Source organism: Siniperca chuatsi, linkage group LG18 (genome assembly GCF_020085105.1).
Source record: "Siniperca chuatsi isolate FFG_IHB_CAS linkage group LG18, ASM2008510v1, whole genome shotgun sequence".
NCBI classification, from domain to species: Eukaryota; Metazoa; Chordata; class Actinopteri; order Centrarchiformes; family Sinipercidae; genus Siniperca; species Siniperca chuatsi.
In genome coordinates, this window is record NC_058059.1 from 715631 (window position 1) to 858520 (window position 142890).

The following is a 142890-nucleotide window of genomic DNA, read 5'->3' on the forward strand; positions in this document are numbered from 1 at the left end:
GTCACGGTGGTCACGTCCACTTCTTTTATACAGTCTATGGTTTCAGCACTCTGATGTCATGACGTTGTCCGTGGTCCTGATAGCTTGCTCTTTGACCTCTACTTTCCCAGTACAACAGCAGTACAGCCTTCAACCTGCCTCAGGACCTACTGATCAGTTATATGCTTATTCTACATAAACTATAAAAAAAACTTCAGTTAAATGAATTATTTCTTATTTTCTTTGGTATTTTTGCTTCATACAGATATGCATTGATGATTGCTGGGTAATATTATGTTGATGCTGTCCAATGTCCCTATTTGATCATGTGACGAGACGATGCTATATACGGAAGCTAGTTTAGGCGCAAAATCTATCAAGACTGACAAGCCGAGCGAGCAGTCATGGCTTTCAGACATAAACGCAGCAGCTCTCTTCTGTCTCGTCGTGAGCTATAGGCTTCATTTACTATCATCTCTTGCCTTTATATCAAACAGGAGTGCACTCGGGAGGTTTTTGCACGAAAACAGCTTTTTGTTAAAGTCAGCGGTCATTTCAGCACCACAGTGAAGTAGACAGCTCCTCTGCCCCCAGGAGCCGACGCTTGTTTTCAGTTTCAGCACTCTGACGTCATGACGCTGTCCGTGGTCCTGCTAGCTTGCTCTTTGATCTCTACTTTCCCAATACAACGGCCCGAGTAACTCACTCGACTGTAAACTGCAACACGTTGCTGGTACTAAAATATATATACGCCATGTGTGTGCTTCATAACTGCTAACTAGCGTGCACTGGGGCCCGTCGTAACTACCTTACGCCACTGGTAGGCCTATCATCACACCCACTCAGTATGAGTGTGACCGACAAACGCTGAGTTTGCTCCCTGTAAACTGAACAAACAGCTCTGGAGCGCCACCTGCTGGATGGATGGAGTCACATTTTATTGAAGGACTAGAGAAACTTCCCTCCTCCTCCTTCCTTCTATCTGTTCTTCAGTCTTTCATTCTTTTGATCCTTCCTTCCTTCCCTCCTGTCTCATACAGTATGTTCAGAGCTCCTGTTCGGGCTCTTCAGTGATGGAAGAAGTACTGAGACTCCTGTAATAATACCACAAAGTTAAAATACTCTACTTAAACTGTTACTTAAGTAAAAGTACAGAAGTATTATCAGTAACATGTACTTAAAGTATCAAAAGTATGTGAAAGCTAACTGTCAGGTTCAAGATACCTAGAACATTTAAATCATATACAAGGAAAGAAAGACAAAGGCATTAACTTAAGTTTTACTCGAGGAGAGTAAGCATAGATGCATTCAGTTACATCTCCTACTCACTCTGAAGTGCATCCATGCAGCCTCCTCTTTTTTATTCAGTTTAGGAGATTCCCTGTTACATAGTTTTCTAAAGGGTGGGGGAAGTATATACTACTACAATAAGAAAAGAAACAAAGTGGTGTTGTCAGGTCTATCTCGTGAGAGCGGCCTTGGGGCCAGCCACAACTCATGAGACCATCTGGTGCGGTGTCAGCCTGCCCTGTCGGTCATAGGATGGCAGGGTGCATTCCTGTTATTCTCACAGACACAAGTTTAATAACACACATATACACACAGCATTGCTGTGTACTTTAAAGGCTACTAAGAACAAAACATAAATGGGATAACTTATGTACATCTTTATTCTAACATTTCCCTCCTGTTTATCACATTTTGTTCTCAAATTCTCATATCACTCAATCAGTCTCTTCGCTAGATTTTCGACTGCAAGATCATTTTTATGAGTCTGGCAAAATGTTTACACTCAGAGTGTGTGTTAGGTTACTTACAGGGGTGACTCATAGTCACCTGGATCAGGGAACAAATCAGGACAATATTCTGATTCGTCATCTGTGTTGTCATCGTTATCTCGGTTTTGTTGCAGAAGTGGATACATCTGAGTTAAGCGGTCCTCCATAGGTGAAATTGCTGTGGTGATGAGACGAGTAGACAAAGAACGCAGGCACGGAATACAACAACATCCACATAAGGTCAATATTGCAGCAAAGACTACTAGAGATATTAGAATTGAGGACACCAAGGTTCGGTATTTCCCAAAAGCATCCATCCAAGAATCCCACATAGTGGCGTCTACACCAGATTGATCTTTCATCTTACCATTCAGAGTTTTCAACCCTTCTATGGCCATGGTGAGACTGCCATCCGCTGCAGTGTTGTTAGGAATGAAGGTGCAGCATTGCTCTCTGAACATAGCACACACACCTCCTTTCTCTGCAAGCAACATGTCAAGAGCTATGCGGTTCTGGAATGCCATCAGTGACGTAGAGGAAAGCTGTCCATGAACAGCCTCAAACCCACTCTGTGTCCAATTGCCCAATTTCTGTACGTTATAATGGATGTAATTGATTCGGTCTACGTTTTTGTTAATCCGACAGTGTAGACCCTCATTCGTCCAGGAGTGTTCTATCGTAGAAAAGGTTTCAGTCGTAGTCATCTGGACACTGTTTTCAGAATCAAGACGTTTCGGCTCCCATCCGGAAGTCATTCTCAATTGTGAACAAATTGGACGGGAACTGGAAATTTAAGATAATCTGAGTTACATAAGCCCTGCCCTCAGGAGGGAATCTGCCTGAGTATCTGTTAATAGCTAGTTTCACCTGAAATTGACCTAATAGTTTCAAGACGGCCCAGTGATCAGTAATCAGGCCTATTGTTCTCTGGCTGCATCTACTTCATCACTGTTAAGTGCCTGATTAGCATGTGATAGGCGTGACCAAGGTGATAATACACTCTGATAGACTTTGGGCAGATTAAATCTCAGACCACCATTTCTGTTCAAAGAGGGGTTCTCTTTCTTCACAAAAATGGCTTCCTTGACGCCCCGTTCAAACCAACTCTTCTCTCTACTAAGAATCTTCACCTCTCTGTCTTCAAATGTGTGGTTTGTAGCTTTTAAATGCAAATGCACACGCTCTGTAATCCTGAGTTAGCGTGTCGTCTGTGCTGATAAAGTCTTTTGTGAAGTGGCTGTTTGGTTTCGCCTATGTACCGTTCTTTGCAGTTTTCCTCACTGCACTGAATGGAGTAGACCACATTGCTCTGTTTCTGTGTGGGTAACTTGTCCTTAGGGTGAACGAGTTTCTGTCTTAAAGTGTTGCCTGGTTTAAAGAAGACAGGAACATCATGCTGTCTAAAGATCCTTTGTAGTTTTTCAGACAGTCCAGATACATAAGGAATGGAGACACTGTTCCTTCTCGGTTCAGTTACACTTTTGTCCTGTTTTTTGGCTCTTTTAACTTTGTTGATAGCCCAGGTAGGATAACCACAGGCTGAGAGTGCATTCTGGACATGCCTTTCCTCTTTCTTCTTACCCTCTGAGCTGGTGGGCACTTCTTTGGCTCTGTGTTGTAATGTCCGGATTACACCCAGCTTGTGCTGTAGTGGATGGTGTGAGTCAAAGAGCAGGTATTGATCCGTATGTGTTGGTTTCCTGTACACTTCTATCTGGAGCTTTCCGTCCTCTCCTCTGAGAGTAGAACAATCAAGAAAGGCCAAGCGGTTCTCTTTTGCATCCTCACGCGTGAACTTGATGTTGGGGTCCACCGTATTGATATGCTCTGAGAACACTTCCAAGTCTTGTTTCTTGATTTTCACAAAGGTGTCATCCACGTAACGGTACCAGTGACTTGGTGGTGTGCCCGGAAACGAGGATAATGCCTTCTTCTCAAACTGTTCCATGTACAGGTTGGCCACAATGGGAGAGACCGGAGAGCCCATAGCACAGCCGTGAATCTGTCTGTAGAAGTGTCCCCGGAATTGGAAGTAGGTTGTGTTAAGACAGATGTCTAATAGTTTACATACAGTATTGTTCAAAATAATAGCAGTACAATGTGACTAACCAGAATAATCAAGGTTTTTAGTATATTTTTTATTGCTACGTGGCAAACAAGTTACCAGTAGGTTCAGTAGATTCTCAGAAAACAAACGAGACCCAGCATTCATGATATGCACGCTCTTAAGGCTGTGCAATTGGGGTATTAGTTGAAAGGGGTGTGTTCAAAAAAATAGCAGTGTCTACCTTTGACTGTGGTAGTTTTGGTGTTGACACTTCCTGTTTTATTTTGTAGTAGTCTCCTTCCCTTGTGTGTCTTGTGTTTTTACTTCCTGTCTGTTTTCCCTCCAGTTTTGATTGTTGGTCCTCCCTTGATTGTTTGCACCTGTGTCTCGTTGTCTTACCTCCCCTTGGGTATTTAATCTTGGTCTTTTCTTTGTTCTGTGTCGGATCATTGTTGTACACATGGTGTTGTTCCTTGCCAAGCCCGTGACTGTGTTATCTTGGATTCTTTGTTCTCCTGTCTTGTTTGGATTTTGGATTTTGGGTTTTGTCTGCTCATTGCCTGTCTGCTCACCTCTGCCTGTTCTTGCCTGCATTCCACCCAACAATAAACACGGTAATCATCCAGCTACTTCCGCTTCCTCGTCATCTGCTTTTGGGTCCACATACCTGCCTATAGCACCTCGCCATACGACAGAATGATCCGACCAAACATGGACCCAGCAGGTAATAACCCGGAAGTAGCATCCTATCACTTAACGCTAGCTAACAGAGAGATTCTGCTAGGGAAACATGAACAATTACTCCAGACTCTGACAGACAGCAGAAAGGCCATGGTTTCCCAAATCACACAGCTAACCCAGCAGGTCTCCCGACTCACCACCCAGCTCTCAACAGCCGGCACCACCTCGCCTACAGATTCCGGTCACTCTCCACCACTCCCTGTCTCTGCTGGATGGCAGGAGCCACCGCTCCCTGTCTCTGCTGGATGGCTCCAGCCATTCCTCCCTGTCTCTGCTGGACGGCTCCAGCCATTCCTCCCTGTCTCTGCTGGATGGCTCCAGCCATTACTCCCTGTCGCCGCCGCTGGATCGCAGCCGCACCCTGTCCTCGCCGCCGCCGCTGGATCGCAGCCGCACCCTGTCCTCGCCGCCGCCGCTGGATCGCAGCCGCACCCTGTCCTCGCCGGATCGCAGCCGCACCCTGCCGCCGCTGGATCGCAGCCGCACCCTGGACTCTCCGCCGGACCTCAGCAGCCCCCTGGACCCCCTGCTGGATCGCAGCCGACTCGTTTCCCGGCTGAATCGCAGCAGTTCCCCGAACTCTCTGCTGGATCGCAGCCGACTCGTTTCCCGGCTGGATCGCAGCAGCTCCTTACTCCCAGGCCTGAGGTTCCGAAGACAGCACCATGTCCGGAGGTCCAGTCGCCAGTGCCATGTCCTGCTGCCACGCCGGCTCCAGTCCCTGCTGGGTCGCAGCAGCCCCTTGCTCCAGTCCCTGCTCCATGTCCAGCCGCCTTGCTACCGGCTCCAGGCCCAACCTCCTCGCCGCCCTGTCTTGATGTCCCGCCGGCTCCACGCCCTGGTATCCCGTCGCCCTGTCTTGATATCCCACCGTCGCCGGCTCCACGCCCTGGTATCCCGTCGCCGGCTCCCCGTCCTGACGTCTCATTGCCAGTCCCCGGCCCCACTGTACCGCCATTGGTCCCTGAATGGGTGGTCAGGCCTCCAGACAGGGTCAGTGTCAGCCGCCGGCCTCCAGTGACTCTCCGTCTTCGTCGCCGGCCTCCAGAGACTGTTGGTCTTCGTCGCCGGCCTCCAGAAGGGCTCCGCGTTCGTCGCCGGCCTCCAGTGACTCTCCGCGTTCGTCGCCGGCCTCCAGAAGGGCTACGTATTCGTCGCCGGCCTCCGGAGATCAGCTCTGAGGTCCCCAGCTCCGCACCTGTCCAGCCCCCGGGCCGTCCGCCCGAGGTCCCCAGCTCCGCACCTGTCCAGCCCCCGGGCCGTCCGCCCGATGTCCCCAGCTCCGCACCTGTCCAGCCCCCGGGCCGTCCGCCCGAGGTCCCCAGCTCCGCACCTGTCCAGCCCCCGGGCCGTCCGCCCCAAGTCTTTTCTTTGTTCTGTGTCGGATCATTGTTGTACACATGGTGTTGTTCCTTGCCAAGCCCGTGACTGTGTTATCTTGGATTCTTTGTTCTCCTGTCTTGTTTGGATTTTGGATTTTGGGTTTTGTCTGCTCATTGCCTGTCTGCTCACCTCTGCCTGTTCTTGCCTGCATTCCACCCAACAATAAACACGGTAATCATCCAGCTACTTCCGCTTCCTCGTCATCTGCTTTTGGGTCCACATACCTGCCTATAGCACCTCGCCATACGACATTGACTGTACAAACTCAAAACTATTTTGTACAAAAGAAAATTTTTTCTGGGATTTAGCAATCCTGTGAATCACTAAACTAATATTTAGTTGTATGACCACAGTTTTTTAAAACTGCTTGACATCTGTGTGGCATGGAGTCAACCAACTTGTGGCACCTCTCAGCTGTTATTCCACTCCATGATTCTTTAACAACATTCCACAATTCATTCACATTTCTTGGTTTTGCTTCAGAAACAGCATTTTTGATATCACCCCACAAGTTCTCAATTGGATTAAGGTCTGGAGATTGGGCTGGCCACTCCATAACATTAATTTTGTTGGTTTGGAACCAAGACTTTGCCCGTTTACTAGTGTGTTTTGGGTCATTGTCTTGTTGAAACAACCATTTCAAGGGCATGTCCTCTTCAGCATAGGGCAACATGACCTCTTCAAGTATTTTAACATATGCAAACTGATCCATGATCCCTGGTATGCGATAAATAGGCCCAACACCATAGTAGGAGAAACATGCCCATATCATGATGCTTGCACCTCCATGCTTCACTGTCTTCACTGTGTACTGTGGCTTGAATTCAGAGTTTGGGGTCGTCTCACAAACTGCCTGTGGCCCTTGGACCCAAAAAGAACTATTTTGCTCTCATCAGTCCACAAAATGTTCCTCCATTTCTCTTTAGGCCAGTTGATGTGTTCTTTGGCAAATTGTAACCTCTTCTGCACATGCCTTTTTTTTTAACAGAGGGACTTTGCGGGGATTCTTGAAAATAGATTAGCTTCACACAGACGTCTTCTAACTGTCACAGTACTTACAGGTAACTCCAGACTGTCTTTGATCATCCTGGAGGTGATCATTGGCTGAGCCTTTGCCATTCTGGTTATTCTTCTATCCATTTTGATGGTTGTCTTCCGTTTTCTTCCACGTCTCTCTGGTTTTGCTCTCCATTTTAAGGCATTGGAGATCATTTTAGCTGAACAGCCTATCATTTTTGCACCTCTTTATAGGTTTTCCCTCTCCAATCAACTTTTTAATCAAAGTACGCTGTTCTTCTGAACAATGTCTTGAACGACCCATTTTCCTCAGCTTTCAAATGCATGTTCAACAAGTGTTGGCTTCATCCTTAAATAGGGGCCACCTGATTCACACCTGTTTCTTCACAAAATTGATGACCTCAGTGATTGAATGCCACACTGCTATTTTTTTGAACACACCCCTTTCAACTAATTCAACTAATACCCCAATTGCACAGCCTTAAGAGCGTGCATATCATGAATGCTGGGTCTCATTTGTTTTCTGAGAATCTACTGAACCTACTGGTAACTTGTTTGCCACGTAGCAATAAAAATATACTAAAAACCTTGATTATTCTGGTTAGTCACATTGTACTGCTATTATTTTGAACAATACTGTATGTGTTCAGGTGTAAGCTTGGTCCTTTGCTGCAAGGTGGAGTCCTCCTGCAGTCTTCTCATCACCGCTGTCACTGCTTCTGAGGTTGGGATGCAAGTGAACAAGGACACTACATCATAAGAAACCATAGCGTCATCTGGGTCCAACTGGAGATGTTTCACTTTGTCCACAAATTTCTGTGTGTTTTCCACATGATGTACTGTGTTCCCCACTAACAGAGCCAAGATTGTAGTCACTTCTACAGACAGATTAATGGCTGTGCTATGGGCTCTCCGGTCTCTCCCATTGTGGCCAACCTGTACATGGAACAGTTTGAGAAGAAGGCATTATCCTCGTTTCGGGCACACCACCAAGTCACTGGTACTGTCCAATTTGTTCACAATTGAGAATGACTTCCGGATGGGAGCCGAAACGTCTTGATTCTGAAAACAGTGTCCAGATGACTACGACTGAAACCTTTTCTACGATGGTTTTTGTTAATAGTGCACCACCAACAGAACAGGGACTCAAACCCTGCAGCCACCTGATCTGCTATCTTGTACTTGTCTGGTACGCCACGAGGAACTCCTATAGCATCTATATATGTAGGATCAGTTTCAGAGCGCCAGGAGGAGCGTTTCTGTCTCCACTCACTGGGCATTGTACTGGTTATTTGTGTATACAGAGCGTCAGCTGATATGGGGTACACATTTACTGGTAGCAATAGGGTTACCAATGCACACAATCCTGTATTACCTTTAGGCAATTTGTCAAATAATCTCTCATCCCCACACCACCACCATATGTCAGCCCGAGACACTGGGGTGAAGGGTGTAAAAACAGGAAGTGTAACTGGACATGCTATCTCTGCAAGGCTACCTAAACGAGGTCCCCTACCGGTCATGTTAATACATGAGAAATTTCCCGGTGCTACATGTTTAGAGAATAGAGGTTTGATTCTTAAGCCTTTTGTTACTGGAAAGATACCGTCCCAATAACTGCAATTTGGTCCTGGAACTGTCTTGCTCATGACAGTCAACAGGCATTCAGCTGGAATAGGTGCAGGAACTATTTGTAGTAAGGGGCGGGGGCCCATACACACAACACAGTCGGCTTTAGTTGCATTTGCTGCCTGTTCTACCGTTAACAGCCAATTATTGTTTTTCCCTGAGACTCCAGTGGTTACTTGAAACCACTCGTCAGTGTCAGGTTTTTTATTGAGGATCTTTATCTTTACTTTAGTTGTGGACCTAGGCCCCAACGTCAGTCCTGGCACAGGTTGCAAATCTGAGTCTGTTGCGGCAGTGGGTGTTTCTGTAATGTTAGGGCACAGTGCCACATTAGTGCATGGGTCTGTATGACTTGGCCAATAGGCACACAGAGCTAAAATGTAACAAGGTGGATTTGGATAGTTAGGCATCGACGGGGTTTTTCCAATAATGGATTGACTGTGGTATTAAATCTTAAAACTAAGGAGGGTGAGTTTCCAAGTTTTATCTTTTCTAGAGTTAACACACGTGACCAATATTGTGCCCATGGTCGCCAGCCATAGGAATCGGACCTCCAGGTTTTATCAGTGGTGGCGAAAACCCATCCCCAGTCTATACCTGTTTGTTTAAAACCCACTGAGTTTAAATAGAATGTCCAATCATACCACTCGCTTCCTACATAACCGCCCAACTGAAAGGAGTTCATAGGGATGATTACTGTGCTGATAAAGGTAGTGGTATTGTAGCAAATATAGGTCCTAGACGTCATTTCTCCGGTCGCATTACATGGATTTTTGGAAGTCGTCAGAACGCTAGTGGGCCGATAATATCCTACTCCGCATTTTACTCTAGCATGTGGTTGGGTGATACCTTGGGATGAAGTGGGCGGAACATGAGTGCTATTTAGGGAAGTTCCAGGAGCTTCCCATAAGTACCAGGTAAAAAGAAAAATTAATATAAATACGATGGTCACTCCCCAGCACCTAATGGCATCGCTTATCCATCTAGACGCCATCTCCCTGAGAGTGTCCTCTATGAGTCTGGTGTCTTGGAAATACTTCACTGACTTTCGAGTCTACTCAGGTTCTACACACCTGAGTCCACTCTATTATCAGACTGAGTCACTTTTCTCTGCGGAACTGTCGGAGGAGATGACCTTTTTGCAGTGAGTAAGATGTACCCACGTGGATCTTTCAGCTATTTTTATGGCTGTGGGAGTGTTTAACAATACCTGGTAAGGCCCTTCCCACTTGGGAGAGTGCCAATGTTTTCTCTTAATGCTTCGTATCAGTACCCAATCGCCTGGTCCCACTAACTGGATCTCCTGTTGAGAAACAGAAGGATTTTCATCAGCTTGTTTTCCTTTTTGTTTTTCTAACATTTTTCTCATATAGTCTGCTAGGTTGTTTTCTTCACTCAGCTCCCATTGATTTTTAAACTGTGGCAGCCTGTATGGTCTACCAAACAACATTTCATATGGAGTTAAACCTGAAGTTGCTGTTATGTTGATGTACATTTTCACTAAATCTATGCATTGAGTCCAAGGTCTCCTTGTTTCTTCAATACATTTCTTTAAACGTTTTTTTATAGTGCCATTCATTCGTTCCACTACTCCTGCACTTTGAGGGTGATATGCGCAGTGGTTTTTTAGATTAATGTGAAACATTATTCCTATCTTTTTGATCAATTGGTTTACAAACTGTGCTCCATTATCACTATAAAGTTTTTCCGGAATTCCATAACGGGGTATTATGTCTTTACATAACGCTTTTGCCACTGTTAATGCGTCTGGGTGTTTGGTTGGAAACAGCTCTACCCATTTAGAGAAGGCATCTATTATGACCAGACAATACTTTTTCCTTCACTCTGATTTAACTCTATAAAATCCATATGTATTACTTGAAACGGATACTGTGGTGAGGGGAAACACCCTCTTCTAGGTCTTAAGTTTCCCTGAGAATTGTGCTTAGCACAGATCAAGCATGCTCTACAAAAATGTTTTGAATAAGAGTTAAATCCATAGGTTGTGTAATGTTGTTTTATCTGTCCCACCATCCCTCCTGTTGAGACATGTGTAACACCATGGCTCAATATTGCAGCCCATTTATATAGGTTGTGTGGAAGGATTGGTTTTTTCTCTGGTCATACATAGATGTCATTTTGTAGTTGTGCTCCGTGTTTTACCCACAAATCCTTTTCTTTCTGTGGTGCTTGTTGTTGCATGTCTTGGAGTGTTGTATCAGTCATAACAGTGTCCGAGGTCAGCATAAGCACTTTTATCTGTCCTCGGCTGCTTGTCTAGCTGTTTTGTCTGCAAATGCATTCCCTAGTGATACTTGATCTGTCCCTGAGGTATGAGCTGCACATTTACAAACTGCGAGGTGTTTAGGTAACACTACTGCCTTGAGCAGGTTAGATAAGAGGTCTGCATGTGTTACTGGTTTCCCTGTAGATGTGATCATTCCTCTATTTTGCCAATACTGTGCAAAAGTATGGACTGTAGCAAAAGCATATTGACTATCTGTATAGATAGTAGCGTCTTTATTCTTCATTAATTTACACGCCTCTGTTAGAGCCACTATCTCTGCCGCTTGGGCAGAGTAGTGTGAGGATAATTGTTCAGCCTTTAATATCTTATCTTTGGTCACTACAGCATAACCTGTTTGTGTTTTTCCTAGATAATTTTTTTTTTGAAGAGCCATCAACATAAATTGTTTCTCCTGTTGTTAAAGGTTGATCAGTAAGATCAGGTCTGCTTTTTGCTGTTTGTTCAGCAAGTTCCTGGCAGTCACGTGCATGTCCATCATCAGGAAGTGGCAGAAGTGTAGCTGGATTGAGGGTTGTGCATCGCTCAATAGTTAAATGAGATTGTGAAAGCAACACAGCCATACATGACAGATGTCTCGCTGGAGACAGAAAAGTCATGTTTGTCTGCAGCAGCAGCGCTGAAACTGCATGTGGTATTTTCAACACCAGTGGGTGAAATAACACAATAGCAGCGCTAGTTTCTACTGCCATAGAAGCAGCCACCACCGCTCTAACACAGTGTGGCTGGGCACATGCTACGCTATCTAATTTAGATAATTTCTCCTCTAATTTAGAGGAGAAATAGGCTATAGGTTTGCTGTATGCTGTTGTGTCAAAACAGAAGTCATAAATTTCCCTTTGCAGTCTACCATTTGCACAAATGTTTTGCTGTAGTCAGGTAATGCTAAAGCTGCACTGGAAACGAGAGTTTGTTTTAAAGTACAGAACGCATTTTCTGCCTCTTCTGTCCATTTCAACAGAGTAGTCCTTGTAATGTTTTCATCATACATTAATTTCTGGAGTGGAGCAGTTATTTCAGCATAATTAGGTACCCAACACCTGCAGTAATTCGTTAACCCTAAAAGTGAAATCATTTGTTTTTTTGTGTGTGGTTTTGGAGCCTTTAAGATTGTTGTCTTTCTGTCTTCAGTTATTGTTCTTCCTCCTGAGCTAAGATTATGACCTAAATATTTTATTTGTGTTTTACACAGTTGCAACTTATTTTTACTTGCTTTGTGGCCTTGCTCAGCTAAATGTGTCAACAGTGCTATGGAGTCTTTTTACAGATGTCTTCGTCTGGAGAAGCTAAAAGTATGTCATCTACATACAACAAAACTTGACTGTTTCCTGGGGGTTGGAACTTAGCCATGCTAGCACTCATCACTTGTGAGTATATTGTGGGACTTTCACAATATCCTTGGGGCAATCTGGTATATGTATAACGTTGACCTTCGTAAGTAAAAGCAAACCAAAACTGACTATCTTTATCCACTGGGACTGAAAAGAATGCATTGCTGATGTCAACTACAGTAAAGACTTTAGCATCTGGTCTTAATGAGTTCAAAAGGGTGTGCGGATCAGGCACACAAGGTGCTCTTTGTATTACAGCATTATTTACAGCCTGCAGATCTTGTACCATTCGCCAACCCACTGAGGGTGCTGTTTTTTTTACTGGAAATATTGGTGTATTACATGGTGAATCGTCACACTTTATAATGACTCCTGCAGCTATCAGATCTTTAATCACTGGTTTAATGCCTTCATGTGCATCTGCTTTTAGTGAATATTGTTTCACACAAGGACGGTATTCTGTCTTAGGTCTAATCTGGACAGGTAATGCTCCTTTAACTAGCCCTACATCTGTTGGTCCCTTGGACCATAATGAGTCAGGAACACTTTTCTTCTTCCTGAGTAAAAAACACATGTCAATTTTTTACACTAGCACCACGGAGGTGCACGCCTTTTTGGACTTGGACTGACCAAAACAGTGCTTTTTTAGTCAGGCCTGTGGACGCGCTTGTCCATGTGTTGACGGAGGTCGCTGTCCAGTCAGTTGCCGCTTTGGCTTGCTGAACCAGCTTCCCCAGGTCTTGCCACTGCAAGTTTTCATTTTTGTACAGCGAAATATGCGATGGAAGCCACATCCTGTTTAGTGGTTTTAAATTATCTGGTATGATTACACCTGCAACGGCAGTATTTTCTGCATCCGAATAAATGTAATCTATTGTGATTTTAACAGGTGTTGCTCTGTCTAATTTTGCTTCATACTCTGTGTCTGGTCCTGGAGTGATTTTGAACCATAGAGTGACATGCAAATTTCCTTCCTCCATTTTGTCTTGTGGTCTGGAAATAACTTGTCTTCCCTCTGTCATTAATGCAGTTGCAGTGTCGTGTGGGGGTTTATTTGGGACATCTAAAGAATAGTAGTAATAAGGTAGCCCTGAACCTTTTAAGACAAAGATGTCTTCCTGGCTTAGTTCTGCTTTTCTCTTTACCTCTATCCTTCCCTGTGATGTAGGAACAAGAGCTCATCCCAACAAAAACAAAGCATCTCGTCCCAACAGATTTACTGGACACTCTGGGAACATCAAGACAGATATCTGACATGACTGTCCCTGCGGATCCCTCAACCAGACTGGCTCAGATTCTTCCACATGAGTCAATTTGCCATCTGCTGCTCGTACTGCAATACTGCTATTACTAGATTTAGCCCTAGGAAACTTTCCTTACAAGTTGTTCTGCATGCTCCTGTGTCACAAAGAAAATCAATTGGTTTTCCATTTACACATAAAGTCACCATCGGTTTCTCAAAATGTACTGCAAGCAAGTCCTGGTAGTTTATTAGAACTTCATCATGATCACTGACGCCATCTAATCTTGGTGTCTGAGTAGCATTAGCTTCTAGTCATGCTTGTTGTTTATTCTCTGGACAATCTACAGCAAAGTGTCCATCTTTCCCACAGTTCCAACACCCTGCTTCTCTCTGTCTTTTTCTCTGTCCAAAACCTCCTCTGCCTCTGCCTCCTCTCTGTCCTTTTCTATGAAATCTACGCCTCTATTGTTTCTCCCCTCTCTCTATTCTGGTCATGGTAAAACACTTCCTCAGTCTCTTCCTCACCAAAAACGTTCCTACTGTCTTTTTCTTTTTTTCTTTAGCAACTTTTTCTGCGTGCAAAGCATGATTAATGTACTCATCAAGAGTACCGGTAGACAGTCCAATGTAGTGCTTCTGCACCCAGATTCTGATTGCGTCTTTTGAGCCCACATGTAAAGCATTTTTCAACTGTTGTCTGTAAGCTCCTTGGTCATTATTGTCGTCAATTAGTCCCGAATGGATTTTAAACACTGTAGTCATGCGGTGTCTATAGTCATCAAAAGTTTCATCGTCTTTTTGTCTTGCTCTGCCTATTTCAGTGTAATTTGCTTTTTGTTTAAACCTGGCTGTGGCTCTGGTTGCCAGACCGTTTACTCCTACTGCCATTTGTTGGCTGTCCCATGGAAGAGGAGCATCACCTGCTGTGTTCAGAGGATTCCAATCTCCTCTAACGTTATGCCAATCTGGTCCCAGAGCACACATCCAGATTTGTTGGACTTCTTGTCCATTTAGATGATAGGATTTTCGCACATTTTCCATGTCAATTACAAATTGCGTGACATCTTCTTTGTATGGAGTTATGCCCTCTAAGGCTTTTTTAACATCATTCATGTTCGAAGTTCTATAAACAAGGATTGTTGGTGGTTGGCCTTCATCCGTGTTTGGATTAGCTACTTGTATCATAGGATACTCATCTGCTACTTTTGTGTCAACGGTTGCAGGATTAGTTGGGGAAAAAACTGCTCCCAATTTCTTAGACCATCCGAAGCCTGCAGTACCTCGGGTTGATCTTAGTGCTCTGGGAGGCGTGGTATCATACTCAGGGGGTTCCTCTTGGGGAATATCAGGGTATAGTCGAGCTGTAGGAGGAGGTCCCCCTGAGGCACCTTCCTCATTTCTCCGCTCTGCCCTCCTTCTTACCTGCCCTGTCTCATCATCTTCCTGTCTGTGAAACATTACTTGTTGTTTTTTTTCAGTTTTCTCATCTACTTCTCCTATTTTTTCCCTCTTTTTTCTGTCTCTTTCTCCAGCTTCACGTTTTTCAGCTACTTTTATCCAATATTTGGTTTCCTCATAACCTGACTTTTTCATCTTTTAGGATCTTTGTTAGTGTTGTTTTGTATTGTTTCCTGTAGTAGCTTAATTGTTTTGACGTTTAGTTTACCATTAAACCCGTAATCTTTTACCCATTTATCCAAATATTTTATTTTATCAGGATCCTGTTTTTCTATATACTTCCAATCTTTACACTGTAAATCCTCCCTAGTTTTGGGCTTACTTTGACTCTTGCCCATACTGGAGCTGTTTTTTATGTGTTTTGGTCCAACGCTGGGTTAACACCTAGGGTGTTCTAAACGTTGGGATGTTATCAGTGGGACAATAATTAAAATACCTTTCCAGGTAATACTCACTTCAACTCTTTCGAGTGGAGAATTCTTGCCTTTGCTTCCTGTAAGGTTTATTGCTTTCTTTCCCACTGTTTTGGTATGAGAAAAAAAATACCAAATGGTATTTCTGTCTCCGTTCACTCACACAATCATTCACACTTTTATTTACTTATTTACAGACGTCTTTTTCGCACACTTTTGAGGCCTACTAATTTACCATGGAGTTTTAACTTTTAGTCTCACTAAAAGGGGATTCCACCGTCCCACCCAAATTATTCTCTTGCCTGATAGGGTCTAGAATCCTCAGGGCTTTTTCTTTTGACGCGCTAAACAGCCGCAGTCACAAAGGCTTTCCTTTTGACGCGCTAAACAGCCGCAGTCACAAAGGTTTCCCTTTTGACGCGCTAAACAGCCGCAGTCACAAAGGTTTCCCTTTTGACGCGCTAACAGCTGCAGTCACACAGGTTTTTAACTTAAAACCTACTCACGGAATTTAAGTCAGCGACAGGACTCCGCCGCCCTCAGCCTTTCGTCCTAACTCCTCCAGATTCCGTCAATCCTCGGTTTCCAGCCAACGAGGAGGAAATCCAGTTCCTCTCAAAAGGATCTTAGGAGCCCACCTAGGGGGCCGCTGTGCACAGTCTTCCTGGAATCCTCCTTGTCCACTGGAAACTCTGGATATGTTGGAATCCGGCCTCGAAGGACCAAGTTAATGTCAGGTTCAAGATACCTAGAACATTTAAATCATATACAAGGAAAGAAAGACAAAGGCATTAACTTAAGTTTTACTCGAGGAGAGTAAGCATAGATGCATTCAGTTACATCTCCTACTCACTCTGAAGTGCATCCATGCAGCCTCCTCTTTTTATTCAGTTTAGAGATTCCTGTTACATAGTTTTCTAAAGGGTGGGGGAAGTATATACTACTACAATAAGAAAAGAAACAAAGTGGTGTTGTCAGGTCTATCTCGTGAGAGCGGCCTTGGGGCCAGCCACAACTCATGAGACCATCTGGTGCGGTGTCAGCCTGCCCTGTCGGTCATAGGATGGCAGGGTGCATTCCTGTTATTCTCAAAGACACAAGTTTAATAACACACATATACACACAGCATTGCTGTGTACTTTAAAGGCTACTAAGAACAAAACATAAATGGGATAACTTATGTACATCTTTATTCTAACACTAACAATCACTGGATCTTTCAGAGTTGAATAAACATGAAATTACAGCCTCCATAAAATAACTTCTTTCAGATATCACTGATTCTGTTGTCCACTTGTCAGATGTTAAACTTTGAGCACATCACTCCACCAAATAAATAAACTCACATTGACATTTAAATCCCCTTCAAGTGCAAGGGACCTTTTGATGGAGGAGCAGAGTTTATAAAATATATTATTTTCACAGACAACCTTAAAAAACATCACCTCCACAGATGTCAGCTGTACGTTTCCTCCATCAGTCACAAGTTTGTTGAATCCAGAGTTTCCTCCATGAACTGGAGTCAGTAACGATCGTCTGTGGATCTTCACTGATTTCTCCTCACACTAGACTTTATGAAACAAAACGCTTTGAAGAAAACAATGTGTGTTTTTCAGTAAGATGTCTCCCATGAAGATATTAAACAGAATCTTGTTGCTGCAGAGTGAACAGGACTTAATAACTGATTGTTACAGAGATGTATTAGTATTATTCATTAAGTCCACTTGTATTTCTCAGTGTCTGGACTTCCTCTGAGCTCTTTTCTCCTCATCTTTTCAAACTCTCCCACAGCTTTCCTAAACTAACTGTTTGAGGGGTTTTGTATTGTATTTCCTGTTTTATTTTGTAATATTCTCCTTCCCTCATGTGTCTTGCAGTTTAACTTCCTGTCTTTGTTTGATTTTCCCGCCAGTTTTGCTTGTTTGCCCCGCCCTGATTGGTTTCACCTGTGTCTTGTTGTCTCCCCTCACCTAAGTGTATTCAGTCTGTGTGCTTCCCTTGTCTCTTTGTCAGATCGTCTTTGTCTTCCTGTCAAGCGTCCCGGTCTTGGTTACCTGTGTGTTCAGTTGGATTTTTTCGTCTGTGTCTCTTGGACCTCGCCCTTGGGTTTTGGATTCTGTTTGTTGCCTGCTCCTTTGGACTTGTTTGCCCTAGTTGGACTGCTTCCCTGGTGTTGACCACTGCCTGCCTGATTACCCTTGTAACCTTTAATTCTTTATTAAATCACTGAACTCTACCAGCCTGCCTCCGTTGTCTGCATTTGGTCCAATCCCTTGTTTCCCTCTGCTGCCCTGCTTGAGATCATACATACTGGCCTGATCAGTCTGTAATACAGTCTGAAGTTGTAGAGGTTTTGAGTTTTGCAGTAACATCCAACACTTTGTCAATGTCGTCTTTCAGTCTCGCAGTGTTTCCTGTTTCAGCTCAGACTGCTTCTCTCTGCAGATCTTCACACAGTTTCTTTATTTCTTCCAGCTCACTCCTCAGTAACTCAACAATCTTCAGGAATGCCTTAACTTTCCCCACTTCCTTTCAGTTGTGTAAACTGTGTTTTAGTAAAAGTGACAGCAGTAGCACCTGCAGCAACAGAAATGCTACTGCTCCAAGTCTTGAGAAGCTGAAGCTTCCAGTGAGCAGAGCTGCAGCTGATGCTGCTACAACATTTTTTATGGAAAGCATGATGACCAATTTAATCACATTTGCTAGATGATATAAATGAAGTAAATAACATTTATATAACTTAGATGTTTTTTGATGTTGAAGAACCTCTGACTTCATTCTGCCCCCCTTCTGAAACCAAACCTACACCGTTGGGTATGGAGAGCAGGACCACGTCCCTTCCAGTATGTTTCAAACGTTACATGGTGTCATGGTGACTCCACATGAGGTGAAACTGTGAGGTCTCTGCAGTGTTGCAGGTTTGTGTGTCTCCTGTAAAAGGCGAGATGCTTTAGTTCAGTAGAGTCTTGTCAGTCCACTCAGCAGAATCCCTTCAGTAATGCAGAGTTGGCTCCCTCTAAAGGTCACTACAGAAACCATCAACAGAGCTGATCACACGTTCTCCATGGTACTGCAATGAATCCTCAGTTCTAATGGTTTCTCCACTGACTTGCTGCTCAGAATAAACTCAAAGTGTTTCAGTAACAAAGAGAAACAGATGTTTATTGAAGAAAGCTCAGCAGAAGTTTCAACAGACTCAAAAAGCTGCTGATGATCCAGTGAAGACACTCTGAGCAAACTGAGGTCACAAAGCAGATTTTATTAATGATTCACAGAAAACTGCATCAATCAGGAGGACTTCATGTGGAATGACAGAATATATTGCAATCAGTAAAATATGGCTTGTTAAAAACTAAAGTACAACATAATCCATGTTTCCACATGGCCTGTGTCTTCTGAAACATTTGAACTAGCCATTCCAAGCACGAAGACACATGAAGAAACCAGCGTATAAATCTCATCAAAGTACATTCGATTTCATGACTCTTCACAAACACTGAAGTCTGAACGTTGGATTCACCTCCAGCACAGCAGAATATTTCTGCGTGAGTTCAGTTCTGTAGCGTCCTCTGTACAAACTGATTAACATGAGAAAACTCTTCATGTATGTATATATATATATAGATATATATATATCTATATATATATAGATATATATATATAGATATATAAAAACTTTGTCCTTCACCCTCCGCGGGTGGTCTCATCCTTCGAGCTCGAGTCCTCTACCAGAGGCCTGGGAGCTTGAGGGTTCTGCGCAGTATTTTTGCTGTTCCTAGTACTGCACTCTTCTGGACCGAGATGTCTGGTGTTCTTCCAGGGATCTGCTGTAGCCACTCCTCCAGTTTGGGGGTCACTGCCCCGAGTGCACCGATGACCACGGGCACCACTGTAGCCTTCACCTTCCAGGCCTTCTCCAGCTCTTCTCTGAGCCCTTGGTACTTCTCTAGTTTCTCATGTTCCTTTTTCCTGATGTTGCCATCGCTTGGTATTGCCACGTCAACCACAACGGCTTTCCTCTGCTGTTTGTCCACCACCACGATGTCAGGCTGGTTTGCCATTACCATTCTGTCAGTCTGAATCTGGAAGTCCCACAGGATCTTGGCTCGGTCATTCTCTACCACCTTTGGAGGTGTTTCCCACTTTGACCTCGGGGTTTCCAGTCCATACTCAGTGCAGATGTTCCTGTACACTATGCCAGCTACTTGGTTATGGCGCTCCATGTATGCTTTTCCTGCCAGCATCTTACACCCTGCCGTTATGTGCTGGATTGTCTCAGGGGCCTCTTTGCACAGCCTACACCTTGGGTCTTGTCTGGTGTGGTAGATCTGGGCCTCTATTGCTCTGGTGCTCAGGGCCTGCTCCTGTGCAGCCATGATGAGTGCCTCTGTGCTGTCCTTCAGTCCAGCCCGCTCTAGCCATTGGTAGGACTTCTTGATATCAGCCACTTCAGTTATGTTCGGTGGTACATCCCATGTAGGGGTTTGTCCTCCCATGATGGTCCTTCCTCCAGCACGTCTTCCTCTGTTCCCCATTGCCTGAGACATTCCCTGAGCACGTCATCTATTGGGGCCTTATCTTGGATGTACTTGTGGATCTTGGATGTTTCATACTGGATAGTGACTCTCACACTCACTAGTCCACGGCCGCCTTCCTTGCGGCTAGCGTACAGTCTCAGGGTGCTGGATTTGGGATGGAACCCTCCATGCATGGTGAGGAGCTTTTTGCGTCTTAACTGTGGTCTGTATCGCTTCTTTGGCCACCTTATTATTCCCGCAGGGTATCTGATCACTGGCAGGACGTAGCTGTTTATTGCCTGGGCCTTGTTCTTGCCATTGAGCTGACTTCTTAGGACTTGCCTTACTCATTGGAGGTATTTGGCCGTTGCTGTCTTCCTTGTTGCCTCTTCGAGGTTGCCATTTGCCTGTGGTATTCCAAGGTACTTGTAACCATCCTCAATGTCTGCTATTGTTCCTTCTGGGAGTGAGACCCCTTCTGTGTGGACTACCTTCCCTCTCTTTGTCACCATTCGACTGCACTTCTCAAGCCCGAATGACATCCCAATGTCATAGCTGTAGATCCTGGTGGTGTGGATCAGTGAGTCGATGTCCCGCTCGCTCTTAGCGTATAGCTTGATGTCATCCATGTAGAGGAGGTGACTGATGGTGGCCCCATTCCTGAGTCGGTATCCATAGCCAGTCTTGTTGATTATTTGGCTGAGGGGGGTTCAGACCTATGCAGAACAGCAGTGGGGACAGAGCATCTCCTTGGTATATGCCACATTTGATGGATACTTGTGCAAGTGGCTTGCCATTGGCCTCAAGGGTGGTTTTCCACAGCCTCATCGAGTTTGCAATGAAGTCTCTTAGAGTCCTGTTGATGTTGTACATCTCTAAGCATTCAGTGATCCATGTGTGCGGCATTGAGTCATATGCTTTCTTGTAATCAATCCAGGCAGTGCACAGGTTGGTGTGTCGGGCTCTGCAGTCTTGGGTGACTCTTAGCCGCGATGATGCCTGACATGAGCTTCCATGTTGTGGAGAGACAGGTTATTGGCCGATAGTTGGATCGGACTGTACCCTTTGCGGGATCCTTCAGGATCAGGATTGTGCGCCCTTCGGTAAGCCATTCAGGGTGCGTCCCATCTTTTAGCAGCTGGTTCATTTGTGCTGCTAGGCGCTCATGGGGTGCAGTGAGCTTCTTTAGCCAGTAGGTGTGGATCCTGTCAGGGCCTGGTGCTGTCCAGTTCTTCATACCTGAGACTCTTTCTTGGATGTCTGCCGCTGTGATGGTGACTGGATTCTGTTCAGGAGGTTGCTGTGGTCCTTTCTTAGAGTCGGCAGCCACTGTGCATCGCTGTTGTGTGATGCCTCCTCTCCCATATACTTTTCTGCTGTTATTACCCTGCCATTGAGCGTACACTTTCGCAGGTTGAGTTGCGAACATTTATTCTTCTGGCTTCATTATCTCTCGTGTATCTCTTTAGGCGGCTGGCCAAGGCTTGGAGCCTTTTTTGGCAGTTTCGAGTGCTTCAGGTATGGGCATCTGGTTGTACTTCTTGGGTACTTGCTTTCTCATTGCACCTCTCTCAGCTTCTGTCAGTTGGCTTACTTCTTCTTTCGCAGGTTGAGTTGCGAACAGCCGGTTTATTCTTCTGGCTTCATTATCTCTTGTGTATCTCTTTAGGCGGCTGGCCAAGGCTTGGAGCCTTTGTTTGGCAGTTTCGAGTGCTTCAGGTACTTCTTGGGTACTTGCTTTCTCATTGCACCTCAGTTGGCTTACTTCTCTCCGGGCCTCCTTGATTTTTGCCTCCATGGTGGGTACTGTCTCTCATGGCTCCCATGGTTGCTCTTGTAGCCAAGCATCTCTAGGATCACTGCTGCTGAGGCGTATATCAGCTGTGGTAGGGATCGCTCTCAATGCTGCATTCACATCTTCTAGGAGACTTACTGATGGTACTTCACTTAGCCGTTGTAGTTGGCGTCGGGGTTGCCTTGTATTCATCCTCGCCATGATCTTAGCTTTCAGGTCAGTCGCTGCCTCGTTCAGCGTGATTTCTCTTGGGGCTTCGTGCCCAATCTCTGGTTGGGGAGCTGCTGGTTGCTCCTCTGACCTGTAGTCCTGGCTCCCCTTGCCATAGCATTTGTGTTGTATCTCGTCAATCTCAAGTTGTGATAGCAGCTTGCCGCTTGTGGATGTTGGAACACTGAGCTACTACTTCGCTGTGAGCCTTTATTGTGGGTTTCGGCAAACCATTCATCCCACATCCTGTGCATGTAACCCTCTGACTAGGGTTACTGGACGCAGACCTTGTTTGGCCGGGCGACGTCTGAGCCGGCATGTCATATATTCCATTCCTCTCTCTCTCTATATACATATATATATATATATATATATATATATATATATATATATATATATATATATACAGTATATATTATATGTCAGTGATGTGTTTACTGTCAACATCAGTCACATCAGAATAAATCACAGCCTTGTGTTGAGTTGGCTGAAAAGTACTACGGAAGCCGAGACCAGCTGTGCTTGAAATGACTTTTTTAATGCTGCTATCTCGAGATCATGAGTTAATTATTTCGTTATCACGAGAAAACAAAAGGACATTTCTCTTATCTTCTTATTACTTATAATGTTTATTCTGTTTATTCAGTCTTACGCAAAACACTTTGAATTTTAGTGCTTTTGAAAGGTTCTTTTGGGGATTGTGTTGTCACATGATTTCAAAGAAACAATCAGTAAAACGGGAGGTGAAGGGAGGGAGGAGGGTTCACTTAGTTCAGTAAGTTTCTAATAACGTAAAATAAGCCTTTATTGCAAGGGCGTAGTTTTGGTCTCAACGTTGTAGGGACATAACAACCCTCCACCTACCCCCACATTTGCAGCCTGCAGCTCTCTCTCTCAAGAATCATGCAAGAACATCAGTTTCATGGTCCGAGGTGCAGTCTGAACAGATGAACACAAGATGATGGGGAGTGTCACAAAGTCCGCCCCTCTGTCCCTCTCTTCAGCCACATCTCCACTTTCCAGGCCCCTTCAGCATTATTCTTTGCTCTTTTTATTTTTTAGAAATCTTTATTAAGTTTCAACAAGTTCATTACAAAATTACAAAAACAAAAGCACAACATAAATACTTACATACATATCTTACATGAATATTAAACATAATACAAAGTGGTAGAAGTGTTTGCTAATACGAAGGGCCAAGCAATAAAGTGCACAGAGACATAAGATCGTAAAAGTCCAGTAAGTTCCAGGGAAGAGACAGTCTTTTATCAATAGTACTCCTCCTCCGGAGGTCAGTCAGGACACGTTTCACGACCGTGTCGCTGTCAATGACAGTCTGATTTAAAACCACGGAGCATCTGGTTTTCCAAATCTTTACACACACAATGCTGATGAGCTGAAACACTGTCCACCACATGCCTCCAGATCCTACCACTCCCATCTGCCTGCAATCAGCTAACAGTGCTCATGAGACGTCTCCACAGCACATCATCAGTCGCTGTGAGGTCAAGCTGTATGAAGCGTGCACCACCATTTTCAGGCCTCAGACTGGGAGGTGCTGACAGTCATCCCGACTGCAAACTCCCCCGGGCCTTTTTCAACAAGTGTTGAAAATGTTTGTGACACGCCAAATGTTCATTAGCTAACCTCGTAGAAAAGGTTTCAGTCGTAGTCGTCTGGACACTGTTTTCAGAATCAAGACGTTTCGGCTCCCATCCGGAAGTCATTCTCAATTGTGAAAAAATGGGACGGGAACTGGTCGGGGCCCAATAACAAGGATTTCAGTTTTATTTGATTTGAGCTGAAGAAAATTTATCGACATCCAGTGTTTTATGTCAGACAGGCAGTCCTGCAGAGAGCTCAGCGTACTGAGGTCAGTGGGCTTGACAGGGAGGTACAACTGTGTGTCATCTGCATAACAATGAAATTATATACCATGTCTGCGGATTACATCACCCAAAGGAAGCATGTATAAGGAGAACAGTATTGGTCAGCGTATAAATCTCATCAAAGTACATTCTGATTTCATGACTCTTCACAAACACTGAAGTCTGAACGTTGGATTCACCTCCAGCACAGCAGAATATTTCTGCGTGGAGTTCAGTTCTGTAGCGTCCTCTGTACAAACTGGGATTAACATGAGAAAACTCTTCATGTATGTATATATATATATAGATATATATATATCTATATATATATAGATATATATATATAGATATATAAAAACTTTGTCCTTCACCCTCCGCAGGTGGTCTCATCCTTCGAGCTCGAGTCCTCTACCAGAGGCCTGGGAGCTTGAGGGTTCTGCGTAGTATTTTTGCTGTTCCTAGTACTGCACTCTTCTGGACCGAGATGTCTGGTGTTCTTCCAGGGATCTGCTGTAGCCACTCCTCCAGTTTGGGGGTCACTGCCCCCGAGTGCACCCGATGACCACGGGCACCACTGTAGCCTTCACCTTCCAGGCCTTCTCCAGCTCTTCTCTGAGCCCTTGGTACTTCTCTAGTTTCTCATGTTCCTTTTTCCTGATGTTGCCATCGCTTATTGCCACGTCAACCACAACGGCTTTCCTCTGCTGTTTGTCCACCACCACGATGTCAGGCTGGTTTGCCATTACCATTCTGTCAGTCTGAATCTGGAAGTCCCACAGGATCTTGGCTCGGTCATTCTCTACCACCTTTGGAGGTGTTTCCCACTTTGACCTCGGGTTTCCAGTCCATACTCAGTGCAGATGTTCCTGCACACTATGCCAGCTACTTGGTTATGGCGCTCCATGTATGCTTTTCCTGCCAGCATCTTACACCCTGCCGTTATGTGCTGGATTGTCTCAAGGGCCTCTTTGCACAGCCTACACCTTGGGTCTTGTCTGGTGTGGTAGATCTGGGCCTCTATTGCTCTGGTGCTCAGGGCCTGCTCCTGTGCAGCCATGATGAGTGCCTCTGTGCTGTCCTTCAGTCCAGCCCGCTCTAGCCATTGGTAGGACTTCTTGATATCAGCCACTTCAGTTATGTTCCGGTGGTACATCCCATGTAGGGGTTTGTCCTCCCATGATGGTCCTTCCTCCAGCACGTCTTCCTCTGTTCCCCATTGCCTGAGACATTCCCTGAGCACGTCATCTATTGGGGCCTTATCTTGGATGTACTTGTGGATCTTGGATGTTTCATACTGGATAGTGACTCTCACACTCACTAGTCCACGGCCGCCTTCCTTGCGGCTAGCGTACAGTCTCAGGGTGCTGGATTTGGGATGGAACCCTCCATGCATGGTGAGGAGCTTTTGCGTCTTAACTGTGGTCTGTATCGCTTCCTTTGGCCACCTTATTATTCCCGCAGGGTATCTGATCACTGGCAGGACGTAGCTGTTTATTGCCTGGGCCTTGTTCTTGCCATTGAGCTGACTTCTTAGGACTTGCCTTACTCATTGGAGGTATTTGGCCGTTGCTGTCTTCCTTGTTGCCTCTTCGAGGTTGCCATTTGCCTGTGGTATTCCAAGGTACTTGTAACCATCCTCAATGTCTGCTATTGTTCCTTCTGGGAGTGAGACCCCTTCTGTGTGGACTACCTTCCCTCTCTTTGTCACCATTCGACTGCACTTCTCAAGCCCGAATGACATCCCAATGTCATAGCTGTAGATCCTGGTGGTGTGGATCAGTGAGTCGATGTCCCGCTCGCTCTTAGCGTATAGCTTGATGTCATCCATGTAGAGGAGGTGACTGATGGTGGCCCCATTCCTGAGTCGGTATCCATAGCCAGTCTTGTTGATTATTTGGCTGAGGGGTTCAGACCTATGCAGAACAGCAGTGGGGACAGAGCATCTCCTTGGTATATGCCACATTTGATGGATACTTGTGCAAGTGGCTTGCCATTGGCCTCAAGGGTGGTTTTCCACAGCCTCATCGAGTTTGCAATGAAGTCTCTTAGAGTCCTGTTGATGTTGTACATCTCTAAGCATTCAGTGATCCATGTGTGCGGCATTGAGTCATATGCTTTCTTGTAATCAATCCAGGCAGTGCACAGGTTGGTGTGTCGGGCTCTGCAGTCTTGGGTGACTCTTAGCCGCGATGATGCCTGACATGAGCTTCCATGTTGTGGAGAGACAGGTTATTGGCCGATAGTTGGATCGGACTGTACCTTTGCGGGATCCTTCAGGATCAGGATTGTGCGCCCTTCGTAAGCCATTCAGGGTGCGCCCCATCTTTTTAGCAGCTGGTTCATTTAGTGCTGCTAGGCGCTCATGGGGTGCAGTGAGCTTCTTTAGCCAGTAGGTGTGGATCCTGTCAGGGCCTGGTGCTGTCCAGTTCTTCATACCTGAGACTCTTTCTTGGATGTCTGCCGCTGTGATGGTGACTGGATTCTGTTCAGGGAGGTTGCTGTGGTCCTTTCTTAGAGTCGGCAGCCACTGTGCATCGCTGTTGTGTGATGCCTCCCTCTCCCATATACTTTTCTGCTGTTATTACCCTGCCATTGAGCGTACACTTTCGCAGGTTGAGTTGCGAACATTTATTCTTCTGGCTTCATTATCTCTCGTGTATCTCTTTAGGCGGCTGGCCAAGGCTTGGAGCCTTTTTGGCAGTTTCCGAGTGCTTCAGGTATGGGCATCTGGTTGTACTTCTTGGGTACTTGCTTTCTCATTGCACCTCTCTCAGCTTCTGTCAGTTGGCTTACTTCTTCTTTCGCAGGTTGAGTTGCGAACAGCCGGTTTATTCTTCTGGCTTCATTATCTCTTGTGTATCTCTTTAGGCGGCTGGCCAAGGCTTGGAGCCTTTGTTTGGCAGTTTCGAGTGCTTCAGGTACTTCTTGGGTACTTGCTTTCATTGCACCTCAGTTGGCTTACTTCTCTCCGGGCCTCCTTGATTTTTGCCTCCATGGTGGGTACTGTCTCTCATGGCTCCCATGGTTGCTCTTGTAGCCAAGCATCTCTAGGATCACTGCTGCTGAGGCGTATATCAGCTGTGGTAGGGATCGCTCTCAATGCTGCATTCACATCTTCTAGGAGACTTACTGATGGTACTTCACTTAGCCGTTGTAGTTGGCGTCGGGGTTGCCTTGTATTCATCCTCGCCATGATCTTAGCTTTCAGGTCAGTCGCTGCCTCGTTCAGCGTGATTTCTCTTGGGGCTTCAGCCCCAATCTCTGGTTGGGAGCTGCTGGTTGCTCCCCTCTGACCTGTAGTCCTGGCTCCCTTGCCATAGCATTTGTGTTGTATCTCGTCAATCTCAAGTTGTGATAGCAGTTGCCGCTTGGGATGTTGGAACACTGAGCTACTACTTCGCTGTGAGCCTTTATTGTGGGTTTCGAAGTAACCATTCATCCCACATCCTGTGCATGTAACCCTCTGACTAGGGTTACTGGACGCAGACCTTGTTTGGCCGGGCGACGCCTGAGCCGGCATGTCATATATTCCATTCCTCTCTCTCTCTATATACATATATATATATATATATATATATATATATATATATATATATATATATATATACAGTATATATTATATGTCAGTGATGTGTTTACTGTCAACATCAGTCACATCAGAATAAATCACAGCCTTGTGTTGAGTTGGCTGAAAAGTACTACGGAAGCTTCGAGACCAGCTGTGCTTGAAATGACTTTTTTAATGCTGCTATCTCGAGATCATGAGTTAATTATTTCGTTATCACGAGAAAACAAAAGGACATTTCTCTTATCTTCTTATTACTTATAATGTTTATTCTGTTTATTCAGTCTTACGCAAAACACTTTGAATTTTAGTGCTTTTGAAAGGTTCTTTTTGGGGATTGTGTTGTCACATGATTTCAAAGAAACAATCAGTAAAACGGGAGGTGAAGGGAGGGAGGAGGGTTCACTTAGTTCAGTAAGTTTCTAATAACGTAAAATAAGCCTTTATTGCAAGGGCGTAGTTTTGGTCTCAACGTTGTAGGGACATAACAACCCTCCACCTACCCCCACATTTGCAGCCTGCAGCTCTCTCTCAAGAATCATGCAAGAACATCAGTTTCATGGTCCGAGGTGCAGTCTGAACAGATGAACACAAGATGATGGGGAGTGTCACAAAGTCCGCCCTCTGTCCCTCTTTCAGCCACATCTCCACTTTCCAGGCCCCTTCAGCATTATTCTTTGCTCTTTTTATTTTTAGAAATCTTTATTAAGTTTCAACAAGTTCATTACAAAATTACAAAAACAAAAGCACAACATAAATACTTACATACATATCTTACATGAATATTAAACATAATACAAAGTGGTAGAAGTGTTTGCTAATACGAAGGGCCAAGCAATAAAGTGCACAGAGACATAAGATCGTAAAAGTCCAGTAAGTTCCAGGGAAGAGACAGTCTTTTATCAATAGTACTCCTCCTCCGAGGTCAGTCAGGACACGTTTCACGACCGTGTCGCTGTCAATGACAGTCTGATTTAAAACCACGGAGCATCTGGTTTTCCAAATCTTTACACACACAATGCTGATGAGCTGAAACACTGTCCACCACATGCCTCCAGATCCTACCACTCCCATCTGCCTGCAATCAGCTAACAGTGCTCATGAGACGTCTCCACAGCACATCATCAGTCGCTGTGAGGTCAAGCTGTATGAAGCGTGCACCACCATTTTCAGGCCTCAGACTGGGAGGTGCTGACTTGTTTCACAGTAAAGGTCTACCACTGTCTTCACATTAAAAGGCCTTTACTGTGTATTATTTTGAAACACACACAGGAAGTGTTGTGTTGGTATGAGCAGCAGCCAGTGATCATTAACTTACTGGAGTGAATGATTTATGATGCATGATGCTGTGATAATGAGCTGGTAAACAGTGATGAATAATAATCTTATTAAACACAGAATCTCTGAGGACCAAACCTCAGTTACAGTGGAAACTGAAAATACAACCAGTCACGTTTCACACATCAACTGATTGTAAAATCATAAAATCTACCAATTAGTTACATATGTACACACACACACACACACACACATATATGCCTATATCCAGGCAATAAATCTGTCATCACTGTCAGTCACCATTTAACATATTTCATGATCATCCATTTGCAGTATTTCTGACAGTAAACAGGAGCACACTGTTTGTAACACTTTGATAATTTTTATTGACACAACACTGGCAGCAGAGTAAAACATACATAATCTTTTCTCTAAATAATTCACTACTGTAAATCACAGGACACAGAGATCAACTACTTATATCTACTTTCCATCTCCAGAAGCAGAAAGAAATGTGCTGAGATCATGACAGACAATAAATATTCAGATATTCAGAACATGAAGTACTTCATCACCAGAATCAGTAGTATGATCAGACTGAAACACTGCTGGAATCAGGAAACATACAGTGTGAGGAAGAGTTACAATAAATACAAAGTCACTTTTAACGCTTTCTGTGTATCATTAATTAGCCCATATAATACAAAAAAGATATCATACATATATACACATACAAGACTTGGATAGATGAGGATGTGGTGTGAACACAGTCGCTGTGCTCAGGTCAGTTTCCTCCTGATGATGAACTTTTCTGACACTGAAGTTTATCTAAAGAAGTTCACTGACGGAGCTGAAGCTCAGCTGAACCTGCCAGCAGGATCTCTTCATCAACACCAGAGCTAACGCTACATGCTAAACATATTTAAAGCACCAGACCTGTGTTTTTACTTGTTTTAACCTGTTTACTACGAATCAAACATGCCAAACGTGACCGACGGCGTTCTCCAAGGCACACCATAGTGCTCTCCACCTTTCAGGCAGGAGGAAACAGCTCGCCTGGCTGCAGCTCACTCATAAACATGTTAAATCTAGTTTCTTTAAAGTTAGAATGCTCCAGATGTTCAAGAAATTCATCCAGTTTCTCACAGCATTTATGGTGGTAATCAGTACCAGCCAGTCAATGTATTTAATGTAATTACCTCTCTGTATAGTAGTGTTCATTGTTAGCGACACAGTCCGCCATTCCTACAGGTGATTCAAACTGCTTACCTACGCACAAGGAATTCCCAGAAAATGAGGCCTGACAGGAAACATCCTGCTGCTGCTTCACATTAAAAGCATTCCACTGGTGAAACACAGTAAGTGTGGCACGATGGAAATGTACTGACTGACTGGCCGCTGTGTAAGTGGATTCAGCCGTTGCTCTCATGTTGTAGCTGCTGTTACCACCAGTCACCACAGGAGGCGCCAAATCATCCAGGACTGAAACCTGAAGGATTCTAACTTTAATCTGCACGTTACAGAAAGGTGGAAACTACAGTTTGTGGTTTTACGGGAGTTACTTGCCAGAACTATTTCTCGACTGCGTATCCATCAGTGAAATTGTTATGTGGAAGATATGAGTTGGAGAAAATTGATTCAAAAGGTTTATCTTGTGACATTTTTCCTTCAGAAGTTGAAAAACAACATTTCTGTTTTGTTTCAGTCGACAACCTGAAACTGTTTGTTTTATTTTGGACCTGCAGATTTATCCATTCAAGATATTCTCTCTAGTTTCTATCTACCCGATGCAGATGACTCTTATTTCCTTATTAATTTTATTTTTTTATGGTATAAAATGTGCATTTACTAACAATTCTTGCTGTGCGAAGGAAATGGAACATTATATTTCTCTACCTCCTTAAATAAAGCTGTCTAAACGCTTCATATCTGTAATATTTATCACATCTTTATCTAGATTCCCCCTCTCGCCCCCCCGTTGAATTTATTACTCTTTTCCTTTCTTTCCTTTTTATTTTCATCTATTTATTCCTCCTTGTTTTGAGTCTTAATCTCGAATGTGCTGCTCTTGTTATGAATTGCTCTCCATTTTATCAATAGTAACTTCCTGTACCACAAACCGTCAGTCACTGTAGAAATGAAACAAACGAGATGTAACATGTTGATCAGTGAGCTTCAGAGGTGTTGGTAGGTGGACTAGTCTCTATGCTAAGCTAAGCTAACCAGCTGCCGGCTGTAGCTTCATATTTAGCGCACAGACATGAGAGTGGGATCGACCTGAACATCTGACTCTCAGCGAGAGAGAGAGGCAGCGGAGTTCACTAATGTTGAATCGTTGCTTTGAGGTGGATTTCACAGTGAAGTGAAAGGAAAGCCGAGGCTGACTGCGAGAGAAGAGAGACATTTCCTGAACGCTACAGCTTTGTTAAGTAACTCGTAATGAACGAGCTGAAACACACAAAAACACAGGTTTGGTCCTTTAAAGGTCACTTCTGTACTTTCAGTTCAAACCTCGGAGGGGTAAAGAAACATTTTCACTTCAAGGTGACAAACACATGGCAGTTTAGGAACCATTTAAAAAAACTGAAACACTCACCAGCTTCAGATGGTTTCTTACACTATGATGTTTAAACCAACGCAAAGGAAGAGGAGTTACACCCTATTTAAATGACACTGGGAAGGGTTTAATCGAATAAGCAGCTGAATAAAATAAAACACTTCATACTGACGTTTAAATACCACTGAATTTCAATTATTTAGGTATTTTACTCTGACAGTTGTCTGCGGTTTGATTTTAGGTTTATTAAGTTTCAGTTCATTAGGGTTCACACGTTTCAAAAAACTATTCCAGTTGCTTTAATTCAGTTGGTCAAACTGTGATCCAAAAGTTTACGGAGTCACTTGGACTGGATCGGACAGATCGACTTGGACATCGAGGCTGCTGAGGATACTCATCGATCAGACCTCTGACCAATCGGGTTGCATTCTGTCAGTCACATGATTCAAGAGTCTCATCTGCCTAAAATACAGGAGGAAGAAGTTTCCAGACGTTCAGGTTGGAACTTTTCATCTTGAGCTGCTGTCTGAATTTAACCGATCCTGTTCAGAGTTGGGGACGAGGGCTGGAGACCGGAAGGTCGGCGGTTCCATTCCCAATCTGGGTACGGAAAGTGAACCAGCAGCTCTTGCCCCTCCCTTATTACCTCCAGCAGGGGCCCCTGAGCAAGGCAGGTAAGCCCCAACTGGTCTGGTGGCGCTGCTCAGTGGCCAACAGGTCAGACTGGTTTCGAACAGCGTGTCAGTGAAAGAGCGTTTTGCTTCTCAGTCAAACCAATAAATAAAGGATAAGAAACTGAGCAACGGGATTTTTTCACTTGAAGTTTTAGATCTGAAAATGACAACAAATACATTTGACATGTGAATTTGTGATACCTAAAAAACAAGCAAACCCTAACCATAGGGGTGTAAATGCACCACTTACACGACCTTCTGGAAATTCACTCCACATAAACTTAGACAGATGCTTTTCAAAGTAAAATACTTCAGTGCTTTAAATTCAGTGATATTTTTATTTTGACAACATGAAGTAGTGATTAAATTCAGGTATTCAGTTGCTTTTAAGATTCTAATTATTACAGCTTTTATGTACTGAAACTCAGACCTTCTTACATGATTAGAATTAAATTATTGTCAAGTGAAGACGGCTTAAACCGGCAGCACACGAAACTACTGCTGATCATGTATAAATCAGGGTTATCAATGACAGACAGATAAATAAAACCTGAACATTTAAGACAAAGAATAAAAAATATAAATAAACTCTACTTCCAAGGACCTTCATTAAAGTGACGCGACGCGTCGACATGCAGCGGCAGCAGACGCACATTCATGAGCATGCTCAGACGGTTAGAGAGCGACTCCTGCCACCATGACATGCAGCTCAGACAGGACCGGAAACTCAGAACAATATCTGTCAGAGTTTGCATTCATACCAGAGGGTTTATGTAACTTTTATAGCATTAATATTCCTTCAAAGTGCCTCCGGTCACCTGCAGCCACGCTGGCCATGAAACCTGATGCAAAGTGTTTATGAAGACATTTCCAGGTGACAGATCTTCACTGATACATGACCTGTTTTTTTTTTTTATTACCATGCATCCTGGGAGATGAGGAAGCAGCCTGTGAGTAGTGAGATGGAGGTGGCGTGGTACGTTCACTCCCTGCAGGTGGATGTGCAGACAGCGACGTTCGTGTGTGTTCCAGTTTGTGGCTCCCCTTCAGACTTCTTGTCCCCGTCAGACGTCGTCGAATATTCGGCTCCGAGACGACGACATGGACAGATACCGTCCGCCTGCGTGTCTGAAAGAGCAAAATACTAAATACACAACTGAAAGTGACAACACACGAGTCTTCCTTAACGCAGGCAGGTGGGGTGAAAGAGGTGACGGTTCTGACGCCGACATGTAAATGAAGCATTCTCGTTCTCTCTGAGATGAAAAGATACGTCGTTCAGTTTTTTCTGTCTTTGGCCTGAAACCAATCGGCTCGCTGAGCGCACACGCTGAAAAAGCCTCCGCCGGCTTCCTCGCGCTTCTGCGTTGTTGGGCCCATAGAGCATGCTCAGTAGAGACTTCTTCCTGTTGGCTCCCCAACTTTAATCATACGGCTCTTCTAGACAAATGTTGTCAGACCGACTGGATCAAATTCTGATGATAAAAAGAGCCGTTTCATCACTGCCAGCTGCTGCCTTAAGATAAATCACTGACTGAGAAAACGAACCGGAGCGAACGGACAAGCTAACGCTGCTGTGGCTCGGTCGAACGGCAACATTTGAAGTAACAGCAAGTGAAAACAAAGGGAAACCTCAGTTTGCATCAAGTACAGGTGTGTCTGTGATCTCCCCAGGCAGAGCACGGTCTCATTTTATCATTCTGAAAACACGAGGGGGACGTCATCTTTACCTGCCAGACTCTGCGTCCAGAGGGTCGTCCGTCAGAGTGTCAGCGTTGAAGTCTAAAGGTTCGGCGTCCTGCAGCAGCTCGATGCAGTCCCTCTCTGCCCGACTCCCAGAGCGAGAATATTTCGCCTCTGTTCAGCAAACAACAACTTTATTTGTCAGTAGCAGTCGAGTGTCATTTCTCTTCAGCTTTAAACTACCTTTGTTTTGCTGCAGTATAACGTGACCAGTGTGGACGCATCGGCTGCTGGTGGACTTACGTCTGTTGTTGCTGGGGGTCACAGTGTCTGAGTAACTGGTCTCCTTCATTTCATGACTGCTCCTGTTCCTCGCCGTGTAGTCTTCCCTCTGGTTTCCATAGCGCTCCTTCCAATCCTGCAACACACACACAACACATACACATACATGTTGGTGTGACGCTGAGCTGCTCTGAGAGAAACCCGCTGCTGCTCCACCAGCCGGTCAGAAATTAAACCAGCTTTTAAAGGGAGGTGGGGGGATTTCAACATCACCTGCACCGCTCAGTGATTTGAATCCGAATGTGGGTCATTTTTCACCCCAACCAGTAATAATTACAGCAGTAAGAGTTATGACTCTGAGGAGGAGGGAGGTTTCTGACTCAGATCCACCTCCTGCAGTGTCGTTGCCTCCCCTTCAGCTCTCCGGCTCTCCGGCGCCCCCCCTGAGGAGGCTTTAGTGTCTTTAGTCTGTGTCCAGTTAAAATGAGTTAAATTACTGAGGAGCTCAGTGAAGATTTCACCCCCCACCTCCCCCTGTGATGGGGCTTTAGACAATCAACTGAAACCCCTCGACTACACACAGGTGATCTCCATTTAACTGGTTTTACTACACGGCTTTGTTGAATACTTGATTCTGATTGGTCAATTACGGCATTCTAGTCTGTTATTTCTGAATAACAGACCGTTGCTATGGAGTCCAATCATATCGATCCGCAGAAAGAAGTCCTGTGGCAAAAAAACCTTTTAAAATCATTTTGAAATCAATTAAAGTAATATTTGGTGTCAAATGAGTGATTTCTTTAGTAAGTATAGTGTAATAAGAGGGACGATGTATGAGAGCCGGTCATTACTGCCAAATGAACCCGACAGGGTGATGCAGGACCCCGACGCGAACCCTAACCCTTTGACATTAAAGGGTCGTTTTCTGTTGATCACATTAAATCTACTTCTGATTAAATGTTGTAAAACAAAAAGCATGATGAACTTCCAACAGGGGTGAAAACCTTTTACAGGCTGTCTTTTGTGACACGTTCAGGAAATATCCATAAACTTCATACTCTGCGGTGCTGTCACCTCCTCTAAGGAGTTTTCAGTCGTAATAATTTGTCTTGTTAAGCAGAATATCTCAAAACTAGTTCAAACTTTCCAAACATGTAATTTGATTCAAATGAACGTAGAGTCTCCTGGAGGAGGTCTGCGCTCTCTGAGGTGTTACTGTTTTTACTCACTCTCCGTCTGTTCTCGCCATCTTCAATCCTTTGTCGCTTCCTTTTCTCTGTAAAAAGAAAGGTGATTCTTGAATGCGAATTTACGGTTTAACCTGCAGCATTCAACAGGCCACGTGCTAATGTCCTGCGCCGTATCACTGACTGCTATCACAGTCTTACCCCGTCGGATCAGCTCCTTGCCCTCGTCAATCAGGTCAGAGGTCATTTCACTGTCCCCGACAAACTGCTGGAAGCCCAGAAGATTCAGGCAGCGAGTCCCCAAACTGAGGAAAGAGTTTATTACACATCTGCAGCATCTGCTCACTCCCACTACGGGCCCTTCACTGGTGCAATAACCAGCACAAAGCAGCAGGTCTTAACGTGAAGCTGTTTATATGATTGTATTAGTCCAACATTATTTCAGTCATCACCTCGCACAGTCACATCATAACGTAACTGATGTGACACGGCAGCATCGTAATACATTTCAAGAATAAAAGATGAAACGCCACATCTGTTAGAAGTTGAATACAGAATACTGAGTTATAAATTATACTTTATTTTGCTGTAGTTCATAAAATCAGCAGTTTGCAAGCGATTCAGTTTATTATATTAAAAGGAAAAGCAGCAAACTCTCACATTTAAAAACCTGGGACCATCACATGTTGTCACACGACCCGAACAACGAATCAATTATCAAAACAGCCGCCAATTCATTTTCTGTTAATCGACTAATTGTTGCAGCTCTACTCGTCACGCAGACGGGCAAAGGCGATGCCACGCGGTCGGAGTGCTGCTTGTGCTGGTGGTTGCGCAGCCATTAAAACAGAGCCATAAATCTTCTAGAGAGGGAAAAACATTTGGAGACACTAAAGTATTTAGCAGAGTTTGCACTTGTCTCACCTGAAGTAGGTGGCGATACACAGGATCACTATCAGCATGGGGTAGTAGATATAGAAGCCATTAGCAATAAAAGACAGAACACGCATCGATCCCATGATCTGGAAAAGACAAGAAGTCAGACAAGAAGGCGCTTCGCAGCCGACACTGAACGGCCCGTATCACAGTTAGTTGTGTGTTACTGAAGGTGATTTACAGAGGTGTAGGCGGTCTGTTCCTTCTGCTGGTGGGAGATGGCAGAGTCCATGTGGATCAAACCCAGGAAGTTCAGACACAGAGGAGGCGTTAGACGACAGAACAGCCTGCAGAGTAAAGAGTCGCAGTCTGCATCATATGTTCTTCACCTGTCCTTCCTTAACCCTTCACTGGAAGTTTCTTTCCTGACCTTTATATTCATGTGTTTTTATTGGGCTTTCATACATTTACATATCATTTCAAAGTTTCCGTATCCCACCCCAACACACAGAAACACACAGAAACGCACAAAAAGAAAAAGTAAAAGAAAGGTTGTAGTTACCGGTTACAGGCATTAAGTTAGATTTCTTTTATTATAGACATTTTATAGTAGACCAGGCATGGTTGCCAAATTCTGGCTTTATTTATTTGTAAGGAACAGCTGCTGAATTTAATCGCATTTGGCTCCTTTTATTTTTAGAAGATGTGGAAAAGGTGTCGCTTTAGTTCGCCTGCATATTAAGGATTAAACATGTGAAGACGCTCCAGTAAAAAGACCATTGCAGTCCTTAAAGTGTTCACTTACATGCCGCTGAACTGGAGGCTGTACGCATCAGTCTGGTGATGGGAGGCCAGGTAGTAGTAGTTGAAAACCCGAATGCGGAACACGGTGGAGTAAACGCAGGTACACAGGAAGAAGATTGTGATGAAGCACGCCATCTGGTGGAGAGAAGTGACATCACAGACCGGTTAAAGTGGAAATCCCTCACAGCCGGACTGCAGGGACCGTGAGAGTGGAGCGAGCAGAGGAATGAATCCTGAGAGCGGCCAGTGCTGACTGCAGGTGAACGGCTTAAAGCTGAATCTGTTTTATCTGCTAGTTAAACCTGGAGGTGTTTAGTGACTGAATTCAGAACTTAACATCATTTCCAAATCATTGCCGAATTCTTCTTTGAATCAGATTCAGTTTTGTGTTCAGGTGAATACATCTGAACCGTAAAGCGTTTCCTCCTTTAGCTTTGTTTGTTTGGGCAGGTGAGATGCGACATTTCAACTGCTTTCAGTGGTTACATGGCAACTGACACTTCAAACCCTTTCAGGCCTCTGATCTTCACCCTTCAACAAAAAAACAAACATCTTCAGCTCTACTACAGTGTTCATTCACAATTTACTCCAACTGCTTTCAGTGCTTACACATCAGTGGACACTTCATCTTCATCGACACTGACACCGTTGAAGATTCAGGTCGCAGTTCAAGCACTTTCACTTCAACTTTACTCAACGGCAACGCTTAAACTGAGACTTCAACTTCTTTCACTCCTTCCATTTTAACGGTCATCACTGTTAAGCGTTGTGAACTCTGCCCCAATAGTTCCCGGGCCATCAGAAAGCTCTAGCCCTTCTCTGGTGGACTGTCCTACAGTAACTAAATTGGCTCCCTGGTTCTTCCGGTTGTTCCTGATTTCATCAAGAGGTTCTTGGTCGCCTGGGAAAGCTACTGCAGTGGAGACACCCTAACAGACTCTTGATAAAACTACATTAATTATCAGCAAGCGCTGCTCCCACTCACACTGTCTGCTGTGGTTCCTGGTCCGTCTGTACAAACAGGAGTTTGTGGCCACAGAGTTCAGAAACAAGATGAGGGCAAAGCTTCGAGTGGGTGATGAAACCAGCAAGGAAAGAGTTCACTGTGGCTTTCAGTTCAGAACCTATCAGCAGAGACAACTGGACTGACTTTAACTGTAACAACTACGTACGTTGTCTGCGTGTCTCACCTCGATGTACAGGTAGTTGTAGTCTCTTTCGGCCAGCTGGATGAACACAGCGAACAGAGAGAGGACGGGCCGGGTGCTGAAGAAGGTGCACTCAGACCAGACCACGGCCACGCTGAACAGAGTCAGGACCACCGACAGCAGCCGGTAAAACCAGCACTTCAGGAGACACTCCCAGTACCACTCTGTACAACCACACACACACACACACACAGGACGTCACTGCAAGGCTCAAAGGTACTTACCACTACACGAACCAGTAAAATGATCCAATATTAGATAAAAAAGTCCAAAAACTGAATAACTATTTGTGAAGCAGAACTTTGTTTTTTCTTCTTCCCAGGGCCCCTCAGATTAATCTGGTGACCCTTTGGAGGGGCCCGAGCCCTAGGCTGGGAACCACTGGACTAAACTAACTGTATATAAAGTAGTTAAAACGATCTCCATCTTCACCAACTACAACAGTAAAATTAAAATGAAAAATGCTGCTTAAATACATTGATGCATCAGTAACAATCTAATAATAATATAATAATAATACATCATTTTACTACAACGTTTGAGTACTTTAATACTTTAAGTACATTTTCTGTACTTTTACTTAAGCAGTTACTCCTTGTAATGGAGTAGTTTTCACAGAAGTGCAGGATCAAACAATAGCAGGATGTCCAATAAAACTTAGTCAGTAGTCTGTTTGTCCTTTTGTCTGTTTTCACATTATTGTTTAGTTTTTGGTTGTTAACATTGTAAGTTTGAGTTTTTGTGCTTTTGTGAACTTCTGATTGATAGTTGTGGGTTATATCTTATTCCACGGAAGGTCATGAGAACTCATTACAGTATTTGTAGAAAAGGTCCGCCGGCACTAATGCCTGATAGACCCGAGGACAGGGACCGGAGGCCCGGTACTCAAACCCACCTACAGTCGACGTGTACACGTATCTGCTGAACCAGCCCGCTGGCTCAGAGGACGGGAAGCTGTGGACAAACTGGTGGGCTGAACTGGTCTCGTTCTTGGCTACGTCCTCCAGATGGATGGCCTGCTGCAGCAGGATCTGCCACTGGACACGAGTCCTGTTGTGTCTCTGAACCGCATAGATCACCTGGACACACACACACACACACACACGGTTCACCATACACAGCTGGAATACACAACTGGGATGAACTTTACATCATTCATGAATAACAATGACATTTTTGAGAAATTTCAATCTGGATTCAGATCTCAGCGTGCTAAACGAAATGCCCCTCGGCGGGTTAAAGACCCCGTGCTCGTGTCTGGTATTACTGGACCTTAGTGCTGCATTTCATACGACGGACCACCGCATTTCGTTTACTCGTGTCGAGATGAGGGTAAGCATCAACCCCTCAACCACAGAACGCTCTCCGTTGGTTGGTACGTACAGCATGACACGTGACTGGGTCCTCCCAACTCCATCCAGCTGATATGCAATAACCTCTACTTGTTAAACCTGTAGCTAGAAACCAAGATCAACTCAAATAAAACTGAAATCCTTGTTATTGGGCCCCAACACATCACTAAACAAATACTGCCATCTACTGGTAACCTGTCACAACTCATCAAGCCTGTTGCAGGAAACCTCGGTGTCCTGTTTGATGGCAGTTTATGTTTTGAGCAACTTATCACTGAGCTCGTCCAATCAGGTTTCTATCACCTCAGAAACATCGCAAGAATCTGATCTATTTTAAATCTTAGTGATGCAGAAACTGTTGTTCATGCTTTTATCTCCTCACGCCTCGATTACTGTAACAGCCTGTTCACTCGTCTTAATCTAAAAACTCTGACAGACTGCAGACTGTACAGGACTCAGCTGCTCGGCTGTAAACCAGGACCCAGAGGTGCGACCACGTCACACCTGGTTCAGCCTCTTTACACTGGCTCCCTGTTGGTTTCAGGACTGATTTTAAGATCTTGTTGATTACTTTTAAGGCTCTTCATGGCTCCAGACTGTATGTTAGACCTTGTAATCCCTTATGAACCTTCACGTAGTCTGAGATCTTCTGTCAGGGGTCTCCTGTCTGTTCCTGAGTCCAGGATGGAAACTAAGGGGGACAGAGCTTTTGCCATCAGGGCCCCGAGGCTCTGGAACAACCTGCCCGAAGACATCAGGCTGTCTGAGTCAGAGTCTTCGTTTAAGTCTCGTCTCAAAACACATTTTTATCTGGAAAGCAGATCCTGATTTTACCTGAACTGGCTGCTTATTTTATGTATTTTATTTCTTTATATTTCATCATTCACTGTGGTGTTTTATTTCTCCTGTTGTGAAGCACTTTGTACTCTGTTTTGATAAGTGCTCTGTAAATAAAGTTTTATTAGTATTATTAAACCTGGGAGTCCCATTTGACTCTACAACTCGCTTTCTCCACTTCACAAATATATCATGACCTGGAGACAGTTGTCCAGGCTTTTATCTTATCCAGCCTGAGCTACTGTAACTCGACCTCTTCCTGCTTAAGCCACAGTTCTCTTTCTCCAAAATGTGGCAACGAGGATCTTAACCAATTCGAGGAAGTGTTTTCTAGGGCTGCAACTAACGCTCATTAACATTACTGACTAATCGGTTATGTTAATGATCTTTAGTTGTTGTTCGTTTGATTAATCGTTTAGTCGCCCCCCCCATCCTCACCTGTTTATGAAGCTTCACCAGGCTCTTCTCACTGGGATACGTGTTTTGTTTGTCATCAAAGTCCTCGTAGTCGTCCATGTTCCTGCCCATCTTCTCCTGGTAATCCACCGGGCACTGAGAGGACACGTCAGATCAATCTATCTGCTCTTTCACATCTGATCAAAGAATCATAACGGAGTTGATAAAAGCTGTACTCCACTTACTTTTCTGAGAATTGTATCGATGTACTTCCTCAGCGGATGGTTATACTTGACGGATTCACTGACTTTTCTCACCTCCTGCAGCAAACCAGACTTCACAGTAAAAACAGTGAAATGAGCTAAACTTCATTCGTTACAGTAACGTCCACTGGCTGACGCCCACCTCCATGACGTCCTCCAGGTTCTCCTCTGCATCTGCCTTCTCCGTCATCAGCTTGGACGCCTTGAAGTACGTCTTGATGAGTAAGTGTCCGTGCCGCGAAGCGTTCCAGTAGGAGCGAGGGATTTCCACCAAACCGTAACCGAGCAGCAGCACCAGCAGGAACAGGCCCCAGGTGTTAGCTGCTGTGATCCCGATGGTCTGCAGCTCGTACCTGAGTCACACAGGGAGGACAAACCCAAACAGCTGTCATTTCCTTTCCCCTAAACCCTCGGCGGAAGGTAACCTGTGATTTATCACACTAGCTGACAAGCGCTGCATGTTTACTGCTGCAGATTAAATCTGACAGAAGACAGTTTTAGAATTACAATCAGACTTACAGTTTCTTTGCTGTTGGATATGAGTAACAAGCTTACTTTCCATGCAAACTTCATATAATAATATGATCCAACACTAATAATAATCAGCAGGTGTGTCCTCAACTCCAGTCACATAGTATAAAATATATATATATATATATATATATATATATATATATATATATATATATATATATATATATATATAATTAAATATGAACGTGTGAACGTCCTGAGCCGATCTACAGGCTCCTGATTCGGACATGTCCAGGCATTCTGTGATCAGTATCGCCCGGGTACTGGCTGTGAAGACACTGAAACATCTGAGCTCAGCAGCTCACCCGCTCACAGCTCTGTCCTGCCAATGAGCAGAGCTGCTTTAGTTTTCAAAACTGTGGTTTGGCGTCTCTTTCAGTGACATTTAGCGGGAGAACTTCTACACCGCTGCTGCTGGTCGAAAACCTCAGTATTTTCGTAATGCTCAGGTCGAAGAGAGTCGGTGTAACTCCTGTCCAGACTCACACTGAAATGAAATATTATAGGAACCCTCAGGAAAGCTGTGATGCAGGTTAGAAATTCTTAAAGCTGCTCAACGAATCTAAACTTCTTTCTTACTTTACTTAATGCAGGCCTAAGTGTGCACTATAAGCTGTATATTAAATATACTCAAAATAAATACTGGATCCTAAAACGCGGTAAGGACATCCATAAGATCAGTGACCTGATAATGTTAGAATCATACGGAGTATAAATAATCAGGTTTTTAGGCTCCATATCACATCCTAGACATGATTAGAGCCAGACTAGAATAGGACTAGTGTGAACATACTAATTGACAGACTAGACGCAGACGTTTAGTGCAGTAAAATATCACAAGATCAGTCCCCTCAGGGCACCGCTGGATGTCCAGACCAGGACACCAAAATGACCAGAAACAGCTCCGATGTCAGGAAACGTGACAGGAAGTGTTGACTGCCAAGCAGCTCTTTGTAAAACCTCCAGTTCCTTCCTCAGTCCACCCACCAGGAGAGGTGCCACTCGGGATGAACAGCCACGTATATGAGCAGAGAGCCGAAGATGAGCAGGTAGGTCCCGTAATAAATAGCATTCTCTATCAGCGCTGTTTTAATCTTCCCAGTGATGGAGAAGCCTCCAGAGCGGGCGTAGGACTGCATGAAGGGCAGCAGCAGCCTGAAAGCACAAGTCAAACCTTCAAACAACATCACGTTATACAAATACAACGAACCACGTATGTTCGCGGTCTGTGTGGTAGATTCATACGGACCATGTGAGACACTGGGACGTCCAGTACACCACTCTCCAGAACACAGGCATGATGCCATCAGGGATGTAGCTCCACGGCTTGTAGCATGGCTGCGGTGCGCTGTTATAGAGAAGAAAGAGAGAAGGGTACGAGCAGTGAGACTCGACACAGGTACAATACAGTACAAAGCTGAGACCGGCGTTATTAACAGGCTGAGGCTGATTTAGGGGGCCATCATAAACCTGTCTGTCCTCCTGGCCTCCCCACAGGGGAACAGACTGATTTGACATGAGAAGAATCGCAAATTGGGTCATTCAGTGTTTCCTGGTTTGTTAAACTGCTTTTATATTTAGTGATCTTAGAAAGGCCGACACTTTACCTCTTTTTATCTGGTATAGTGTTTATCTCGTGTTTTACCCGATGCTGCTGCTTCGTGTTAATCTGACGCCATTTAATTCAGACCTGTCAGGGCTTCCTGCAGTGGTTTATAGTAACGCTACAACATTTTAACAAATTATAATATTTAGCTTACTAAGCTTTTCAGGGCAAACGAGCAGTGGTGCTACATCACACAGCAAAGGAAACGCATTTAATGAGTGAGGAGATGCATCAGGATGTGTCTGATTCAGCTCAGCAAATAAACGATGAGTTCGGAGTGTTTACAAGTTGTGGAAAGTACAGACAAATGACTCAATCGGTCGTTTTAATTAATCAGTTTGTTTGCTAATTGCCGGCTGGTTGACATATTTTTACCACCTCTGCTAACCAACTTCCCTGAATACCAAGAACATGATGACCCTGTCTGTTCTTTGCTTTTCTTACTGGGCCTCTCTAGTATTCATTGCCTTTAGGAACACATGACGAAATGTAATTGTCACATACTGTATGGGTAACGGGCAGATTTTCAAGCATAAGTCCTGCATGCTCAAACTATTTCAGCATCTCGTATACCCAAAAAAAGTGCTTTTCGTGACGTTATTTGTTGCTAAGTTAGATAGCATGAAACCTTCCCAAGCTATCTGAACTAAAGAAGAAAACAGCAGCCTGATTCAGTCTTTTTCTCACTGTAACATCTTCCAGACTTAAACACGCGCGATGTGCTTTAAACCTGCACCCTGGCAGGACCTTCTCCCTGTTATCTGCAGACTTTCAGGGCCACTGATGCCCAGATGAACATGCAGTAATAACTGAATAACATGACACACGTGTTGTACACTAACCTTTTAGTGGGTGTGACAGATGCGTTTGCTGCCGTGTGATTGGACGGTAACGGGCTGACGGTGGGAACGGAGGTGTGCTCCTCGTGGTCTATCTTACACTGCTTGTAGATGGTCTGTAAAGAGAAGATAAAGACACACACACACACACACTTCAGGTGTTTGTTGAGCCTCATGAATCCGAGTGACAGACGTCTCCTCTCAGTACTGACCGTGCTGACGTCCAGAGGTAAAATAAAGACGATGAGGAAACACAGATACCAGGCCAGCAGCGTGCCGAACAACACCATGCGCTGCTGCTTCCTGAAGTCTCCATATCGGTGCAGCAGGAACAGCGCCAGGAAAAACACCACCACGATCTCGATACCCAGAGCAGCCCCACTCATCCCGCCGCGCTCCTCTCAGCAGCCCGACAGAAACCTGCAAGAGACGGAGCTCCGTGTCACGCCTGTCCGGTTCACTTGGTCCGGATCAGGCGAATAAAAGGCACATCACGCTGACTTTTTACTGACGAACCAATAGGAGGAAAGACGGAGTCACACTGACAGACAGGTAACTCACTGACTGGACAGTTTTGGTGATGTCATCCTGCATCATCAGGACCCCGGAGAAGCCCCCGAGTTGGATCTCATTTTGTCACTCGAATCACTGCTCTGTTTTTTAGCTGCGTCACTGTACACGGGGTGACGCAGGACAACAACATGGCTGCAAACGACCCGAGTCTCGTCTCCGATCGCTGAACTACAAACTAACTGCGACGGAAACACAGCGACCGGTTTCTGTTCTCAGCTCCGGGGCTGAATGTTAGTGAAGTCGACTAAAATACTTCATAACTGAACTATGCGCAGGACGCACACTTTTTCTTTCTCCGACTGTGTGGAAATCTGATGTTTTCACATCACAGATGATCGACAAAGGCATTCAGACGCGAGCCTCGTGCAGCCGTTAGAGGAGTTAGTGTGAAGCAGCTGCTCTGCAGGTGAGCTGGGCTGTGACTGGACGGAGGAGTGAATAACAACATTTCTCATAATCATAGGTGAGGTCCACAGAAGAAGAAGAAAAGATTTATTAAAACTATCTATAGATAAGAAAAACTATGAAGCCCTAAAGTTAACGCTGACCGATACGTCAGCCCGGCTGATTTAGCAGTCTGGCTCTAATGTACAATAAAAAAATGGAAACCATCAAATCTAGCGACACCCACTGGTTTATACCATGTGACCTCAGGGCTGGGGGTGGACGCCATGGTTCACAATATAGTAATAGCAACACGCCATGGAAATAATTCAGCATTACTGCTCGTGAAGCAGCGGCTGACTGCAGCGATGATGGTGCTACTCTTCAGTTGATTACTGCTGCTCTACATAACGAGAAGAAGCTTCATGTCACAGAATCGTTAAAGACAAGGGACTGTCCAACAGAGGCCTGCTGACCTGTAAACCATGAAAGGGTCTTTTGTGTTATTCCACGGGGGGAATGGGAGCACCGCGTCTATAGGCAGCAGGACACTGGGAACGCAGGACTTACATCTCACAGGGGCCGAGGTTACGTAGCAGCACACAGATTCGTTCGAGGAGGAAACTCCTGTAGCTCTGAATAAGGGGATCCTGGAGATCCTGGTCCCTCGTCCCAAACAGCTCAAGAGAAAATAACAAACGCTTGTTTAAATTCTTGCTATTTCTTAGAACCACCCGAGACCCTTAATGTCTGTGAGCAGTGACCCAGAGAAGCTGCTTCATGAGGGCTGGTCGCACATATCCTTAACGCACGAACTAACTCTTTAATGAGGAATGGGAGTCCGCCCGCATCAGCCACTGAGAGCTGAGAATCAGACTCTGACATTACACTATAATTAACGCAGAAATGCGGTCAGACTTGTTTCAAGATAGCGTGTCAGCTAATATCAATGCTAGGTAAACACTGATCCCTCACAGCGCAGAAGCTAGATAAACCCAAACCTGAACCAGAGAAGTTATTCAGATGTGGAGTATTCAGAAGTCCACACTTACTGGCACGGTCACTTCACGCCTCGATTACTGTAACAGCCTGCTCACTCGTCTTAATCTAAACACTCTGACAGACTGCAGACTGTACAGGACTCAGCTGCTCGGCTGTAAACCAGGTGCGACCACGTCACACCTGGTTCAGCCTCTTTACATCGGCTCCCTGTTGGTTTCAGGACTGATTTTAAGATCTTGTTGATTACTTTTAAGGCTCTTCATGGCTCCAGACTATATCTTAGACCTTGTAATCCCTTATGAACCTTCAGGTAGTCTGAGATCTTCGGGCAGGGGTCTCCTGTCTGTTCCTGAGTCCAGGATGGAAACTAAGGGGGACAGAGCTTTGGCCATCAGGGCCCCGAGGCTCTGGAACAACCTGCCCGAAGACATCAGGCTGTCTGAGTCAGAGTCTTCGTTTAAGTCTCGTCTCAAAACACATTTTTATCTGAAAGCAGATCCTGATTTTACCTGAACTGGCTGCTTATTTTATTGTTTATTTTAATGATTTTATGTGTTTTATTTCTTTATATTTCGTCATTCACTGTGGTGTTTTATTTCTCTTGTTGTGAAGCACTTTGTACTTTGTTTGGATAAGTGCTCTGTAAATAAAGTTTTATTAGTATGATATCTGTGACACACTGACAGACATCTATCTAATCTCAAAGGGCGCCTGATGACGTCACTATCACCAGGGTTATGTAGTCAAACTTTGGAAACTCCCTCCAGACACCACATGACGGAGTAGTGCTGCTCCTGACCGGTGAACTGGCCTCCATGTGTAAAACCGGCGGAGTGACCCCTTTAAAAACAGCTCCACGCGGTCCCAGATCTTTAAGATACTAAATCCCGGATCGCAGAGAAGAGTCTGGCTTTCATGACGTGATCTTCATCACCTTTATCTCACTTTAAGGTCCATTTAGCAGCTGTTCTGGAGCTTTTGATCATAGCACGTGATCTTCATCACCAGATGGAGTTGCCTAGTTGTCACGGAGTTGTAGATTTTGGGGGTTTTTTTGGGGTTTTTTTTTTCCCAGAGCACTTTCAGAGGTTGTTCATGTTGGCTTAAAAGTTTGATCTTGACCTTGGAAGCAACAGTCTCACCACAAACTATTTAGTAACTGTTCTGGAGCTTTCGATCATATCGCATGATCTTGAGCAGATGGAATTTTTTGTGGAATTTAATTTTATAAGAATTTTAGTTAAAGAATTCACGACTGAAGGAGTCCCGCAGCTCCCCGCACCCTGCAGTGCAGTGGGGAGCTGCGGGGAGCTGCGGGACGTGTGACCACCCCCCCCCGGAAACAAGCGAGAGACAGATGGACAGACTGTCAAACGGCTCGCTGGGACATAACGTTACATCAGTACATTAAAGCCTTCATTTAAGGTTATTTATTCACATACTGCCACATTTGTCCGTTTCGGGGGAAACAAGACAGAAACAGCTCGTCATTCTTCAGCCAGTAACGACGGCTAACGTTAGCTGCGTTACGTTAACATGACAGCTAGCTAATGTCGGCTGGGTTAGCAAAACAACAGCAGCAGAAAAACGTCTCTTACCGTGATTTATTAGTTTGTTTTGGCAGCTCTGTGAGGAAAGTGAGCCGTTCGGTATTCTCTCCCGCAGACGGTGGGATTATATTCCGCTGTTTACCATGAAAACCGTCCGTTTCCTGGCTCGCAGCGTCGGTCACATCCTGGTTTCAGGAGGAACTCACGGGAGGGGACGATGACGTCAGAGGAGGCACGCCGAGGCTCGGCGCGCATGCGCAGTATTGCGCGTGGTGCTAAAAGCCCCCGTGTCTTTTCCTAAACACTTTCCCTTGACCTCAGCGGGAAACGTCATGAGGTCAGGAAAGACGTGAAGAAGAATCCGTCAGGCTGCTAGGCGACGTCATAATGCGACGGCGAACGTTAACGACGTGCGTCTGCCACGGTGAAACTACAATGTTCCGAAGATGGACTACAAAAAGCGCATCTTACGGGAAAATATGAGTTGGAAATGAAAAAAGGACCAAAGGGAGCTGGAGGTCGGTCACAGCTGGGGGGGGGTATAATGACGTCATACTAAAAAACTAATATCTAATAGTTTTTAACAACAGTGTGAGAGCGTTTTACACGACAGCAGGCTGCAGCCTAAACTTGAACACCAACGTACAACTGCACAGTCAGCGACAGGAAGTGAGGCACCTGAACTGAAAGGAGATGAAGTGGGAGAGACAGCGCCCGGACGGGGCGGGAGAAGCCACCCAACAGGATCACAGGCGCACTGGACGGGGCTCATGTCCTCACCACGGCAAATGGAAACCAGCTGCGAGTGAAGTGTCCTTGAAAACACTGAGTTTAGGATGAATAAATGTTGTTAGCTGAATCTGCAGCGTCCTCTCGGCCTCTTCTCTGGACCCAGGCGGCTTCACGAGGACTGGCAGGGCTAATGATGGCGGCTACGGGAATACCAAGTACTCAAACGAAACGTTTACAAAACCTCAGTATTTTCAAGGGACACTTCAACTGGTTTCCATTTGCCGTGGTGAGCCCATGAGCCCCATCCAGTCCGCCTGTGATCCTGCTGGGAGGCGGTCTGCAGACCAGCAGCAGATAGCCGCCTGCAGGAAGCGTTTCTCTGAAGTGTGCTCTTTCATCCGCAGGAGGAGTTTCTTCATCAAACGGCGTCGATATGTTGAGTCTTCTCCCAGCAGAGCACAGCGCTGTGATGATGCAACGACCCTTCCTCCTTTTTTACTTTCCTCGCTCACTCAGGAACCTTCTTAAGCAAAACGAGTTTACGTGCTGAGGAAACTCTCCTCCTGAAGCTGAATAAACTCTTTAAACCCCCCCCATCGTCACAGAGCTGGAAACATGCTGATCTTATAGACCATGATGCATTGCTGCAGGTTAAACTGCCCAGCAGTGAACCTGAAGCTTTCAGGGAGTCTGCAGATCCTCACAGGTAAAAAAAAAAAAAGGTACATTTAAATTTGCATTTATTTGCAAAACCTTATTATCTTTTAATCATAAGATTTCAATTTTCATGTTTTTTGTGCTTATTTAAATTTTTTCCCAAATTTTAGAGACTGCTTTCCAAAGACAGTGATAGAGTTATAAAGTTCTTTTGAATATGTGATGTGAATATAGACTTTATTATTATCACAAAAATAAAGATATAGTAGTTGTGACTGTTGCAGAGTTCTCCTGTATCTCTGTACCTGCTAGCGTCTGGTCTCGTTTTTGTTACCACCACCCGTCTGCTCCATATCGGCGGTGCAGATGCTGCAGATGCTGCAGATGGTGCAGATGGTGCAGATGGTGCAGATGCTGCAGATGCTGCAGATGGTGCAGATGCTGCAGATGGTGCAGATGGTGCAGATGCTGCAGATGCTGCAGATGGTGCAGATGGTGCAGATGCTGCAGATGGTGCAGATGCTGCAGATGCTGCAGATGGTGCAGATGCTGCAGATGGTGCAGATGGTGCAGATGCTGCAGATGCTGCAGATGCTGCAGATGGTGCAGATGCTGCAGATGCTGCAGATGGTGCAGATGCTGCAGATGCTGCAGATGGTGCAGATGCTGCAGATGGTGCAGATGGTGCAGATGCTGCAGATGCTGCAGATGGTGCAGATGGTGCAGATGCTGCAGATGCTGCAGATGCTGCAGATGGTGCAGATGGTGCAGATGCTGCAGATGCTGCAGATGCTGCAGATGCTGCAGATGCTGCAGATGGGAGCTGAACATGGCGGCTGTACGCCTGCGATCGACCTGAGATTAATGTTCCACACAGAGCCGCTTGGTCTCAGTCCCCCCGCAGAGGAAAGAGCCTATTTTCAGGTCAAACACCCACATGTGGTGGTGCAGTCAGGGACAGAGTCCTTATCGGACACCATAAACCTGGTCTTTCTCCTCTTGAACTTCATCAGTAGTTCATCCCTGAACAAATATTTACAGGTTGGGTTATTTCCCAACTTCGTTCCATATTAAGGTCAGCAGAGGCCAAAATAAGCCTTTTATGCCCCGATGCACTTGCTCAACTAATGTCAGGCTACAAGCTGTCAGCGTGTGCGATATGTCCTTCTGTCCCTGTAATATAACGACAGACGGCGTCAAACCCAGTTTCCAACAGTGGTGGAAACGCATCGCAGCAGCTCTCAGGTCAGTTCACTGGCCGCTGCGTGGCTATAAATGTCTCAGTGGCTGAGGACCAAAATACACCAGGTGAACCCTGCGGGCCTCTCGGGTCGTCGGGTCGCCGGCTGCTGACTGTGAGTCCGAACTCGACACGGAGAAGCAGCGTTTAGTTAATGAGCAGCTCGGAGCTGCAACAGACCTCCAGAGGAGACTCCACCGCCTTAACGTCCAGGTTCAAAACTCACGAACCCTCGTCCTGAACCAGCGCGCCCCCCCGGCCCGTATTCATGTCTCCGTGCTTAACGTTTTCATTTCCTTTAAAAAGGTTCTTTTAATCAGCAGTTCACTGCGTTAATGCTGCGTGTCTTTCTGTCTTTATGTTTTTATTGCATTATGTAAAGCACTTTGAGTTTGTGTATGAAATGTGTCGTATATATTAACTTGCCATCTTAAGTAAAAGTACTAATACAACAATTCAAATAAATACTGGATTACAAGTAAAAGTCCTGCATTCAAAGTCCCACTGAAGCACAGAAGTACAGTGTGGATGTGCTGCAACCGTCTGGGTTCAGGTTCAGGTTCAGGTTCAGGTTCAGGTGGGCCTCAGTAACGTAACGCTGATTTAAGCAGATTATTGAAAAAGCCACCGCAGCGTGTAAATAATGATGAGCGGGTGCAACTGTCTGATCCTAGCTGCCTGGATGTGTTGGTTGGACAAAGTTCGGCCAATTTTTGCTCCTAATAACTATTATTAAATGATTAAATAACTATTTATTTCCCACATAATCTGCCGATCATTTTATTAATTCATTGATTAGTTGTTTAGTATATGTTTCCCAGACCCAAAGATGTTTAACTGATCATCATACGAGACGACCAAACGCAGCGCGGCGTCACTCTGGACAGCTTAGATTGAAAAATGACTCATTCATCAAACCGATCTTCTGTCAGTCAGTGAATCTGTTCATCCAAACTGTTGTTTGGAGCTGAACTCAGCACTGAGCGTGTGCTGGTCACAGCTGGTACTGTACACTCAGGCGCTGGACCAGATCACAGCAGCTGTTGACACGTAGTCAGCTGTTTTCATCAGGGGGGCAGTTCGGTCTGCTGGTCACTCCACCTTCAGTTGCTCCACCTTGTTGGGACACACTTATGGACTCTGCTTCATCAGCTGACTGACAGCTGCAGTTGTTGACTCATCCCGAAATCTGAGCCTGAATCTTTTGGTCAACATTTGCCGACTCCGACATACAGAAATATCAGCAGTGCTCTGAAACCACGGCCGCACTGGAGCGTTAGGATCAAGAATCTCTTAAATGTACAAAGGATCAAACCCTAATGCTTTGCAGCCAGGACTTTAAAACCCACAAACCCAGTTTGTTCACAGAAACAGATTCCTGCCTGGAAGCTGAGGCACGGTAGCAGTAGTTTGTCCTGATAACGACGCCTCTCTGATTACAGCACTCTGCCCTCTCACACACATCTGAAAATGAACTTTGAAAAGTGACCCAGCTGGATTTGAAATATTTCACCTTTAAGGCCAGTTTGTTTGTTTGTTTGTTTGAGGCGGCAGCGTTGGGGAGTCGGAGGAGATATCTCAGGCGTCCCTGGTTCAGGAAGTAAAAGCCACGTTTCCTCGTAGGCAGCGCTGGTGACGGACGTCATTGGAACAAAAACAGCTGCGTTAGAAAACATCTGGTTCTTTAATTTAAAAAAAAAAAAAAGCTACAAGAAGCCTGTGGACATAAAAACTGCAGAAGAGAAGCAAACTACAACTCCCAAGATGCAATTCACTACAAGCATCCAATCAATCAGTGAAAACTAAAGATTTCACTGTTTTACAATCTGCAGCTTAAATCCGTTCACTTTTGGATTCTGGGTCAATTTTGGATGAAATCCGTAACCACGGCAACGTGTTTTGTTCACAAATTCAACAACTGAACACTTTTAATTCCCTGCCACTGCGATCCACGCCTTTGACTGGCTTCTTCTCCATAGCAACAGCAGCTGAGGCTCATGGGTATTGTTGTATTTACCAACAAAACCTGACGGTCAGAGCCAGATTAGTCAGTAACGAAGTGTAAATCATTCAAACCGGTGTCCGAACATGAACCTGTGTGGCTGTTGCGTCACCCGGGAGAGGCTGTGCGTTCAGTAACGCTGACGCTGTTTAAACAGGCAGAATAAGGAAACACACGAGTCCAGCGGCTCCTCCGACTCCCCGAATAAAAATGTCCAAAAACCGTGTGTGAATAAGCGAATCCATTCCTCCTGTCAATGCTTTCAAACGGTCACTGCAGTCCAGCGCACAGAGGTGACGCCTGCGGTTTCAGCTTCTGACAGAATAACATGCAGTCGAGTCAGAATCCTATAAAAACTGTCACCGCAGGCCACCGGCGCCTCTCTGGTTCTTCGATTGATCCCAGTATCAGCTGAACCCGATCAGGTTCCAGGTGGCTGGAGTTCCTCACTTCACATCACACTTCCTGTGCGAGCGGTTGTAGAAGTTTGTCTGCAAACGCGTCACTCGTGGAGCGGCGACAGTTCTCTCTGTGACAGAAAAGTTTAACTACGAATAAAATGGAGGCCCATTTCCACCGGGAAAAGAAAGAAATTAGTGTAAAGTTACGCGTGATGAATAGAAAAATACTCAGCAAAATTATGAAACAGTAAATCAAACATTTGTGGAAAAAGTTTGAGAATGGAAAATTATGAGATACTAAATTAAGAGATAGTTAAACTATTAGTAAGCCAAAGTTATGAGATAGTTATTTGAAGTTTAGTGAACATTTTGACTTTGAATCCAGGGGCGTGTCCAGGGAGCGGCCTGAAATCTGATTGGCTTTACTTTGAAGTCACGTGCACATCATTTCTTTCTCACGTGCTTTTGGTATAAATAAAAACTCATGAGTCCACAGAGAGATAATGTAGCGAGGCACAAAAACTCGTCTCGCCGGCTGGCTTTCATCAAGCCAGCGAGCTCGACGCACCTGGACTCACCTGTTGTTTGTTCCTCTGAAGGTCGGCGGCGTTGTAGTCGGACAACGGCGGAAATTCGCGACGGGAAATGTACGCAACGGTCGGTTTTAACGTTTTTTGGGTTTTTTTGAGTTTTGTATTTGTTTTAAGCATTTCTGCTGTTTTTGAATACACACACACACACACACACACACACACACACACACACACACACACACACACACACACACACACACACACACACACACCTTTGTCACGTACCTCAGGTGACCTGAGCCGAGGCTCGATCCCACGGCTCCACGTCGCTGGCCGGAGTCCTTCCCCGCTGGACCGTCTTCAGTACTGATGAACGCCAACAACCGGAGAGACAAAGAAGATCAGACTGAGAGGAACCTGCAGCAGATCCACCTGGAGACAAACCTGCTTGTCTCATCATTTACAAGTAAAACCAGATCCTCCTGTCCTGTTGACCCTGGTGGTCTAGTGGTCAGGACTCCTGGTTTCCACGCAGGTGGTCTGGGTTCAAATCCAGGTCTGGGAGAAGCTGGTGTAGCTTCTCCTTTTTTCTTTTATTCCAAGTGAAGAAGAAAAGATTTGAATCCACAACTTCTCTGTTACCGAACCTGCTCCTGAACCAGCAGAGACCAGAACTTTCTGAGCTACGAAGATCAGACTGAAGGAGGAGGTTTATACCCAGGTGGTCTGGGTACACTTCCTGCTGTGGGAATCGTTTGTAGCTTTGAAGTGAATCACTACAGATGGACTTTCTGGACTTTTCAGGGTTGTGCAGGACACTGAACTGTGTTCTCTGTGGACTAGTGGTTAGTGGTCCTGGCTGTCACCTGAACCACCTGGGTTCAGTTCCCGCTGTAGGAAGAGACGGTGCTACTTCATGTTCAGAAATCCTGATTGATGTATCGTTTAAAATCACACAGGAGACGCAAAGATATTCAGCACTGCTTTCTTTTCCCACAGCTGAACCTCTGAATCTGGAAACACGTCAGCTGTAACTTTCACAAGCGTTCAATGCCACAAATTCGCAGCTGGACGAGCAGGGGCGTGTGCAGGGAGCGGTCCGAGCGGTCTGCGATTGGCTCTCTGTCCGGCCCGAGGCGGGACTTTAGATCAGATTTGAAGTTTTGCACAGTTTTGTGAAAACATAATATTTTGCCCACAGTCTTTTTTTATTCTTGGTGCTTTCCACTCTGACTGTATTTTTGTCCGCAGACCCTTCTTCATGTTACATGTGCACGGTGTTGTGCTGTGATTGGTCGGCCTAGTTATCCTTTACCTTAAACTTTTCAACAGGAATGGAAGAAACTAAGACACCTGATGTGAGAGATTAAAGTAGATATGAGAAGTGGAGACAGTGTGTGTGAAAACTCACCACATCTGTCATATTAAATTATCACATAAAGTCAAAATTACGAAATACTAAACCAAATAAATGAACGATGGATGTAATTAATACATTTTCTGTCTCAGAGTTCTGGGTTAATCAGGCTTTGCCGTTATCAGGTGTTGTTGTGGCAGAAACCAGCTTCCACAAACCTCAGATGCAACATGGCTCCTGCAGCAGAGGGTCCAGCCCTCCGGGGGCCCTCGGGCCAATGCTGTGGGTCCACCCCGGACCCCACGTCGAGCACTCCGTCACAGCTGTCTCTGATTGGCTGCGTACAGGTGTTCACGTGAACTCTGTGTGGGCCTTGAAGCCGCGAGAGAAATGTGCTGAACAAGTTAGGCAGAACAAAGCCAGGACGCGTCATGAGTCCGCCGCCAGGGTCGCAGGCTGCGTCACGTTAGAGGAGAAGCCGTCCTCGCGAGCTGCTCCAGGTGATCCGCTCCAGGTAACTCGTGCACGGCACAACACTCCGGCGCGGGGGCCTCCGGGCCGCTGCAGGCCCCCGAGCCCTTTTCACTGAGAGCTAGTTTGATTTCTGCGTTTCATGTCTGAGCGGCCAATCAAAACCCGACGTTAGTGTCCGTAGCGGTGTGCGGGAGCGCTGCGGGAGCAGGGCTGCTCCCGGACTGCGGAGCAGGACTGCGGGGCAGGCAGGAGAGGAGGCAGCGTGCAGAGGGGGGTGTGTTCCGCGTCTGCGGACACACCGACACGTTTCACAGTGGACGAGGCTGCGTTGTGAGAAACTGTCGTCGGATCCTAAAAACACATGGCAGGTCAGGTAGTTTGGCTTTGTTTGTTCTGCTGGGACTTTAAACCGGAAAGAAACCGGGACCGGAGCTTCCTGCAGCCTGTTCCTGCGTGTTCGCTCTAAATGTGCGGCGTGTTCTGGTTTACGTGAAGCCACCTGAACGCAGCTGTGGGAGACTCGCACCTGAAAGTCCAGACTCGGCTGGTTTTAATGTTCTGGAGTCTGCCGCAGCTAAAACTGTCCGTGCCTCAGAGTCCTGCAGGGATCCGGGCTGAGAGACGGGGTGGGGGGACCTGTGGTTGGTGGCCTCCAGTCTCACCGTGAGACACTCGTTCTGCCAGATGTTCAGTATCAGAAGTGCAGGACCGACTACAGGCTGCTGCATGCTGTGTGACTACAGACCGACTACAGACCGCTGCATGCTGTGTGACTACAGACTGACTACAGACCGCTGCGTGATTACAGACCGACTACAGACCGCTGTTTGACTACAGGCTGCTGTGTGACTACAGACCGCTGCGTGACTACAGACCGACTACAGACCGCTGCATGCTGTGTGACTACAGACCGCTGCGTGACTATAGACCGCTGCGTGACTACAGACCGACTACAGACCGCTGTTTGACTACAGACCGCTGCGTGACTACAGACTGACTACAGACCGACTACAGACCGCTGTGTGACTACAGGCTGCTGTGTGACTACAGACCGCTGCGTGACTACAGACCGCTGCGTGACTACAGACCGACTACAGACCGCTGTTTGACTACAGACCGCTGCGTGACTACAGACCGCTGCGTGACTACAAACCGCTGTGTGACTACAGACCGCTGCGTGACTACAGACCAAATACAGACCGCTGCATGCTGTGTGACTACAGACCGCTGCATGCTGTGTGACTACAGACCACTGTGTGACTACAGACCGCTGCGTGACTACAGACTGACTACAGACCGACTACAGACCGCTGCATGCTGTGTGACTACAGACCGACTACAGACCGCTGTGTGACTACAGACCGCTGCGTGACTACAGACTGACTACAGACCGCTGCGTGACTACAGACCGACTACAGACCGCTGCATGCTGTGTGACTACAGACCGACTACAGACCGCTGTGTGACTACAGACCGCTGCATGACTACAGACTGACTACAGACCGCTGCGTGATTACAGACCGACTACAGACCGCTGTTTGACTACAGGCTGCTGTGTGACTACAGACCGCTGCATGCTATGTGACTACAGACCGACTACAGACCGCTGTGTGACTACAGACCGCTGCATGACTACAGACTGACTACAGACCGCTGCGTGATTACAGACCGACTACAGACCGCTGTTTGACTACAGGCTGCTGTGTGACTACAGACCGCTGCGTGACTACAGACTGACTACAGACCGACTACAGACCGCTGCGTGACTACAGACCGCTGTGTGACTACAGACCGCTGCGTGACTACAGACTGACTACAGACCGCTGCGTGACTACAGACCGACTACAGACCGCTGTTTGACTACAGGCTGCTGTGTGACTACAGACCGCTGCGTGACTACAGACTACAGACCGACTACAGACCGCTGTGTGACTACAGACCGCTGTGTGACTACAGACCGCTGCGTGACTACAGACCGACTACAGACCGCTGCATGCTGTGTGACTACAGACCGCTGCATTACTACAACCGCTGCATTACTACAGACCGACTACAGGCTGCTGCGTGACTACAGGCTGCTGCGTGACTACAGGCTGCTGCGTGACTACAGACCGCTGCGTGACTACAGACTGCTGTGTGACTACAGACCGCTGCGTGATTACAGACCGACTACAGACCGCTGCATGCTTACAGACTACGCTGCATGCTGTGTGACTACAGACCGCTGTGTGACTACAGACTGACTACAGACCGCTGCATGCGTGACTACAGACTGTGTGACTACAGACCGCTGCGTGACTACAGACTGACTACAGACTATGGCGTGACTACAGACTAGACGTGACTACAGACTATGGCGTGACTACAGACCGCTGCGTGACTACAGACCGCTGCGTGACTACAGACTGACTACAGACCGCTGCGTGACTACAGACCGACTACAGACCGCTGTTTGACTACAGGCTGCTGTGTGACTACAGACCACTGCGTGACTACAGACTGACTACAGACTGACTACAGACCGACTACAGACCGCTGTGTGACTACAGACCGCTGCGTGACTACAGACCGACTACAGACCGCTGCATGCTGTGTGACTACAGACCGCTGCATTACTACAACCGCTGCATTACTACAGACCGACTACAGACCGCTGTTTGACTACAGGCTGCTGTGTGACTACAGACCGCTGCGTGACTACAAACCGACTGACTACAGACCGCTGCGTGATTACAGACCGACTACAGACCGCTGCATGCTGTGTGACTACAGACCGCTGCATGCTGTGTGACTACAGACCACTGTGTGACTACAGACCGCTGTGTGACTACAGACTGCCGCATGACTACAGACTGACTACAGACCGCTGCATGCTGTGTGACTACAGACCGACTACAGACCGCTGACTACAGACCGCTGCGTGACTACAGACTGACTACAGACCGCTGACTGACTACAGACCGACTACAGACCACTGCATGCTGTGTGACTACAGACCGCTACAGACCGCTGACTACAACCGCTGCATGACTACAGACTGACTACAGACCGCTGCGTGACTACAGACCGCTACAGACCGCTGCATGACTACAGACCGACTACAGACCGCTGCACAGACCGCTGCATGACTACAGACCGACTACAGACCGCTGTTTGATTACAGACCGACTACACAGCCGCTGTTTGACTACAGGCTGCTGTGTGACTACAGACCGCTGCGTGACTACAGACTGACTACAGACCGACTACAGACCGCTGCGTGACTACAGACCGCTGCGTGACTACAGACCGCTGCGTGACTACAGACTGACTACAGACCGCTGCGCGACTACAGACCGACTACAGACCGACTACAGACCGCTGTGTGACTACAGACCGCTGTGTGACTACAGACCGCTGCGTGACTACAGACCGACTACAGACCGCTGCATGCTGTGTGACTACAGACCGCTGCATTACTACAACCGCTGCATTACTACAGACCGACTACAGACCGCTGTTTGACTACAGGCTGCTGCGTGACTACAGGCTGCTGCGTGACTACAGGCTGCTGCGTGACTACAGACCGCTGCGTGACTACAGACTGACTACAGACCGCTGTGTGACTACAGACCGCTGCATGCTGTGTGACTACAGACCGCTGCATGCTGTGTGACTACAGACCGCTGTGTGACTACAGACCGCTGCATGACTACAGACTGACTACAGACCGCTGCGTGACTACAGACTGTCTACAGACCGCTGCGTGACTACAGACTGACTACAGACTATGGCGTGACTACAGACCGCTGCGTGACTACAGACCGCTGCGTGACTACAGACCGACTACAGACCGCTGTTTGACTACAGGCTGCTGTGTGACTACAGACCGCTGCGTGACTACAGACTGACTACAGACTGACTACAGACCGCTGTGTGACTACAGACCGCTGCGTGACTACAGACCGACTACAGACCGCTGCATGCTGTGTGACTACAGACCGCTGCATTACTACAACCGCTGCATTACTACAGACCGACTACAGACCGCTGTTTGACTACAGGCTGCTGTTTGACTACAGGCTGCTGTGTGACTACAGACCGCTGCGTGACTACAGACTGACTACAGACCGCTGCGTGATTACAGACCGACTACAGACCGCTGCATGCTGTGTGACTACAGACCGCTGCATGCTGTGTGACTACAGACCGCTGTGTGACTACAGACCGCTGCGTGACTACAGACCGACTATAGACCGCTGCATGCTGTGTGACTACAGACCGCTGCATGCTGTGTGACTACAGACCGCTGCGTGACTACAGGCTGCTGCGTGACTACAGGCTGCTGCGTGACTACAGGCTGCTGCGTGACTACAGGCTGCTGCGTGACTACAGGCTGCTGTGTGACTACAGGCTGCTGCGTGACTACAGGCTGCTGCGTGACTACAGGCTGCTGCGTGACTACAGGCTGCTGCATGACCACAGACTGACTACAGACCGCTGTGTGACTACAAACCGCTGTGTGACTACAGACCGCTGTGTGACTACAAACCGCTGTGTGACTACAGACCACTGTGTGACTACAGACCGACTACAGACCGCTGCATGCTGTGTGACTACAGACCGCTGCATTACTACAAGCGCTGCATTACTACAGACCGACTACAGACCGCTGTTTGACTACAGGCTGCTGTGTGACTACAGACCGCTGCGTGACTACAGGCTGCTGTGTGACTACAGACCGCTGCGTGACTACAGACCGACTACAAACCGCTGTGTGACTACAGACCGCTGCGTGACTACAGACCGTCTACAGACCGCTGCATTACTACAACCGCTGCGTGACTACAGGCTGCTGTGTGACTACAGACCGCTGCGTGACTACAGACCGCTGCGTGACTACAGACCGACTACAGACCCCTGTGTGACTACAGACCGCTGTGTGACTACAGACCGCTGCATGACTACAGACCGCTGCATTACTACAGACCGCTGCGGCTCGGTTCATTTGGTCCCGTCAGAGTGAATAAATGATCCTCTGTTGTCTTTTCGTCCTCAAACCAAGAGGAGGAAACACGAGGTCACACGCTGACGCGCTGATTGGCCGGTTTTGGGGCTTGTCGTCCTGCATCGCCAGGACCCACGCGGGGAAATGACTGTGACGGACTTAACGAAGAGCCAAACGATCAGCGTTACCTGCCGCGTGGTTACGGAACGATTCCCAGAGATTTAAACATTGCTTATTAGAAGATCTCTTCCTGAACAGGAACTTTTTAGAAAAGTTTAGATGTTGAACGTAATTTAAAAGTCAGAATCTCGTAATTACGATGACTCCATGAAAGACCCAAACTGCACTGGTGAGTTAGCGTAGTGCTACTGCTAAAAACGTATTTACCTTTGCACAGTCTGCACCACGGTGCCCTCCTCCACCTCCTCCACCGCAGGAGGTGGAGGTGGTGCTTTGTCAGACCCATGTTGCTGCGACAGGGCAGAAACACTCCTGTTGTCATACGGTCTGCAGGAGCCTGAAACTCCCTAACAATCATGTGTCCGCTCTCTCTTCTAGTGTCCTGTGCGTGATCCCTCCCGAGCTCACCATGCCGATTGACATGGCTTTGCCCCTGTACCTGTCCAAAGAGGAGTTTGTCTACAGGACGTCTCCCACAACGTGCAAACCTGCCCTGAACTCCTGCCTGAGGTTTCAACACTCGCACCGCGTCGATCAGACGGAGCCGGAGGACGGACGAGCCTCCAGGAGAGACTCGAGAAGAGCCAAGAAGCAGGTGACGTTTGCTGATCACAGAGGCCTGTCTCTAACCAGAGTGAAGACCTTCTCTCAGTTCAACGATCCCATCGATATTCCTCTGAACATCCAGCAGATGCTCAGCTCTGCTCTCTGTCTCACCGCTGAGGAGGACAGACTGGTGCTGGACTTCGCTCAGCCCTCCTCGGACTACCTGCGCTTCCGTCAGAGCCTGGAGAGGAACTGCGTCTGCCTGGAGCACTGCGTGCTGAAAGAGAAGGCGTTAGCGGGAACCGTTAAAGTCAAAAACGTGTCCTTCGAGAAGTCTGTGAAGCTGCGCGTGACCTTCGACACCTGGAAGAGCCACACAGACGCGGACTGCGTGTACGTGAAGGACACGTATCCCAGCTCGTACAGCGACACCTTCTCCTTCGACGTGTCTCTGCCGGATGAGCTGAGGCCTCACGAGCGCGTCGAGTTCGCCGTCTGTTACGAGGTGGGGGGGCGCGAGTACTGGGACAGCAACCAGGGGGACAACTACAGGATCGTCTGGTCCTCCATGAAGAGGAGCCGTCAGGACGCCTGCGGCCGCCACACAGACTCCTTTCGCTCTGGGATTTATTTCGACCGGTACAGCAGCCCCACCTGCTCACACTCGTTCTTCCCTGATTGGCCGAGTTACGCGGGGTACGAGAACAGCGGCCCGTACTACTGAACGCGTTGTTTTAACGAGAGGACAGCCTTCGTTGGTGAAGCCTGTCACGCTGTTCTGCTGCACAGCACGCACACCTGCACACACTTTGCCGTTCTGAATGCACAATATGGCACCTGCATGAATCACGGAGATCTGGCTGTGTTTTTACCTGGGTTACCTCTACATGTCAGCGTCTCCCTCCGCTGCTTGAGAAACCACTAAAACCACTAATCGATGATCAAAATAGTTGAAACCAGTACTTTTCTGCGGCTGGACTAACGGACGAACGGTTCGAGCTCCGCTCCTCGCCGGACGCCGCTCAGCCTGAAGCGGCGGTTTAATGTTTGACAGGAGCTGTTGCTTCAGACGGTTTCTCAACACGTGGCACCTCAGGTTTATCTGGTTTCTGTTTCACAAAAAGGCAAAACTCCACATCAGCGTTTCCACACGTAGTTTCAACAAATGAGTTTTAAATTTTGTATCTTTTCGGGTCATTTTGGAATAAAATGTGTAATTCATGTTGCTTTATTGTTATTTTTAAAGAAGTGAACTAGTTTTAACTCATTTTTACCACCGTGGGAAGCCTTCGTCCGAGCGACCTGACGCGTCCGGACCCGAGAGAGACGGCGTCTGTTCAGAACAGTCTGGTTGTCTGTCTTGGTGTCTGCACGCGCTCAGTGGCGAGTCCTCGGCTCTCAGGGATGGCGTGTTGTGGAATATCAGTGTTGAAAAGTAATTTATGGAATGCTGCTCAATAAAGTCATACATTTTAAGTTCTTGTTATTAAATGTTTAATTGTGATGTGAAAGCATACAATCTGCTGTCTCTCAAACATAAAAATGGACAATAAATGAAATATTTTAATAATTCTAGCTTGAGTTTTGTTTATTTGCAGGTTCAAATCAAACAAAAGACTCACAAAAAGGGCTTATCGATGACCTCTAAGTGATTTAAAACAAACTCACATTATATTAATAAATACATATGCTGTGATGTTAAAGCTAGAGCCAGCTGTTGATGAAGATGAAGATGACCACGGGTTCACGTGAAGGTCGGTCCTCAGCAACTTATAAATGATAAATCAATCCTAATATCTAAGTTCTTATGAAATCCAACTCATCATATTTTGAATCAAAGGAACATTTCAGCTCGTTTATTTCAGGAACTTCTGGTATGAATGATGCAGGTTTCTGGAGGGAGAAACTGACGAGCTCGAAAAACTCGACGCTATTAACAATCGGACATTTTCAGCTAGATGCGTGGTGCAATGCATCTGATAAACGCAAGTTTATGTGTAGTTGTAATGTCTTTCAGCTCAGTTTAACAACATCCCCGGTTTGAGTTTGAGTCTTCTGGTTTGTCTTGATGCCAGGGACTGCTGCAGACCGGACTCCTGGTTTAATGAGGCTGAGCTCTGCTTCCTGCTGCTTCACACGACCTGACCGTCAAACTCAGTCCGGCTTTTCCAAATCACTCCGTTCCTCCAGCCTGAGGCTTTAGAAGAGGGGACTTCAGTCACACCTCGTTCTCCTGCTGCTGGTCCAGGACTCTGCTGCGGGTCCCGGACTCTGCTGCTGGTCCAGGACTCTGCTGCGAGACTTTTAACAAAATCTAAACATTGATTCGTATTCCAGTTTTAGTTTCCTGTCACTGTTAGAACTGATTTAAAAACTTTACTGTTGACACGAGGCATCACATGATCAGTAATCTCTAAAGGGTTCAGATTAGGTCTTTGACCTCTGACCTCTGATGGGCCTCAGGTCGGCTCAGGGAGTACAGGAGGGGTTTACGATGTCATCTCTCCAGTCTGGCCTCCACTACAGTCAGCACGCTGTTAATTATTGGCTTAAAGCTCCTGACTGATTTAGTTTCAGATCTTTTTCTTGTTAACTTGTTAAATGTGCAACTTTGAAAAAAAAACATTGTTGGGTGTCGTTGATTATCAGAATCTGTGAGTGTGGATTCATCAGATTGGATTGACAGGGACCAAACTGCTGTCTTCACTGTGACTCTAATACTGCTCCGTCCTGATTGGTGCACAGTAGCGTGTGAATCCCGCCCACTTCAGATCAGCGAGAAGAGCTCAGAGGAAACAAAAAGTATAGAAATCTCTCATGTGAAATAAAAATAACAAAGCTGCTCAAACGTTGGATGGACTTTTGGCTGCAAAGCAAAAAGCAGCTGTATTTTGGGAATCATTGTTTTGTTTCATATTCTGTTTATTCTCTCTAAACGTGAATCAGTTCTCCTGCCGTGTTTTTAGACGATAAGCGTCCTCTGTCTCTGCTCATAGGAGCCTGAGGATGTGGGACGAGGTCACGCTAACGTGGATCTGCTGTGTTTGTGTTTGTTCTGAAGGTAAAACAGGTTCACTGATGTAACAAGACTGAACTGCCAACAGGAACTTCTTTACACTCAGACAGAAGGGCTTCAATGCTGGAAAACAACAAGACAATTAAAGCGACTGTCTGATTTAAAAAAAAGTCAAATAAAATGAGAAAACACAGCCCTCTTTGGTTCAGGTACATCAGGTACTGGAGCTGATGACTTTAAAAAAGATTATGAAATCCTGATCCTGGGACCTGGAGAAAAAACCTGATCAGCACAAGACGATCTCTGTCCATACAGTCGTTCACAGAAGTGGGAGAAGTATTCAGATCCTTTACTTAGAGGTCCAGTGTGGAGGATTTAACAATCCATCCGAACACCGCTCGCCTCGCCCTCCCCTTCCAGGCGTGCAGGAGGAACGACGGTGGCCGAGAAAAACGCGACAGGCCCTGCCCAGAGCCGGTGCCTGGTTTGTCCCTTCTGGGCTCCTGTAGAAACATGGTGATTACACACAAATGAAAACACACTTACTAATATTATATTCCATTTCTGCCGACAGCTGCTCCGAAATGTTCCACGCTGGAGCTTTAAGGAAAAGTAACGACACCACAGTGAAAAAAGTCCTGCATTCAAAATGCTACTTGAGTAAAAGTAGTACTAGCTAACTGTACTCAAAGTATGAAAAGTAAAAGTACTCACTGTGCAGCATGGCTCCTTTCTGAGTGTGAAGTTATGGAGCCTTCAAAAGACTTGTATTTTATTTCATGCCCAGGATAATCATTTGTACACGTGTTATTAATGTGTGGAACAAGATCAGAAATCATTTTTCAGGACTTCAGGACAGTTTACAACTTTATTATTCTTATTAGTAAACGATGACCTCAAATAAATCCCAGCAGAGCTCCTGCCCGATCGGTCCAATCAGCAACAAACCTGAAAACACCTGTGAGGGTCTGTGAGGCCTTCAATCCGTAACAAGGCTTCATATTTAATAAGTTGATCATGTTTTAGATGTAAAATCAAAGGAACTGTAGCTGTTAAATGAATGTAGTGAAGTAAAGAAATAGAATATTTCCCTGTGAGATGTAGCGCAGTAGAAGTACTTAAATACTTAAGTAAAGTACAAGTACCTCAACATTGTACTTAAGTACAGTACTTGAGTAAATGTACTTAGTTACAGTGAATTAATAATGTGTGAAGCAAGTATTTCTAAATGTAACATGTGAAACAGCATTTCAGCTGATATTTGCCATTAATATATATACATATATATGTATACATATATACTGTATGTATATATGTATACATATATACTGTATGTATATATGTGTATATGGTGCAACACATCCTCTCTTCTGTCAGCAGCCCTTCGTCTTCTGATATTCACTCTGCTGAACCTGAAACTGTGCACCTGTGGGGGCAAAGTGTTTGAAATGTGACACCTGAGGAGTTTCACCTGTAAACTAACTTCATGTGATAAGTTGTCAGTTCCTGCACCAGGTTACGTATGAAACACTTGTGTTTGAACACATCTGACATAAATACAAATCGTTAGAGAATCAGTGTGATCCATAAACCTGACGCACGCACACACACATTTCCTGTTGTGATTCTTCACACAGCGTTTGGACAGAAATCATTTTCATGTGTGGAAGCACAGACCTGATCCATATCTTCTGCCTCCTCCGGTCACTGTAACATTTCTCTGTGTCACAGTGTCTGTCTGCTGGATCTGAAGGCAGCCTTTGAGCACAGACTGTCTGGCTGTCCAGACTGGGACATAAAAATCAAACTGACTTTGACTCGTCCATCATGTGCACATCATGTCCTATAGATGGAGACAGAGTCCAAGTCCTCTGTGACCAGCCTGCAGAATAGCAGCAGAATGAGCTTTATGTGCACTAACAGTCACTTAAGATTCACTATTTTCCTACTTTACCGTGTTAATAATGTCGTGATGACATTTTCATTTATTTTATATATAAATACATTTATTTATATTCAGCCTCAGTGTGATGCATATACTTCATATTCTAGCCCGCCTGGGTTTCTTTTAAAACCATAAATTAATTTTTTTAAATTTACTCCTGGATTTCTTTGGTGATTTGAAGCTATTTTAACCAAGTGACGACAATCACTTTCCCTCCTCCTCCTCCTCCTGCTCTCCCTCCTGCTGGGTGGAGAGCAGGAGGAGGAGGAGGAGGAGGAGGAGGGTTCAGAGATCTGACGCAGTGTGAGCGGCTGCCTCACTTCCACTCCCCGCTCCCAGGAAGAGACCCAGCGGCTCAGAAAGCTCCCAGAAACACACAGATATCCGGGGAGGGAGCTCCAGAGGACGGCGCGTTGTGGCGATGAGGACGCACCCGCGGCACCGGACCTCGGATTCGGGATGAAACCCGGAGCTGTAACCGCGGTGGTTTGTTTTCATTGTGTGCTGAGTGGCGCAGGAGAAAAGGATGCCTCCGCGGCCACAGACACTCCTCCTGCTCCCATCGAAAAGCTTGATTATTTCCCGACATAAAGTGAATTTTCTCTCCTCTCTGACGGAGGGTTTGTTGTTCAGGAGCGCGCTGATTTCTGAGGCACACCGTCCGCCATGCTGGCCGCTCCGTATCCATGAAAACCCTCAATGAAAACAAGGAAGAGGAGGAGGAGGAGGGGTCCGGCTGCAACGCCATGGAGGACAAGGAGAACAATCTGAAAACGGCCAGGTTGTGGAGGGATGCCGCCCTCCGCTCCAGGAAGCTGCGGAGCAACCTGCGCCAGCTCACCCTCTGCTCCAAAGACAACCAGATCATACTGCCGGAGGATATAGCCGAGATAGAGGTACTCAATCTGGGCAACAACTCCCTCCAGGACCTGCCAGACGGGCTGGGATCCACCCTCAACAACCTGCGCATCCTTGTCCTCCGCAGGAACAAGTTCACAGCTGTTCCCCGTGTGGTGTTTGAGCTGGGGCAGCTGGTGGAGCTCGACATGAGCCACAACTGCCTGCGAAGCCTCTCTGAAGGTGTGGGTCAGCTGAAGGGGCTGAAGAAGCTATGCATCAGTCACAACAAAGTCCAGTATCTGCCGGCTCAGATCGGAGCGCTTCAGTTTTTGGAGGAACTTGACATCAGCTTCAACGACCTGCACGATTTCCCCAGATCTTTGTCCAGCCTCACCAAGCTGCGCACTCTGGATGCAGATCACAACAAGCTGAACCAGTTCCCCCCTGAGATCCTGGCCCTCAGCGAGCTGGAGGAACTCGACTGCTCCGGGAACAAGTTCGAGGCGTTACCAGCAGACATCATGAAGCTGCAGTCCGTCAAAATCCTCTGGCTCAGCAGTCTTCACATGTCCACGTTACCCGACACATTCTGTCGCCTGCACAACCTGGAGAGCCTGATGCTGGACGGGAACAACCTCACAGTGCTGCCTGCTGCTTTTGGTCATCTGCAAACGCTCAAAATGATCAATTTGTCCTCTAACGACTTTGAGAACTTCCCCCAGGTTATTTTAAGCATCACAGGGTTAGAGGAAATTTACCTGAGCAGGAATAAACTGACTCATATTCCTGAGGAAATCGGGCAGCTGGTGAAGCTGGCCAACCTTTGGCTGGACAACAACAACATCACATATCTGCCTGATTCTATCGTGGAGCTGGAGAAGTTGGAGGAACTTGTTTTACAGGGTAACCAAATAGCCATACTTCCTGATAATTTTGGAAAGCTGTCCAAAGTGAACATTTGGAAGGTGAAGGATAACCCTCTCATCCAGCCTCCGTATGAGGTGTGCATGAAGGGGATCCCTTACATCGCAGCCTATCAGAAGGAGCTTGCACATTCGCAGCTTGCTGTGAAGCCGCGGCTGAAACTGGTCCTGATGGGGATGAAAAACGCTGGGAAAACCCGTCTCAGGCAGAGCGTGGTGAGCAGACAGCAGGATGTTAAAGGAATCCAGGGAAACAAAGGAATTGAAGTCACTAACTGGGTGGCAGATGCTGATCGCTGTCTTACATTTCTAGTGTATGATTTGTCAGGGAAGCAAAACTACGACCTCATCAAACCCTTTTTTCTCTCCCCCGGTGCTCTCTACATTCTCGTTGTGAATCTCAAAGCATATTCGCCCAAGAACTTTTATGCCCACGTCGGGTATTTCCTCCACCTCCTCAGTGCCAAAGTACCCCACGCTGTTGTGTGCTTGGTGGGCACACATGCAGACCAGTGTGGAGAGGTGGAGGTGGAGGAGAAGAGTCTGGACATTCACAGACAGATCGGCCTGCAGGAGAAGAGGGACATCCAGAGCCTGAGGAGCCTGGCTCTGCAGGTGGACCAGGCGCTGGAGCAGGGCTACAACGTCCGCTTCTCCAGCCCTCACGTCCTCTTCTACGGAGTCTCTGACAGGAACCTGAGGCGGAGGAAAGCCCAGCTGCAGTACATGCTGAACCACCGGCTGCAGATCCTGTCTCCTGTGCTGAGTGTCAGCTGCACGGAGACCCAGAGGAACATCCAGAGGCTGAGGGAGAAGCTCATGTCTGTCGCAGACCACAGGGACATCTTCCCCAACCTCCACCGCGTGCTGCCAAAGTCCTGGCAGATGCTGGAGGAGTTGCACTTTAAGCCCAAAGACCTGTGGCTCTCGTGGTGGGACTCGGCCCGTCTGGGCCTCCAGGCGGGGCTCACGGAGGACCGTCTGCAGAGCGCCTTATCCTACCTGCATGAGAGCGGGAAGCTGCTCTACTTTGAGGACAGCCTCACCCTGAAGGAGTATGTTTTTCACAATCTTCCACGATTCATTGCAATTCTCAACGTCTTCTTCCAGAGGGATGAGTCCACACTGCTGGACAGGCTCCTCTCTGAGGGGGAGAGGGGGAACAAGGGGAGGGTGAGTCTGGTTATAGAGGACGAGAAGGGAGAGAACCTCAGGGTGACCCATCTGCAGCACCATGTGGAGGGCTTCCTCCAACACGGCCTTTTGCCCTCCAACGTCATCCGCCTGCTCCTCAGACCGCTCATCCAGACCCAGCAGGACCTCCACCTCATCATGGAGCTTCTGGAGAAGATGGGGATCTGCTACTGCATCAACAAACCCCGCAGCAAGCCTCTGAACGGAGCCACAGTGTGGTACAAGTTCCCCAGCTACGTCAGCAGCGAGGAGGCCCGGGCGGAGGCCTCGGCCGGCGGGACCCCCCTGCCTCTGTGTCACTTCTTCTCTGTGGAGCAGCTGCACATCCAGTACAGCTTCCCTTTCCTGTTTCCTCCCGGACTGTTCGCACGCTTCAGCGTGCAGATAAACAGCCACGTGGTTCAGAGGTCGGACGGCAGGCACCAGATCTTCGCCTATCGAGGTAAAGTCCCCGTGGTGATCAGCCACCGGCCCTCCAAAGGGAAGCTACAGGCAGAGACTCTGTCCATCGCCAGCCAGGCCTCGCTGCCCAACATCTGGACTGCATGGCAGGCCGTCACTCCGCTGGTGGAGGAGCTGAACGTGCTGCTGCAGGAGTGGCCCGGCCTGCACTACTCCGTACATATTCTCTGTTCCAAGTGCCTCAAGAGAGGGTCGTCCAGCCCACACGCCTTTCCAGGTAAAACATCTTCCTCACATCAGGTTTAAAACTCTTCTCCAGCACGTCACACTTCATTCACCTCAGATGTCTTCAGCTCTCTGTCCTCCATCATACGGCCCATTGATCAGGCATGTGACCTCCACATACTAAGAATACAGAGCAGCACTGTCATCATCTTATTTACTCCTAGTGGATACATTAGGGCTGCAACTAATTATTATTTTCATCATCTGCTTATTATTTTCTCGATGAATCAACTAGTTATTTTGTCTATAAAACGTCGGAGAGAAACATGACTGTTGTGTATTCAGATTGCTTTTTTAGGCATTCATTTGACTATATTTCTAAACAAATAGGCTCTTTAACCTCTAAAGTTGTTTGTATCTAACTCAGATATTCACTTTAATAAGATGTAAGACAAAAAAAAACATCAAATCCTCACTTTTATGAGGATTCTTTGTCTCAAAGAACATTACATTATCAAAATAGTTGCCTTTTCATTTTCTGTTGATCAACGAATCAATTAAACAACTATTTGTCGCAGCTCTAATAACCATAAATACAAAACATATACAACAACCATCTTTTCGATGGGTAAAAAGGTTGAATTGTGCCAGAGCTGAAATGATTAGTAGATTAATCAATTAGTCGATTGAGAGAAAGTGATTCAGCAACTAGTTCTCTTTTTTTTTAAAATTATTTTCACGGCTGCAGTTTCTAAAATGCGAAAACTTGCTGCTTTTCTCTGTTTTACATCAGTGTTGGTCGGACATAACAAGACGTGAAGACGTCACTTGAGCTTTTGAAAATTGTTACAGACATTTCTCTGATGTTTTATAGACTAATCAATTATTAAAGTAATCGAGAATATAATCAGCAGATTAATCGAGGATGAAAATAATCTTTAGTTGCAGCCCTACTGAGTTTTGACATTGAGAATATTTGTATTCTCTCAGAGTAAATCTTGTGTTTTGTAAAAAGTAGTTTTTAAAAAGGATGATGTTGGTATCTATGGTGATCTGTAGGTCACATGACTGATCCATAAAGACACTGGGAACGTTTGGTGAGTAAAGCAGAGTGGTGTACTGGACAAGAGTTGTGCCATTTGTTTTAAGTTCGATGGACTCGTATTGAAGCTCTCGTCTGCGTCAGAAATCAGTTTTCCTTCTGACTAACAGACATTTGTTAGTTTGCTTACATTAAATAATCTTCCACAGCACTTACTGATTAGCTTCAGTTACACCGTGATCCAAAACAAGCCATCGTTAAAGATGCAGAGGAAGAGTTCTTCTGCCGGGAAGCTCAGTCAGTGTCAGCGAGGAGGGGGTGGAGCGGGTGGAGGCCGGGTGGAGGCTGAACAAAGGCCGCTGCTGCTGACATCATGTTAGACAGAGACGAGGGAGGGGGGGGTACGGGAGTAAACCCCCCTCAGGGACAGAGATAATCCTGGTTGTGAGTGCAGCTCCTGATGCGGTGATGGATAAGGTCGCCATGGCAACTTGACCTGCTTCTACTGTAAGTCTCAGATTGTAGCGGACGAGACGGAGCACAGTGGGACGGGACGGGACGCGTCGGAGTTATCGTATTGGGTTTGCCTGTGAGGTGATGTCAGCAGCCACGTCTGCTTTCACAAACTTCAACCGGCGAGCCGCAAAGATTTTATTCTGCTATAACAAAGGACGTGTGAGGAGCCGTAGCATAATAACTTTTAGTGAAATCCTCTTCTTCTCTTTCTCTCTGAGAGGTGGATGTTCAGATTGATGCCACTCTCGTGTCTGTACGCTGAATATGAAGCCAGTTAGCTTAGCTTAGCATAAAGACTGGAAGCAGGGGGAAGCAGCTAGCCCGGTTCTGTCCAAAGGTTACAACATCTACCTAGCAGCACCTCTGAAGCTCCCTGATCAACATGCTGTATCTTGTTTGTTTAATCAGCAATCAGCAGGGGGGTTCGATGTGTCAGACTATTTCTTCTCTCTCCAGGAAGTCACCGCACCCAGTCCGGCACACAATCCACCGTAACACCACAGTGGGCTGTTTTTTTTTTTGTTACCTTTGGACAGAGCCAGGCTAGCTGCTTCCCCCTGCTTCCAGTCTTTATGCTAAGCTAACTGGCTTCATATTCAGCGTACAGAGTGGTATCAAGCTGAACATCCACCTCTCAGAGAGAAAGAGAAGAAGAGGGTTTCCCAGCATGTTGAAGGCCACAGAAGCTCAGCAGCGTTCTAGCTGCGTCTCCTGAACCTCTACAGAATTCCTTTGATTTATTTTATAAACGCCCCCCCCCGTCCTCGCCGCCCCGTCCCCCTCTGTGGGTTAGTTCCTGTCTGGTGCTGCTTTTATTCTGGCATGCCGAGGCCTCAGACTCAGATGTGATTACACTGATACACATAATACAGCGGCGCTCAGAGAGTCTGAAACAGCTACTGAGGTCACGGCCACGGCAGCTTTCTGGGAAGTTTGGGTTTTTATACGCGCTGGGAGATAAAAACCGGCATGTGATTGGTATTCTTTAGGCTGATTCCAGTATTTTCAAATTAGATTACTTTTAGGACAATAAAATAAATAAATGATTCAGTGTTTCTCCACCACACTTTTATTCCTGGAAAAGTGGAGAAGGCTTTGGAAGAATCCAAATAATAATAAAAAAATAGAGGGTGGGGCGGACTTGGACTCCCGGCTGCAGCAGGACGTTTCAGTTTGATTAAAATAACTTTTTATGTAGTATTTTAAATGTGTCTTTTGAAGCAGGTCTGAAGAACGTGCAGCAGACAAAGAAACGTGTCGGAGTCTGACCCTGGACGTGATAAAATAGTTTCAGTATGATTACGGCAGTGATGTTTAATGAATCATTTCATAGCTGGAGTCATTTCTGCAGCCTGATAAGAGTTTGTTTAAGAGAGAGAAGTTCCTCTTTCTGCTCGGCCAGTCAACCGCATCAGGAAATACTTTGGAGTTTCTCTCGTGGGGCCTGAAGAAAGAAACAGCTGTTTATCACTTATTGTTTGCAGGCAGCTGCGGAGGAATTTCCTCACTGTCTCATGTGATGCATTTTCATAAATACTGTAGTTTTAAATTCATTTAAAAAACTTCAAAGTTTAGCTGCACTCAGAGCAAACACGCTCAGTGTTGGGTGTGCTGGATTAAGAAGGTGGAGCAGGTGGAGCAGGTGGCGTTGAGGTTTGAAAGTGAGGAGTGGAAGCACACAGTGCCTGTTAGTGTCTCTGCAGCGCAGATTTCTGCACTGATCGTTTAGTTCAGTTCACAGAAAACAAAAAGAAACGGGTGAAGCTTCACTGGAGTCTGCAGGTTGATTTACTCGTGTTTCCGCCTCAGGTCACCTGAGAAAGAGCAGTTGTGCTGTGCTCGTTGGCCGAGGCTCGGACCTTTTTAGAGTAAAGCTCTGACTTTGTTGGACGTCTAAGTCTTTATGCAGTGCAGAAGTAAAGGCTCATTTCATCAGCAGCAGCAGTCTGCGCGTTACATCTGCGGCCTCCAGTTTAGTTTTCACACACAAATACACGCGAACATTTCATCTACACACATAAGAACAATCTAACAATACGTGATGATGTTAGGAAGAGTTGAACGGCAGCGATCTGCAGCTGCTCGACGATCGAAGGCGCAATATGTCGAAAAGTGCATTAATCAGTCGTTACTCGCAGTAAACCGAGCATTTCTTCCTCCGTGGCTGTTCGGAGGTCTGACGGCTCCGGGAATAAAGCCAGACGTCGTTGTGTTGTGTTGTCGTTTCAGCGCTGACGTTAACGCCTTGCAGTCCGTCGCCTTCATTATGACTCAAAGACGTTGGTTCATCAGGACGTGACGGTAACTGACAGGCTGCGTCTCCTCCACACAGGAGTCTTTGTTGGGGCAGATTTAGAACAGGTGGAGGTATCCTGAAAAACACCGGATCCTACACTTCCCATGATGCAACTGGATAGCGTCGAGTTTTCTCCCCTGGACTCAGTTTGTGTCCTCACAAACGTGTTTAAATATTAGATTTTAAATGCAGAACTGTTTACGTCCATGTTTGCCGTCTTCTTCTGTCCTGCCTTTGTCGGCGTATCGTTGTTGTTTCTCTGCTCATTACTGCCGCCAGCTGTCGATCGATGGACGATGTGTAGTGTTGAACGAGTGAACCAAACGTGAAAACACGGCTCCATAGCTACCAGAGGTCAAAACCTCCACAGGGGCCTTTAATAATCCTGAATAATTGCTTTTGTGTTATTCCTTTAAGAGCTTACACACACACACACACACACACACACACACACACACACATGCCTCTGTAACAGTTCATGCTGGAGTGCACTGTGTTTCTTCTGGCCTTTTATGGACATTATATTTTTGGCTGCCGCCTGCTGATGCAGAGTTTGGGCTCCGCAGAGCCGAACGCAGTTTGTCTTCTGTGGAAGTTTGAGATTTTCTAAAAACCCGGCCAGGAGTGAGTTTCACAGTTCGACCCTTTTACCTGGTTAGTCATTTACTCGGTGTAGCTCAGTGTGACCCTCGTCCGTGTGTGTGTGTGTGTGTGTGTGTGTGTGTGTGTGTGTGTGTGTGTGTGTGTGTGTGTGTGTGTGTGTGTGTGTACAAACTGGAGGTGTTGAGAGGACGTTTGTCAGGCTGGAGCGTCGCAGCACTTTCACTCTTGGTCTGGATCCTGCGCTGCTGAGCCGGCTCTTCCTGATCCAGTTAAAGGATCAGTCGGGATTAAAGCGAGTTACAGATTCAGAGGATGAACAGCGAGCAGAGCTGCTTTTACTCTCACTGGAACAAGGCTGGCGGCACACAGAGGAGCGGACTTACCTGTCCTTCAGGTGTTTCCTGCCACAGTCACACTCCGACACTTTGTTTTCTTGTCGTCGGGGAGTTTGGCTGCAGGCCTCACACCTGCCGACACTTGTTCCGTGTGCAGGTTTATCATGAAGCTCGGCGGGGATCGGTCTGAACACGCTGGGAAGACTCCAGCTTCAGTCGAACCCGTCAGCTGAGCAGGACTCTATTACATTTATTACTCATTAATCAAATAAATATTTGACATCCTGTGATATTGTCACGTGAAACGGATTCCTGCTGTGGCGCCCAGAACACTTTGGTTCAGCACGAAGAGATTTCTCTTTAGGAGCTGGCTTCAGTCAGGAAACTGGGATTAAATTCCAGTATTTCTTTTAAAGATCGCTTGTAAAACAGAACGTACCTACAGAAATACATTAAAGATCCCCTCCACACACGTCTTAGTACTTAAATACTCTGCTTTGCATAATATTCTGAATCTGATCTGACTATTTCCACTAAAAAGTTCAACCTCATCGTTAAAAAATCTTCTCCATCATTGAATCTCTGAATACGTAAATATGGTTCATTTCTAAAGTTTGTGGACACGAGACGTCTCAGTGTTTGTGACCTGGAGGCTTCAAGTCTCCGCATCACACTTGTGTCAGTTTCATACTGGACCCTGATTGGCTCCAAACTAGTTGTGATGTCATGAATCCTGCAGGTCCTGCAGGTGTTGAAGCGAGGTGAGGTGAGCGAGGCTTTCAGTAAATAGAACACTGCAGAAACTGAACTGATCCTCACCTACACAAAGGTAAAGCACAGCTCACCGAGTGACTCAGTGAAACCGACTCGTCTCAAGCTGTCGGGACAATTCACTCTGTGAATATCTGGAAACCAAACACTCCCGCATTGTTGTCCAGTGACACTGCACTCTTCCCCTGAAGTCTGTCTCAGCGTGCAGCGCGTTAAAGATTAAAACCTGACTATGCCAATAATCATAAAACTAATTTGTGCTCTGGATTTATCGGCACACCGTCACGCATCAGCCGTTTGCTTCACTCTCTCTCTGTGGAGGCAAAGACATGATATTATAATGAGAGTATGAAGTAGTTCACGGGGCTCCTGGACCCGCTATCTAACAGACGATCTGTGGATCCCCGTCTCGCTCCTCTGCTTTCTCAAAGAAATACTGATGCTGACACACAGAATCTACTTTCTGACCTTGTTGATTACTTGTAAAGCCATAAATCTGTCACCTCAGCACAGCGGGCGTGTCTCCCCTCTGTTACTGCTCACACTGACTTCAATAATACTAATAAAACTTTATTTACAGAGCACTTATCAAAACAGAGTACAAAGTGCTTCACAACAGGAGAAATAAAACACCACAGTGAATGATGAAATATAAAGAAATAAAATACATAAAATAAGCAGCCAGTTCAGGTAAAATCAGGATCTGCTTTCAGATAAAAATGTGTTTTGAGACGAGACTTAAACGAAGACTCTGACTCAGACAGCCTGATGTCTTCGGGCAGGTTGTTCCAGATCCTCGGGGCCCTGATGGCCAAAGCTCTGTCCCCCTTAGTTTCCATCCTGGACTCAGGAACAGACAGGAGACCCCTGCCCGAAGATCTCAGACTACCTGAAGGTTCATAAGGGATTACAAGGTCTAAGATATAGTCTAAAACCTCAAGTCACAGAGCACCTGTGTGTCAGTGCAACGTTACCTGCTGCACCTGCAGCCGTGTGGCTCTTCTGAGGCTCCTGTCTGGCTTCTAATGAGACAAACATCATGGGAGAAAAGCAAAGGCAGCTTTCTGAGCGTGTCAGATATTTATACAAACGTGGAAATCTCTTCGCAGCTAAACGAGGTTGTGTAACCCTGACGCTCAGACCGAGGCCGTGTCGTTTCCCAGCAGCAGAGTGTTTGTATGGGCGGAGGAGTTGCTGTAATCAGTGTTTCAAAGCTGGAGAACTCGGTGGTATTTCCTTTGGCTGCTGTCAGCGTCTTTCCAGACTTCACTACAACATTACAGAGTTATAGCATGAGAAGGAAGTGTTACACACCGATGAAGAAGTGAGTCTGCTGGAGTTTTCTTTGTTTGATCAAATGGCGTTTTGTCCAGAACCCCAAAATATTCAGTTCAAAGCTGGAAAAGTGGAAGCCAGTGAGTTAATTGCTTAAAAATGACTTCAATCAATGAAATGTTTGAGCTCCACATTAGATCTTATTAACAGCTGGAGTTAAAACAGTGCAGAGATGTGAGGTGAAGCTGTATTGTGTTATACGGACAGGTGTTCCTGTTCTTGAGCCTAAACTCATTGAAATGAATGGGGTGGACAAAATACTAGAGACGCCTGTGTGTATAACACAATACGATCCAACAGCAGCAAAACTCCATCCTCCACAGTGATCCTCCAGCTGAGTCGGCTCCGACTGAACGTTCTAACCTTCAGCAGGAGGGTTTATTTCAGGACTGGAGTTTAGCAGCTGTTCCTAATAAACTGGACTCCCGATGTTTGAATGAAAGCCACGTCAGCACCGAGCTGCCTGTCGAAACACGTCTGTCCGTTTGTCTGGTGTCAGATGAGCTTCTCTTTCTGCCGTGGCTCCTGCTTAGTGTATTTGTCAGTGAACTGCGTCGGTGAGTAATCCCGTAGACAGGATGACAATCCTGTTACATCACTCCGCGGTAAGCCTGCTGTATTACCTCAGACATGTGACTGAGACTGTGGCGGCAGGTTCAGGATGTACACAGAGGATTTTGTGGGCGGGACTGTGATGACGGTGGATCCTGAACGCTGCCTCATCAGCTGACTGTAACGTGAGGAATCGGAGCAGTTTGGGAAATAAAAAGTCCAGCGTGAGTAGAAACAGCTCCGTACTCGTCCTTCTTCTTCTTCCTTGGAGTCATTTTGTTACTCATGTTGAAAGTGGACATTTCATTGAGGAGAAGAAGTCTTTGTCATACTGGCTGCATGATTAATCCTCCTTCTTCTTCTTGCATGACAATGATTCGGCCATGTTTGTGTGAGCGGGGAGATCCGTTACATCAAACCACGCAGCGCTGGTCCGAAAGGCTTTAATGACTAAAGGAAGTGCAGAGTTTATATTAATACCTACAGCAGAGAAATACACACAAACAACACCAGATTTGTCTTCACGTCCACGACGACGAAGGTCCTCTAACCTTAATAAGTGCTTATTTTAACCCCAACAGAGCCGTTTTTGTGCCGAAACCGAACCGAACCCTAACCACGATGCTGTCAGATCAGAAAAAACTCACGCTCAACGACTTGCTGCTGATGTTGTACACTGACGTTAGAGATGTGAGAAACACGTCATTTTGCTGCTGCAGCCAAACTCTGGAGTCATACATGAACCTGCCGGTCAGCGTTCATCAGCGCTGACTTCATCATGAGCAGGATCACACACACACACACAGCAGCTCTTAGAAAAATATGGTTCATACCAACCAATCAAACATCGTGAACAGTCTCCTTCATACCTGGAGTATGACGTATTTTTTCATTAAATAAAAATCCTGATTCTTATTTTGAGCCCAGGCTCAAAGGTGGATAAGGTGGTAAGTCCAGGTCTCAACTGCAGTCGGTCAGAAATGAGGAGTTTTGGACTCACGAACCATCAACTTCTGCTGTAGATTGCTTAGTTCTGTTGGGTCATTTCAACACGTTCAACCGATCGAACCAAAAAGTCAGAAACTCATTTCCTCTGTAGTTCTGCATCTGCGTGGTCCGGCCCTTTAATTCCTTACAAATACAGAAAAGTCTTCAGATGCTAAAGAAATCTGTTTTGGGTGCAAACGTAAGAAGCAGCTCCTGAAGCGTTTCAATTCAAAGTCAAGTGGTTTCCTGACTCCGAGTCCTGACAGCTAAATAGCAGCGTGGCAGCGGCAGAGAGACCACGGCGAGGCGTTTGGCTGCTGACGGCATGTCTGCTCACCACAACCAGCCAGCAATTTGTCAGCACGCCGCCCAGTAAATCAAGAACGCCTGACACTTCGTATCATCCCTCCACTCAGAATACAGCTGCAGTTTCTCTGGAGAGAAAAACATGCGTTTACTAATTTAACTTCATGCGGACGCACTCAGAGGACTCTCAGGGTCGTCTGCAGGAAAGTTGAACCAGGCTCAACTTTTGCTGCAACGCAATGTGACGTCATCCAGAAAGGTGCTGCGTTGGCCAGTCACATACGTGTGAGATCACGTTCCTGGTAGATGACTTTGAGTTGTAAAATCCTGTTTCTGAGTATCATAACCCTGTGCAGTGTCTGATGAACCTCTGACTGTTCTGTTGTACAGTTTGTCTCCACAGGTCACGTTTTACTCGCTTACCGAAGCACAATGTTATGCTTCAAGTGTGTTTTCTTCTGTTTTACGTGCGCACCTGCAGTGATTGTGTGTTTGGCTCTTAGTGCTGCCAAAACTCACAGCATTACTGTGCCTGAACGGCTCCCGTGTAGACTTTGTGTTACTCAGACTGGATCGTGTTTCATGTCTCACCTGTACCTGAAGCACAACATAAAGGCACCATTAGGGCAGATTTTCAGTCGCCGCTTTCAGCTGCACTTGAATGTAGACTTTTTAAAGATGACATTAAATACAGAAATGCACATGAATATTTTGGGTACGGTCCAGTTGTATGTGAAAAGGCTTCACGACTTCTGTAAATGGAAAACTGTTTGCCTGCTGGTTAAAGTCTGATTCGAATAGACGGACAGTTTTGGCACGTAGCCCGAGTAAATGCCTGTACAGCTGTTTCCAGATGGTTTGACGTGAGTTGTGAACTGGCTGTTGGAGCAAACTGCTGCTGAAGTTCTTGTCCTGAGCTGCTCCACATCTTCAGCGTATCTGGTTTCTCAGACTGAAATGTCACTGACGCGTCGCTGTAATACACAGTTTCCACTCTCGACACGAGCCGACATGAATGTGAGCATGTGTGGTCGCTGCCAGCAGGACTGAAGCTTCAGCTGCCAGCGGGGAGATCATCTGTCCAGGGTTCAGCCAGTTCAGATACATGCAGTGTGTTGGTCATGTGATGCGGTGGTTATGCTGTAGCTGACCAAACACTGAGCCTGCAGCCTGTTGAATCACCACGAGTAAGGCTGATAATTATAATGAATGCAGTCATTATCAGGGTTATATAACACCACTGTGGGCTCATGTGAACACAGACTGCAGCGTTTTGACCCTCAGAGTTCCTCTTTTTTAAGAGGTTGTGTGGAAGGACACAAAGTCCCTCTGGACGGATGCTGGTTGTTTATTTTGCTGGGAGCTGCTAAAAAAAGAAAAGAAAGTTTGAAAAATCTTTTTCATTTCATGATGTGCTGTTTTCCTGGAAGAGCTGGCTGAGGAAGCTGCATTGAGACTAAAGAACAGTCGGATTGAAAGAATGAAGAAAGTCAAAATACTATCAAGATAAACGCAGCCTCTTCTGCATTTAAGTTTCTGTATTCAGACAGTTTTAGTGTTTGTCAGATCCCTGCTCAGCTGCACGTTTATCTCATTAAGCAGCAGATGTTAACAGCTGGACTCACACACACACACACACACACACAGTGGAGGGTTAGCAGCAGTTTCCCAGAGGCCCAGATGTGAGGAGTGATTCAGGCTTTTCTCAATAATACAAATGAAAGTTTCTGATGGTTTCATCTGTTTGAAGATGAAACTGTCGGGAGAACAGTTCATTCTGACAGAAAGCTTGTGCTTCTGATCGTTCGCATACACTCAGATTTATCTACAGAAAGACTTTATTTGTCTTAATAAACACTTGACTCCTCAGTGATCCGTGCTCGGCTCCACGTTGGCCTTTAAATACACATATCGTCATTCAGTGCTCACCTTAACTGTGATGTGGGTCAGGTGTGGAAGCATCTGAACACCTAAATGTGAGATTTGTGTAAACTCAGTCACATCGTACGCAGACGATACTCCCTAATCCCTGTGAACCCAGTAACCCTTCTGCTCTGTCTGCTTAGATGTCCACATCTTGTCTTTTAATTAAATTCTGAGAAAAACAGGCTCCTAACGTTGGAATCTGCATGCACAGATCAAGCCATATCCTGGTTCCGTTGCATTGAAAACCGTAGGTGTGTTTTTGACTAAGTCATATCAGAAAGCTCTTCCAGTCCAGTTTTTATCATCTAAAACATCCACGATCTCCAAAATGTGACCAGGTTTAAGTTGTAAAGATGAACACAGATCTTTGTTTCCTCACAGCTGGACGACCGCAGAGATCTTTAAACAGCTGTAAACCAGAAATCACTCAGCAGGCTCCGACTGGAACAAAGTGCAACTGCTAGACTTTAAATAGAACCAGGAAAAGAGAACATAGTTCTCCACTTTTAGTTTCACTACACTGGTTTTCTGTTTGTTTTAGGATTGAAGATTTTATTGATTACTTTTAAGGCTTTTCATGGCTCCAGATTACATTTCAGAGCTGCTCTCCCGTTACCAAAGCTCAAACCTTAATCTTTACAAATGTCTCTCGTCTCTGCTGCCTGACAGCTTCTTGTCACGTCTCCTGTGCAGAATAATGCTGCAGAAATCAACCCTCCTCTATTTGATGAAAAAAGGTTTGATCCTGCTAGACGATGGCAGCCGTCTCAGGCACGCAGGTACCCTGGACTCAGGCTCCGTATCTGGGCCGAGGCGTGCTGTGTGACCAGAGTTATTTTTGGTCCGTTTCCTCCGTTGTGGAAGTAGGCCGCGCATTCCTGCGGATCCCGAGCTCTCTGGCAGTACAGCTGCCGATCTGGATTAGTTTAATTTGCCGTGTTTTTAGAGACTGGTCACGATTTTGGGTCTGCCTGTTCTACACCGATCAAGGCCGAGTCTCTGAGCCTCATCCTGCCGGCTGATTCTGCTCCATTTCACATATCCTGGATTTATCTAGCAGGAGATCTCACACACCCCTCTCTTCACCCGGCTGACAGAAAGCCTTTTTACTGATCCACTGATGTCTGAAGGCCGTGGCAGTGAAATTCCTCTGCACGACTTCACAAAATATTTGGTTCACGAAACTTGATGATTTAGTAACTACTCACAGGGCTAGTACTTGAGCTGTTGAGCTAACTGCTAACATGCTAGCAGGCTGTTTACCCCCTCCTAACATTTTGTTTGTTCATCCTTGTGTTCAGTGAAGAGTTTCTGAAGAGGGAACAAAAGCTCTCTCAGCTAACACGCTTGCTGTCAGTTAGTTAGCTGGTTAGCTTGGTCGCTAACGGGACAATAAGTCTCCACAGTGTATTAAGAGCTGTATCAGCATGACGTCCTCCGGTCTCCTGACTGGGTGTGAACCAGGTCTCTGTGGTGGAGCGGTTTCTAATGACAGAGGAGCTTCAATAAAACTGATGGTGGCACACAGCTAATAAGCTACGATAGCTTCCTCCATGTTGGACTCTGCGGCTCTGCGTCCACTCAGAGCTCAGCGCTGTCAGGGCGGCTTCAATAAAGCTCCGTCTGTCTGAAGGAAGCGATGATCAATCCTGAGCAGTACAGTTGTAGTAATACAGTCGTACTTGTACCAAATATTTCATGAAAGACGTGCGGATGAATTTCTCTCTTTCTGCTGTGACATTTCGTTTTTGTTGCAGAAGCTTGTGATTTTTGTCACTTTACATTTCACTGTACATCGTTTGGTGGAGCTGCAGCGATTAGTTGATCGACAGAAAATTAATTAACTATATTAATAATTAATTATGCGTTTTGATTAATTTTTAAGAAATAATGTCAGAATTCTCTGGTTTCAGCTCCTCAAATGCGTATATTTTCCGGTTTCTTTAGTCTTCTGACAATAAACTAAATATTTTTGGGGTTTTGGATTGTTGGTCGGACAAAACGAAGACATTTGAAGACGTCACTTTGGGAAATTTTGATGGACATTTTTACCATTTTGTGACATTTTATAGACCAAAGGATTAATTGATAATTCGAGAGAATAATGGACACATTAACCGTCGTTTGCAGCCCTGGTGGAGTGTGATGAACTCACCAGCATGGCTGCGGAGAATCAGTCGTGTCTGAACTCTTGGTTGTTCTCTGCTGACTGCAGATAGAGAGCAGACTGCTGCACATCACTGAGCAGCGACACAACACAGACCTGATCACCAGAGGGCTTCTCGGCTGGTTCGTGTGCACATGCCGACACACACACACACACACACACACACACACACACACACACACACACACACACACAGGATGTAAGAAGCATGAAATGGAGTCTGCTGACTGAGTGTGTTTCCTAGTCTTCAGAGAGAGTGTGTGTTTCTACACACTGCAGCGTTAATCCTCCGGCTGAGCTGGTGGCCTCTGCTCCTCGCTCACTGCTCACTGTCTGCCGCTCTGGACTTTCGGCCTGCTGCACGCAGCTCTTCGACACCTAAAAGCCCTTTAAATGTCCAAAATGCTGCAGTTTCTCAGCTCCACCTCAGTCAGCATGCGTGCACCAGGAACCTGAGCGGGGGACTATTTGCAGAGCAGCTGGGAGGCGGCGCAGCTCTGGTTTCTTCTGACTCTGTTGGAAAGGTCAACCGGATGGTGTCTCACATCTGTTGGTGGTGTGGACAGGACCGGGGGCCAATTTGGGAAATGACTGAAAGTGTGACAACACAGACATGTAAAAGCAAGACCCCCAGCCTGAAGGAGACACAAGACGTCGTTTGTAGTTATTTTGCGTAATTTTGTGGTCGTTTGATTGACTTTGCGACAAGAAATGTTAACAGTCCCTTCGTACAGATGTTCTGATACTAACAAGCCAACTACCCTTTCACTCTGAGTGGGGGGCACCGGGGAAAGTCTAAAAATGTTTGCTTAATAAATGACTTGGATAATTAAGAGTATCTGAATAGTTGCCAATTAATCTTCCGTCCATAACTTCATGGACTAATGGTTTCAGCAGTAGAGTTTCAGTATACGCTGGAAACACACGGAGCGCTTGGCTTGTTGTGGATTTGTCCCACAGGGAGAAAGTCACTTCTGGATGTTTCAAGTTTACGTTTGTTTGTGATTTCAACTCTTAAGAAATTCAGAACAGAGCAAGAAGTATAGTGTTGCCATGGAGTCACTGAGTCAGCTGGTTTTTAGCCTGTATTTGTTTACAGCTCCTGTTTGCAGTGTAACCATGGAAACAGACAAGCGTCACCTGGATCCCCCTGGATACTGAGGAAAAGTCCAAACATGATTATTATGGGACAGGTGTCTTCACTTCTGTGAGACATACCTGTGAGTGGCGCTGATTCCAGGAGTCGTGACTCTGGGCAGCCGAGGAGCGAGGGGAGCACCGTGTTGTTGTTTCCCTGCTCTGTGCACCTGCGACCACCTGTCGCGGACAGCACGACCCGCCGCTGACTGTAGCCCAGTGCACCATGGGAGCAGCAGGTTTACAGTCCTCGCACGAAGGGTCGACCGAGGTGGATTAGACCTTGTTTTCCCCTGAAATCGCCTCACTGTGACATAAGCTGATTTCAGCTCACATAAGATCTTTTGTTCTGGGCCCGATCCTCAGGCTGACCTGGTTAACCGCTCGCTCTGTGGGTGTGCACGTGATCAGCAGATTTAGTGAAAGGAGAGATCGGATCCTCCCTCATCAATATGGAGCGAGAGTGACTCTGCAGACGGACGCCGCTGTGCCACTGGACCACAGAGACGCTCTTTATTGTCTCTTCTTCTTCAGCTTACGTGCAGCTTCTGAGCAGAGACAGATTTCTATTTTAGGATGGAGATTGTAAATATTTAAACACCAAATGTGACTGCAGGATGAGTGACGCAGGGAGGAGGAAGATTTGTATTGTTTATATTTGCAGTGATAAAAATCTTGTGTGGTGTGTTTATCCATCACTGTTGTCCCCAGAGTCCTTTACCTGTTTCTGTTTCAGAAAAGAGAGCGTTTAAAACATCAGCTTAACATGAACGCATAACAGAAACAAGCATGTCTGATGAGGATCCTTAAATACGGTTCTTAAAGACCCAGATATGTACCGTAGTGGTACAGCAGTAGTAGTTTACGGTGTAAAATGTGCGGGTGTGTTGTTTCCGGTATGGTGAGAAGCGATCGCTGCAGTGTGAGTAACAGATCAGACACTGCAGACGTTTGTAACTCTGGAAGTTAGAATGGCAGCAGTTATTTTATCTTTCGGCACGAGGATCTGCAGGTAAACAGGAGAAATGCGGCGTTCACGTTGAGCCCGGTCAAACTTGTTTTTTCTGGACAACCCTGCGTTGTTTTGCCAGAGCCACCTGTCTTGGACCCCCCCCCCGCGCCGCCAGATGGGCTCCATTCAAATGAATGCGAGAGCTGCTGCCGGCCCGAGCGCGGCCTTAATCTGGTTTGCTGGCAAAATGGCAGGAATTTCATTAGTGTCGTCTCAGTGTTGTTAATCTGTGCTCGCTGTGTTTTTATGCAGTGTGCTACTTAGTTTAATGATAGTTAACCTAAGAGTCACATTAGCGGCAGTTGTTATGTGAATATAAACATTATCAAACGTGTGATCAAACTGATGCAGCAGTTCAACAGTTCAAAAGCTGAAGTATCATTTTGAATAAATGAATAATCTAAGGCTGCAACTAATGATTATTTTCATTATTGTTAAATCTGTGGATTATTTTCTCGATGAATTGTTTTGTGTATAAAATGTCCGAGGTGACGTCTTCCAATGTCTAGTTTTGTCGGACCAACAGTCCAAAAGATATTCAGTTTATCATGATGTAAAACAAAGAAAAGCAGAAATCTGAGACACCAATTAATCAAATCAATTACCAAAATAGTTGTTGATTAATTCTCTTTAGTCTCTTGACTGAGTGATGAACTGTTTCAGCTCTGAAATAGTCCCCACTTTTAAGCCCAAAGGAAAAGTTAGCAGCATGAACTGGAGCCAGCCTGGTTGGCTTGTGCCCAACGATCCTCAAAGGCCTTCAGTTCCTCCGCTGCAGACCGCTCACATCTGAGGCTCACAATAGACCAGGAAGTGAGATCGGATGTCTGAGCTGTTTGGAAACAGTTTGTGAATGGAGCAGACCCTGAAAGCTCTGCAAGACTCCTTCGCTGGTTTTCCAAAAATCCAGCGTCCCAGTGGGAGTTTCCTGGAGACAGGAAAACTTCTCCTTCTCCCGGAGAAGTGGCTCTTTCCTTTTATGGCTGTGGGTGAAAGGCTGTCGGGCGGAGAGGAGGGAGCGCAGGGGAAATGAGCCGAGCAGAGCAGGAATGTAAATGATTCCTCTACCTGCTGATGGTGTTTGAGGAGGGCGGAGGAGGGAGATCTGCACATTCCTGCTTCTTGATGTCAAGTTATTGTGGGTTACTGTGACTCCTCTTAGTCGCAGTGTGAGGGAGGAGGAGTTATCAGGCTTTGACCTAAATTCAGGACACACAGCTGGATGTATGAGCCGTCAGCTGCTTCCAATAATGAAAAACACATCTGATTTCCAGCAGCGGAGGAAGTTTTCAGATCTTTAGATGAGACTGGATCTTCTATCAGTAAAAGCAGCAATACCGCAGCTTAGAAATGCTCCAACACTCTCCACTAAAAGGGCTGCATTCAGAATCTAAAGTTTTTACGCTCGGTGTATCGATAAAAACAAAACGAGGCAAAGGACAACAGAAACAGACTGAGAAACGGCTGAAACTAACAGAAACGTTATGTTGTAGTTCTGACTGACTGTATCTGTGACTGTAGCTGTGACTGTAGCTCTGACTGTAGCTCTGACTGTAGGTCCGACTGTATCTGTGACTGTAGCTCTGACTATATCTGTGACTGTAGGTCCGACTGTATCTGTGACTGTAGCTGTGACTGACTGTAGCTCTGACTGTAGCTCTGACTGTAGGTCCGACTGTATCTGTGACTGTATCTGTGACTGTAGCTGTGACTGTAGCTGTGACTGTAGCTCTGACTGTAGCTGTGACTGTAGCTGTGACTGTAGCTGTGACTGACTGTAGCTCTGACTGTAGCTCTGACTGTAGGTCCGACTGTATCTGTGACTGTAGCTGTGACTGTAGTTCTGACTGTAGGTCCAACTGTATCTGTGACTGTAGTTCTGACTGTATCTGACTGTATCTGTGACTGTATCTGTGACTGTAGGTCCGACTTTAGCTGTGACTGTAGCTCTGACTGTAGGTCCGACTGTATCTGTGACTGTAGTTCTGACTGTATCTGTGACTGTAGGTCCGACTGTATCTGTGACTGTATCTGTGACTGTAGTTCTGACTGTATCTGACTGTATCTGTGACTGTAGTTCTGACTGTAGGTCCGACTGTATCTGTGACTGTAGCTGTGACTGTATCTGTGACTGTAGCTCTGACTGTAGGTCTGACTGTATCTGTGACTGTATCTGTGACTGTAGTTCTGACTGTATCTGTGACTGTATCTGTGACTGTAGTTCTGACTGTAGGTCCGACTGTATCTGTGACTGTAGCTGTGACTGTAGCTCTGACTGTATCTGGCTTCAGTCCAACAGACCATCCAGACAGCGGACAGAACAGAGACGATCGATAAGCCTAATGGTTTGAGTGCAGGGCGTGTGAGTGATGGCTAATGCTGCTGAGGTTTATTCCATCTGAAACAAACCTGCTTCTTATCTTGTTAGTTTAGCAGAAAGCAAACATGGCAGCATTCAGTCTGACATTTCTCCCACCAGACTCTCCAGCTTCAACTGTAAATCTGCTGGACTGACTGAGATGCATTTCACTGACAGGATGTTAAGACTTTATTGATGTCTTACGTCAGTTGACGTCACCTTTAAGTGTATACAGAGGCACAGCCCTATTCAGCACATTCAAGTATTCGACCTGTTGAAAAGTATTTCATTGGAAATTATTATTTTTTAGTCCTACCCACTGTTAAAGAGGCTTTCACATGAACCGATTGATGTATTTTGCTATAGTCAACACATCAGTAGTTCTGGTCCTTATACGAGCAAAAAGAGCCACCACGTTTGGGTGTAAGCCCTCCTGTGAGACTGTCCTCCCAAGAAAAACAACATCGTCATCGTCGTCTTTTCAGCAAATGGCCAAAAACAGCAGCGCCCTCCAGTGGCCGTGGTATTGTGAGCAAAGGTGGACGTCAGGTGAGTTGTTATAGAGACACGAAGTCCACAAAGGGGGATGGATGAGTCATCAGACTAAACCTCATTTCCACGTGTATATAATCAAATCATAAATCTTTAAGTATTCGCATCACATTTCTTCATATTCAAACAGCCTTGCTTATACTGAAAAAGACTACGTGCAATACATACAGTATATATTGAAGTCATATTTGAAGCTAATAACAGACTTTTAGAGGCAGAGAAATGGAACTAATGCAAAGACACAGTTTTTAACCCGGGACTCAAAGGGTTCCAGTGGTTTTTAGTGTTTTACTTCCATAAAGTTTTGGGCGGACAAATAGATTTGAACAATAAATGAATAAAAGAACGGTCCTTTTTAGGCAGAAAAAGCTTTCACCGCTATAAAACCTACATAACCTATAAAATACAAATCTGCACTCTGGGTTTAAAACACAGACTCCACAAACACAAGTCAGTTTAAGAAAACACAGTCTATTTTATTATTTGTGGTCCATAATTCATATGGGATTTAATGTATCTCTGTCATTCCGTCTAACATTAATATTCATATTAAAATCAATCTACAATTGAATACATTTAAATGTGTGATTCAACGGTAATTTAACCACCAAATCACACAAATTCCACAAAAGTTAGACGCTAAGATGGCTGATACTCTGCTGAGCAAGCTACGTTAGCTTTTAGCACTAGTTTAGCGGAAGGATTTTTCTCTGTTTTGACTCGATTTAGCTACTGGCTCATTTAGTTGTGTGTGGAATGAACCAACTGCAGATGTTGGTTTACTACAATTTATATATTTTTTAGTTACTGTATTTCCCTTGCTGTTATATGTAAGTCAATTTAGTGTTAGCTTTAGCTAAGACTAGCCGTGGCTAACTCGCCGGCTAGCTTACACTTGGTTGTCTCTTTGTGACAGTTTTACTTTCTGTTTTCATGAGAATTAAACATTTCTATGGCATAATATTTTTATACGGTAAAAAGGTCAGATTTTGAACGGACGTGCTGGTTGCTGCGTTCTGGTTTCGTTGGGCCGAACACATCGATCGCAGCAGTAAAACTGAAGTGCAGCTCATAATGTCATTAATTATTTGATTTGATTTTAGTTACATATCATGTTGTATTATTATTGTTGACATAACAACAACTAAATATCACAGCTGAAACAAACTTGGCTCATGTGCCTGTTAATTAATCTGAGATGAGATTCGGCCACGAAGGATTATTCTGGAGACTCTGCATTGGTGAAAATATGGCAGGTCGCCGCGCACCGCTGCCTCGCATGATCTCACGTCACGATCACGTCACGTGATCTGCGGCGCGAGCTGGTCAATGACGGTTTGTGTTCCCGGCTTCAGCAGGTTAAGATATTAGGTATGGACGGTGAAAGCAGGTCAGTGTGTGTGTGCGCGGCAGATAAACCCAGATCAGACTCCCGCATTGAGCTGCAGATGCCCTGAAAAAGAGGTATTAATGTAAATGTGATCCGGGCGCTGGAGAATATGTGTTTTCAGTGGTTTCGGAGATGGTGCAGATCCTGTTTCTGGCAGCGGAGCGGACTGACGCTCACTGATAGTCACGCTGTAAGTGACGCTGCAGGACGAACCCCTCTCGGTGTCAGCGAGGCTGTTAGTGCAGGTGTTTCCTGCCGTGAGGCTTCAGGTGAACACGGGACAGACGAGCCTCTGAACGATAAGATACCTGATCACTTTGGGATTTTCGCTGTTTTTCCTGAGCCACACCTGATGTCCTGAGTCCAAGCTATCACTGACATTTGAATGAAAATACAGTTCTTCATCACACAACAGACACGCGTCATGCAGCTGCTGTTGCCAGATCTCTCCCGACTTCCGCTGAGCTTCTTTAGACGGGTGAAACCGCCCCTCAGGGTCGCGATGGGACGTAAATGGCGTCTGTGTTTTCCGTATTCCAAACGTGTCCTGCAGAAAAGAGGACACTTCAGCGTGCTGCAACATTAAAATACTGCTTATCAGAATCAGAATCAGAATCAGAAAGACTTTATTGATCCTGAAGGGAAACTCTTTGTTCCAGCAGCTCGCCTTTACGTCAGTCACACAGGAGGAAGTACTAGCAAACAATATAATATAATACACTATAAACACTATAAAACAGGTCAGAAAATAAATGAAGTACCAGGTGGGTTTACCGGTTGATGATGATACTACAGTATAATAATACAGTATAATAATACAGTGTAATAATATATGTAATAAGCAGAGGTGCATGTATTGTCGAGTTAAGTGCAGCTTATTGAGGTTATTAAGATATTGCACAGCAGTAATGGAGGTAAATAATATCAATGTCAATAAATAGGAAAAACTAAATCTAAAACTAAATATTGCACGGGAGTAGTACACAGGATTCAAGTATGGCAGAGATGTTAATGATCAATGTCCAGTTTGGTGACCTACACATTCAATATAACAATTTAACACCCACTACAGCCAGTTTCTGCATAAGTCGTACTTTTACTTATTATATTATGTATTTTAACACTGTGGTATTTCTGTTTATTCCTGAGTAAAGCATCTGAATACTTCTGCCAGCCCGTGTACACGCAGCCTTCTTACAGTCGTCGGCACACGTTCATGTTATGTCACACTTTGTATATTCGACTGTAAGAATCGTGCAGTTTGTGAGTACAGCAGACGTCTCGCTGTGACCGGACCGGACTGTCGGGGAGTGTGACGGTGGAAAGAAGCCGTTCTGGTGTCCGGTTTGTTTTAGGAGTTGAAACAGTTTATGTCCTGGATGAGTCCTGGAGGGGGGGGCAGGTCGCACCAGTGATCTTCTAGGGCAGACGCAGCGCTCGGAGAAGGGTCGATGGAGGCATCAGGCTGGCCGCAGCCCGTTATTTGATGGGAAAGAAGTCGGTCGCCTGAGTTTAGGCTCCCAGGCAGCACTTGGACTTCATCCTTAACCTTCTTATGGCGTTATATTCGTGGCTGAGCGAGCTGTGGGACATTATCGGCTCAGAAAGAATGACTGATAGTGTCCCTGCCGCTTGTCCTCGTCTTTGTCCTGTAGTGTTTTTAAATGCTAAAACTATTTTCCACAACATGGACAACAAAGTCGCTAACTACATTTTCAAGCACTTTATTTTTTAGACTTTGTGTGGAAATCATTTCTCAACAAAATAAAATCCATGGGCTTGCAAAAACAAAAGTCCCAACTGTTCGCTCATAACTGAGACACAGATAGTGTGTAACTGCACAGCTTCAGGTGTTCGGTTAGTAGAAATAGTGGGACAGAGGACGCAGCCTGGAAGACTGAGTTCAGGGTAAAGAAATGGCCCCCAACACACACACACACACACACACACACACACACACACACACACACACACACACAGACCTGCAGCTGGTCTTGTAAATAGGAGGACTCAGCGCCCCCTGCTGGAGCCAGCACTGTGACTGCAGATCAGATCAGGTGGATGAACAACAAGCATTTGTGTGACCTGGGCTGGTTCCCATAATGCACTGCTGCTGGGGCCTGTCGCAGCTGACAGTAAACAACGAGTCAGTAAACTTTATTTCTAGTTACGAGGTGCTTCACAGAAAGTCAAACCATGAAATAAAACAAGGATTTCAGGGAGGAAAATAGAACCAGAGACCATGTAGGTGGAAGTCACCTGATCTGAGAACAAATCCAGGACCCGGTGTAATCCAGCTGCGTCCTAGACAATAGTGTTAGTGAGACAAAAGTGCTGCCGGCGTCCTCACGTCCCGCATGTCCTTGTGTTGCAGGTGAGCTGCTGAGCCAGCCGCGGCCCGAGGGTCTGACCGAGCTCATCTGTCCAAAGAACGGCTCGGAGCGGGTCAACGTGGCTCTGGTTTACCCCCCGACACCCACCGTGGTCAGCCCCTGTCTCAAGTGAGCCGAGGGCCGGCTCGTCTGTCACCAGAGCCTCCGCCTCCACCTGTGACTGTCTCCGCTGCACCGCCTCATCAGCCTGCTTCACCCCCCCCCCCTCCCAACACACACAGCCTCAGTCCGGCTGCATCACACTGAACTGAACCTCCAGCTGGAGCAGCACACCGGATCTCTGAATGTACGTAAACCGCATCCGCACCTTCTGTCTGACCGCTTTAATGTTCTGACTTATGGAAACTGTATCACTGAGGCACCGAGCCGACCTGAAACCACTAAATGTCCCGGTGGAAATGATTGTTTTCTGTGTCGAAGTGATCATTGTTGCTTTTTGAATTTAAAGGATGAAGAAGGGGATTTTTTGTGGCTGATTATCCACAAACGTTACTGTGAACCACGTCGCGTCAGAGGAGCTCTGTTGGCTTTCTGGTTTTGTCCGAGTTAAATTGTCGTTGTTTGACGATGCAGTTGTGAGCAGAGACGGTTCGTTCAGACTTCACAAGAAACAACAAACAAATCCACCTTCTCCTTTTCAGGAATTCCAAATTTGCTTCCTGTTAATCTTCTGAGGTTGATTTTGAGAAATCACAACACAGTCACAGATTTCTTTTGGGCAGCCAGCTTTGAAAACTTGGATGCTGGCGTGTCCTTGAACGCACCACCGGCTCTTCCTCTCAGCTGCATCAATAATGTGACTTGGACAAAATAAAATAAAGGCAACGAAAAGTCTCTGCGTGTCGGGTTCTGAGTGAAACCAGCGGCAGGAAATCAGCCGACAAGTGACGGACGATAATGTGATTTACAGACCCGTCGATGAGCTAAAACATGGCAAAGTACCGCTGTGGGCCTCTGTTGATGCGACAGGAAGTAACTGAAGCAGAAGTAGTGAAGACGGTGTCGTCCCTCATTCGTCCAGGAGTGGTCCATCGTAGAAAAGGTTTCAGTCGTAGTCATCTGGACGCTGTTTTCAGAATCAAGACGTTTCGGCTCCCATCCGGAAGTCATTCTCAATTGTGAAAAAACGGGACGGGAACTAGAAAGTTAAGCTACTCTGTGTTACATAAGCCCCGCCCTCAGGGAGGAGTCTACCTGAGTGTCTGTTAATAGCTAGTTTCACCTGAAACTGACCTAATAGTTTCCATGATGGCCCAGTAATCAGTAATCAGGCCTATTGTGGGCCATCTTGGAAACTATTAGGTCAGTTTCAGGTGAAACTAGCTATTAACAGACACTCAGGTAGACTCCTCCCTGAGGGCGGGGCTTATGTATCACAGAGTAGCTTACATTTCTGAGTTCTCAGACCATTTTCACAATTGAGAATGACTTCCGGATGGGAGCCGAAACGCCTTGATTCTGAAAACAGCGTCCAGACGACTACGACTGAAACCTTTTCTACGACAGAAGTAGTGAAGTTAGTTTGAGGGAAAGTCAGTCTAAAAGAAAAAGTGAATCCAGCAAAGAAAGATGAATGTGCCGTTAGCTTCACTGTTTGTATATTAACCGCTCGTCTTCTCCCGTTGCAGCTCGTTCGCGTTTCTGACGCCTCATCACGGCGACGCCGACCTCGACGAGCACAACCTTCAGCGCTGCTGCCTTCACTGACCCACCGCGGCTCACACGTCTCAGTGTTTGGAAAGTCACTGCTGCAGTCTCCTGCCAGAACTCTGAAAGACTGTTAACGGGTGTTTGAATCATTTCTAACATTTACGGAGGACGAAACTACAAACCTTTTTAACACTGAGAAACCTGTTAAATAGTGGGCCAGACTTCTGCCACGTCTCACCTCTGGGAGGACTCTGAGGTCAGGAAAGACTGAAATATTCTGCAGTATCTTTAAACGTCTGGCCCTGAAGGGAGCATGTTGTATTCAGGTGCAAGAAGAGTAACTTTCCACGTGTAAATATTTCTGCGTGCTGAAGGCGTCGGGGCTGTCGCTGTGTCCGGAGCTGAGCTCTGGTTTAAGGTCGAAACTTCTGCGGAGTGGAACTAAACACCAGCAGAGGTGCTGCACACCTGCGTTACCTTCTTCTTTCTCTGAGAGTCACATGTTCAGACTGATCCCACTCTCGTGTCTGTACGGTAAATATGAAGCTACAGCCAGCAGCCGGTTAGCTTAGCTTAGCATAAAGACTGGAAACAGGGGGAAACAGCTAGCCCGGCTCTGTCCACAGGTAACAACGTCCACCTGCCAGAGGCGCTAAAGCTCAGTGATGAACATGTTAATGTTTAGCTGCACCTGTTCTAAAGCACAGCTAAGCTAGCCAGATGCTAAGTGACCCAGCTACAGCTCCATGTCCACCTCTGTAACACAACTGCAGCAATCTCCCCTCTTCCTGTACGGAGGTTTGGTTCAGCGTGAGACGAACCGATGTAAAGTTAACGCACGACATTTTATGCCACGGATGTCAGAGTTCAGTGGGGTTTGTACAGATATTTATCTACACTGAGAGATTTCATTTCCTCACAAACTGTCCAAAACGAAAGACTGTATATAAATGAATGAATGAATGAATACGAGGTGATGTTGGTGTGTGGAAGGAAGGTGTTTTTCACGTCACGTGGTCGCTGAATTCGTTTCTCACTGTTAAAGGAAAATGGACGTGTGCTCTCTTTGTCTGATGTAAATAATATCTTTATTTTTGTATGTTGACACGAGGTGTCACCACTCGAGCTTTGACGTTATTTCCAGTGAATGTTGTGCATGACTCACTGTGAGAGTGCACACGGGGTTTTATATGTAGCTGCTTTCAACGTCTCACAGTACAACATGAAATACCAAATGCAAATAAACCAATAACTGGCTTTAGTACCACTGAACCGTGTGTTGTTTGTTATTAATATTACATCAGTTCACAAATTCACATTTACATCTTGTGCTTTTACTGCACTTGGATTATAAGAAGTGTTTATCTGCTATTGATAAGCAGCATAAACACTCTTAATACATGTAGATGTAAGCAGATATAAATATATTTTATTAATGTTTATTAATGTATTTGTCAACAACCGCAGCTTCTCCTGCCAAGCATCCACAACTACAGGCTGCGACCGTATGATTATCATCATTATCGATTAATCTGACGATTCTTTTCTCAATTAATGGATTCATCGTATGTTCTATAAAATGTCAGAAAACATCAAGTCCAAAACCCAAAGACTCAATTTACTGAGACACAACAGAGAAACATTGAGACATTTCGCTGAAACAAGGGAATATTTGGTGTTAGCGCTTGAAAAATTACTTTTTCAATCAATCAGTTATTAAAATTGTTGGTAATTAATTACCTGTTGATCAACTCATCGAATAATTGTTTTAGCTCTAATACATTTACATAATGAATTATTGATAATCTAAATATATAGCCACTTTAAGTATGTTGACTTCTGGTAACTGCACAAATATTATATATAAGGGAGTATATGTATATAATAATATATACACACACCTGGCTCCTCTTTACACCTGTGATCACTCAGTGAACAGTCACAGAGGTGAGGTAAAGGAGAGGTGACAAGTACAAGTAACCCCTCAAAATTATAAAATTATATAAAATAATAATAATAAAATTAAAAAGAAATCAAATACTAAAATTATCGTAAAAATAAAATAAAATTGGAAAAATATTAAATAAAACAGCATCAGGGCCGTCCTCCTCCTGTCCGGCAGGGGGCGCTGAACCTCCTCTCAGGGCCGTCCTCCTCCTGTCCAGCAGAGGGCGCTGAACCTCCTCTCCGGCAGGGGGCGCTGAACCTCCTCTCCGGGCCGTCCTCCTCCTGTCCGGCAGAGGGCGCTAAACCTCCTCTCCGGGCCGTCCTCCTCCTGTCCAGCAGAGGGCGCTGAACCTCCTCTCCGGGCCGTCCTCCTCCTGTCCGGCAGGGGGCGCTGAACCTCCTCTCAGGGCCGTCCTCCTCCTGTCCGGCAGGGGGCGGTAACTCTTACAAGCAGCAGAAGAAGAGGCGCGCTGTCCCGGCTCTTCCTCTTTCCTCCGCGGCCTCAGAGGTAGGAGAACAGTCCCGCATTTGAAGACGAGAATCTGTGTTAAATCTTAACTGAATCGTCGCCATCCTGCTTTTTAAACCGCTGCGTTTTGTTAAACATCGTTAAACACATCAGACGATGATAGATGTTTGTGTTTGGAGCCGTAAAAATCTGTTTTAACTGAGTATTTGTGAGGATGCCGGTCTGTTGGCTAACACATCAGGTTTCCGCCATGTTGGAGGCGTCTGACGATAAAACCGCATGAAATTACTGTGTTTAAATCAACTGCAGCTTAATTTCTCTATATTAGTTGTGTTTCGCGTGTTAAATAATAACTATTGTTTCTAGTTTATTCTCGGTGTCGGCTAGTGGCTGCTTAGTGCCGGAGCTTAAGCTAACCTGAGCTAATGCTAACGCAGCAAACCGAAGTCATGAGGAGCCTTTATTATTATTTTTTTAATCGACAGTGAATTAAATGAAACATGTTTCTCCTTCCAGATATCTGAAAATGGTCCGCTACTCTCTCGACCCCGAGAACCCGACTAAATGTGAGTGAGATGACGGGGTTTGGGTGTTTGACGCCCGGCGTGGTGGCTGTGATGACTGCTTAGGACACCTTTGGATTACACATGAAAATAAATCGATGAAAGAACTGAGCTGCCAGATGTGTGTTTTAAGATGTTCTGTGTAAACGAGCTGGGTTCTGTTGTTTTAACTGTTTTGCGTCTTATTTCAGCATGCAAGTCGAGGGGCTCCAACCTGCGGGTTCACTTCAAGGTAAGATGTGTTTCTGTCTGACTATCTGCAGAAACAGAAAGACTTCAGGTGGAAAAACCAGGCTGTTTGTCTGCGATGTGTTTGAGTTTAAAGCTCCAGCTGCTGTTATAATACTGTTAAACTGAGATGCTTTACACGGCAACGCATTGCTGCCGCTGTGGTGCTAAATATCTGCTTACTCCTGATCAGAAACTTGACTTTAACAAGATCCTTGTCGCGTTTATATTTGTTTTTACACATAACTAGTAAACCCTAACCCTGTTTTCGACTTAACTGAAACTAAAGGTAAAACTACACATGTAGGAGCTGGATCACTCTCTGGTCCCGGGGGTGGGGGGGAAACTTTATAGAGTAGATTAATCAATAAAATCAGAAGGTGAAATGAAAGTTAGTTGCAGCCCTAGTTTAAGATTCTTTTCCCATTATAACTATATTCATGTTATTGAGTAATTAACTCGCGATTCAGTTTTAACAAACGCGTTATAACGTCGTGATAAACATTTACCTTCATGTTGTTAAAGCAGGAAACAGATCCAGTCGACGTCTAAAGACCCTCTTGGATCAGAGTTGTGTAACGTGGCTGTTTAATGTATTGTGGGAGTTTTTATCAGAATCAGAAACACTTTATTGATCCTGAAGGGAAACTTTGTTACAGCAGCTCACTGTCACGTCAGCGCACACAGGAGGAAGTACTAGCAAACAATATGATATAATACACTATAAAACAGGTCAGAAAATAAATGAAGTACGAAGTGGGTTTACGGTTGATGATGATAATACAGTCTTTATATCTTTGTCTGTGTAATCGTGTGGGTTTGGCGTCGGCTTACGTCAGCGACGGTCAACAGCTGGGTCACGTTCTTGTACCAGACCTGCAGATGTTACCTGAAAACAACGGACGCCTTCTACTGAACGCTGCTTCAGTTGTATAGTTTCACATATAGCTTTTACACACAATTATTGGACGAAACATATTTACAACGATACGTAACCGCCTGATATTCTAAAAAATGGTTTTGTTCTAACAACACGATCTGAAGGGAGTTCTAGTTATAGTGGCGGCAGTTAGCTTCCTGCAGCATCTTGTTTCATAGAAAGGTAGAACTGTTGATTTATGCTCGTCAACACGAGTGAGTAAATAAGTAGCTTAAAGGAAACATTTCTCCGACGTTCTGTCAGAAACACGCTGAGCTACTCTGAAGTTGTGATGGAGTTTGTCTGTGAGGAGTTTCTACGACTTTTTGAGTTGTAACCGTTTTGTGGATGCTTGTTTTCATCACCAGAACACCCGTGAGACAGCCCAGGCCATCAAGGGCATGCACATCCGCAAGGCCAACAAGTACCTGAGGGACGTCATCGTCAAGCACCAGTGTGTCCCTTTCCGTCGCTACAACGGAGGCGTTGGAAGGTGTGCCCAGGTGAGCTGAGTTTAAACAGGTTTCACCTGAGAGGAACTGAAGGGAGGCTTAAAAGTTGCTGTGATGACCATCTTAGGACACCTTTGGATTAAAGATGAAACTAATCTTTTAATCTGAGCATCTTTTGTGGATCAGCTAATGTTGGTTAGCTTGGATGGAAGAAGCTCTCCTAAACACTTGTTGTTGTTTTTTTCAGGCCAAACAGTTCGGCTGGACGCAGGGACGCTGGCCCAAGAAGAGCGCAGAGTTCCTCCTGCACATGCTCAAGAACGCCGAGAGCAACGCTGAGCTCAAGGTACGTTACCGATGCCTTCCTGCAGCTGCTCGGTGCTGCGGGAAGCTAAACGGGACCAACTCGTGTGTTTTCATCGAATAACAAGTTAACAGGCAGAGTGAGAGGTCACCTGTCGGTCAGCTGATTCACGTGAAGCAGATCGCAGTGACGATACTTTAAGGCACATTTGTATCAACCATGAAAATACAACATCCCATCTGAGCGATCTGCTCTTCGCTGTGAATTACACTTTTACTGCGGGGACGATGTGGTCGATACTGTAAATACGTTTTACATGCTGCTCGTGTATCGGCGCTGCGTTAGAGTATCGAAGCTGTGGGTGATTGTGTTTTACAGTTAGCAGTTAAAGCCGTCGACTCGGTGACAGCGACCGAACACGTGGCGAGCGTCTGTGCAGCGTCCTGGAGGCTGGAAAGCCGCCGCGCAGGCGTTCTGCTGTTGGAACGGGCAGACTCCGACTCGCGTCGCAGCTCAAATGAATGAAGGACGTTTCACTTGTTGCTGACTGACTTTATCTGTTTTTATGACCATTTTCAATTCGCACATAAAATCTGAACCCCGGCTCGTGTTCTGAGGAGTAAACGTGGCGTTGGACGGAAACAGACTTGGTGAATAAATGATGACGTACATGAAACACGTGAAACAAGCATTCATTTGCATTTTATTTTATTTTTTTGGACCTTTTTCTCGAAGTTGAGTTTAAAACTTGTCCTGAATGTGGGTGGAATCAGTTCGGTCTCCGCTGCTCTGTGGTCAGTTTTAATGCAGCTGAAAGTATTTTTCTGTCGTCGGACAACTGAACCAGCGAAGAGAAGCGACAGCGACGTAATGGCGGCTCATGAATACGGCGCGTTAACCAGGCACTCGCTCCCGGTAAGTCATTATTTTCTGGTCAGGCGTTAAAGTACAGCTGCAGCGGCTCGTTAACGCGTTTAAATGAGCCGCAAACGGGTTTTCGATCTGATCGCTTCTGAAGTCTTTAACAGCCAGCGTTTAGCTTAGCCGGCTCCGGTGGCCGTGCGGCGTTGGGGGGGGTTAGAACGGGTCGTCGGTTTTCTTTGAGGTCAGATGTTTGCTCTGCCCTTCAGAGCGCCGGAGGAACGAACCTGTGAGTTCACAGCTGGTTCAGGTGTTTCTGACCCGTTTGCCGGTTTGATGTGGTTTCAGGGTCTGGACGTGGACTCTCTGGTCATCGAGCACATCCAGGTCAACAAGGCCCCCAAGATGAGGAGACGCACCTACCGCGCCCACGGCCGCATCAACCCCTACATGAGCTCCCCCTGCCACATCGAGATGATCCTGACCGAGAAGGAGCAGATCGTCCCCAAACCCGAGGAGGAGGTCGCCCAGAAGAAAAAGGTACAGAGCCCAGATAACGCAGGGCAAGATGGCCGCCGGTGCGTTCAGACGCGCCGTCAGAGAGGCGAGGGGGAGGAGAACGCGTGTCTGAACGCACCGTGGCGTCCGTCGTCATGTCAGTGCCTGTTGTTGCAGTGATGACTACTTAGGACACCTTTGCATTGACCATGAAAACACTGTATCGTCTGAGCGGCCGAGCTGCAGAGAGGCTCGGCCGCCCGCTGACGGCCGCTTACTAACGCCGCTTGTGTTCCGCAGGTTTCACAGAAGAAGCTGAAGAAGCAGAAGCTCATGGCACGGGAGTAAAGACTAATAAAGATGACAACTCATCACAGTGGCGTCTCTGGCTTCATTTGTCCGACAGACGGGGGTTGAACCTGTGGGGTTTCGTGTGAACGGTGCACGCTGTGATTCACACCGGGCTCCAGACAAACTCTTCACCTGGCCTCGATATGAGTCACCAGTAATGTTATGTGTTATGGTATTGATTACACCTGTGATGTATTAATATGTAGCGCTGGAGCTCAGGTCGCATACTTGATGTACTGCCAGTGAACTAAAGCCAGAGTCCGTTCATTAGGTTCTGGTTTTGTTTTAATCTGAATCTTCAAAATAACTGAAGTTATCAGAAAAATGTAGTGAAGTGAAAAAGGGCAGATATGGAAATACTCAGGTCAAGCACAAGTACCTCAAAACTGCACTCCGGTGCAGTACTTCAGCAGTAGCAGTACTTCAGCAGTAGCAGTACTTCTGCAGTAGCAGTACTTCTGCAGTAGCTGTACTTCGGTGCAGTACTTCTGCTGTACTCCGGTGCAGTACTTCTGCTGTACTCCGGTGCAGTACTTCTGCTGTACTCCGGTGCAGTACTTCTGCTGTAGCAGTACTCCGGTGCAGTACTTCTGCTGTAGCTGTACTCCGGTGCAGTACTTCTGCAGTAGCTGTACTCCGGTGCAGTACTTCTGCTGTACTCCGGTGCAGTACTTCTGCTGTACTCCGGTGCAGTACTTCTGCTGTACTCCGGTGCAGTACTTCTGCTGTACTCCGGTGCAGTACTTCTGCTGTAGCAGTACTCCGGTGCAGTACTTCTGCTGTAGCTGTACTCGTGCAGTACTTCTGCAGTAGCTGTACTCGTGCAGTACTTCTGCTGTACTCCGGTGCAGTACTTCTGCTGTACTCCGGTGCAGTACTTCTGCTGTAGCAGTACTCGGTGCAGTACTCGGTGCAGTACTCGTGCAGTACTCGCAGTACTCCGGTGCAGTACTCCAGCAGTAGCAGTACTCCGGTGCAGTACTCCAGCAGTAGCAGTACTCCGGTGCAGTACTTCTGCAGTAGCAGTACTCCGGTGCAGTACTTCTGCAGTACTCCAGTGCAGTACTTCTGCAGTACTCCGGTGCAGTACTTCTGCAGTAGCAGTACTCCGGTGCAGTACTCCAGCAGTAGCAGTACTCCGGTGCAGTACTCCAGCAGTAGCAGTACTCCGGTGCAGTACTTCTGCAGTAGCAGTACTCCGGTGCAGTACTTCTGCAGTACTCCAGTGCAGTACTTCATCGATGATGATATAAAAATGTGAAACAAGACGATGATTTGACTTTATGTAACTTTGTATGTAAACGTGTCTGAGCCCAAAGTAACGCAGGTGCACCTCTGTAGACCTGGTCTGGGTGCAGCACTGATGGTCTCCACGGGTACCTGGACTTCCTCTGTGGGTTGATGTGTAATTAATGATGTGTAGTTAATGATGTGTATTTGTCAGAAACCAAGTGAAAGAACAAACGTGAATCTGATCCAAAGAGAAGAAGAAAAGCAGATTCAGCTCAAGTTTCCATCTGCAGGTGAACACGAACCAACGTCACAGAGACAAACTGTCACGTTACACCTGCAGAGAGAGTGTGTGTGTGTGTGTGTGTGTGTGTGGAGAGAGATATATATAAATATATCAGAATCAGAAAGACTTTATTGATCCCCGAAGGGAAACTCTTTGTTACAGCAGCTCGCCTTTACGTCAGTCACACAGGAGGAAGTACTAACAAACAATATAATATAATACACTATAATACAGGTCAGAAAATAAATTATCAGGTGGGTATAAGTATAAAATAAGTGTGAAGTACCATAACTATATATACAGATTATATATATATAGATATAGAGAGATATATCTATATATATATATAGATATGCACACACTAACCCTCTAGCAGGATTTGTGGCTGTTTAACAGCTGATACAGTAATACTGTGTACCTGCAGAGTGCACAGTCTCACCTGCGCCCCCCCCCCCTCGGAGCTGAAACACGGCCCTCGTGTGTGTCTGAGTTCAGTCTGGAGGAGCAGGGCCCGTGAGTTCATGGTCTGTGTCAGACAAGGGTCCAGAGGTCTAACAGAGTCCTGGTTTTAAAGCAGAGGAAGGAGAAGAACAGCAGGACTCGTCGAGGTCTCCCTTCACTGACAGGGACTCAGACAGACCAGAGCCCCCCCATCTCAGAGGGAGCCCTGTTCCTGCACTGCGTTCATCCAGGACCTTGAGCTACTAGTACCCTTTCAGATGAAGACCGGAATCCCCCCCCCCCCTCACAGCAGCTCAGTGTCCCGTCTGAAGGCCTGAGTGTAACAGTGCTGCTGTATCCGCAGCGGCCACAGGGGGGCGCCGGTGCACCGCCGTGTGTTCAGTCCGGAGTCTCAGACCCGGACCAGTCTCAGCTCGGCCTGGAGTCTGGCTCCTGTGCCAGGACAGGTGAGCACTGCACAGACACGGGACTTTATGTTTTATTAAATCTAATATCAGATTAGTTCTAAACGAAGCTGAAGCTTGGCGTCAGGAAAAGCAGAGCTGCTGGTTTTGTTTCATCACGTCTGAAAGATTTGATTTATGCAGCTGATCGATTAGCTGCAGCTGATGCTTTTCATTATTGATAAGTGATTATTTGTTTGAATGAATCTCCTTGTTGAGAGCTGACGCCTGCAGAGATTCTGCTGATTTTCATATGGAACAGAATATTTTCCTGACGGTCATTAACCGGTTTCCTGTCTCAGACGCTTCTCGGCGCTTCTGTTCCGCGGTGAGTGCCCTGCTGCCCACCTGTCCGCAGGTGAGTGCCCTGCTGCCCACCTGTCCGCAGGTGAGTGCCCTGCTGCCCACCTGTCCGCACCTGCTGCCCACCTGTCCGCAGGTGAGTGCCCTGCTGCCCACCTGTCCGCAGGTGAGTCAGGTGACTCCAGGCAGTGCTGTACCGGTTTGTGTCACAGCTGCAGAATCAGTCTGTTGGCGCTTTAAAGGATTCTGATTGTTGCGGTCACATTTTCCCTGACGTCAGGCTGTGAGCCTCTGAGCATGTTTACATAATAATAATAATAATAATAATAATAATAATGACAATAACATTAATAATACAAATAATAACAATAACATTATACCAATAATAATAACTAACAATGATGATGACGTCGGGCTGTGAGCCTCTGTGCATGTTTACACAATAATACCAATAACAACAACAACAACAATAATAATAATAATAATATAATAATAACTAACAATGATGATAACTAACAATAACAACAATAGTAGTAATAAAGATGATGACTAACAATAATTCATAATAACAATAATAAAGAGCCAGTAAATGAAATCAGTAATAAATTAGTTGCTGGCTCAGCATATAAACTGCTGGACAGATGTTTCATCAATAATAATAATTAATAATAATTAATAATGATGATAATAATAATCAATAAAGAGCCAGTAAATGAAATCAGTAAAACTAAACTGCTGACTGGATGTTTCATCAATAATAATAACAGTAATAATAATGATATAATAATTAATAATAATAATGAATAAAGAGCGAGTAAATGACATCAGAAATAAATTAGGAAAAAGTAATACTGTAGTGTAATATCTGAGCAACTGTACTTTCCACGAGTAGATTTATACTTCTTGTATTTACTACAGTACTTTGTTTAATCCCGCGGAGAAACACAGACACTCAGAGAGGCAGATGGAAAATAACACATCTATAAATATTGTTGGTCATCGATCTGTTGAAGCAGCAACATGATGATTCTTTGTTTTCTGCTTTGATGATGATCAGCTGATGCTGCATTCAAGGTCGGATTATCGTGTAGTTTAAAAAAAACACAACAACAAATAAGCGATCTGCCCGAAACAACCGCACATTCTTTTCAACAGTAAGTGAATATTTCATTAATACAAAATCACAAATGGAATCATCTTTAAACGGCCTGGCTGTCCCCCTGCTGCCAGAGTGAAACGCTTCTTACAGACAGAGACGTCTGTCCGACTCCCCGAACCTGCAGGTCGTCCAACACTCACAGGGCAGTTTGACTCAAAGCCACAAAACAGTCAGTAAATCCAGGCTGAAGCAGGACTAACAGGGTCCACAGAGGGTCCACGGACATGGACCCCCCCTCTGCTGCTGCTGAGGATGTGAAGCGATGCACCTGAATATATATATACATATATATACAGCATACACCTGAATATACATACAGCATACACCTGAATATATTATATATATACACAACATACACCTGAAGATACAGCATACACCTGAATGAATATATATATATAGCATACCCCTGAATATAAATATATACAACATACATCCTACGAGTACTCCTCGTCGGTTCCAGCCGGAGCTGTGCCTCCCTGGAGGTTACCTGGTTAACCTGCGGGAGGAGCAGCAGCCCCCCGTCCCTTCCTCTCTGCTCTCCTGCAGCATTTCCACAGCGGCCGCTAGCCGAGCTAGCACGACCGCTAGCGAGCTAATCTGCTAGCATGTTTACTGCCGGCTGTTACGATGTTAGCTAACAGACCATACGGTTGTTTTCTAAGTTTTTATTTAAAAAAGGTATATTGGACATATTTAGCAGGAACTGAATTTAGAAAATGACGTTTGTTTTACTAATGAAAAATGAATGTTGGTGAGGTTTGCCTCTTCATTATCTGATACTTGTGATGTTTCATGACGCTGAGGCAGTTTCTTATTGTTCAGACTGGATGTTAGCTGGAGGGAGGTTAGCTGCCGGCCTGATTCTCTCGGGGTCAAGTTTTTATGTTTCATGGTTCAAATCACGATTCGTCAAAACTTAATGACACGCAGCTTCACTGAGGTTTTACTCTTTTATTTGACTAATTTTTCAAGATGTGTTCAGTTCTTCAAAGAACAAAGCTACTGAAGCTAAAGCTGCTGAAGCTACTGAAGCTAAAGCTACTGAAGCTAAAGCTGCTGAAGCTACTGAAGCTAAACCTACTGAAGCTGCTAAAGCTACTAAAGCTACAGCTGCTGAAGCTACTGAAGCCTAAGCTACTGAAGCTGCTAAAGCTACTGAAGCTACTGAAGCCTAAGCTACTGAAGCTGCTGAAGCTACTGAAGCTGCTGAAGCTACTGAAGCTACTGAAGCTGCTAAAGCTACTGAAGCTACTGAAGCCTAAGCTACTGAAGCTACTGAAGCTACTGAAGCTAAAGCTGCTGAAGCTACTGAAGCTGCTGAAGCTACTGAAGCTACTGAAGCCTAAGCTACTGAAGCTGCTGAAGCTGCTGAAGCTACTGAAGCTGCTGAAGCTACTGAAGCTAAAGCTGCTGAAGCTACTGAAGCTGCTGAAGCTACTGAAGCTACTGAAGCCTAAGCTACTGAAGCTGCTGAAGCTGCTGAAGCTACTGAAGCTGCTGAAGCTACTGAAGCTAAAGCTGCTGAAGCTACTGAAGCTAAAGCTACTGAAGCTGCTAAAGCTACTGAAGCTACTGAAGCCTAAGCTACTGAAGCTGCTAAAGCTACTGAAGCTACTGAAGCCTAAGCTACTGAAGCTGCTAAAGCTACTAAAGCTACAGCTGCTGAAGCTACTGAAGCTGCTAAAGCTACTGAAGCTACTGAAGCCTAAGCTACTGAAGCTGCTAAAGCTACTGAAGCTACTGAAGCCTAAGCTACTGAAGCTGCTAAAGCTACTGAAGCTACTGAAGCCTAAGCTACTGAAGCTGCTAAAGCTACTAAAGCTACAGCTGCTGAAGCTACTGAAGCCTAAGCTACTGAAGCTGCTAAAGCTACTGAAGCTACTGAAGCCCAAGCTACTGAAGCTGCTGAAGCTACTGAAGCTGCTGAAGCTACTGAAGCTAAAGCTGCTGAAGCTACTGAAGCTAAAGCTACTGAAGCTGCTAAAGCTACTGAAGCTACTGAAGCCTAAGCTACTGAAGCTGCTGAAGCTACTGAAGCTAAAGCTGCTGAAGCTACTGAAGCTAAAGCTACTGAAGCTGCTGAAGCTACTGAAGCTACTGAAGCCTAAGCTACTGAAGCTGCTGAAGCTGCTGAAGCTACTGAAGCTACTGAAGCTAAAGCTACTGAAGCTGCTGAAGCTACTGAAGCTAAAGCTACTGAAGCTAAAGCTACTGAAGCTAATGCTGCTGAAAGCAGCCTTTGAGGCCTTCGCTGTCACCTTGCAGCTCATCTTCCTTTCATCAGTTTCTCAGATTTATGCACTTGTTCAGGCAAATATAATTTAATAGAAATATAATAAAATCTAATATTATATAATAATTTTCTTTTGACACTAAAAATGTGACATTTTTAAATTCTAGAAAGAAATTCACTTCAGCTTCTTCTAACCCAATAAAATAAACTCGTGTAAAATTAGTTTAAAAGAAGTTTTCTATCAGAGTTTCGTTGATGTGTACAAATGAATGAAAGAGCTGAAATCCCATTTTGATAAATAGTTTGTTTTGCAGGTTGAATGTTGGTGAAGAATAAAGTGAAGCCTCATTTCTAATGAATTTCTTTAGAATGTAGAAATATTGAAGTTGTTTATTAAGTTGTTTGTTTTAGGCCTCAGACCTTTAAAATTACCTTTAATAATGCTCGATGCACCTGGTGATTTATTCTTTAAACTGTTCGATCTGTAGATGAACATATGTGTTAGAATAACATTTGATATCGATAACAGGAGCTCCGCATCGCTGATCCTCCTTTTACAAACTGAATATTAAATATTATTTCTCGTCTGATGGTGTCTCATCCAGCAAATCAGAGCCGAGCCGCTGAGCCAATCGGGAGGCCCTCCTAAATCCAGACGGCCCTACGTCAGCACCAGGTCACCCAATCGGGACAGAGACACCCCCTCTGCTCCCCGTTTCCTCCTCTCAAAGTTTGGACTTTGGAGCTAATAGACAGCAGGAGCAGATGATCATGTTTTATTATCTCTCAGAACTTCTTGAACTCAGCAGAGAAAGTGTCTTTTTGTCGTCCTGGTCTGGGAGTGGACCTGGATCCGGGTCTGTCTGCGGGGGAGACTGACTTCTTTCTGGTGCTTTTCTTGCAAGTTGAAGATTTTGGGATTTCGCAGTCGTGCCGAGCCTGAGATGGGCTTTGGATGTGACTCCAGAGAAGAGCGGCTTCTTGTTTAGTAGCAGTCCGGACTGTGTCAGGTGCAGCAGGGCCCTAAAGACCCAGAGACCCCTGCTGCAGTCCTCCCGGATCCTCCAGAGAAGTGGTAATGTTAGCGGTGGGTCAGATGGACGGGTCCCGACAGAGCGCCTTCCTCCTCAGCACCCCCCCTTTAGCAGCTCTGCACAGCATGACCGAGATGAAGACCCCGCTGTACCCGGCTTACCCGCTCTCCTCCACCGGCCCCAACTCCTCTACCTCACCGGCCACCACGTCTCCCAACCCGGGCGGCATGGCCGTGTCCTCCCCTGGGATCAAAAGCTCCACGGGGCTGTCCTCGGGGCTCGGCTCCCCGCAGCTGTGCTCCTCCGCCACCCCTCACGGAATAAACGACATCCTCAGCCGGCCCGCCGCCTCCTCCGCCGGCGCTACGGTCGCCGTGGCCGCCGCCGCCGCCGCCGCCTCCTCCTCGGCGGGGATTCTGTCAGGGCTGCCCCGGTTCAGCAGCCTCAGCCCCCCGCCGCCTCCCGGACTTTACTTCAGCCCCAGCGCCGCGGCGGTGGCGGTGGCCCGGTACCCGAAGCCCCTGGCGGACCTCCCGGGCAGGACGCCGATCTTCTGGCCGGGGGTCATGCAGAGCCCGCACTGGAGGGACGCCAGATTTGCGTGTTCCCCCCGTAAGTGCGCGCGGTGCCCCCGGTGCTTTGTCCCGTCAGAAGAATAAAATAATATTATTAGTTCGTCCTGTTGGTCCGTGAAGTGTGTGTGTGTGTGTGTGTGTGTGTGATGTGTAACCCCGCGCTGTGTTTTCATTCCAGATCATAACTCCGTGCTGCTGGACAAGGACGGCAAGAGAAAGCACACGCGGCCCACCTTCTCCGGACAGCAGATCTTTGCGCTGGAAAAGACTTTTGAACAGACCAAATACCTGGCGGGGCCGGAGCGCGCGCGGCTGGCCTACTCCCTGGGAATGACCGAGAGCCAGGTCAAGGTACCGCGGAGCGCCTCCTTTCAATTACACACTCATTTAATGAATTAAAAATCTCATTTTCAGGTGAAACGTTTTGGGAAATATTTGGTTCGTGTTTTAGTCTAAATTTACGTTTTTTTCGTTTCTGCTAAAATGTCACTGAATGCAGGAGGCCTTTCTATCATTTGAACACGAGCTTCATTTAATCCCCATAATGCATCGTGTTTATTTCTTTTCATATATATATATATATATATATATATATTTTCATATTTTTACATCAAAGCTTAATTTGTGGTTGTGTTCACGCTAAATAGTTTAATAATAATTATCCGTGCGTTGTTGGGATGAAAGCCTGAACCCTGACTTGCAGCCGCCCCTGTGCGTTCACGCTGCGCAGAAACGTGAGAAAGCTGAGCGGACTTCTGTGTGTGTTGCTCAGGTCTGGTTCCAGAACAGGAGGACCAAGTGGAGGAAAAAGCACGCGGCGGAGATGGCCACCGCCAAGAAGAAGCAGGACTCGGAGACGGAGCGGCTGAAGGGAACCTCGGACAACGAGGACGAAGACGACGATTACAACAAACCTCTGGACCCGAACTCGGACGACGAGAAGATCACGCAGCTGCTGAAGAAGCACAAACCGGGCTCCGCGCTGCTGCTGCACACGTCGGAGAACGACAGCTCGTAAAGCGGCCTGCTGCTTCCTGTGGGACGTGACACGGACCCCCGGAGGACTTTCCTCCAGAACAAATGCTCTTTGTGGTTTTGTTTTCGTGTGTTTTTTCTGCACGCGGATGGAGGCCGCCGGTCCGGACGCAGAGGAGCTGGGCGGACATTTCATGGCCCCGGCCCCGGCCCCGGACCCGGCCCCGGACCCGGACCCGGCGCAGCGGACGGTGCTTAACTTGTAAATAGCAGCGTGAGTGTCCGATAGAAATGATCTGCTGTGAATAATTTATGTGTTTTTGTACAGACGCACTGATCGCAGATCAGCTCAACACGTTTATTTGGTTTTGGATTTCAGTCACAAAATAACCACAAGTCCTCCTCCTGCGGGCCCGCGAGGGCCTCCCGACACACCAGCCTCTAGTTAGGAGGAGGCCCTGAACGCACCACACGCACCTGTACAGACACGCAGACCGGCAGAAACATTTCCTCACGCGCATTTTTATTTATAGGAGTTTGGTTTTAAGCTGTGGCTGGCGCCTGCGCAGTTGTGTATCATAGCAGGTTAATGTAATGCACTTTTATTTAATAAAAACTCAAATGTTTGCTTGTTGTTTCCCCCCGATAAATGGTCATTAATGCAGGTGTTTAATTAATTAATTATTAATTAATAACGGGATTTATTCACGAATTAATGACGGACAAAGCAGCCAATATTTCATCTGCATGATCGATATTCATTATTTACTTTCTGTTTCCACGCGCTGCTGCGATCGAATATTCTACAGGCAGAGCAGTTATTATTGTTCTAATAATAATAATAATAATAATAATACCAACAATAATAATAATTACTATTGTTATTATTGTAAAAATAATAATAACAATAATTATTATTATCATCATTATTATATTGTTATTATTATTATTGCAATCATTATTATTATCATTATTGATGTTATTATTCATTTTGTTGTTACATTATTATTATTGTTCTTCTTATTGTTATAATAATAATAATAATGATAATAATAGTAATTATTATAATTACTAGTATTGTTAGTATTATTATTGTTGTTGTTGTTAGTATTATTATAATAATAATACTAATAATAATAATACTAATAATAATAATAATAATTATTATTATTATTAGTATTATTATTATTGTTAGTATTATTATTATAATTATTATTGTTAGTATTATTATTATAATTATAATTATTATTGTTAGTATTGTTATAATTATAATTATTATTGTTAGTATTATTATTATTATTATAATTATTATTGTTAGTATTATAATTATAATTATTATTGTTAGTATTATTATTATTATAATTATTATTGTTAGTATTATTATTATTACAGGGCTTCCTGCCGGTCGCTTCTGTGGCCTTTGCTTGTGTTTGATTTGATTTTCAGCGCGTTCCGTTTTTAGGGATAAATTCAAACTTTCAAACATTTTTCAGACGATTTTGACGAAAAGAGAAACATCATTAAAAAAAAACAAGTAAATTAAGAAACGAGCGCAGTTGGATGAACTGGATCTGAAATGTTGAAATGTTGAAATGTTGAAATGTTGCACCGGAGGAGCAGAAGTTCCCGCCTGGCGTCCAGCTGATCCGGAGCTGGAGGTCACGCGCCTCAGTCTTTCATTCAAAAAGTGTTGGAGAACGAAAAAACAAATGATCAAAGCGAGAGGAGGTGAAGCTGTCCGGCTCCTCTCCGCCGCTCGTGCCCGAGTCTGGGCCTTTGATCACCGGGAGGGCTCGCGGCGGGCTGAGCCCTCGTGCTCCTGTCCTTATAGTCTCTCAGCCCGCGTGCAGTCTTTTCCTCTGGCCTCGTTAGAGAGCAGAGCACCGACGAGTCATCACACCGGACAGGACGTGTTTCCTGTCTGTTACATCAACAGATAAATATACATACATACATATATATATATATATATATATATATATATATATATATATATATATATATATATATATATATATATATATATATATATATATACATATGTATATATATATATATATATATATATATATGTATATATATATATATATATATATATATATATATATATATATATATATATACATACATATGTATATATAAATATATATATATATATGTATGTATATATATATATATATATATATATATATATATATATATATATTTTTTATATGTGTACATATCTATATCTATATATATATATATATATATCTATATATATATATATATATATCTATATATATCTATATATATATATATATACATATATAATATGTATATGTGTGTATGCATATTTATTTATTTAGTCATTCTCAGACAGCTACAGGCTTCTGCAACAGAAACTCCAATAACAGAAATCCACATGAACGTATTTGGGAGGTTTAGTGCTGTAAAAAGTCCCGCAAGCATTAATCACAGATATTATTATTGTTATTTATTATTATTATTATTATTATTATTATTATTATGAAAACACATTTTACTGAACCAGGCTGGACCCAAACACACGTAATGCGTCACCAGTTTAAAATCAGGATCCGGGCCGCTGAGGATCCCTGTGCTGACGGTCGGGTGTGAGGCCGGTCTTGTTGGTGTCACAGTGGAGAAGCGGTTCTTCCTGAAGTCCAGTCCGTCAGCACCGGCTGATCCGAATGATCGATTCCGCTGAACAGAAGTTAAACTGCCACGCGGGACTCAAACTATGGCGCTGCAGCTTGTTGGCGAGCGTTTCTCTGCACGGCTGTAAGGATCATTATTATCATTAATTATTATCCTTATTGTTAATATTATTGTTTAAAACATGAAGTTGTTTTTGTGTGTTGCTGACGTCTGAGCTCAAACTCTTCTTCACTGGAAACAATTCCTGTAGAAACACTGAGGTTGGGATTTTCTGTGGTTTCTACCTCAAACTGATTTTAAATGATTCTTTCAGACCAGAGGAGCTCAGACCCCGTCCCCCACCTGGCCCCTGAGACTTATTCTGTGGCCCCCCAGGCTGGGAGCCTCTGTCCCCCATGAGGGTCTGGGGCAAAAAAAAAAAAAACCTGCTGCAATAAAACCCCAAATAAATTACTGAAATTCAGAATCGGCCTCATTTCAAATCTACTGAGACCAAAAAACCAAAAAACGACCTTAAAAAGCGCGTCATATATAATAGAGCTGACACCATATGTTGATTAATCGATTAGCTGATTGACAGAAAATTAATTTGCAACTATTTTCATAATTAATTGTTTCAGTCAAAATGTATTTTATTTTTTTTTAACCTGGTTCCAGATTTTTATTAGTGATACACCTGCAGACGTCACGCTGCACTCTGGGAGGATCGAACCCGAGTCATGGTTTAGTTTTAGTTTCTTTGACAGAATGAGCGCGAGGTCACACACCTGCAGCACCTGCTGGAGACGCGTCTCCACTGGGCTGCAGTGACATCATCAAACCCAGACAGCAAATAGCTTATCAGCTCGTCAGTGTAATAAAACAACAATGACTCCAAATCAGAACATCAGGAAATAAAATGATCTCTCTCAGACTGTGGCGGTGACGTGTCTCCCGGTTGAACCGGCCCCGGTCACCGGTCTGAGGCCGCGGACCCTCGGGGGGCTCTGCGGTCACAGGTGGTCTGACCCACGCGGACTTGTTTAATCATTGGCAGGTTAATCGATAATGAAAATAAATTTGTAATTTGCGTGTAAGAATAGATTTCAAACTCCCAGATCCACAGAAGCATGACAGAGGAGATGCTGAGGGGGGGCGGGACCCCTTTACTTACACAGGTGCAGGTACAGGTTCAGGTGCAGCAGGTGCAGGTACAGGTACAGGTGCAGGTTCAGGTGCAGCAGGTGCAGGTACAGGTTCAGGTGCAGGTTCAGGTACAGGTGCAGGTACAGGTTCAGGTGCAGGTACAGGTGCAGATTCAGGTGCAGGTGCAGCAGGTTCAGGTACAGGTTCAGGTGCAGGTTCAGGTGCAGCAGGTGCAGGTACAGGTTCAGGTGCAGGTACAGGTACAGGTTCAGGCACAGGTGCAGCAGGTTCAGGTACAGGTTCAGGTGCAGGTTCAGGTACAGGTGCAGGTACAGGTTCAGGTGCAGGTACAGGTGCAGATTCAGGTGCAGGTGCAGCAGGTTCAGGTACAGGTTCAGGTGCAGGTTCAGGTGCAGCAGGTGCAGGTACAGGTGCAGATTCAGGTGCAGGTACAGGTTCAGGTACAGGTGCAGGTGCAGCAGGTGCAGGTACAGGTTCAGGTGCAGCAGGTTCAGGTACAGGTGCAGGTGCAGGTACAGGTGCAGCAGGTGCAGGTACAGGTTCAGGTACAGGTTCGGGTGCAGGTACAGGTGCAGCAGGTGCAGGTACAGGTGCAGGTACAGGTTCAGGTGCAGCAGGTACAGATTCAGGTGCAGGTTCAGGTGCAGGTTCAGGTACAGGTTCAGGTGCAGGTGCAGGTGCACTTGAGTACAGTTTTGAGGTACTTTGGTATTTTCATCTCATGATAATTTCTACTTCTTCACGTCTCAGAGGGAAATATTTTCCTTTTCGCTGCGCGACGTTGATCTGACAGCTTCAGATTATTAACACAAAGTATAATCTGCTAATAAATGATGATATATTTATAGATTAAGCCGCCCAGCAGAATATAAAGTGATTAAACTGAGCTCCACCTTCAGCAGCTGCAGCATTAAAGTGACGAACACATTAATGCATCAATAATTATAATCCAGTACTATAATATATATTATTCTGCAGAGTGAGTATTTTTACTTTGGTATATTTTGATGCCAATACTTTTCTACTTTTACTTCAGTAAAATTTAATTTCCTTGTAACAGAGTTTTTCTGCACTGAGGTTTTAGTACTTTTAGTTATTTTGTTTATTGACTAAAATATGAAGATACAAACATCTAAAATACCAAACAATATTTACACACATCTTCTGTACAAGAAACACTTCTGTCAGCACATTAATAAAATTATCAATCAACATGATCGATCCGACGTAAAGACTCCCCTTCTGTGCCTGAACATCGGGAATTCAGATCTCACCTGAGATTAATAAATGCAGTCAAAAATGATCAACTATTTTATTATCAATTAATTAATTGATTATTAATGAATTGTAATTTTTTAAGGAAAACATGCCAGAAATTCTCTGGAGACAGTTCCTTCAGTGTCTCGGATCTTTTGTTTCTCTCTGTTTTATATTTCTACATGTTTTAATTCTCAATAAACTAAATCTCTGCTTGTCAGACAAAACATGGACATTTTATAGAAATAATGGTTAATTAATTAATTAATTAATTGATTAAAGTAATTGGCAGATGAAAGCGTAGCTCCAGCGTGTCACGTTCAGGAGCAGCTGCTGGCAGAAATATAATATTCAGAAGTGTGTTTTCATCAGTGTTTAATCGCCTGAAAATAAGAGTCGTCGTGTTTTCGTCACCTTAGAATCAGTGTTTATATCTACGGAGGGAGCGGGTCCCCTTCCACGGAGGCCGCCATGTTGCACCGCCATGTTTCTACAGTAGCCCAGAACGGACAAACCAAACACCGGCTCTAGATTGGGCCTGTCGCGTTTTTCTCGGCCACCGTAGTTTCTCCTGCGCGCCTGGAAGGGCAGGGTGAGGCGAGCGGTGTTCACATGGTTGCAAACTGCAGTTTCACCACTAGATGCCACTAAATCCTCCACACCAGACCTTTAACACAAAGTCATCTTTTGAATAAAACCTTTTCATACAGTTGTGTTTGTTTTCAACTCAAAAATAAAGCAGCAGAAAAAGAAACAAACGGCAGCTCGAGTCCCAGAAGACGAAGGTTGAGGACGAGAAGCTGGTCCTGAAAAATGTCCGTTTCAAACCAAACAGCGATGAAAATGACAGTCTGTCTTCTTTTTTTGTTTGTTTTTGCAATTCATTTATTAACACTCATTGAGCTGACAGTATTTGCACAGTGTAAATAAGGTTTTATTGTTTAGAGAGAACATAAAATATGATTTGTACTCACAGGTTTGGTTAGGAAAATGGCCGACACAGCAGTCTTACAGTTTGGCTAACTAGCTAGCCTAGTTTCCAGTTAAATACAAACTTTACAGCACGATGGGTCCCAAATAAAGAGTATGTGGGCTTGTTGAACATCAGCGTTGACTTTAACCGAACGTGAGTCTCCCAGCCCTCAAATGTCAGTCAACCGTTGCCATGGAAACGCACACCAATATGTCCTAAAACTGATCATGTGTTGTGTGTTTTAAACACACTGATGTTTGAGGAGGATCCAGGTGGAGTTAACAAGCCCTCACTACACCTGCCAATCCTTCACCACCACCCTGAGCTCTCTCTCTACACCCGCCGATCCTTCACCACCACCCTGAGCTCTCTCTCTACACCCGCTGATCCTTCACCACCACCCTGAGTCCTCACTACACCCGCCGATCCTTCACCAACACCCTGAGCTCTCTCTCTACACCCGCCGATCCTTCACCACCACCCTGAGTCCTCACTACACCCGCCGATCCTTCACCACCACCCTGAGCTCTCTCTACACCCGCCGATCCTTCACCACCACCCTGAGCTCTCTCTCTACACCCGCCGATCCTTCACCACCACCCTGAGCTCTCTCTACACCCGCCGATCCTTCACCACCACCCTGAGCTCTCTCTCTACACCCGCCGATCCTTCACCACCACCCTGAGCTCTCTCACTACACCCGCCGATCCTTCACCACCACCCTGAGCTCTCTCTCCACCCGCCGATCCTTCACCACCACCCTGAGCTCTCTCTCTACACCCGCCGATCCTTCACCACCACCCTGAGCTCTCTCTACACCCGCCGATCCTTCACCACCACCCTGAGCTCTCTCTCTACACCCGCCGATCCTTCACCACCACCCTGAGCTCTCTCACTACACCCGCCGATCCTTCACCACCACCCTGAGCTCTCTCTCCACCCGCCGATCCTTCACCACCACCCTGAGCTCTCTCTCTACACCCGCCGATCCTTCACCACCACCCTGAGCTCTCTCTACACCCGCCGATCCTTCACCACCACCCTGAGCTCTCTCTCTACACCCGCCGATCCTTCACCACCACCCTGAGCTCTCTCACTACACCCGCCGATCCTTCACCACCACCCTGAGCTCTCTCTCCACCCGCCGATCCTTCACCACCACCCTGAGCTCTCTCTCTACACCCGCCGATCCTTCACCACCACCCTGAGCTCTCTCTCTACACCCGCCGATCCTTCACCACCACCCTGAGCTCTCTCTCTACACCCGCCGATCCTTCACCACCACCCTGAGCTCTCTCTCTACACCCGCCGATCCTTCACCACCACCCTGAGCTCTCTCTACATGCTGGGAGATCAGATAAACCAGTGTCCCTTTATTAACCAATAAACCATCATAAGCAGAGCTTCATTATCAATTCACCTGTCGACTATGGTTTTATTTATTAGATTAACTGCAGTGGTGGAGAAATTTTGAATCCCTTTGTTGTTTTTCCAGAAACAGTGAGATTTTAATATGCTGAGTCTTTAAAAGGCCATCATGTGTAATTTGTGTGTAATGATAAAGTCCTCCTCAGGTGATTAAAACCTCCAGAGTGCATGAAATGACCCAGGTGTCTTCACATGCAGCCTGAGTTTACTACAATAGCAAACACAGAAAAGCAGCAAATCCTCACATCTGAGAAGCTGGAACTAACACGTTTGATTTGATTACTGAGAGAGAAACAAGAGAAAACACTGTATTTAATGAGAATTTAGTGCAGACAATGAAGACACCCAGAAAGTGACTGCAAACAAAATAAATGCAGCTTTATTCTTGTTGTTTGCAGCCCCGATGAATAGAAATAACAGTAAAACATGGTGCAACATCCTAAAATGTGTGTTTAGAGACAATAGCTTCCGATAAAGCAGCAGCAGCTAGAACATTTGATTAAAAAGCTTTTCTTAAGTGTGTATGTCGGAGTGAAAGTGAAGGATTTTTTGTTTTATCTTTCACTTAAATCCAAAATGTTAGCAGTTTGAGAGAAACAGGCCCGGATTAGACCTTCAGGGTCTCAGAACAGCATCAGCTGCTGTCTGCTGGTGTGAATGCAACCTGTTAGCAGCGTCGCAGCCTGCTGCTCTACCTGTTGACTCTCCACTAAATCTGTTCCTGTTTGCCGGCGTGACTAATGTGTTAGCATTAGCCGATCTTTATAAAGAGCCCATTGACAGGCTCTCAGTTGACCATGTACTACAAGAGATTACACACAAGGACATGTGTCACAGGGGGCTGCTGCTCCCACAGACATGAATGGCGGTCTTATCTCCCTCTAACCCGCCTGGAGTCCTGTGATAAGGAGCGCCTTGGGATCCTCCATTATGAGAAGCTAACGGGCCACGCAGCAGCAGCAGCAGCAGCAGCAGCAGCCTCCTCCTCTCTCGCTGCTTCCTCCCTTTAAACACACATTCATGCTTGAGTGGAAACATTGTGCGAGCCGGCGCCCTGAATGCACCACGATCTGACAGAATGTAATTCATTCCTGCAGCACCGCGCTGCTCACTGAGTGCAATAATCAGCGGCCCATAGGGTATGGAAATAAAGTCAGTGTTAATTGCTCTGTCTGCTTGAGCAAGTTAATGACAACTTATGTGAATCATTAACTGAAGCCCGGGCTGTGTGGGGTCTTAAAGCAGGTGCTCCTCCAGAGGAAGACCTCACCTGCTGGCTGGGTGTTTGAACACAGACTCATGAACGTGGATCATCTGATGGAGGAGATATAATCTGTTATCAGCAGGTCCCTCAGCTCTGGGTGCTAACCTCCTTCAAGTATTTATTCGGAGATAATCTCCTTTAATGATGTTTCACCTCCCTGCCTGTGTCTCAGGAGCGTCTCCTGTATACTGGCTTATGAACAGGTGTCCTCGCATGGCAGAGACTTACAGCAAACACAGTAACCGCATATTAAATGCTAATCCCACGCAGTGTGTGTGTGATCGTGTCTCTACAGTACAGCTTCACCGACACTGTGCAGTTTTATTCATCCTGTAACTTTAACGTTCCCGCTGTTCGGATCAGCTGACGTGGAGCTCACACTGAACATAAGCAAAGTGTATTCAAACAAAATGGCTGCGTCCTCAAGAAAGTTGACAAAAAGACAGAAAGGCAGCGTTACTTTGTGTAACTATGAACAGAAAGTAGATGGAGCTGCAGATACAAACAGTCTAATCAACAAGCTCACTTCAGTTTCTAACAGATCTTTTGACTGCAGCCATGTTGGGAATCGGACCGTGGAACAGCTCAGACCAAAATGTCCGACCTGCCAGAAATCCAGCTGATCGTCTGAGCGACACATCGTTAATTCATCAGGTCAGACGCCGTGACCTCAAACTGCACGGCGAACGACCACCCATGTGGCAGAAAGTCGTCCTGATTCTGAACTTGGTCGGGGGGGGGGGCTAAAATCCAGGAGTACCTAGCTGCAGACACAAAATGGCGGACCTCCGCAAGAGCATCTCCGCAGTTGACAGGAAATCACATGACCTCAGCAGTGGAAGTTGGTCTTCTTCGGGCCGTTTTTGCGCGGCGGGCCGTACTGTAAAACACAACTTTAGAACTTTATTCACTGATTTTGGTGAAAATAGTGATATGGCACTGAATTTGAATCTGAATTTACTGTTTATCACACCTCAAATAAGAATTAGGTCAGAAAGAAACGCTAGACGCCGCCGGAGCGAGTGTTTCTGGGATCCAGGCCTCACTGCTTACAAAACACAACAGCTGTATTCACTGATTTTGGATGTGGATCACGTTTTGTGGAGAAAATATTTTCTGGTTTTCCCTCCGAAGAGTCTGCCCGGCTTTAAGGTTGGGCGAGACGTGATGAATCCCTCCAACGGTCTGATGCCGTCGCACTGGAGGTCTTCTTCTCCCTCAGCTGCTCCAATAACACGGATAATAAAGTCAAATACAAGCTAATATCACCAAGTTGTAATGAATGTGTTAAGGCCCTGGATCAGATCTAGAAGATCTTTAGTTGAAAGCTACTGTTCTTCTTCTGGATGTTGAGGCAGATTTAGAGACCTGAAGGAGGAAGACAGATTGTGCGAGCTGTGAGATTTGGGATCATTATTTAATAAATGTTTTTGTCCGTGAATGAAGTTCTGAGTATCTGATTGTGAGAGTTTAAGTTGTTTCTCTGTTTTTGGACTTCTGACTTTTCTGAACTTCTGGTGTCTTGTAAGCAGACTGCGTATAGTTGTTTGTATTACACAATAAGGACGCATCATGTAATGTTTAAGAAGTGGTGTTGGCTTCTTAAATGTCTCCCTCATAGTGCTGTTATCTCCGCCCACCTGCCTGTAACTCAGGCAGGTAAATCCAAGTAGCTTTTTACGTGAAAGCGCTTCAGCTCAGTTCTGCCACAACAAGCGTTGAGTCATGTTGTTCACACGAAAAGTGACAGAAGTAGTTGTGTGAAGAATGAAAAAGAAAGCTAAGAGAGAAGTTCAACCAGCTGACCAATCACAGCGTTAAGTGGGTGTGATGTCAGAAAGTTACAGAAATTGTTGCCCCCCCCAGGGAGGAGGTTTTAAACGCCGCTCTACCTTCTGACAATCACTTTGAAGCAGACTGAGGCCGTAACTGTCTCAGAGTGAAGCAGAGACAAACTATTATGATTAATTATAAGGCTGAAGTCGGTCGTGGCCCTCCTGAAGGATGGACGCTGGTGAAATGCTGGCTGTTATTTCTCCTGCCGGGGGGGGGGGGAGCGAGGCTGGGCTAAGTAATGACAAAATGAGCACCTTCAGTAGACTCTGGCAATGAAAAACCCTGCCCTCATCACCCAAGTCTTTTGTTCTGAATTTTATTAGCACTAGCCACGCTAAAATAACCTGTTAACACGTATCATAGTGCAGCAATAATAACCTCCTCAATCATATTTTAAAAGTCACGTCAAGGCGGCCCGGCGTAATTCATCTCTATGCAAATATCTCGGTGTCAGCCCATTAGTGTGTTGCTACAGGGGTTTTATTAAAATGCATTCTTCCCCACTCTCTTCGTACTCAGGACTTATAAAACAGGAGCCCTGTTGCACAAGAATTATAGCAACTATTAGGGAAACATATGGACAGCGTGCACTCTGCAAATAAAAAGCAACAGATAAAGTGGCAGGGTCACGGTGGGGAGCAAACACTTAGGAAATGGCAGTGAAGTAATAGATTGTGCCCGGCTGTCTGACGCAGACCTGGAAATCAAAGCCTGATTATACATTCATTTAGGTGGGGGCTCCCTGGTACCACCCCCCCCACCACCACCACCACAGAGTGTTTCAGTGTTATAAATTGAGACAACACTAAAAAGGTAATAAACTGCATTAGGCCTTTAATGAAATTAGAACAATGGAGACGGATTCCTTCACTGAGGAGGCGTGCTGTGTATTAATGCTTATACAGCTGCTGTGCTGCATGTGAGAACGAATATACTGCATTATCATGTGTTTTTATGACACCTGATGTCATTTTAATCCTTGATTATAAACGCAGTGTTCACAGCAGACAGGCTGTGCTGTTCAGACAACCCTGTATGTATAATTACATATACAACATATAGTCTGCAACGGCAAATATGTCGTGAAGGAAACGTAACGCCACCTGTCTGCTGCCGAGCAGCTCGTGTTCAGCGGCTTTTCTGCAGCTTCTTCTTCTCTGGAAGCGACGCTCTGAGAGCTGAGAGGGAACCAGGACAGCAGCAGATGAACGGCAAGCTGAAAGTGAAGCCGAGCTAGGTATGGATAGGGTTAGGTAACAAACACTTGGATGAGGTCATAGTATGGTACTTTGATTGAAACTCTGTGATGGGACGTGAACTCTGGTCTCCTGCATGAAAGTCAGATGTGCTACGTCCGTCCACCACCCGACTTCCACCTCTCTACATGAAGGACACACTACTTCCTGTACTGGCACTGACCATTGGCACTGGTTGTAAATCGTGAAGTGTGGAATGGTTCAATATGGACGTAATTTCGAGAATACTGGGCTGGACCTGTAGTAGTAAAATGCACTTGCTGTTACCGCCAGTAACCACGGGTGTCTCCACATCAGCCAGGACTGAAATCTTCAGTCTTCAGTCTTTAAAAACACAGATATATAGTTTCATGTTTAAAAAGGCTCAGTACTTGCTCGCTGTAGTTTTTATCAGACTAACAGGAGGAAACAGTGGTGTGAAAAAGTGTTTGCCCCCTTCCTGATTTCTTATTTTTTTGCATGTTTGTCACACTTAAATGTTTCAGATCATCAAACTAATTTAAATATTAGTCAAAGATAACACAAGTAAACACAAAATGCAGTTTTTAAATGAAGGTTGTTATTATTAAGGGAAAACAAAATCCAAACCTACATGGCCCTGTGTGAAAAAGTGATCGCCCCCTAAACCTAATAACTGGTTGCTCCACCTTTAGCAGCAACAACTGCAATCAAGCGTTTGCGATAACTTGCAGTGAGTCTTTTACAGCGCTGTGGAGGAGTTTCGGCCCACTCATCTTTGCAGAATTGTTGTAATTCAGCCACATAACACCACATTTCAGAAAAAGAGCATCATACCAACAGTAAAATATGATAGTGTGATGGTCTGGGGCTGTTTTGCTGCTTCAGGACCTGGAAGACTTGCTGTGATAAATGGAACCATGAATTCTGCTGTCGACCAAAAACTGCTGAAGGAGAAAGTCCGGCCATCTGTTCGTGACCTCAAGCTGAAGCGAACTTGGGTTCTGCAGCAGGACAATGATCCAAAACACACCAGCAAGTCCACCTCTGAATGGCTGAAGAAGAACAAAATGGAGACTTTGGAGCGGCCTAGTCAAAGTCCTGACCTGAATCCTATTGCGATGCTGTGGCATGACCTGAAAAAGGCAGTTCATGCTCGAAAACCCTCCAATGTGGCTGAATTACAACATTTCTGCAAAGATGAGTGGGCCAAAACTCCTCCACAGCGCTGTAAAAGACTCACTGCAAGTTATCGCAAACGCTTGACTGCAGTTGTTGCTGCTAAGGGTGGAGCAACCAGTTATTAGGTTTAGGGGGCAATCACTTGGGAACTATTTCCAGCGGCGGATGAATCCACATGTGGTGCTGTAGTGAGTGTTTGGGGCAGCAGGACGGTGTGTGTGGGGCTGAGTCAGAATAAACTACAGTGTGTGTGTTCACGGTGATGAAGGAACATGTCGCCCAGTGCGACAGAGCGGCTCACCGATGTGTTTTTGGACAACAGTGGCGCTCTATGGCTCAGAGGAAGAAGACACATCAGGCTTTTTGCAGTATAACGTGCAGGTCCTCGCTGTTAAACACATAGAGACATCAGGACTCACCTTCTACCAACAGTGAAGTGCTGCCGGGACTGATGAGCCCCCACCCTCCTGATTATCTGTCATTTGACGGTTTATCAAAGTCAGAGGATCCTGTCATGCTTGTGTGAACGGAGGATTTTTCTATTTTATGGAGTCATTAATTTCACATGGATCATTAGCCTCCTCACAGATCCCTGTTTTGACGAATGCAGCTGGTGAATTATGCACACAATGTGCTTCCTCCTCCTCCAGCCCACCACTGAATGCATCACATGATAAACAGGGAGAGCCCCAGCACATTACCCAAATGTGTTTTAGGGGGTGTCCGTCACTCCATTACAGAGAGGAGGGCTCACTTACTACAGAGACCGCATGACACATGTGACCGTCGACTGTCGGAGCATCTGAGGGAAACAACATTAAATATAACGCGCAGAGATGAAAAATGAAGCACGGCTTCACATCCTTCACATGAAATGTCTCAACAGGAAACCATATCATGTGGTAGGAATAGGGAAGAAGTGACATTTAAGATGGGTTTATATATAACAAACACATTCTTTAGCTGTAATGGTGAAGTTTCAACCTTCAGGGGAAAGCCGGACACATTAATGACCCGGCTTAAAAATAACCGTCCTCGTTTTTAAACGGCTCTTCAACGGAATAACAGAGATGATTCATTTTGTCCACAGTCGCACAAACACATGACAAACTGTCTCTCGGCTGTTTGGTTCGAGAGTCGCTGAGTTTTATTAGTTTGAATTCATCTTCAAAGTGACGCCACAGAGTAGGAGGTTATTCTGATGTGCTGAATACAGTCAAAATACAGAAATAGCGTTATGGAAAAACTCGCACCAGCATTTAAACGGGGACATTTCACATTCATTTCAATGGAAAGTAGCAAGCACCACAACAATGTGAGTTCAAAGGTTTAATACAAATGAGGAAGTACTGGATGTTGATGGATGGATGTGAGGAAGGTGGAGGAGGAAGTTGTCCGTTTAGGCCGGTCTGGGCCGGACTCAGGGTGGGGGATCTGTCTCAGGTGTGGTGGAGCAGCTCTCCGGCCCTCCGGCCGCTCAGAGGTCAGCTCGGTCACACTTTGCTGTTTGCCATAGTTGAATTTCAAAAATGAGCTCAGTTTAACTTCCGTCCTGTGAGCGAGTCCATTGATCGTGTCGAAACATTTCTCAGTTTTAAATGCTGCTGCGATGAGTTCTGACAGGAACAGACTGAAGTGTGTGAACTTTGTTCTGTTAGCAACCGAGTTAACGAGTTTATCTGACAGTTAGCACGCTCAAGCTAGCTAAAAGTCAATTAGCAAAATGGAAATTCATATAAAATGCAGCACAACAAGTAAATGATTAATGGACTTAAAACCACCAGAAATAAAGTTGAACATTTCTGGTTAGATGACGGGACGTTGGAGTTTGATTTGCTGTAATTCGCTGCAGCATTGCTATCAGAATACGGTTGATAATTTGGGTGAACTGCGCCTTTTAGTGAAGTATTTCTAAAGTACCTGTGTTATGAGTCCGTCCCCGAGTTGCAGGGAGCCAAGCAGAGGTCATGATTGTAACTTTAACAAATAACAGTCAGTGAGAGGAAAGCGTATTGATATTTAAATTGGATTGTTCTTTGTGTCTGTCGAAGCTTTCGTTGGGATTTCTTCGGTGACCTTGTTGTCTCCGCCGGACGCTTGCTCCGCCTGATCCGACCTGCCCCGCCTGTTGTTTGGTTTATTGACTGACCGCAGACACACTGCTGCACCTCCATTGGCTCAAATGGGTTTTCATTTTTTATTGGCAGGCCGGTGACGGGTTGTTTTGTTGAGGCTCTTTACACTTTAACAGCTCGGCGGTATCAAAACGTGTTTTACTAGCTGCTGTAAAATCAAACAAAATGAAATAAAATCAAAGCAGACGTGCAGCCGGCTGTGCTCAGCAAAAACAAGTCAAGGATTTGGAGGAAAGTGCGTTTATGTAGTGCTTATTCATGCTGGGGAAACCTTCATCCTTGTTAAAGTAATTACAGAACAAGTCAAACAAGCCAGGAGAGCAAGGTTTGCTGTGACGAAGCAGCAGGCGGAGGTTACGTGTCGACGTGCAGGGCGAGATGTTTGACCAGCTGATACCAGTCCTCCTTTAGTAACGGGGTTTCCACGATCTTGAACCAAATCACAACAAGTAAACAGAGACACAGCAGATGACATTGTATATGACGGGTTAGGGACACAGAAGTTATTAAAGAATTGTAAAAATGCGTATGATGAGTTTTTAGCTTAAAGAAAACTGTGACAAGTCAGTTTAAAATGGATTTCCAAGGTTGAAAACAAGTTCTCATATTTATGGTTCAAACCAGAGCACATTAAATATCAGGATCAACCCGGGCTGAAGGATCTGGATCGTCGCTACTGTCATGAGGTTTCTAATAACCTTCAGTGTAATAACTAGGCCCTGTTTTTAAAGAAACACCTGTTTCTGCCTGCGTACCTGCGTACAGAACTGCGTTTAAATGGAGTGTGCTCGTCACAACGTTTACACGATATTTATATGAACATGTTCCAACGCTGTGTACTTGACAGGAGGTCAATGTGACGAGCATCGTTATATATTAGTTTGTTTTAACAGTGATAGAAACATTAATTAAATGTTACTGCAGGAGGAGTCGAAGAAATAATACTTTGAAGTAAGTATTGAATATTTACCAGAGTGCTTGTTTGTTCATTTTAGGGCTGCAAATAGCGATTATTTTCATTATTGATTAATCTGCAGGTTATTTTCTCAATCAGTCGTTTGATTGTTGAGTCTAAAATGTCTCTGTGAAAAATTATTCCAAATTTATTCCAAAGTGACGTCTTCAGATTTTGTTTAAAAAACCCAGTTTAGGACAATGAAAAGCAGCAAAGCTTCCATATTAGAAGCTGCCAGATGGTGAATCAGGAACCACGACAGGCGAACTAGTGCCCGTAAACACAATAACTGACTGTGTTGGAGATGACGCGATGAAGTTCAATAAAGATCAGGTGTAAACGAGCGTCCTCACCGGTGCAGAGACGGCTGACGGAGCTGAATGGCAGGTCTTGGCTCTGTGAAAGGGAGGGAATGTTTACACGGGACTCAGACCGGAACCAGAGTCCACAGCAGGGATCAGAAGGTGGCCTCGGCTGGACCGGGTCCCTGCACTGTTTCTGCCGTCTGACAGACACCCTGACGATAAATAACTCGGCGAACAATGAGGAGGGAGGGAGAGCACAGTAACCCGCTGAACTTGAGAACCTCTTCTCATCGATTATGGAAATCTCCCCGCCGCTGACCCGGGCTATTATGAGTCTTAAGTATTGATTAAATACGCAGAGGAAAATACTTTGGCAGTTAAATCAGACGTTCATTCGATTAGCTTCCCCTCGCCGCCGCTCAGAATCAACCGCTATTTAAAAGGATTTCATTTTTGTGTATAAGCTGTGTTGTCTGGAAATTGAATTAACTCTGGTGCAATGTTAATGCGGCGTGACCTTGGGTGGGTGAATGACCTCTGACCTTTGACCCAGAGCAGCGTCTGGTCATAAGGGAAGTAAAGGGAGGCGTAGACCCCCACGCACTTAAGCCCCTCTCCGTTCCGGGTCCTCTGTGATTCGGCAGACGCGTCGGATCATTCTGCGTTCAGATCGATAGATTCTCCGAGGGTGACTTCATAAGTAGGTCATAAGAAGCATTTGGGATATTAGCGCCGGGTGAAATGAGTTCATGTTCCTGCCTCGGACTCAGAGAGGGACTCTGCACTAAAACCGAGCTCACGTGTTATCTGGGCACTTCACCGAGACATCTGGATATTGATAACGTCGTCTGCGATGTTAATGGCAGCGCTGCTGTCCGTCAGAGCCTCCGCAGGTTCTTTTAATGGATGGAAGTGATTAAACATCTCTGCTCCAGCTGTCGGGCAGTTTCACACCTGCAGCGTTCCTCTCTCGCCTGTTCAGTCCAGTAGCTGTTGAGGTTTCAGTCCAGGCCGAAGCGTTGGACGACCAACTAAATGTGTTTCTGAATAAATTCGAGCTCGTCTTCCTCATTTAGTTCAATAAGTGGCCGATGATAATCGGGATGTTACGAGTAATCGATGAACCGATCACTAATCAGACACGTCCCCGTTTGATCTTTTTACCTTTAGTGGCTAATGTGGAGACAACTTTAGAAAAATACAATCAGCAGACGTTCTTTCTGAATGGAAACGGTGTCTCCTACAGAGAGTGTTGCATTGTGGGTCGTTTGTAGCCTTAAAGTTGCTAGGCTAGCGGGTTTCTTCCAGGCTGTTGGAGTCAGCACTAAAAGTGTTTGGTCAGTTTCACCCGACGGCTCCCGTCAGGCAGCTGAGAGTTACTGAGTTACTACGGCCGAGAGACAAAAGCAAAGTCGGACAGAGGACTGGGACTGAAGGACAAACCGCACAGACGTCCACTCTGCTTTAATGGAACTATTTCCTGTTTTTACTCTTCCAGTCAGGGTCGGTGCGTCAGATCACTCGATCTGTAATCCGGTATATTACGTGAAAAACATCAGAATCAACATGTTTGTCGAAACGAGCCTCTGTGCTCTGCTCACAGCTGATCAGGTGATTCTCACTGGCTGTTTTCTGGCTCTGCGAGATTAAAAATTAACCACAGTCGTCCTCTTTAAGTGTTTTTCCCACGAAACGATTTAGCAGCTTCGGCTCGGACGGTTTCGTTGTTCTTGATAAATGTTAACGATTATCATAACTCTCGCCCCGCTCTGCGTTTCTGACCGCGTGGAGGATCTGTCGTGTAATCGATTGCAGTCTCGCAGATCTTTCCACACACTGGAGGGACGTGGACCAACAGAACCGGGGTCAACACGTTGTTGTCTGCTGGGACAGAGGCTCCGCTTCATCAGCCCTCTTTATGGAGCTGGTCCTGCCTGGGAAAGTTGGTATACACGATAGAAAGTTGTCAGCTCCGTGCAGACGGAGGCAGAGACGGGCCGCCCAGCACAAGGCTCGAATTGTGCCTTGTTTTCTCGGTCAATTCACCGCAGGACCATAATGCTGTTTTCCCATGCTCGCCGGGGCCCCGCCGTTTGTTCAGTGATGTCACAACTGGGCGTTAATGCCTCTTTAGTTATGTCACCCCGAGCAGCTGAGGAGGCGCCTCCGTCTCTTCACCCCGGAGCTGAAGGTTCTTGTTAACCCCGTCGCCCCCGGCCCGCGGACACAGCCAACCAAAATGCAGCTCGGCAATAAACGCTAAATCACTCGTTCGTACATAACCTGCTCACCGTGGCGGGCTCCGCACGCAGCGCTAATGCAGCTATACTCACAGCGATGGTGTAACATCCCGATTCCTCTCACACACTGTGAGGTAAACAGTCCGAGCCCCGTTAGTGCAGATTCCTCAGATACAGTGATTAGGAGCAGAGCCAAGTCAAGCCTTCGCTTCCTCGTCTGTCTGAGAGAACACTTCCTGTTGTTCTTCATTAATGAAGAGCACAGCGGCTGCAGTTGATTTAGGAAAATGTACAAGCTGCATAAACCTCCTCAGTCTCCCTGGCACACACACACACACACACACACACACACACACACACACACACACACACACACACACACAGGTTTGTATTAAGTTGAAGGGAAATGAGGAAACAGTGGTGCTTCTCTCCGGTCAGTCTGTTCTCTCTGCGTCAGCCCTCCGTTCAGACTAAAACAGGGTTTTTCACCCGAAACTTTGGCTGTTTGCAGCTGAAAAGAAGAGCTTTAGCGGTTTTTAGGTTGTTCATGTGTTTCACTGTTAAAACCAGCTGGAAGTGCCACCACCTCAATACAACGGAGCTGAATGGAATTTAGTTTGAATTGATCGAATGTCGTTGAACGATGTCAGCTATTTGTTCATATGTTTGTTTGGCGGACCCCGTGCAGCGGTGTGAATAATGATTCTGTCTCTTAAGAAGCAAGAACAGCAGCGAGACGTTTCAGCGCTGCAAAATGTCTGACTCGGAGACCAGAGACCAGAGACCAGAGACCGCGACGGTTTCATCCTCGACGCCGACGTTTGTTTCAACCAAACCAGCATCTTCACCAAACCTTTAAAGTCAGTTATTTAAACCTTAATCTGCTATAGAAAGTATAAATCTGCTGTTATTCTATATTTCTTCTTCAACAAATCTCATGTTCAATCCGTCTCTCAGTACCGTCTCACTTCCTGTCTGCGGCGCTCAGCTGCGAGCCCATTGGTTCCTGCTGAAGACGTAAATCTTTAAAAACACAGATCTGTAGTTTCCTGTTTAAAAAGGCTCAGTAGTTTCCTCAAACTGCTGCTCGCTGTAGTTTTTATCAGACCAACAGGAGGAAACAGAGCATCTGTTGGGGACTATTTCCAGCGGCGGATGAATCCACATGTGGTGCTGTAGTGAGTGTTTGGGGCAGCTGGACGGTGTGTGTGTGTGAGGCAGAATAAACTACAGTGTGTGTGATGCCGACTCCTCTGAATGGAAAATGGATCGATCTTTAAGTATTTAATTCAATGAAGTTTTCCTTTAAGAATGTCCATCTTGGTGCTCTCTGTGCCATTATCATTAGAATCTGTTTATCATTAAATTATAAATTCTTCATCTGTCCTTAAGATGATGCGGTAATCCAATTTCTGATCCTCCAAATGCAGTCCTGCCCCGTGTACTTGATGAATCAGTCTTTATTCTTTGTGACTTCTAACCTGGTTTTATCTCGGAGCAGTTCTGAACTCGCTGCAGCAGCATGAAAGCAGCCTCGCTCCACATCACAGGAGCACGTCTGTGACCCGGGACCGCTCGGCTCACGCCGGGCGGCTGGGACACCATGACGTCTGCAGGTCCGTCCAGCACCGGGCTCACGGAGCTCAGGTCAAACTGTCAAACTAGGCCGCGCTGGTCAGACATGAAATGTACTTCAAGCATCAGAAAAGGCCTCTGTGCAGTCTGTCACAGGGCCGTGGCGATGCATTCATGCCTCAGCAGTATTCTCAGTGGTCAAAGTGGAGCTTATTTGAACTGCTTTATACACTGCTGCTCAGTTTAATCTGTAACTATACATTTTACTTTATGAGCTCGTCGATGGTTTCAATTAGTAAAATCTCAATTTGTATCAATCAAGAAACTAAATGAAGCATAAAGAAGTCAAGCAAAGCTCAAATCCTAAAGTGCAGTATTTAAAAGACAAGTCTGGCAAGAAGACGTGAATGTTTTAGCACAAATTTTAGTACTTTTTTTAGTGGTTGGACCAAATGACTTCTGGCATTTCTGCGGTCAGATCTCACAAGCTGCACCCAAAAGTAATAAATCCACTCAGGCTCAGAGGTTTTTAAGTTGCTGACCCTGTTTTTCCCGGAGTCAAACACAGGCAGAGCGCCGGTTCGTCAGCACCGCGAGGAACCGTCCAGATAACCGGCTGATCACCTCGATCAGCCCAGAGCAGCCCGTCTGGGTCCAGTACCTGGTTCCCTGCGTGTGATAGCGGACGCGAAGCCTGGATAATTCAGTTTGGTGAACGTGTTTTGCTCTTCACACGTTCCCGGGCGCCTCTGCGCGTCGCTCCCAGGCAGATTATAGCGGGTCTATAAAGTCTGGTGACCTCACGCTCCCTCTCATTTACAGCCAATGACTTTAAGTGTGTCCAATCCAATCCTCAGGTATTTATTGAGAGAGAAGTGCACACCCGCTCTCCAAGTGAATTGAAATCGCTGCCCTCCCACGGGACTTCATTCCAGCCCGGGTCCAGCGTCACGAGGGGGGACTGCGAGCCCCCGAGCGGACTCGATCACGTTTACTGAGGAATATGAGCATATTCATCCATCGCTGCTGATGTCATTACCATTTATTCCGTCTATAAAGACGTGTGCTGGTGCAGCCCGGCCTCACAGGAAGCACCTTTACGAAGTAATTAACCCTGAAACAGCTGAATAAGTTCGGAGCTGCCGTCTGTGAGAGAGCTGAGAGCACTCTTCTTCTTCGTTGGTATCACTGACTCCTGCAGCACTGACGGCCTCCCTCGCTTTAACAGACAGATGAAAGCAGAAATGTTTCGTTCTCCTCGTCTGAAAAGGCTGAAGAGGTCATCGTCTGCCTCTCAGGCCGTATTTGCTGTTGCAGATTAGTTGGAAATAAACCTGATTGTTGCCTGACCCGATCGCTGGGGAGAGACTCGGCGTCACACCCGCGGCCCTGTGCAGCTAAAGCCGAGGTTAACTTGGTGAGGACATGGGACACTTCCCACATGACTGATAACAGGGGCTTTTAGCCTTTTTCAAACTGCTGCCACTCATGCAGCTGATGGGAGCGGACAGCTTCACGGCTCTCTGCTCCAGCTGTGGAAATGGGTTACGTGTGAAATGTAAGCTATGCAGGTCAGTGCGGCCGGGAGTCACGCTAAGCAAATACACACCGCGCTGTAATATCTCCCCTCGCCTCTCCACTAAACACACAGTTCATTACCGCAGAGACACTTTAACCCCGCGGACCCGCTCACTGACGACGCATAAATCAGACGCTGATAAATATACTTGATTGGTCTTTGTTCACAATGTGCAGCGCGGTGTGTTCTAATGCAGAAAGATGAATTCTTATGTAAAAATCAATACGGGAGGTTCTGCAGAAAGGTGTCAGCGTTTAGTGTTATGGATCTCTTTTGACAGAGAAGCAGCTGCTGTTTTAAGCTGAAAACGTTATAGTTCTGTCAATCGATTAACGGGCCACTTCTTTAACCATCTTCCCTTTCACGCAGCATCCATCTTCTCAAGTACACTTAGATGGCTAATGTCCAGTTCGAAGATATTCTAATGATGATTCTAAATCACATTTATCCATTTATTGCTGATCAAGGCGTTCCAAGCAGCTCCGTTTGCTTAAAAGGGCCAGTTTAAGGCAGTTTCAGTCAAACAATTAATCGTTTAGTCTGTAAAACGTCAGAAAATAGTGAAAAACTAAATTCTCAGCGTGAAGATCAGCAGCTTTAAACTCTCTTTCATTACAGCAGCACAAGAACATTATGGGATGATTCTGCAAAACGCCAGATTACTTTCAGTGACGTTTGTAAAATTCGGGGTCAGGTGAACAGAATTACTGGATTTTCTGTGAAATTCTGCAAATTAGTGTTTTATAAACCTGATTTCTCGTGCAAAAGCACCGGTGTGTTCCTTTAATACTGCAGTTTCTCTTCCCCGTCGGGAAACACAGGAGCACAGATCCTCTGGACACTGCGAATCCACTGCAGCTGCAACACTTAGTAGATTAATTGATTAGCTGATGGATAGAAAATGTATCTGCAACTATTTTGATAATCGAATAATTGTTTGACATTTTTTTAAAGCAAAAATACCAAATTCTTGCTGGTTTTAGCTTCTTGAATGTCAGGATTTGTTGCTTTTCTTTGCCGTTCATGCCAGTGACCTGAATCTCTTTGGGTTTTGGACAAAACAAGACGTCTGAAGACGTCACGTGGGAAATTATAAATGTCAGTTTTCACTGTTTGACATTTTAGAGACAGAACGACTCATCGATTAATCAAGAGAATAAGCAGCAGATTAATCGACAATGAAAAGAATCCGAGGCTCTGCTGATGCACATCTGGTACTCTGGTCTCTCTAACCTTATTGATCTTTGAGCCTCCTAAAACCGGTTTCTCACAGCGGTGGATAACACCGCCCTCAGTACCTGCACCATCAGGGTTTCAGCTCTTGTTTGGCTCCTTCCTGTCATATCATTTGAGGGATGCAGACATTTGGATGAAGACATTAATGGTGCAGAAACCTCCTCCTCCCTGCTGCTTATTGTTTCATAAACCGAGCGTACAGACAGACAGTCCAATCTCAGATTGATTATGCTGCTGCTCTCCCTTCAAGTGTGTAAAGAAGAGAAATGCATTCAGAGAAAAAAAATGACCAACACTTGGATCCCTATTTGTGTTTATTCTTCTCTCCATGAAGCGCTGAAGAATAGTTTTTTTATTAATTTCATGGATTATTTGCTCATTATGCATTAATCACGGTGCCCCATCTGGAAGGTGCAGGCGTGACTGTGTGAGAAACAGCCATTCTGATCTCAATTAGATTATGCCGCTCCTCTCCGTCTACCCATAAATCACTTCTCCAAAGTGAAATTAACAGTTACTGGAGCGCATTAATATCCCAAGTCAGGCATGAGGGGAATGCAGCGACTGGAACCAGCCATCTCTCACAATGTTGAAAACACCATTTTGTTTGTGAAATATCAACATTACATGCTAAGCCCCCCCCCCCCTCGCTGACACTGACAGGGAGAAATGATGCTGCGTGAAGCAGCAGATCTCCAGTCAGCAGGTCAACTCACACTGGAAGGTAGAAAGTCAGACCACCGTTCATGTAACCCCCCTACACACACACACACACCACACACCTGCACATCTTAATCCTGATCATCTCAGGAGGAATATACACTCAGGTACACTCAGGTTCAGCTAACATCATGTGGCAGGACAGAACGAAGCACAAAGAAAAATGTCAAATAGCAATAGAAACTGGGGTGTAAGCGGTACGTGTATTTGTCCCGAACCGTTCGGTTCAGTATGCGACTTCCTCGGATCGGTGCGCCCTGTGACCCGAACTATTACTGTCAAAATAGTCTTTATGTCGACTCGCAGCCGCGGAACAGAAATTCTGGAGCGCGGGTTTTACCCGAACATTTTGTTGCTGTAGCATGCTAGTCGGCCTAGCCCGGTTAGTCGCGCTCATGTAGATACGACAAACAGAGCTAACGGTTTCCCGGTTAGTTACGACGGGCAGCTCTGAGAGTCAAACTGTATGCCGACGTCGTTCAGTGGAAGTCGGGTTTGTCTGTGGAAACACCTAAAATGTAATTTACGACGAATGTGTCGATTAGCGGAACGAGACAGAACCAGACAGGAAGGCGAGTCCTCGTCCCCACGGCGTCCAGGCCGCCGCTCTCTGCAGGTTCAGACCAAATCAATAACTAACGCTACAGGAGTGTTTATCGCTGAGGATGTGCGGCCGTACTCGCTCTATATATACAGTCTTCAGGTCGCAGAGATACAGAATTTAAGCATTTGGTCAAAGTGCTTGAGCCCTGCTACAGCGTGTCGTCACATGTTCGTTTCAGTCAGTCGGTCTGTGTATAAACCAGCACCAGCAGCTGGTCAGGATTTATCAACAGGTCGGAGTCTAATGATGAGCGTTACTGACATTTGTGTTATTTATTTTCTTATTGACAGTATGACAGTATTTGAGTGCATTAACTGTACAAAACATTTAATAACATTTTTCAAAATAAATAACAAAACATTTTTTTGTTTCCTGCTGTACCAAACCGTGACCCTAAAACCGACGTACACACCGAACCGAGAATTTTGCGTACCGTTACACCCATGATAGAAATACATCGGCCCGAAAAAGCAACGAAACACGTGAGTCTTGAAGTTTTAAAAATGTAAATTGATTTGGATGATGTAACTGTAACGGAAGCCGTACTCACATTATAGCAGAAACACGAGGTTCCTGTGCTGACCTGCAAGCTGCAACGTGAACGTTGTTAACAGTCGTTTGATCTCTACAGAGACTCAAACTGTGTTTGTAATAAACCTGGGAGCTGAATCTGAAGGCTGATATTTTACCCAGCAAACATTTTCAGTTTGATCTCTATGCTGATGATGTATTATTGTATAGTTACATTTAGAAGCTAATTAATCCTCCATCTTTGATCGCAGCAGTAGCCTTCAGCCGTCGGCACAGCTCAGGTCGAATGTAAAAGCTGAGATACATAACTTGTATAAAAGGTTTATCATGTGTATCAATAGAAACGCACTATGGACTGGAATGAGAAATCCTAAGTGGAGCCGTTTTCTACCATGAGAGCAGCATCAGTGTTTGTTTACAGCAGCTGTCAGTCGGACCAACAGAAGCTGTGAGGTATCACCTGGTGAAAGGGACACAGCCCAGGGGAGGGAGACTTAAACCCGCTGTGTGATGTCCGTCACATGTTTGATAGATTGGAAGTGTGACATTAAAATGGAAATTACTCGAGGGAGACTTGACAAGCGAACGGTGGGCGACCTTTGGCCTCTGGCTAAGACCACTGACTGTGAAATCCCTCAGAGAGACAGACTGACAGGAAGGACGGAGAGAGACTGAAGAGACGGTCACATTAAGAATAAAGAGATTGTAATAACACTTTTCTGGATTATATCTACCTGTAGCCTTGAGTCAGGGCCCACTGCACTGACATGGTGGGTGACGTTGAGGCCTTCAGCATTGCCATCCCAAATATCATGCTGCTCATTTAAATGATAAAACCTCCACATGGTCAGTTCACACACTGACAAACAAAGTTATTTTTGTGTATGAATTTCTCCGGAGACTGGGCTCAGGATGGTAACACCACATAAGAAAAAAGCTTTTTCCCAGCATTTCTTGATAAAGGCCCCGCCCACGTCCTATTTCACATATCTTTTTAAATTGATCCAAAAAATTTCATCCAATTTTCCTCAAATCTGGTACAAAATGTCTTTTCTTCTTCTTGTCTTCTATTATTTGTTTATAGTTATATTTCATACCACCTTCCATTAGTCGTAGGTGTGTTTTATTTGACATAAACTTGCAGCAGTTGCAGCAACATTTAGAAGACGTGCAAATATAAACTGAGCAATCCTGCGAAATATGATGGGAGTCACCAACAGGGTGATACAACGTGAGTCTGACTTCATCTGTGTGCAGTTGCAGCAACATTTGAAGGCTGTGTGCGAACATACGCAGCAATCCTGCAAAAGCTGATGTTCGTCGCGCTTCAGCGACACGATCAATTTAAATGGACAAAACATCAAATATTCCCGAACAGGATTTAAATCATACACTTTATGTATTTGGATAATATAACTTTCCAAACATTTTGTAATTCTTAAATTACAAATGTAGAGAACATACAGCCTCTGTGCTGGTTGTTCCAAGTCAGGACTAATCTGTTGTCGTGTTATTGTTGAATATGTTTTTACCTTTTGAACAAGGCTGACGCAGGATGAATGAAGCTGAGGACTATAAGTTCATTAGCCGAGAGGGCGGGGGGCGGCAGCGGGGCGGGGGCGGCAGCGGGAGCGGGGGCGGGGGTATAAAAGGGAGAGAAAGAACGTAAAGATGGAGCTGGAGATAGATTGTGGGAAGAGGAGGATCCTTGACTCTCCATACATTATCAGTGACATCATTTCCACTTCTATTGACTAAACAGATGCATAAATCACACCGGCCCGAGTCAATAGACACGGAAACATTTAATCATGTTCTAAATAATGACTACTGTTCCCATAATGCCATAATTATTTTCAGCTGCTGAGCTGAAAGAGCCGTCTGTCAGCGTGAGAGGAGACGGGAAGCGGCGGCGATCAGGGAGGCCGAGCTGTGATTGACAGCGACGGAGGGGGAAAAAGCAAAGTGGGCGGCGGCGTCTTTATGTGGAGTGGCAGGTGAAAAGTGGCTGTCAAAAAATGCAGTGGATATTTGCTGTTTTGTTTATCAGCTGGCTGGCGCTGAATAAAAGTGGAGGAACATGTATAGCCTGTCCGTCTGCCTTTTCATCTGCTGCCTAAATGGGTCTGGGGATTGGAGAGTGCAGTTTATCCCCTCCATTCTCCCTGACAGAGAAACCATTTAAAGCTCACCGCCGAGCAGACAGCAGTCTGTCACCAGAGACAGCGTTCAAATCAACTCTCCACATGCTGCTGCTCCAACTTTCTGCTCCCTGCCTTCAGATCAGCAGGTCTGTCCCTGTTTCTGAGCCCCTGTCAGACCTGCACCTCCTCACATGCACGCGATGCCAATTATAGTCACAATAAGCACGTTTCCTTTCAGCTGTTCTAATGAGAGGAAACACACTGTTTCCTGCTGTGTGAGGCGTGGAAGCTGTTTGTGGATTAAACCAGAGAGTGAATAACTGCTGACGTCATGAAGCCTGACGAGCTGAAAGCATCAGCTGTGTGTGGAGCGATGAGGAGGCTGGAGCCTTCCTCACATCAATAAACTAACAGAAACGTCATGTTTACATCGTTTGAACTCTTTTAATGGCGTCGTCTTGCTGCGTCCTCTTTAACGGCAGCGGCTGGAGGATCAGCTCCACCAGCTGTTCACCTCCATCAGCCAATGAGCTCGCGTTCTCGCAGCAGCAGCGCTCACGTTTTATTTTGAAGAATTTCTGGAAATGTGTTTAAAATTTGAATTCAGTCTTACAAGGTTGGTCCTCGTAATAAACAATTACTCCATTAATCGATTAATCAGTTGTCAGATGAATTAATGAGCAACTATTTTATAATCAGTCCCTACAAAATACACATTATCAATAGTCTCTGACACAGATCGGTAATGGAGTCTGTAATCTCTCCTCTCTCGTGATCAGAGCTCGGAGGAGGAAGCATTCAGGAAGCAGCTTCTTGTTCAGCCGGCGCTGACGTCACTTAATGTTAATTCAGCGAGAACAGAAGAAGCTCGTGTGTCAGTTTGTGTATTATATCGGTGAGCCGCCGTGTGCCCACAGTGCTGTGCGGGTGCAGGCTTTTGAAATGAAACAGTTATTTTCTTGCAGTGTGAGTCGGTCCGCTGGTCTTGTTTGTGTCGCAAAATACTTCTCTTCAAGTCATTAAACCCAAAAGGCTCCCAAACGCTTGCCTACTTTGAAGATGAACCAGAAGACAACTCCTCTGAGCCGCACCGCGACATACAGGACTCGATGTTTGGAGTGGATTCAGGACTCTCTCTCTGCTGTGAGTCCGCTGTAATGAACCACAAACCTCCAACGCTGCTTTCTCTGGTTTCCTGCTCGCCTTCCTCGGGGCCTTCGAAGTCTCCAGAGGGTTTTACAAACATGAATGGAGATTTATAGGTTAACCAGCTTCAGTATCACTCTGATGGTAAAGCCAATTTGATGAGCCCATCTCCTGCTGACACCTCCCTGAGACTCTCGAGGGAATCTCCTCTCCAAACAGTCGCCCCCCCCCCGCCTGCCACCCAGCCGGGTCGCAGGTTAATGACTTTGTGTTTACCATCCAACGGGCTCTTTGATAACAAGCCGGCCGTCCCCTCCCTCCATGTTTCCACCGCTGAGGACGATGAAGACGCGCGGTGTAGCAACAGGAAGCGAGGAATGTGACGCCACACACAAGGCTTTGTGGGAGAACAAGCAGCCCGGCCCGGAGAGTGAGAACCACTAATATTTATTCATGATAGAGAAAGTACTGGTTTGTTGGCACAGGCTACTTCATTTACATTCTGTTATAGACTGTTTGCCCCAGCGTGGGAGCTCTGTCTGTCTCCAAATAGATGAACCTGTCCCGCTCACTCCTTTTCTCCGTCATCCAGTCATGTTTCCTGGCAGTCCGCGGCCTCAACGAGTCAGTCGCTCAAAGAAATGAAGGAATCCGATGGTTTACTGCGATTAAAGAACCAGCTGCAGGATTTTATTTCTTTCAGAAGCTTTAAAGTCCCTTTTAGATCTTTTAGCTTCCAGTTTTCAGTCTGGTCCTCAAACACAAAAACACGGACATTAAAAGACAATAAAAATAAGTAAATGATAATAAAATAAAAATAGATCACATTGACAACAAAAACATCCAAAGCACAACTAACAGGGCTCATCATCTCTAACAGTCATCATCCGCACAAAACTAAAAAGACATCAAATGGATCAACTGCCAGCCGTCAACAGAACTGAGAAATGAAACCTATAGACTCATCAGTCATTAATCAGACAACAACAGCAGGAACATCACATTTTAAACATACAAATATTAACAAATATTTCAATATATCACCCAACCAGAAGAACTCGTCAGAAACACAAAGAGCAGCCTTTAAATCATCATACAATATGTAACGTGAAACTGACCAAACGGACCTTCATCGCCGGCAGGCTTAGTATTATTTTTAATATTATGACTCGTGTTTACCGTTGCCGGCGATAGCGACCGGACGTCAGACAAAACGAGAAATGAAACAAATGGACGAATGGGGGGCCGCATGAGGGGAGTAGTTGATCAGACTGTATTCTCTCTAACATGGAGCCCAGGAAGAGCAGCTGATCCCGAGGGAACAGTTCATGGGAATCCAAATAAACAATTAACAATCACCTGCACCTTTTCAAAGAGACTGACGTGAAGGGAGACCGACAGCTGGCTTTGGTGTCGGACATTAATCTCCCGGAGCTTTGCTCCTTTAAGGGTTGAACCGGTTTTTCGTGGGAACAGAGCGTCACAGACAGCGCTGCGTTTGATAAGAGTGTAATGATTGCCCTGTGAGTTTAAAGAGTCACACACTTAATCACAGGCCGGTGAGAAGAGGCCGCAGATAATGCAGCTGGAAGCCAGAAGGACTCTGAGGGGGAAGACTGAGTCTCCGTCAGCGTCTTCCCCAACAACAGCTGCGGCTGCTCCCCAGGAGCCTCGCACAATGTTTGACTGTTTGATCGTGTGATTCAACTGTCTAGGTTTTAAAGAAAATCTTTCTTCGTGTCAGGAGCTGAATATCTGTGTTCGCCTCGATAAAGGACGGTGGAAATGACTCCAGGGTCGACCAACACTAACTGCTGCGTTGAAACCGGTTCGTTCCACGCTGAACTTCTTATGTTCTGATATGTTGAAGATCCCCTGCAGATATATCTGAAGACACAGAGAAGCAGAACAGACAGCACAATGAAAATACAAAATAAACTCACTGATCTCGGTAAAAAATGACATCGCCCTCATCAAGAAATCCACAATCTCTGAATACGTAAATATGGTTCATTTCTAAAGTTTGACTTGTGGACACGAGACGTCTCAGTGTTTGTGACCCGGAGGCTTCAAGTCTCCGCATCGCACTTGTGTCAGTTTCATACTGGACCCTGATTGGCTCCAAACTAGTTGTGATGTCATGAATCCTGCAGGTCCGTCCAGGTGTTGAAGCGAGGTGAGGTGAGCTCAGAGAAACCTTCCTCCTCCAGCTGATGGATGAATATCAGTCTGCGCAGTGACGAGGACGTGATTTCGCACGTCTGTTACCTCATTAATAATTCAGTTGGAGCTGCAGCAATTAGTCAATCAAAGGAGAATTGATCAGCAATCATTTTGATAATTAATCATTTAGGTCTTGTTTGAAGCAAAGATGCCAAACATGTGAGGACTTGAGAATTTGCACCTTACATTATAATTGAATACCTTTTGGGTTTTGGACTGTTGGTTGGTTTTAGAGACTAAACGATTAATGAGATAACGAAAACAATCATTAGTCCTAAAATCATCTTCTGAGCCACGCGATGACATCAGAGGTGACAGGAGCAGGTGTGAGGAGCAGGAGCGATGTAACGCATGTGAGACGATGGCGTTTCACTGTAACGCGGGCTGTGAGAGACGCAGCAGAGACGTGTGTCTGCAGCATTAATGCGTCTCCGGTGGCCTCGTGTTGACAAAAGCTAACTGATGACGGCCGAGCAGACGCGGCAGTCGGCCTCGCTGGGGGAAAAAACACTGTTGACCCTGCTTAGATTGGATTTACCGCAAGGCTGGATCCAACCACTGGTGGACATGATGGATTATTGTAATGGCCACCTCAATGGCCTCTTTGTCATGTTTAAATGGCAATACATTTTGGCTGGAAGGGGGGAAATCTAACCGCGTAAGGCTGAGCAGGCAAATGATGTGTTTGAGGTGTAAATAAAAATGTGTCACAGGTTCACTTTGTGCTGACGAGCTGCAGGTGGGAGGACGTGTTCGACTCCGCCGCGCTGTGTCTCAGCTCGCTGCAGGTTATTACTATTGATCGGCTTTCATTACGTGCATTAATCAGCAGCCATTAAAAGCCATTATTATATCTGGCTGGACCATCGCCAGGCTCAAATTACACAGACATTGTTGGCATTTTCTGACCGTCCATCTTTCCAGCTGCTACCGGTTTAATTTGGTTTGGATTATTGACAGCATGCTAATATATTTATAAAATACATCATCGTTCTGTCTCTGACGAAGTCTGATGTTTGAAGTCCAGGGGCCAGATGTTTAAATGATGCATACGCACAAATAAACATGCGTACACCTCGATACTCATCATGTGGTGGCCATTAATTCTCGCGTGTTCAACTCTTTCTAACGTCGTCATATTTGGATTTTTACATTTTAGTTTTCATGTGTGCAAATGAATTGTTTGTGTATTTGTGTTTGCAAACTCGCTTGCCTTAAATTGCCCCCTGAGGGGGAAAAGAAAGTATTTTGAATTGAATTTATAAAAACCGAATTTGTCGTGAGAACGTGGACAGACTTCAGACCGGAGTACACATGGCGGTCTGAGGAAGATGAAAATGGTCCAAAATGTGTTTGCTAATCTGATAGATGAAAACATGCAACGCCAACATATCGGCCTATTAGGGAACCAGTGTGACGACAGAAAACATTTCAACCATCAGGAGAGCAATGCAACCAGTTTGTCAGCCTGTATGTGTTCACATGCAGTCAGACTGTCCCATCAGAGCAGCCGAACCAGCAGTCAGCAGCTCCTGTCTGCAGTGGACCCGTGGACGGACAGACAGCTGTCTCTGGATCACTGCGAGACTGAAGGAAACTTAGAAACAGCAGGATTCTCAGGCAGGTTCTGCAGCAGGTTTCTTCTCTGGTGTCTCAGCTGGTTTCTGGAGGTTTATTCTGGACGGACGTCAGACACGATGATCTCCTCTGGAAGTGCGAGTCACGCTGAACGATTCAATGTGAGTGAGATTCAATGTCTGAGAGTTCAGGTCTGACTGAGTTATGACTCTGAGAAGGAGGAGGTTTGACTCAGATCCACCTCCTGCAGTATCATTGCCTCCCCTTCAGCTCTGGCGCCCCCCTGGGGCTAAATGGTAAAAGGCTGCATTCATAAAGCGCTTTCTTCAAGGTTTTTGCCGCTTTTTCACACAGCGATGGCAGCGAGCTAGGACGCAGGGTGCTGGCCAACCATCAGGAGCAGTTTGGGGTTCAGGTGGGGATCGAACCGCCAACCCTGGGATCAGTGGACGCTCTGCTGGACGCCCTGCTGGACGCCCTGCCTCCCGAGCCATATTTCTCTCTCGTCTTTCTCCCCTGTGAGGTTCGTCCTGTCTGAACGGAGGTTTCAGAGTGCGGTCAGTACGTCACACTGGTCATGTAATAAATACCTGGCACGGCTCTCTGTAAAGGGGCGTGTAACTCTGAGATGGCTGCAAACCAAACAGTGCAATACTGTAATGTGTTAAATGGTGACTAATGTGTAGGTATGGATCTTTTGTCTTCCTCAGCTTCTGTGTGTCCCCAGTCATCCTCCGGGCAGCCTAAGGAACCCCCATATAGAGTTAATCATTACATCCCAGCCCCTACCCCCATTGATTACCCACACACTGAAGCCGGTGGAGCAGTCAGTCCTGCCTTCGATGCAGATTGCTGTGGCAGAACAGTCGCCTCAGCCTTTAAAAGTGCTTTCATTTTCTGTGTTTGTGCTGAAGAAATATCGACCGGCTCGATGGCTCCGCTCAACAAGTTTGTGCCCAGTCGATCTTCAGCAGAACCGCGCTGTATCAAGATACTGTTCAAACACCTGCAGCGACAGCGGTGCACGAGGTCAGCGCACGCACACACACACACACACACTGATAAATATAGTTTTTTTTTCTTTCACTGAGGTTTCATCAAAGTTGAATTGGCTTTTTGTTTTCTTGTTGCTTGTCAGAGTTGAACTGAGAGCTCGAACTGATGGAAAAATAATGAACCAGATTGCATAATACACGGAGCTCAGAGCTGTGATGATCTAAACTGGGTTTGTGCTTTACGCCGCGCTGTAGACGCCTACAGTTCGGCGACTCTGCTCGCACTCTGACAAACAGAGCAGCAGAGGTGCAGATATCCTGTCTGGATCCTACATTTCCCATGATGCAACTGGACAGTGTCTTCTGTGCCTCCTAAATGTCGACGTCTTTCAAACTCCTCGCCTCCAGTTTTTAACGGAGGCTCTGTTAGAAGGTTGACGTCTCCATAAATCAGCTCCTCCAGAGCCACAGGAGACGTCGTCCAGCTGCTTCTACAGTCGCGCACCTCCTGTCGGGCAAAGACCTCCTCACGCCCTCCACCGTCACGGCCGTGTCTTCCACCTGGGTTGGGGGGGTCCTGCCACTTGTCCATCTGACTTTTCTCTGCCCAGGACTTTACCTTGGACTTTACCACAGTGCGGACTCCTTCTGGCTTTAGCTGAGTTGTGTAACCACCAGCAGCCGGGCCGGGGTTCCTCGCTGAGCTGAAACCAGTCGAACTGCTGAGTTGGTGATCGACAGAAAAATAATCAGCAACGAGCAAAAACACAGAATCATGCCAGCCACATTTCTTCAGTGTGTCAGATCTCCTGTCTCTGCCTGTTTTCATCAGGCTGCAGCCCAGCCGTCAGGCCGCAGCCGTCAGGCCGCAGCCCAGCCGTCAGGCCGCAGCCGTCAGGCCGCAGCCCAGCCGTCAGGCCGCAGCCCAGCCATCAGGCCGCAGCCGTCAGGACGCAGCCGTCAGGCCGCAGCCCAGCCATCAGGCTGCAGCCGTCAGGACGCAGCCATCAGGCCGCAGCCTTCAGACCGCAGCCGTCAGGCCGCAGCCGTCAGGCCGCAGCCGTCAGGCCGCAGCCCAGCCGTCAGGCGCAGCCCAGCCATCAGGCCGCAGCCCAGCCATCAGGCCGCAGCCTTCAGATCGCAGCCGTCAGGCCGCAGCCGTCAGGCCGCAGCCGTCAGGCGCAGCCGTCAGGGCGCCCAGCCGTCAGGCGCAGCCCAGCCGTCAGGCGCGCAGCCCAGCCATCAGGCCGCAGCCTTCAGGCGCAGCCTTCAGGCCGCAGCCGCCAGGCCGCAGCCTTCAGGCCGCAGCCTTCAGACCGCAGCCGTCAGGCCGCAGCCTTCAGACTGCAGCCGTCAGGCCGCAGCCGTCAGGCCGCAGCCGTCAGGCCGCAGCCCAGCCGTCAGGCCGCAGCCGTCAGGCCGCAGCCCAGCCGTCAGGCCGCAGCCATCAGGCCGCGGCCCAGCCGTCAGGCCGCAGCCCAGCCATCAGGCCGCATCCCAGCCGTCAGGCCGCATCCCAGCCGTCAGGCCGCAGCCCAGCCGTCAGGCCGCAGCCCAGCCGTCAGGCTGCAGCCGTCAGGCGAGTGAAAAGTGTGCTCGACTGTCGAAAACAATCTTTCTGAGAGTCCCGCTCTTTCGTCCGAGTGTGAGTGCAGCACTTAACTGTGGAAACTTAAATCAGAGTCTGTTTAATCTCTCCAAATCCTGAAAGTGTTGTGCATCTCTGTCGCCGCTGCGTCGCCTTGCTCATTATTTCTGCCGGAGGATTTGAGTAAAGCTTTCAGACGGCGGGGGCCTTCTGACTGCAGCGAAGATGTAAAAGCTTTGTTATAGATGTGTAATTTAAAATATGCTCTCCTCACGTCTCCTCTGAGAAATTAAATGTGCAGAGCGCTTAATCTGCCCTGATTAATATTTTCTCAGAGGGAATAAGTTACAAGGCTTTAAAGTCTCATAAGAAACAACTTGTGATACTTATTTAAATCTTTGCAATTTATAGTTTTAGATATCTGGCTTCCCGTCATATTCATGCCTCTGAATGGAAACTGATATTTTCTATTAATCTATATTTTATCAGACAATTGGCTGCTATAAATGAATTAGTCACATTACATCTATATAGCCCGTGTCGTGAATACCTTTCGTGGTTTTGGGGATAATCTCTGCATGAGAGATTATTTTCAGCCCGCTGTTTGTCTGATGCAGCGGTTCCCAACCTGAGGGTCAAACCCCCCCAGTGGGTCACGGGATGAATCGGAGGCATCGTCAGATGGTTGACACGATTGGAAATAAGAAAAGAAGCATCCTGTTACACTTTTCTTTAATACTTACTGCTTTATTATGAAACACGGGATAGTTTTCTCTCTTTCGTGCCTCTGAAACTTTTGGCTTTATTGATACATCATTTATTAATGCTTTATAGATCAGTTAGCCATGAATAAGGTGTTTAACCTTGTATTTGATAATAATACAGTTATGAATGTTGGTAATCATTAATAAATACATCAAGTTTAAATTTCAACAC

General features: G+C 45.9%; 6 protein-coding genes, 2 long non-coding RNA genes and 3 other non-coding genes across 17 annotated transcripts; 9 read left to right on the forward strand and 2 right to left on the reverse strand.

Moving 5' to 3' along the window:
* Positions 1-28919: 28919 nt before the first annotated feature.
* On the reverse strand, positions 28920-53141 carry lmbrd2b (LMBR1 domain containing 2b). 3 transcript variants are annotated; one of them, XM_044173559.1, is made up of 18 exons: positions 53015-53141; positions 43868-44075; positions 43659-43771; positions 42460-42558; positions 42198-42365; positions 40819-41029; positions 40659-40733; positions 40456-40569; positions 38724-38907; positions 37811-37992; positions 36622-36755; positions 36058-36163; positions 35865-35962; positions 35142-35245; positions 34983-35029; positions 33775-33889; positions 33519-33645; positions 28920-32916 (listed from the first exon to the last, which is right to left on the reverse strand). In XM_044173559.1, the coding sequence occupies exons 2-18, from the start codon at positions 44039-44041 to the stop codon at positions 32853-32855; spliced, it is 2115 nt and encodes a 704-aa protein (XP_044029494.1). In that variant the 5' UTR covers positions 44042-44075; positions 53015-53141; the 3' UTR covers positions 28920-32852. The 3 variants fall into 3 exon arrangements, with proteins under 3 accessions (XP_044029494.1, XP_044029492.1, XP_044029495.1); XM_044173557.1 differs by lacking the exon at positions 53015-53141 and adding an exon at positions 47213-47389; XM_044173560.1 differs by lacking the exons at positions 43868-44075; positions 53015-53141 and adding an exon at positions 47213-47388.
* Positions 48315-61848, forward strand: ppp1r3b (protein phosphatase 1, regulatory subunit 3B). 4 transcript variants are annotated; one of them, XM_044173564.1, is made up of 2 exons: positions 48315-48602; positions 60106-61848. In XM_044173564.1, the coding sequence occupies exon 2, from the start codon at positions 60137-60139 to the stop codon at positions 60995-60997; it is 861 nt and encodes a 286-aa protein (XP_044029499.1). In that variant the 5' UTR covers positions 48315-48602; positions 60106-60136; the 3' UTR covers positions 60998-61848. The 4 variants fall into 4 exon arrangements, with proteins under 4 accessions (XP_044029499.1, XP_044029497.1, XP_044029500.1 ...); XM_044173562.1 differs by lacking the exon at positions 48315-48602 and adding an exon at positions 54264-54600; XM_044173565.1 differs by lacking the exon at positions 48315-48602 and adding an exon at positions 54689-54933.
* On the reverse strand, positions 55947-59128 carry LOC122865307. 2 transcript variants are annotated; one of them, XR_006375451.1, is made up of 4 exons: positions 59113-59128; positions 56901-57268; positions 56834-56865; positions 55947-56308 (listed from the first exon to the last, which is right to left on the reverse strand). It is a non-coding gene; the product is annotated as an uncharacterized LOC122865307 (long non-coding RNA). The 2 variants fall into 2 exon arrangements; XR_006375450.1 differs by having other exon boundaries at positions 56834-57268.
* Positions 56303-59565, forward strand: LOC122865305. The gene is made up of 3 exons (XM_044173561.1): positions 56303-56574; positions 57085-57227; positions 58863-59565. Exons 1-3 carry the CDS (start codon positions 56554-56556, stop codon positions 59563-59565), a joined length of 867 nt encoding a protein of 288 aa, XP_044029496.1. The 5' UTR covers positions 56303-56553.
* A 3664-nt stretch (positions 61849-65512) lies between the features above and the next one.
* Positions 65513-93419, forward strand: mfhas1 (multifunctional ROCO family signaling regulator 1). Its single transcript, XM_044173567.1, has 3 exons — positions 65513-68870; positions 90479-90783; positions 92126-93419. The coding sequence occupies exons 1-2, from the start codon at positions 65921-65923 to the stop codon at positions 90607-90609; spliced, it is 3081 nt and encodes a 1026-aa protein (XP_044029502.1). The 5' UTR covers positions 65513-65920; the 3' UTR covers positions 90610-90783; positions 92126-93419.
* Positions 93420-94544: 1125 nt separating this feature from the next.
* rpl17 (ribosomal protein L17) lies at positions 94545-98764 on the forward strand. Its single transcript, XM_044173568.1, has 7 exons — positions 94545-94602; positions 95080-95129; positions 95318-95358; positions 96642-96776; positions 96973-97071; positions 98239-98430; positions 98689-98764. Exons 2-7 carry the CDS (start codon positions 95090-95092, stop codon positions 98734-98736), a joined length of 555 nt encoding a protein of 184 aa, XP_044029503.1. The 5' UTR covers positions 94545-94602; positions 95080-95089; the 3' UTR covers positions 98737-98764.
* On the forward strand, positions 95173-95242 carry LOC122866196. The gene has a single exon (XR_006375636.1). It is a non-coding gene; the product is annotated as a small nucleolar RNA SNORD58 (small nucleolar RNA).
* LOC122866195 lies at positions 96832-96898 on the forward strand. Its single transcript, XR_006375635.1, has one exon. It is a non-coding gene; the product is annotated as a small nucleolar RNA SNORD58 (small nucleolar RNA).
* On the forward strand, positions 98560-98624 carry LOC122866197. The gene has a single exon (XR_006375637.1). It is a non-coding gene; the product is annotated as a small nucleolar RNA SNORD58 (small nucleolar RNA).
* A 6668-nt stretch (positions 98765-105432) lies between the features above and the next one.
* Positions 105433-108066, forward strand: nkx6.1 (NK6 homeobox 1). Its single transcript, XM_044173569.1, has 3 exons — positions 105433-106501; positions 106643-106815; positions 107237-108066. The coding sequence occupies exons 1-3, from the start codon at positions 105934-105936 to the stop codon at positions 107480-107482; spliced, it is 987 nt and encodes a 328-aa protein (XP_044029504.1). The 5' UTR covers positions 105433-105933; the 3' UTR covers positions 107483-108066.
* Positions 108067-109834: 1768 nt separating this feature from the next.
* LOC122865311 lies at positions 109835-110563 on the forward strand. The gene is made up of 2 exons (XR_006375452.1): positions 109835-110223; positions 110414-110563. It is a non-coding gene; the product is annotated as an uncharacterized LOC122865311 (long non-coding RNA).
* The last annotated feature ends 32327 nt before the right edge of the window (positions 110564-142890 follow it).

Coding starts and splice junctions, on each gene's coding strand:
- lmbrd2b (XM_044173559.1), bottom strand. CDS start 44,041: ATGAGTGGGGCTGCTCTGGGTATCGAGATCGTGGTGGTGTTTTTCCTG. Junction 36,164..36,621: donor AGCCTCCAGTTCAGCGGCAT/GTAAGTGAACAC, acceptor TTTACTCTGCAG/GCTGTTCTGTCGTCTAACGC. Junction 33,646..33,774: donor GACCCCCAGCAACAACAGAC/GTAAGTCCACCA, acceptor TTTGCTGAACAG/AGGCGAAATATTCTCGCTCT.
- LOC122865305 (XM_044173561.1), top strand. CDS start 56,554: ATGCTGTGTGACTACAGACCG. Junction 56,575..57,084: donor TGCTGTGTGACTACAGACCG/CTGCATTACTAC, acceptor GACTACAGACCG/ACTACAGACCGCTGTGTGAC. Junction 57,228..58,862: donor AGACCGCTGTTTGACTACAG/GCTGCTGTGTGA, acceptor GCGTGACTACAG/GCTGCTGCGTGACTACAGGC.
- ppp1r3b (XM_044173564.1), top strand. CDS start 60,137: ATGCCGATTGACATGGCTTTGCCCCTGTACCTGTCCAAAGAGGAGTTT.
- mfhas1 (XM_044173567.1), top strand. CDS start 65,921: ATGAAAACCCTCAATGAAAACAAGGAAGAGGAGGAGGAGGAGGGGTCC. Junction 68,871..90,478: donor CAGCCCACACGCCTTTCCAG/GTAAAACATCTT, acceptor CTTGTGTTGCAG/GTGAGCTGCTGAGCCAGCCG.
- rpl17 (XM_044173568.1), top strand. CDS start 95,090: ATGGTCCGCTACTCTCTCGACCCCGAGAACCCGACTAAAT. Junction 95,130..95,317: donor CCCCGAGAACCCGACTAAAT/GTGAGTGAGATG, acceptor GTCTTATTTCAG/CATGCAAGTCGAGGGGCTCC. Junction 97,072..98,238: donor AGAGCAACGCTGAGCTCAAG/GTACGTTACCGA, acceptor ATGTGGTTTCAG/GGTCTGGACGTGGACTCTCT.
- nkx6.1 (XM_044173569.1), top strand. CDS start 105,934: ATGTTAGCGGTGGGTCAGATGGACGGGTCCCGACAGAGCGCCTTCCTC. Junction 106,502..106,642: donor CAGATTTGCGTGTTCCCCCC/GTAAGTGCGCGC, acceptor TTTTCATTCCAG/ATCATAACTCCGTGCTGCTG. Junction 106,816..107,236: donor TGACCGAGAGCCAGGTCAAG/GTACCGCGGAGC, acceptor TGTGTTGCTCAG/GTCTGGTTCCAGAACAGGAG.